Consider the following 144,179-nt stretch of genomic DNA (forward strand, 5'->3'; position numbering starts at 1 on the left):
CTGCTCAGCTCATTTACCATTGCTGCCCTGTCTTCTTCAGCAAATCCTACCAGCACATGCCATTAAAACCAGCTCTGCCTGGGCATTGCCGTACCCCAAGCTTCCCACAGCTGCTGTCTGGGAGGTGGGAGCAGTTGTTCATTGTGAAACTTGCAAGCAGCTCAGGAAGGCTGTTTGGAATTGGGCTCCAGCATCTCCAGGGCCCCTCCTCATTTTAGTCAGTTGCTGCCTGTCAGGGCAGGTGACTGTAAGCAGAGCTCCCAGGCTTGGGCTGTGACCAAGGCAGCTGGGAGGAGGATTCAGCCATCAGTGGCTGCAAAGCCTTCCTCAGCGAGGTGGGCATGGCTAAGGCAGAGAGCAGCCTGCTTTTCTTTACAGACCTGGAGAACAGTAGGGGAAGTCAAAGTCTCCAACAGGTCTTTTTGTAATAAAAGTGTGGGACACTCAGGAATAATCAGCCATCCTTGTTTCCATAGTCAAATGCTTTAGACATAGCGAGGGGGAACTCCTCTCCCTTTTTCCCCCGTACACCCCAGAATCGGACATCTGGGTGTACAGTGTAAACAAGGGGGGGTATTTCAGTACTGTCACTGTGGCTGCTGCGTAGGCCTCTCAGGTGGGCATAGCATCGCTTCTGCCGGCTGTGCTCGGCGCTGTTTTCCAACCTGCTTCTGCTCAGCAGCTGCTTTGGGAAGTGTCTCAAGCCCAAAGTCCTCTAGGGCCACTCCTCACTGAAGTCTGCATTTGGCCACTCAGGGGCTGCTCTGTCTGAGGTGCACAGTCTCTGCAGCTGTCGTCTTCTGTTGCCTCCCTATCTGTCTCATTTTTTTTCTTTACTAAGTCCTGGAGGGAGCATCTCTGCAGTCCCATTATTCTCTGCAACTTGCTACGAATATCTGATGCCGACTGCCCTCCAAAAGACATCACTGCATTGGCTTGGCGATCTGCTGCCGTGGGATCAAAATGGGTTTACATCCTGTACTCATCCAATAGTCTTTCTAAAAATCCTGTAGGAGTACTATCAGACCTTTGTACTATTGCTCTTACATTAGCCAAATTAGCAAATTAGTGGGGTGCTTTGCAACCCCCCCTCCTTTTTTTTTAGACCCACCAATTGGACTCTGGCAATAAAGACGGACCTGCTCCCTACCAGCTGGTGTATTGAAGTCCCATCCTCTATCTTGTCCGGTGATTGGGTTGGCCTGCTGTCAGCTCCTGGGACATTTTTTTTCCTCTGTGGTTAGGAGCACCTGTAAGAGCTGCTGGCAATCATCCCAAGTGGGCTGATGGATAACCAGAACAGATTCTATAAGCCTGGTCACGGCCTGAGGTTCCGGAGAAAAGGAAGGGTTATAAGTAAAGATTAGAGGCAGAAAAAGGCAGTATTGCAATTGGCCTGCTACTGAGCAAAGGGAAAATGTTTGGGAAGTCACTCTCATCCTTCCCCTGTCCCAGCGTGGACGCTGAGTACCGAAGTTTTCAGGGTTAGGGCCCAACCAGCAGGGCTCCTCAGGAAAGAAGTGCTTCCTCTGGGGGAGGAGGAGGGAGAAGTCTGTCATGCTTGGCTGGATATCAGGAAGAACTAGAGGTGCCTGGATTCTGGGTTTCTTTTTCTCCTGTAACAGGAAAGAGAGAAGACAAAAGGCTCGGGGATGGGCAGCCACCACTTCCTCCAGCAGGGGGGCTACATTTGGAATCAGGGAAACTGATGATGGTCAGGGGGCCAGTGCCAGGTTCTGAATTCCTGCAGGTGGATTTTAACAAAGACAAACCGACATACAAAAACAAAAATACAAAGAGACAGACATAAACTCAAAACCAGAAACTGGTGCTCTCACCACCACTCTGGTGTAAAACTGAAAATACACAAGAACAAAAAGACAGACATAGACTCAAAATCAGAAGCTGCGTGGCAATAGATCCAAAAATACAGATGGAGGGTCACATCTCCCCTGGAGATTAGGGCGATGTGATTAGGACCTGGTCACCCCTCCCTCCCATAAATGTCCATGAAACGTCTTTCAGGGCTAGGGCAAGGGATCTCAGGACACGTCTGCCTCCTCCCTTAGCCCTGTTTCAATACAGACCCTGCGCAAGTACAATTCTCAAGTTACTGATTCACAATGACACAGAAACAGAAACACAATACACAAACAGACAGACATAAAATGAGCTCGTTTCTTTATACCTCCAACTGTGCCCAGAGTGTTTCTGGGAACGACTCAATACCCGGTCAGGGAACCAAATGTTGGACTCTAGCATCCAAACACCGAGAAGGAGTCGCCCCCAGAGACCATCTCACACACCACAGCTGATGCAAAAGCATGAGGATTTTATTAATTCTGTCATGACAGGGTCCCCCAGCATTCGAGAAGCTGAGGGACCTCGAATATCTGGTACAGTCTACTTTTAAAGGAGCCACAGAAGCAAGTGGGATTGTTCTTTGACTATTCTGATTGGCTTATTCGAATGGGCTATTACCAATAATTGACTGGAGAGCTGTTGCCAGATCAGATGAGGTAAGAGGTCATTTTGACCCCATTTCCCAGGGCACCGAACCAAAACATACGTATATGGGTAATTGTTCAGGAACTGAGTATGTGCGAGGGTAGCTGTTAGGTCCTTGGTTCCCAGGGGAGGAGGGGAAGCACTATGGCACAGAGGCTGAGAGGATTCAGAATTGTCAAAAATGACTTCAGGGTTGTCTTAAAGTCTTACATTAAAGCATTCAATCATCATTGATGGAGAGACTAAGATATTCCATGACAAAAACAGATTTAAACAATACGTATCCACAAACCCAGCCATACAGAGAGTACTAGAAGGAAACCCCAAACAAAGGAAGCTAACTACACCCCAAAAAACACAGGCACCTCATAACCCCCAACCAGCATAACCCAAAGAAGGGAAACACAAACACTACGATGTAGGGATAAGTCCCACCCCTTAGGGGGCGTGTTCACCTCTGGCTAATGTTTACCTATAAATCTGGTGAGCGTGCTTCCAGCTGTCGCTTCTGATTTCCTGGTCTCCGCAGGAATGGTGGTTCTGTAAGTCTATTTCCCCATTAAAGCTGTATACATTTTTACAATCTGTCTGCATTAGTTTACACTGTTACATTTTGGTGCCCAACGTGGGGCTCAAACCCATGACCCTGAGATTAAGAGTCTCATGCTCTACCAACTGAGCTAGCCATACTACAGAATGGCACCCAGACGTGTGGACAACTGAATCCACTGAAAGCCTGAGAAAGCCTCTTAACAGCTGCAGGGTTTTGCAGCTAAAGCTGAGTCAGGAAACCTCTCTTAGATGAGAGTGCTTGCTTGCCTCTAGCAAGCAGAGCAGACCCAAGAAATTGCTGCTACCAAGAAAGCATGCTTTATTCTTTCCTAAGCTTTCTCAGAGGTTAAAATAAAGCGCACAAAGATGGAAAATACACAGAGAATTTTGATACTGTATGCTATTATGTTCTCTTTGAATTGTTTGAATGCTGAGGAAGGAGCAACAGCTGCTAAAAGATATTTGTTTATAAATGCTGCTGAACTAATCCAACATAGATATTTTGAAAGTGCCTTGACTTTGAAATTTGGATCTAAGGACATGATGCTTTGGAAAGGAGTTTCTTATTTTGTTTACACAGAGGGAGAGAGTCTGTAGATTGCCTCTATCCCAATATGGTATGATGGACCACGCCCTCCTGAAGGGTTCCTGTGAACACCTTCAAAAAATCACTTCACTCAACTGCCGACTGAGACTGAGATGAATCTAGTACACAGGTTATACCATGAAAGACCTAAATTCAGCAGGAAGCAGTTTGGACAGAAAAAACTGTGCCCATGTTCCCAAATATGGTTTATAAACATTCTTTTACATTTAAAGGGGGATATGATATAGACATGAATAATTTGCATTAGTGTAGATTATGCCTTATTGATAGAAATTTAAGGTAAATTTTGTTATATGTATATGTATTTCTGATCTTTATTAAGGTATTATGATTGTGTAGTTCACTTAAAAATGTAATGTATATAGGTTGTTAATAGATAATCATAATAGTCAAGTTTGTAGTCATGTTAGTTAAGATTTTCTAGATGTACATAGATATATTTTAGATAGGCATTCTTCATATCTTTCAAAGATTATAGAATATGGCATTTTAAATGTTTTAATAACTTAGGGTTTGCCATGACAATGAGACACTCTGCTCCTGGCAGCACCAATCTACTTCAGGAAGAAGATGGGCACCAAAGAGGATCCTTATGGAGTTTGATAGCCATTTGGGCAAGAAACTGTCCTTGCCTGGACTGTTGCATAAACTGGACACAAAGAACCCACAGAGAGAGGACTACTGAACTTGCCTAAACGTGAGATGATCTTTCAGGGTTCCTGATTCATGAAAGAGTCTGCAAGACATTCTGCAGGACACAGCAGATAGTGACTGAACTGCCTTTGAAATTTCCTGCTTCATTGAAATGTCTGCTGGAAACTATGGGCCTGTAGGCCGAAGATGGATGCCCCAACGGTACAGAGGAACTTTGGGTGACTGTCCAGGCAGCAAGATGTCTCTGTCATTTCTAGAGTTTGGAAGTTGCTTATTTCTTGTTTGCTTAGGTAATATTGTATCTTTCTGGAGTCTTTGATGGAGTTGAAAAATAGTTAGTTATAGTTATAGTTTTCCTTAGTTATGATAAAGATTATTTTAATTGTTACTTGATAACTGTTTTGTTATATGTAACTTTGCTATGTTAAATTTAAAGCCTTTTCTTTTTGTTTAAACAGAAAAAGGGGAAATGATGGAGGAAGGTCATTGGTTAAATAATAAAGATAATAATAATAATAAATAATAATATGCTTGGCCTCATAGGTTAAAACATAGGTGGGAGGAGTAAACAGAACAAAATGCTGGGAGGAAGAGGAAGTGAGGTAAGACGCCTCAGACAGAGGCCATGCTCCTCTCTCCCTGGCAGATGCCATGAAGCAAGCTGCCAGGTCAGACATGCTGAATCTTTTCCCGGTAAGACTGATGCTACACAGATTATTAGAGATGGGTTGATCAGGATATGAGAATTAGCCTGTAAGGGCTAGAGTTAATGGGCCAAGCAGTGTTTAAAAGAATACAGTTTGTGTGTTGTTATTTGGGGGCATAAGCTAGCCAGGCAGCCAGGAGCTGGGGTCACAGGAATGCAACCCGCAGCTCCTACTACAGAACTACTACTGAAATATGACTGGAATAAACACTACTGGTCATTAATTTCACTAAATATCAATGGGCACAATCCACCTATAAAAAAACACAGGCAAAGAGAATGGATATGAAAACAAAACCCAACTTTCTACTATATACAAGACATGCCTCAACCTCAAAGACAGACACTACCTCAGAGTAAAAGGTTGGGAAAAGGTTTTCCAATCAAATGGATCAAAAAAAAAAAGAAAACAAGCAGGTGTAGCTATCCTAATATCTAACAAAATAGATTTCAAACTAAAATCAATCAGAAGAGATGGAGAAGGACATTTTATACTCATAACAGGAACAATCCATCAATATGCAGTCTCAATTCTGCATGTCTATGCCCCTAATACAGGAGCAACCTCATATGTAAAAGAAACAGTATTAAAACTTAAATCACACATCAAACTCCACACTCCACTTTCACCTATGGACAGGTCAACCAGACAGAAACTTAACAGAGAAATAAGAGAACTAACAGACATTATGAATCAAAAGGACTTAACAGTCCATTTATTATATTATTTATATTATTTTATATATAATATAATATGTTTTTGTATTATCATATAGTATCACATATTTTATATATTATATGTATCATATAATAATATCATATATTATTAATAAAAAACATTCCACCCAAAAATAAATGAATTTACCTTCTTCTCAGCACCTCGTGGAACCGTCTCTAAAATTGATCACATACTTGGTAATAAAACAAACCTCTATAGATACAAAAAACTGGAGTAACCCCCTGTGTCTTATCAGATCACCATGGGTTAAAGTTAGAATTTAACAACAATACTACTCTCAGAAAGACTAAAAACTCATGTAAATTGAACAGTGAACAACTAAACCATCCCTGTGTAAAGGAAGAAATCAAGAGAGAAATTAAATACTTCCTTGAATTCAATGAAAATTGAGGTACAACATATCCAAATGTATGGGACACTACAAAGGCAGTGCTAACAGGAAAGTTATCATCACAAAGTACCCACATAAAAGATACAGAGAAAACTCACATTAGTGACTTAACAGCACACCTGAAAACTCCAGAACAAAATTAAGCAGACTCACCAAGGAAAAGTAGAAGACAGGATATAAATCAAATTGAAGGATGAAACAAACAAAACAGAAAAAAAAACAAATACAAAGGATCAATGAAGCAAAGAGCTGCTTTTTTGAGAAAGTCAAGAATATAGACAATCCCTTATCCAAACTAATCAAAAGGTAGAGAGAGACAACCCATATTAACAAAATTAGAAACAAAAAAAGGACACAAAACAAACACTGAGGAAATTCATAAAATTATTAGGTCTTACTACAAAAACCTGTACTCCACAATTTGGAAAATGTAAAAGAAATTGACATTTTTTTTAGATGGATGCTATATACCAAAATAAAATCAAGACCTGGTGAGCAATTTAAATAGACTTAAAAACTGCAAGGGAAGAGAAGCTGTCATCAAAAACCTCCCAACAAAAAAAAAAAGTACAGGACCAGATGGCTTTAGTGCAGAATTCTACCAGAACTTCCAGGAAGAGCTAATACCTATACTTCTCAAAGTGCTCCACATAATAGAAACAGAAGGGACATTGCCAAACTCTCTTTATGAGGCTACAGTTAAACTGATACCAAAACCAGACAAAGACTCAACTAAGAAAGAGAATTATAGACCAGTCTCATTCATGAACATGGATGCAAAAATACTCAATAAAATACTGACAATCTGAATCCAAGAATACATCAAAAAAGTCATCCACCATGTTCAAGTCAGCTTCATCTCAGAGATGCAGGACTGGCTTAACATAAAAAAAAATCTATCAATGTAATATATCACATAAATAATTGAAAGGAAAAAACATATGATCATTTCATTAGATGCTGAAAAAGCATTTGACAAAATCCAACATCCCTTTATGAAAAGGTCCTGGTAAGGTTAGGGATACAAGGAACATATCTAAATATAATTAAAACAATATACAGCAAGCTGCCAAACAACATCAAATTAAATGGAGAGATACCCAAAGTTATTTCACTAAAATCAGGAATAAGATGAGGCTGTTCACTCTCTCTATATCTCTTGTACAGAGTTCTTGAAGATTTGGCAATAGCAATAAGACGACAAAAGGAGATCTGATGTGGAAGTGATTTCTTTCTAATCTGTTGCTTTCATTGGTTAACTAATAAAGAAACTGCTTGGCCCTCTGATAGGGTAGAATTTAGGTAGGCGGAGTAAACAGAACAGAATGCTGGGAGAAAAAAGCTGAGTCAAGGAGTTTCCATGGTTCTCCCACTCCAGACAGATGCAGGTTAAGATCTTCCCTGATAAGCCACCTCATGGGCTACACAGATTATTAGAAATGGGTTAGTCCAGGTGCGAGTGTTAGCCGAGAAGAGGCTGGAACTAATGGGCCAAGCAGTGTTTAAATGAATACAGTTTCTCTGTAATTAATTCTGGTATAAAGCTAGCTGGGTGGCGGGAGGCAGCCCACTGCTCCTATTTCAACAGAGTGGCACCCAGCATGGTAATGAACTCCACGTAAAACCTGAGAGAGCTTAATTTTAATCAGAGAAAAAAACAGAGTTTAACACAGCTTTTGGGTGTTAGTTGGTGGCGTGCTGTAGAGAGATTTCCTGATTCGGCATCAGCAGCAGAACAAATGCTGTGTCATTTTAAAGCGTGGCTTCCTGGGGCTGTGCTGCCAGAGTGAACTCTGGCTTTAAAGCATTTCAATGGATTTTATGGGACTGGATGTTTGTGTTCCCGCTTGGGATTGGAAGGTGAGTGCTCTGAGACTGTGCCGATGGCTCAGCGCTCCCCGCCTGCACCTGGGCAGACTGCAGAATCAGGCTTAGGCAGGCGGAAGATCATGGCAGATTCCTGCCGCCATACAGAGACATGTTTTCAGACTGCGCAGTGCTCTGCATGTCAGGTTTAGCTGTAACTTGGATGAAAAGAATTTCTGTGCTGCATGCTCAGTCTCAGAATTAAAGTGCTGAGTGCCGCTCTTACCTGGCGGCCCCAGAGCTAGCACAAAATGATACATCCTCCATTTTGAAATTTTCCTGACTCAGTGCAGGAAAAAACTGGCTGTTTTAAAATGCCGACTTTCTGGGCTGTACCGCCATTGTGATCTCTGTCTGGCTCCTGTCGGAGACAGAGCTTTTGAACGGAGCTTTTGGAGTAAAGTGCTACGATTTGTTTGATGGCAACTAGACTCGCTGTGTGCCTAAAAGGAAGTGATTGTGTGCTGTGGCTCAGAGGCACAAGCAGCTCCACCACGCTACTGGTGCAATGTGCAAGGCTCAGAGGCACGAGTGGCTCCGCCATGTTTGACTGGGCGGGGCAAGCAGGCAGTACCTGTTTTTGACCTAGGAATTGTCACAGCTTAGATTCTTAAGTGCTTAGTGATTTAAAGGCGCAAAACAAAGTGCTCCTGGATAGTAAAAAAAAAAATTACAGATTCACAATAAAACAGATTCAGACACTGTTGGATGAATGTACGTAGGCTTGGGAGAGAGAAGAATAGGAATATAAAGAATAAAGTTAATGTCTTAAAAAAAGAGTAAAGTCTTTAAAGAGACAGAGTACATATAGTTAAGAGATTAAAAGAAATAAAGAAAAATAAGCCAGGTAAAAATGGAAAATTTACAGAGAGACTGGATTATGTACATTGTGTTTTCTTTAAAATTTTTGATTGTGAAGGAGCTAAGTACAAAGAGACATTTCATTATATGGGCTGCCAAGCTAAACTGGAATGGATATAAGGGTATTACGATATCAAAATTTGGGTTTAAGAATATGATGCTTTGGAGAGGGTCTTCTTTTGTTTTCACAGAGGACGAGACCCTGTGGATTGATTGAATCCCCATATGATATGATAGACCACGACCTCCCGAAAAGTTGCTGTGAACACCCTCAAAAAATTACTTTACTCAACTGCCAACTGAGATGAACCTGACACACAGGTTACACCCTAAACAATCTGATTAACAGCGCCCCCATTCAGCAGGAAGCAGTTTGGAGAGAAAAAACTGTGCCCATATTCTCAAAATATTGTTTATAAATGTTCTTTAACATTTAAAGGGGGGAATGATATAGGTATGAATAATTTGCATTGGTATGGATTTTAGGGTCAATATTGTTATATGTATATGTATTTCTGATATTGACTAAGGTATTGTGATTGTGTAGTTCATTTAAAAATGTACTGTATAATTAAGAAATATAGGCTGTTAATGGATAATCATCGATAATAGTAAAGCTTGTAGTCATGTTAGTTAGATTTTCTAGATATATAGAGATATATATCAGATAGGTATTCTTCATATCTCTCAGAGGCTGCAGAATATGGCATTTAAAATATTTTAATAACTTAGGACTTTTCATGACAATGAGACATGTCTGCTCCTAGTAGCACCAATCTACTTTGAGAGGAAGATGGGCATCGAAGAGGATCCTTATGGAGTTTGATAGCCATTTGGGCAAAAAACTGGACACAAAGAACCCGCAGAGAGAGGACTGCTGAATTTGCCTAAAGGTGAGATGGTCTTTCAGGGTTCCTGATTTTTATCAAAGAAGCTAAAAGTATACTAAGGAAGAAAGAAAGCATCTTCAACAAAGGATGCTGGAATAACTGGATGCCAACCTGTAGAAGAATGAAAATAGATCCATATTTACCATTATGCACAAAAATCAAGTGCAAATGGATTAATGATGTCAATATAAATCAGACCACACTGAACCTGATAGAAGAGGAAGTGGGAAATAGTCTTCAATGCATGGGTACAGGAGACCACTTTCTACAAATAATCCCAGTAGCACAGACAATAAGAGCAACAATGAACCTCCTGAAACCAAGAAGAACCAGTATAGGGTTAGCAGAGACTTAGTTCTAGAGAAATTTCCAGGAATAGACAAGGCTGACTCTGACTAAGATTCTATAGAAATATAGAAGTGAGGGCCTGATTTTGATTTTTCCTGAAGTCAGAGTGATGAATATCTTAAATATCACTATAGAACCTTCATGTAGCAACTGATGAAAACAGAGGCAGAGGCCCATATAGGAGCAGTGGACGAAATTCCCAAAGCCCAGTTGAAAAGTGGAAGGAATGAGAATATGAGCAAAGAGGTCAAGATCATAATGGGTTTACCCACTTAAACAGTCTAAGCTAAATGGAACTCACCAACTCTAGCCAGACTGGTAAAGGAACAAGCACAGGACCAAACTGTTCCCTCTGATTGTGTTTGACAGTTACATGGCTGGGAAAGACTGAGGGTCCACCTGAGGGCAGTGACACCAGGATGTATCCCTACTGCATGTACTGGCTTTTTGAGAACCTATTCTCCTTGGATTTATACCTTGCTCAACATAGATAGATTATGGAGAGTTTGGACCTCCCCCAAAGCAATGTGCCTTACCCTCTCTGTATATTGGGTGGAAAGGTATGTGGAGGGAATGGAGGAGGGAAGGGAGTGGGAACTTGATGGGTGTGATGACTTCCTCGACCAGCAAGGATGATGCAACACCAGAGCTCTTCTTGCAAGCAGTTTATTCAGGACCTTGTTAACAGTGGAGTCTCTCTCTCTCTGGGCAAGCCTCTCCCAGCCCTTAAGTAGGCCTGGGCCGCCAACCCTGGACTGCCATGTGGGCACCATCCATAGGTCCACGCATATGCAAGCAGCTTACGATCATCTCATGATTATAGCCTGAGCCTGCCCTTAGCCATATATGGGGTTGTTTATCACAGAGAGCGCTCGCTTTCAGGATTGTGGAGGGTGGAAGCCAGAGCCATCTTTAAGGTGCGGCTCCACGCAGCTCTCTACAGTTCCCCCTTTTTGTTTTGCAAAGCAACAGGCAAGAGTATAGGTCTGCTCTCTGTTGAAAGTGAACCATGTACTAGTGTTTGTCCAGAGGTCATCCATCCAGAGAACAATAGATCCATTCGGTGCCTTTTTACAGAGGTGAGAGTTAGACACCAACCCACATGCAATCAGACTTCCTCTTCTTGAGGTTGGTGTATATTGACCTCAAGTGCAGTGCGTAAGCCTCTCATCCTGTGCTCATATATTTTTTAGAGGAGCTTTCCAAACTTGGGGGACTGTTCTGCTTCAATGGCTGTGAAGGCCTGTATGACCATAGCCGCATTGCAATGCTGTGAAACCCTCATGCGACAGACGCACCACAGGCACACCAGAGAGGCAAGCACCATTAAGCCTGTTAGGGCTCCTATCTCCACCCACTCCTTAAGATGATCCATGGCTGTAGTGATCCAGGAGGATAGTCCTTCGGCTAGGCCGGCATCCATGCGTGTGGAGTTCACAGTCACTATCGCCACCCGCAACCTTTCCAGTTGTTGTTCGAATTCCTTAGACCAATTACCTAAAAGATATCTAGACAATTCTTTACATAAATTAGCTGCATGGGTAAAATTTTCATATTGAATACTGGTAACGCACAACCCAGGAAATTTCCATTCACAGCCAAGCTGAGCCAATTGCCAGAGGACATCAATCTGTTCTTGCACCAAATCTATACGTTGATTTACAACCATTAATCCACCTTTTAACTGGCTATCGAGTCTAGTCTGTGCACCCAATGCTTGTACTACCGAGGCAGATAAATCATTTAAGGTTTGTGCTGTCTGTACAGTATGGGTCATGGCCATAGCTGCAAGACCTATGGCTACACAAATTGCAGCTGTAATGCCAAAATCTCTTTTGTATCTTAAGAGGCTCATGGTATTAGGAGCATCCACTGGCACCGGGATCCAGCGGGGAACACGGGCAATCATGGCAAGGCTATGTTGGGAAGCGTTCCAACATTGTGCATAAAAGCAAGTCCCATTACTACAATCTTGAAAGCTATAATTACTAACAATAAACATAAATGGTGGATATACACAAACAGGGGTAGCTGTATAATGTTCAGTAGGGATAGTTGGTCGATTATACTCATAGCAGGAATGGTTGACCCACAGAGTCTCCTAAGAATCCTCTCCAGAACAATTCTTCTTTCTAATTTCTGTAACCAAACAGCTAACATTCTCTGCCCCAAAACTTCCGCCATTCAGCATAACTAAAGAAGAAGCATCTAAACAACTACCATTAACCCCGCAAAGCATCCAAATATTAAAAGGATTTAAAAGATCTGTTTGTTGAAACATACCTTGAACATATCTGGACCTATCACATCTGGGGAAAAGGTGAATTTCTTAGCCTTATCTGCCCATCTCAATATTTTGGATTGACATCCAGTCCATGGCCAGGACTCCCCTTCATAGGATCCCCAGCAAGTAGGGGCCAATTTTGGTTGAGGGGAAGGAGCGGAGTTATCTACATGTTGATACCAAGGCCATGTGCCATTTAACCAAACTACATTAGTAGAATAAGCTATAGTGATGTTATCTTGATTAAGATGGGGAATACAATTAGTTGATTGAGCTCCATACTTATGATACCCCTCAAACCATCCTGTGCTGAATTGAGACAAAAAATGCAAAAACTATTAGCATGAGGGTTAACAGTAAAGCATAAACTTCCCTCTTCACTTAAGGATCTATTTTCCCCTATGAAAGCATTGTCTACATCTAATGGAAGAAATGTCAAATTCAACTTATTATTGGTGGTGAATAAGCGTGGGAAAACCTGAGTATCATGGCGCACTGGCATCAGCTTGGGAAAAGCTGATAGGATCCCCCCATTGCAGCTCTGCTGTTACTTTCCCCCATTGAGTGAATGAGGAGCAGACTCAGGATCCCCAGGCATATCCGTAACATCTTGTGTTGCTTCTGTTCGTGCTTGCACCTTCCTCATCAGGCATTCTGGCACCCAAAGAGGGTCCAAATGGTCCTGTGGAAAAACACAGACAGAGCCTCGTGCCCATGCAAGCATGGGATCAGGTCCATGCCAAACCCCTGTCAGGGCGTCCTTCCAAGTCACCATTCCTTTTGAAGGACTGAACAGACATGAATGCCTGTCTGCAGCAGACTGATTGGAATTATCCAGGTTCAAAATATTTAAAGTAAACAAAGTTAAGGATAGTCTATTCTTAGGGGTTTGCCCATGGCCTATTCACCCTTTTTGTTTTTGAAGTAACTCCTTTAAGGATCGATGGGCACGTTCCACAATGCCTTGGCCTTGTGGATTGTATGGTAATCCATTTGTGAGCTGTACACTCATACGGTGGCAAAACAAGGTGAATTTTTGTCCAGTATAACAGGGCCGTTATCTGTTTTTTAACTGTTGGGGCTTGCCCCAGGCTGCCCACGCTTCCAGACAACGAGCAATCACTTGAGTCGCCTTTTCACCTGTCATGGGTGTAGCATGGATAATAGCAGAGCATATGTCTACTGAGACATGCACATATTTCATCTTTCCGAATTCAGAAATATGAGTAACATCCATTTTCCAGATTTTGAGAGGGATTAATCCATATGGATTAACCTCTAAAGTTTGAGGATGATGGTGAATGACACATTGTGGGCAGTCTACAACCACTTTTCATGCATCAGCATGAGAGATGGTAAATTTTTGTTGTAGTGTTCTGGCACTAACATGAAATTCCTTATGAAAATCATACACCCTCTGTAAGGCAAAGGCGAGAAACATTCATTTTTGTCTGGTACAGCGATCTACCTTGTCATTGCCCTCAGCCAAAGGACCTGGCAATCCTGTGTGTGCAGGGATATGATGTACAAAAAAAGGGCCTTTTTCATTGCCAGAGTAAGAGCTGTAATTGTCTAAATAAACCACGTACAGGACTGGAAGATTTGATGGGTCCTGCGCTTTCAAGATGTCTCAAAGCATTAACAACATAACAGGAATCTGAGATTAGATTGAAAGCAAAAGGACAGGCCTTAAACGCTTCTACTACAATTGCCAATTCGACTTGTTGAGGGGCTCCAGGAGAAAATTGATGTTTTACAGGCTCAGAGGAATCCACTATATAAACACCACAGCCCGTTTTTGATCCATCTGTAAAAATAACACCGGCTCCTGGAATGGGTTGCAATGCAGTGATTTGGGGGAAATATAACAGGGTGTTCCTTAAAGAAGGTCAACAATGGGTGTTTAAGGTAATGACAATCTATATGCCCTGAGAAAGAACAACGTAAAATGGCCCAATCATCTATGGTAGCACATAAGACTTTAACTTGGTTGGCATCATACGGAATAGCCAACATGTTAGGTAAAACTCCAAAATGTTGTAAGCAGGTTTGAAGGCCCTGTTGAGCTAGGGAGACAACAGCAATAGGATAATACTCTATAGATTTTGCAGGAGAAATCTTTGGATAAAACCGTAACAATGGCCCTTCTTGCCATAAAATACCGGTGGGTTGTAACTTTGTGGGAAGAATACCTAAAACAATATCCTGTGCAGACTTAATGCGTTTTAAAAAGGCCTTGGCTAATCTATCTTCTATTGCTGAAAGTACTTGTCGGGCCTCATCAGTCAATCATCTAGGTGAATCCAAGGAAGCATCACCAATTAAAATATCATATAGAAGTTTTAGTTCGTAATTAGCCATACCTAAACTATTCCTAATCCAATTTATATCCCCCAACAATTTTTGAAAATCGTTTAATGTGCACAGCTGATCTTTTCTCAGTTCTACCTTTTGTGGTATAATCTGATCATGTGTCATTTTTGACCCTAAATAACTTACAACCTTATCTTGCTGTACCTTTTCATGAGCTATATGAAGTCCTTTTTGTTGTAATACCTCTACCAAGACTATAGGCTTTGTGTAACACTCTTTCTTCCTTGGCAGCCAAGAGAATATCATCCATGTAATGGAGACATTTTAAGCCCGAGAAGCGAGTTCTTAAAGGCTCTAAAGCAGTGGCTACAAAGAGCTGACACATAGTAGGGCTGTTGGCCATGTTCTGAGGTAAGATAATCCATTGCTATCTCTTATCAGGCTTTTCATGATTAATTGAGGGCAACGTAAAGGCAAATCTTTCACTATCCTTGGTACTTAAAGGGCTAGAAAACAAACAATCCTTAATATCTACTACAATAAGAGGCCACATTTTTGGCAAGGCAGACAATAAGGGGAGGCCACATTGAACAGGTCCTATAATTTTCATTTGTTCATTAATGGCTCTAAGATCATGTAATAACCTCCATTTTCCAGATTTCTTTATGACAAAAATGGGAGTATTTCAGGGGGAAAGGGAAGGCTTGATATGGCCTTCCTCCAATTGTTCTTAAACTAACTGATGGGCTGCTTGTAGTTTTTCGGAAGAAAGTGGCCACTGAGGAACCCACACTGGCTCTTCCGATTTCCAGGAAATAGGAATTCCTTCCTCAGCGGCCCCTAAGAAAAAACCCAGCCTTTGCCTGGGTTTCCTTGGTTGTGCTATTAAAGGCTCCTTCTGGCCTTGCAAGAATTTGCCCAAACCAAAATTTGGATGACAGCCCATGTTCTTCATAATAATCTGAGCTTTGTCTGAATATTCATTACTTAATTTAAAACCCATAGATTTCATGAGATCTCTTCCCCATAATGATACTGGAAGGTCAAGAACATAAGGTTGTATTACACCTGAATGGCCCTCTGTGTCCTGCCAATTTAACAAGTTAGCACTGATATTAGGGGCACTAGCATACCCCAATCCTTGTAAGGTATGTGATGATGTCTGCATAGGCCATCCTCGTGGCCAATCTTTACTGGCTATTATGCTTTTGTCTGCTCCTGTATCCAAGAGACCTGTGATGTTTGTCCCATTAACAAACAGTTAGCTGTAAAGTGGGCCTTTGATCTAAATCCAAGGATAGAAATGTCAAGTCAGTGCCCGATGAACCAAATCCCTTGTCGCCTCTCTCGATATCTTTAGTGGGATGCTTGTCATGTAAACTAGGCAGGATAACAAGTTGAGCTATCCTATCACCTGGGGAAATTGTGGAAATGCCCCTAGGCGACTCAACCATAATTTTAACAATGCCTGTGTAGTCTGGATCAATAATCCCAAGATGGATTTGTAATCCTCTTAAGGTAGTAGATGACCTCCCTATTAATAACCCCACTGTGCCAGGCTGAAGTGGACCTTGAAAATCAGAATCCACTGTCTGGACCCCCATTTGAGGAGTTAATACGAGTCTGGTGGTGGCACAGAGGCCCAATCCTGCTGAACCTGCAGTGGCTCGCCACAGTCCTTGGGGTGTCGGAAGGTTGGCCACTGCTCCTGACTCCTCTCCTGATTCTGATCCTCCATTGCCCCATATATTTGAGGGCCCTAAGGCCAGGGGCCTTGCTGCCCGTTTTTTGGCATAGTAACATTCATTAGAGGCTTTCCATTAATATCTTTTACTGATCTACACTCATTTGCCCAATGCTTTTCTTTTTTACATCTAGGGCATAGTCCTGGAAATGTGCGTTGGCTACTTCCAGATTCCTGGGCTTTTCCCTGCTGAGTACCTCCTCCTTGAGGGCAGTTACACTTTATATCACCTGTTTTGCCACATCAAAAGCAAGTTCCTGCATTGCCTCCGTTTTTACTGAGCCGAAGTACGGCCGCCGCCAATCCGGCATTGGTCAGCAGACCTCCTAGCTCTCTGCATGCTCTCATCCAATATTCTGGCCCCCAGGTTTTATACGGGATGATAGCTGCCCTGCATTCTTTAGTACATTGTTCATATGCTAACTGCTTGACTAATGGCATAGCGGTCTCAGGATCACCAAATATCATTCCTGCTGCTTCCATCAGTCTAGCCACAAAATCAGAAAAGTGCTCTGTAGGTTCTTGAATAATCTTTGTCAGATTACCTCTTACTTCCCCTCTATTGGGTAAAGACTTCCAAGCTCGGGTAGCGATAGTGTTAAGATGTTCATATACTTGAGGGGGATATCCAGTTTGTTGGTTAGCAAATCTACCTTGTCCGAACAACATGTCTGTGTCCCAGACTGCTTGGGCTCCTCTAGCTGCTAAGTTTACTGCAGCCTGGGCATTGGCAAATTCAATTAAATAGGCTTTCCAGTCCAGGTATTGACCAGGGGACAAACAAGCTCTTGCAAGATTCATCCAGTAAGCTGGGGTCATAGTATATCTATGCAGGGCTTCCACCTGAGCCACCATAAAGGAGGCTGAAATACCATAAGTCCAGACAGACTCTGCCAATGTTTTAATGACTTTGAAATCTAAGGGCTCATGGTATCTGTTGCCTTGATTATCTTGAAATACTGGGAATGCCGTCATCATTTCTGCCCTAACTTCTCTCCATACTCCAGGGCTGAAAGAAATCACTCCTTCTGCTCCCATGACCTCAGGATATGGAAGGGGGCTGAGGGGGTCACACTCCTCCTTGCCCCTTCAAATTGTTGGCATTTTTGTTTCTCTCTCTTTTCTTTTTATCTTTATCCTATCTAACAATTTATGGATGTTTTTTAGGGGGTCCTGTAGGGGCCCTCCTCATCCTCAGCATCATCAGACCCCGGATGGACTGAGATACCTGATTCCTCCATGTCGGACAGACTAGGATATAGCCTTGAAGTTGTAGGCTTCCTTTCCTTTATGCCCTTGCCTGACCCAGTGTCAGACATAGCCTTTTCAGAGGCTGCCTTCTCAGATCTTTCCTCCTGTAGAATTCCAAGGGCTGCTTGGCCATTCTCTATGGCTTCACTGCATCTTTGATCCTCCAAGCAACCGCGTACTAGCTTCCAAACTGGTCTAACTCCTTTCTTCAGCATGCCCTGTTCTGCAGAGAAACCAAGGTCTCTACCCAATTTTTCCCAGGATGATACAGGGAGGTTGCCCGAAACGGCAAACCAGGGAGCTACCACATCACACCCATTCAAAAATCTTTCCAACGTGCTCCTTTTTATTTTTAAGTTCTTCAAACGAAGCAGCTCATTAAGAGCCAAAAAAAATGGGTGAGAAGATGAAGTGCCCATTTGACAATCCGTTCGACTTTTATAGTTTCACTTTTAGCTCGTCAGCTTTTGTCGCAGCTCTACTGTTCCGCTCTCCCTTTTCCTACAGGTGAGAGCATAAAACCCGCTTTTATCGCGGATCCCCAATCTTACCTGAGGACTTACCGGCGCACCCCCTGACTGCAGCAAGTTCTGAGCTCCACGGAGAGAAAGCGAAGATCCCTGTCCGGCCCACTTTTCGAGACAGCCTCGACCAGCAAGGATGATGCCACACCGGAGCTCTTCTTGCAAGCAGTTTATTCAGGACCTTGTTAGCAATGGAATCTCTCTCTCCAGGCAAGTCTCTGCCAGCCCTTAAGTAGGCCTGGACCACCAACCCTGGACTGCCACGTGGGCACCATCCATAGGTCCACGCATATGCAAACAGCTTAAGATCATCGAATGATTATAGCCTGAGCCTGGCCTTAGCCATATATGGGGTTGTTTATCACAGAGAGCGCTCACTTTCGGGATCGCGGAGGGTGGACGCCAGCACCATCTTTAAGGTGTGGCTCAACGCAGCTCTCTACAGATGGGTATTTATAAAAAATTCTAATAAATTAAAAAAAGACTTTGGAGAAATCTCACATTAGTGATTTAACTGCACAAGTGAAAGCTCTAGAACCAGAAGAAGTAAAGAACCAGGAGGAGTAGAAAATAAGAAATAATCAAACCGAGGGCTGAAATCAACAAGATAGAAACAAAGAGAACATTGCAAAGAATCAATGAAACAAAGAGTCAGGGTTTTTTTTTTTTGAGAAAATCAACAAGATATGCAAACCCTTATCCAATCTAACCAAAAGGCAAAGAGAGAATATCAAAATTAACAAAAGAAAAATAAAAAGGCGATATAACAACAGACACAGAGTAGAATTCAGGGAAGCATTAGGTCATACTTCAAAAACCTGTACTCCACAAAATTGACAAATCAAAAGTAAATGGGCAATTTTCTAATAGGTACCACTTACTAAAATTAAATAAAGATCAGATAAACCACCTTTATAGACCTATAGCCTTTAAGTAAGTAGAAGCAGTCATCAAAAGTCTCTTAACCAAAAAAAAAGGGCTGGAAAAGATGGTTTCAGCACAAAATTCTATTAGAAATGCAAAGAAGAGCTAATACTCTTAAAATTGTTCCACAAAATGAAAACAGAAGGAACATTGACAAACTCCTTTTATGACATGACAGTTACCCTGATACCCAAAACATAGGAAGATACAGAAAAGAAAAGGAATTACAGACTAATATCCCTCATGAACATTGATGCAAATATAGTGAATATAATACTGGCAAATTGAATCCAAGAGCACATTGAAAACATCATTAACGTGATGAAACAAGCTTCATCCCAGAGATGCAGGGATAGTTTAACATATGAAAATCTGTGTATAAAATCTACCATTTAAACAAACTTACAGGAAAAAAGTAACACATGATCATCTCATTAGATGCTGAAAGGCCTTTGACAAAATCTAACATTCCTTCATGATAAAGGTCTTGGAGAAAGTAAGGATACAAGGAACATAGCTGAACATAATAAAGGCAATATACAGCAAACTGACAGCCAACTTCAAACTAAATGGAGAGAATCTCAAAGTGATTTCACTAAAATTAAAAACAAAACAAGGCTATTTATTCTCTTTATACTTATTTAATATAGTACTGGGAATTTTAGCAAGAGCAATAAGACAAGAAAATGAGACTAAAGGGATACAAATTTACAAGAAAAAGGTCAAGCTCTTTCTATCTACAAATGATATGTGAATATGTATAAGTGACACCAAATATTCTACCAGGGAATTCCTACAGCTGAGAAATATCTTCAGCCATGTGGCAAGATGCAACAAGATTAACAACAAAAAAAAAGATAAATGTGCTGAGAAAGATCAGAGAAACATCACTCTTTACAATAGCCACAGACGATACAAATTAACTTGGGGTAATTGTAACAAAAAAAGTGAGGAACCTGTGTGGCAAGAGCTTAAAGTCTTTGAAGAATGATATCAAAGAAATTATAAAAATATAAAAGTATTTCCCATGATCTTGGATAGATAGGATCAACATAATAAAAATGACAATCTTACCAAAAACAATTTACAGGCTCAAGGCTATCCCTATCAAAATCCCAACACAATTCAGCACAGAGAATGTTCAACTTCAAATGGAGAAAAAATCCATGACCAAAACAATCTACTACAACAAAGGAACTTGAACTAGGTATAACTAACCACCACTTCATATTCTACTATAGTTATAGTATTAAAAACAGTTTGGAATTGGCATTAAAACAGACACATGGATCATTGAAAACAAATTGAAGATCCTGACATTAATACACACACCTATGAAAGCTGATTTTTGACAAGCCAAACTGGAACAATGAAAAGGGACATCTTTAACAAATGGTGCTGGCAGAACTGGACGTGTGACCTATAGATGAATGCAAATGGGTCCCTAGCTATTGCCATGCACAAAACTCAACTTCAGTTAGAACAAAGACGTCAACATAAATCAATTTACAATGTACCTGATAGAAGAGAAAGTTGGTAGTAGCTTTGAATGCATTTGTACAAGAGACCACTTCCTAAATATAACACCAGCAGCACAGACACTGAAAACAAAATCAATAAATGGTACTGATGTTAACTGATAAGCTTCTGTAAAGCAAAAGACATAGTCAATAAGACAATAGAGCAACTTACTGAATGTGAAAATTTCCTAACCATCCCCACATCTGACAGAGGGCTGATCTTTATGATATATAAAGCTCTCAAGAAACTAGAAATGAAAATAGCAGATTATCCAACTAAAAATGGGTACACTTCCACGGAGAGGATCGCGCACTGAAGGATGGTACCATGTCTTCCCTGGTGAGAATCTGAGGACAAAGACTTTGCCCACCATGAGTGTCACCCCAAAGGTCAAGAGTCGCGGGATGAAGTTTGTTGAAGAGCAGCTGCTAAAACATGGATGGACTGAAGGCAAGGGCCTGGGCCGGAACAAGAATGGCATCACCCAGGCCCTCAAGGTGACGCTGAAGCAAGACACCCATGGGGTGGGATATGACCCTGCCAAGGAGTTTACAAACCACTGGTGGAGTGATCTCTTCAACAAGACTGCAGCCAGCCTGGTAGTGGACACAGGGAAGGACGGAGTGCAGATCAGGCGACTTTCCACGGAGACCACCCAGCGTAATCACCCCAAGCCCAATCTGCTGTACCAGAAGTTTGTGAAGACAGCCACACTGACCTCAGGTGAGGAGAAGCCTGACAGAGCGAGCAGCAGTGATGACAGCCACGAGCCTCTGCCTCCAAAGATTCTGACTGATGAGATGCTACTCAAAGCCTGTAAGGGGCGAACAGCACACAAGGCTGCCCGGATTGGAATCACAATGAAGGCCAAACTTGCTCGCCTGGAGGCCCAAGAGCAGGCCTTCCTGGCTCGGTTCAAAGGCTCAGAGGATGTGGGCACCTCTCAACCACAGACTGACAGGAAGCCCTCCCGAAAGAAGAAAAAAAAAGAGGAAACAGAGAGAGGAGGAAGAGGCTGTAACACCTGAAAAGAACGTAGGTGAGGCACTTCTAGAATACACTGACCAGAGTGTTAAGAAAAGCAGGAAGAAGAAACGGAGGCGGAAAGAAGAGAAAGAGGGAATGGCTGTAGGAAGTGAGGAGGAAGAGGCTGAAGGAGAAAGTGGGCCTAGAGAGCTGAGCACAGTGCAGTCTGATCAGTCACCTAGGAAAAAGAAGAAAAAGAGGAGGCAGCACCATGAAGAAGAGGGGGAGATGGAAGTCTGTGATAAAGGAGGCAGAAATGTGACAGGCAGGCCAAAGGCAGTGGACAGTGGAGCAGGCACAGACCCATGGAGAAGCAGCAAGAAGCTGCAGCACTGTGGAAAGGACTTGGACACCCAAGATGAAGAAAGGAAGGATGGCCTAACAAAGAGAGAGAGAGAAAGGTCAGAAGAGGCAAGAAGAAAAGACAGAAGTGTCTTGAGGAGGTGGTCTTGGATGTAAGCTATAAAGATGATGATGGCAGGACTTGGGAAGTAGAGAATGAAGGTGAGAGAAGTCAGGCACATCCAAAGGAGAGAGCTGGCATCAACACTGACCAGAGAGCGAAGAAGAAGAAGAAGAAGAAGAAGAAGAAGAAGAAGAAGAAGAAGAAGAAGAAGAAGGAGGAGGAGGAGGAGGAGGAGGAGGAGGAGGAGGAGGAGGAGGAGGAGGAGGAGGAGGAGGAGGAGGAGGAGGAGGAGAAGGAGGAGAAGGAGAAGGAGAAGGAGAAGGAGAAGGAGAAGAAGAAAGAAGAAGAAGAGGGACCGGAGGTCTCCAGTGCAGCCCTGCTGATTCCTCTTCAGGGGTAGCCTGGGTTTGCCCCTCTGCAAGCAGCTAAGAAGGACCAGTCTGCTGAGGGGGAGACATTCCCTGAACAATGTCTTGTCCAAAAAGTACGGACCCTGGTGCCCAGCTAAAGGATGATGGAAGAAAAATTTGGATAGAAGTTTTTATTTGAAGAAGTGTCTCTGGTAAAAGTCTAAAAATGTAGATGTATGTGAAAAGACTGTTTTGTTTTTTTGAGACAGGATTTCTCTAATATAGCTCATGCTTTCCTAGCACTCAGAGATCCACCTGCCTCTACCTCGGCCTGTACTAATATACCCTGCAGAATGTCTTCATTTGTAAATACTGTGAAGATTAAGAAAAACATACATTTGGATGTATAGGCTGGGTTAGCCTTCCAGACTGCCTGTTTCTAATCATGATTAAATGAGGTCATTCCCAGTTAACATCATAATTTCCAGCATGTGACGTTCTGAAAACAAATTAGACGGCCCTTGGAGACTTTTAAAGAAGCTCTGTTACCCTCTTGGGGTCTCGCTACAATGCTAAGCTGAGTTTGTTTAGAGGTATCATCTACCTCCCTGCGTATCACAAACAAGTAAGAATCTTTCAAAAAAAATAAATAAAAATGGGTACAGATCTAAACAGAGAATTCTCAGCAGAAGAATCTCAAATGACTGAAAGACATATAAGGACTTGCTCAACATCCTTAGCCATCAGGGAAATGCAGCTCAAAATGACTCTGAGATACCATTTTAAACTTCTCAAAATGGCTAAGATCACAAACACTGATAACAACCTATGTTGGAGAGGATGTAAACTAAGGAAAACACTCTACCTTTGCTGTTGGGAGGTCAAATTTACACAGTCACTTTGGAAATTCAGCATGGAGTTTCTCAGAAAATTAGGAGTCAATCAGTCTCAAGAACCAGCAATACATATCCAAAGGATATTCAATCATACCACAAGAACACTTACTCAGTTATGTTCATTAGCAACATTATTTGTAATAGTTAGAACCTAGAAATAGCCTTGATGCCTCTCAAGTAAAGAATGGATAAAGAAAATGTGGTACATTTACAAAATGACATTTTACTCAGTGGTAAATCATGAAATTTGCAATAAATGGATGGAACTAGAAAATATAATCTTGAGTGAGGTAATTCAGACCCAGAAAGACAAACATGATATGTACTTACTCACAAGTGTGGTGCAGGAGAATAATCTCTATTCTATCAATCATGTTATAAATAAATGCTGATTGGCCAGGCAGGAAATATAGGTGGTAAAACCAGACAGGAAGTAGAAATGATGTACTGAGAACAGGAGAATTCTGGGGAGGAGGAAGTTGATTCCTCCCACTCGTGCCCAGATCACAGAAGCAGCGAGATGTGATCTGCCTCACTGAAAAAGGTACTGAGCCACATGGCTAACATAGATTAAAAAAATGGGTTAATCAAGATGTGAGAGTTAGCCAGTAAGAGGATAGAGCTAACGGGTAATCAGCTTATAATTTATGGAGAACTGTGTGTGATTTTCTTTGGGGTTAAACAGTTGTGGGGTACCAGGCAGGACAGAAACCCCAACAACAAGCAGGCCTGGCCCTTCATGTTACACAAGTGAATATTAGATATAAAGTCAGGCTACAATAACCAGGCTACAATTCACAGCCCCAGAGAAGCTAGCTGAAAAGGAGAACCCCATGAAGGACATGCATGGACCACCTGAGGAAGATAAAATAGATAATTATATTACTAGTCATGAGAATGGATAAGAAGATATACAACAAAACTCTCTCTAAGTATTTTTACTAATAAAAAGAAAGGAAAGTGGGTGTGCACAAGCTTGACTGAAGGAAATGTAGTGAAAAAGTATATGGGCACACATGCCCACTTTTCAAAGGTAGTTTAGTGCATGCCCACAGGGCTTATGTAGCAATGCCATGCACAGCACATCGATGACGTAGAACATAAAGCCCTATGGTTACTAGGGAATTTGCTTGAATGCTGATGGTGCATGTGTGACTATAGGATGCTCGGAATGCTAGCATATAGTATGAAACATTTTGTCTGAGTGTGGATGGCTATGGTACCCTGGATGTGATGTAAATAACAAAATGTACCATTTTGTTTTTTATTAAAAGTGGGGGATAAGTGTAACCAGTGGGCAAGAATGGAGGCATTGGATCTCATGAAAATGCTTCAAGCTGAGTTGGTGGGTATCAGTCATCTCTAGGGGCTGGTCCTATGGTAACCATGTCTTCCTCATGGTTTGAGCTCTGTAGAATCATTAGCTAACAGCTGGGACCCAATAAGATGCTGGTAACACAGAAGATGAAATGTAGAAATTTTTTAATAGAGCCTGGTTGGTAATTAAGGGAGGAGAATTTTAAGATGAGAGGGGGATCCCATAGGGTTCCCAATATAAGGGAAGGGGGTCCCAAGATGAGAAAAATGTTGCATGATATTTATCTTGAGTATATCTGATCTGTTCATATGAGTCCAGTTTTCCTCCCTGGAACTTATGAGAATTTGAAGTTTATAAAAGTGATACATTTTAAAAACAATATTGAGAAGGGACCCAGGGAAACATAAAATACTGAGCTCAGGTTTATGGTAATATAGTAGTGGAATGGAATGTCTAGTACTCTGCTAGAGTTAGGTTAATAGCTTAACAGATTTTTATTAGTTAGTGTTAAACTTATGGACATTTATAAAGCAAAAGAGAGAAGAATTGCCAATTAAACTTTTAATTTCCAACTGAAACAAACTTTAAGGCACCTTTTCCTTTTTAATCAACATCGTATCACGTTTACATCCAGGAGACACAGGTTACTGATTTCTGCGGGTAGTCAAAAATAAACTTGTTATATTAAAATCTGTTTTGAAAGTCTCACTTTTGTGTCTAGGGGTTAAAATATCTCTGGGGTGAGAATGGGTACTGAACTTAGGTAATGTACCTGGTAGGTTCCTGTAATTGAATGACAATGGGGGAATGGTGCTTAACAACAGAGTGTTCTGGGTGTCCCAGATTTTAGGGTTCATTGAAAGGCTGACAGAGAAAATGACATGTCGGAATCAGTAGGGTGGGTAGCTAGAGAGAAGGAAAGAGGAGCTGCTTGTGAATCTGGCTAATGGGAGAAGCAAACAAAATAGAAGTTCCTACTTTGGCTGAAAAATTCCTTCCCATTAGGGCTATAGGGCAGGTTGGCACAACCAAAAATAAATACATGAGAAGAATATTCCTAAAAGTGCAGCTGAGTAGTGGAGTCTAATGAGGTAGGTAAGGCTGTCCTGGTAGCCTGACAATAGAAAAATAAGAAGGGTTGGGTCCCCAAAACTCCTTCTGTACTAAATATATGGCTCCCATGCCAAAGTGAAAGGAGATGGGCCACCCTGATACCATGGTATCTACCTATGGTTCCCTGTTGGCAACGAGAGTGGTCAGGTCAAGGAAGCCCAGACATACACATTTGTCCATGGCCAGATTTGAAGGTCTGTTAGAGGCTGGTTTGCTTTTGATGTCCCCATACCAGGAGGTGCACAGGAGCAATTAATTGCTCAATGACCCCTTTTTATGACACTTGGCCGGAGAGCTGAAGGTGAGGATTAAGGCAAGCCCTAGCCCAGTAACCATGTTGAGCACATTTGACACAGGGACCTGGTGGCCTTCAAGCCTCAGGTGGCAAGGGAGCACGAGCATTTGCTGAGGTGGGTCAGATGGCCTTGGACAGTTTTGGCATTTTTGTTTATCTCTTCCATCATACACCCATAAAAGCTGGCTCTAAGCCTGTATGGTGACTAAGCATTTTGCCTGAATGTGGATGACCATGGGACCCCAGACTGCTAAAAATGAAAACATCTCCTGGCTAAACTTGAGGCAAGTGGGGGAAAGAGGGAAAGAGATAGAGGATGAGAACATGAGGGCTCAGGGTGTCCAAATTGGAACAGGGATGGAGAGGGCAAGCATTGAAAGAGATATCTTGATACAGGGATGCATTATGGGGTTAAGAAACAAACTTGGTGCTAGGGTAGTTCCCAGGAATCAACAAAATGAACACAGATAAGAACAATATTGGAGAGAGTATCTGAACTGCCTCTCTCCTGTAATCAGAAGGTTCTATTGCCATAGAACCTTCACCCAGTAACTTATGGAGGCAAATGCAGAGATCCACAGCCAGGCACTGGAACAAACTCCAGGAATTCAGTCAACAAGAGGGAGGATGGGATTATATAAACAAAGGGTGAGAAGATCATGATGGAAAAACCCACAGAGACGGCTGACTTGAGATAGTGGGAGTTTATAGACTCTGAAATCACTGCTAGAGAGCCCACATGGGACTGAACTAGATCCTCTGAATGTGGGTGACAGTTGTGTGGCCTGGTCTACTTGATGAACCTCTAGAAGTGGACCAGAACTTATCCCTGGTTCATGAACCATCTTTTTAGAACTGATTCGATATGGGGAAAAAAAAACTTTCTCAGTCTCTCAATTAGGAGGGACTTGACCCTACCCCAACTTGATATGCCAGTCTTAGTTGACTTCCCATGGTAAGGACACTTTTACCATCTCTGAGTAGTGAATGGGGATGGGAGGGTTGAGGGGAGCTGCCGTCCCAGCACAGGCTGAATGCCAAGTCCAAGCGAAGGACATCAGGATTAATGAAACACACACTCTGGATGTTGCAGAATCAGAAGACTTTATTGTACATCACCGAGGGGGTTTATACCAAACCTAGTCAGGTGGGTCAGCAGGATGGAGACCTCATCACTAGATCCTCAGGTTAGGGCCAAGGCAATGCATACTCAGGAAGCAGGGTTGGTAAACAACTATGAGAGCATGGAACTTGCAAGTTTCTCAGAAACCCAGAACAACAATGGCAAGAAAGGTCACCATCAGGGGAGGTGAGTAGGAAGGGCAGGACTCCATTAGGTCCCAACAGGGAACAAGAGGATGGGCAGGAGGGTAACTGTACTTGATATGTAAAAGGAATTTTTAAAAAGAGAAAAAATAAATAAACAAAAAGTCAAACTTATAAATATATGAAAGTATTTATTAAATAATTTAGATATGATTTATTTATTGAGTCATTGACAGAATAATTTTCAGTCTTCAAAGAGATGAAGAATGAATAAAGAACACATATGATTTTTAAACAGTTTGAATATTGTGTACATGTATTTATACTTAAAGTATTTTTGACGTGGAAAGCAGTAGTGGAAAAGATATTGAATTAAGTTCTAAATAATACACAAGTTCTTAAATAATAGACATTTTTATATTTTGTATCACTTATTTGAATATTTAATTATTTTAACCATTGAAATTAGTGAGTGAATTGCCACAGCTGTGATTACATATGTGTTATTATCATTTTATTATCCTTAAATATCTAAACATATATGATATATAAACTGATATAGATAAATTTTAATATCAATATATTACAATATATCTATATCAAGTGATAGGTTACATTTTGGTATAGATAAATGATACATTGTATATTATAAAATAAAAGAATTTAGCATTGCAGTGTCATTTAATTTTGTGTTTGCAGACTTTGTGCTCCCTTCTGTGTTTGTTCTATATAAAGTAGGTAAATCTTTGAGGAAATATTGACTCTGCCTCATAGATAATATACAGGAGATGTGGAATTTTGTGTTTAAAATTATATGCATTTATAAATAAAGGATTATATAAACAATTGCATCAATTAATAGACAATTTACTTGTCAAAATTTACTCTTTTCAGAAATCTCTGTGGTCAGTTTTTCTTTGTAGAAAAGCATTTATCATGATCTTCAGCTGGGGAAACATTGAATAGTAATTGTAAATAACATGTGATTTTATCAAAAGCACCAGCATATTTCTTTAGACGAAGATGAATCCAGTAGAATGGAAGTCCACTGCAAAAAATGGTGACCTCATAGAAACGATCTAACGTTGGAGACTTAATAATTGGTATTAGGAGTAGAATCAAGCTTAAAACTATTGATCCAAATACAAGTGGCAGCCACACCTAAAAGTAAAAAGAAAGTAAAAATGAACAGTGACTATGTTATCAAATTTACTATGACAAACAAAAATATACTTTGATTGTTCTTAGATCTGAGACTTTTATGTTACTAACTTCAATCTTTAGTATAAATAAAACATTTTAGTGACCAATAAGTTAGAGTTTTTACATAATAAAAATCTATGCCCAAATGGTTCATACCACAAAATTAGAAACTGTTGACCCAGGAAATATTTGTCAATTATTCAGTTTGCAACCAGAAACAATGTTCATTCAACTCCCTCCCTTCATCTCCATACTATATCCCACAGCCTTGGCAGCCTTAGAGGAGGTCCCTAATTTTAGGGACCCCATGTAAGATAGTACCCACCATCAACTAAATCCCTGTAAGTCTGCCCAACAATCTCAGAATATTTCCAAATCCCTGGGCTCCATATAAGAGCCTACAACTTCTATAGAAGACTTCAGCTTTACAAGAGACCAGGCTGGATCTAGCATACCAGGGAACACACCAAGCAGTGCCTGTGAATGCTCGCTAAAGCCCAATCAACTACTCCAGAATTCTGGGGCTTTATATCCTGGCTTACAACTTTACAGCAGTGCCTGTGAATGTTCCCTAAAGCCCAATCAACTGTTCTAGAATTCTGGGGCTTTATATCCTGGCTTACAACGTTAGATGAAAATGTCATCTCTACCTAGGGTCACACTTGACCTGAGGACCCCAAGATCCCAAAGCCTTTGAAGGGACTCCCTATTGTCTAGTCACCAAATCCCTTGAATATTAGGCTAGAAGACCAGAGAAGATACAAGGGAAAAAAATAATACCAATCCAACAAAGACAGATGCCGTAATCAACACCTAGACTTATAATTAGACCAAATACGAATGCTAAATGCCAGTATAAGAACAAAATCCATAACAGAAAGTGCGATGTGGTGCCACCAGAGTCAAGCTATCCTAAAACAGCCAAATCTGAAAAATTCAACACATCTAAAACACAAGAAATTGACCATAAAACTGACTTCATGAAGAGGATAGAGGTCCTTGAAGAAGAAGTAAAAAAAAAAAAAAACACCTTAAAGAAATCAAGGAAAAAACAAGCAAAAATTGGATAATATCAATAAATCCCTAAGAGAAAGCCAAGAAAAAAGAAAAACAGATGAAGAAAAATTGTTAAAGACCTGAAAATAAAAGTAATAAAGAAAATACAAATTGAGGGACTCTTAGAAATAACTCCAATTTGGGTAAGCTGAAAGAAATTACAGATGAAAACATCACCAACATAATAAAAAGAGGGTGAAAGAGAGAATCTCAGGTCTTGAAAACGAGAGAGTGGAAATGTATCAGTCTAAGAAAATGTTAAATCTAAAAAGTTCCTAACATAAAACATCTAAGAACTCTGGGGCACTATGAAAAAACAAAATCATAGAAGAAAGAGAAAAAAAAACCTCAAAAATCCAGAGAATATATTTAACAAAATCATAAATGATAAAGGTATTAAAAGTTTACAGAACACCAAATAGAGTGGATCAGAAAAGAAAATACTCTCATGAAATAATAACTAAAACACTAAATATAACAACACTAAATAAAACACTAAATAAATATAAAACACTAAATATAAATATAAAACACTAAATAAAACAACAGCAAAAAGAATATTAAAAGCGGCAAGGGAAAGTGTCAACAAATAAAGGCACACCTATTAGAATCACACTCAATTTCTCAACAGAGACTCTAATATCCATATGAACCTTGACTAATGTCTTGTAAAATCTAGCAGACCATGGTTGCCAGTCCAGATTATATCCAGCAAAACTATAAAGCAAAAGAGAGGGAGAAAAAGAGACATTTCATGATAAAGTCAAATATAAATAATATCTACATAATATCTACCTGCAAATCTAGGCCTACAGAAAATACTATTAGGAGAATTCCAGCCCTAGGAAGTTAATTATACTGACAAAAACACAGGCAATAGATAATCTCACACTAATACAACCCAAAGAGAGGAAACACACACACATATGCTAGCACTAACACTACCAACAACAAAATAACAGGAATTAACAATACTTAGTTCTTGATATCCCTCAATGTTGATGGACTATATTCACCAATAAAATGACACAGACTAACAAAATAGATACCAAAACAGGATTCATTATTTGCTGTAGATAAAAAACAAACCTCAGTGTCTAGGATGGATATAACCTCAGTAAAGAGTTCATAAAGGATTTTCCCATCAAATGAACCTAAGAATCAAACTGGTGTAGTTATGCTAATATCTAGCAAAATAGACTTCAAGAAAAAAATTAATCAAAAGAGACAGAGAAGGGCATCACTTCACTTTCACCAATGGACAAGTTATCTAGACAAAAACCAGACAGATATTAGAATTAACAGATATTATGACTCAAATGGACATAACAGACATCTACAGAACATTTCACCAAAACACATACACACAAACCCTTCTCAGCACCTCATGGAACATTCTGAAAACTGACATTCTGAAAACTATCACAAAGAAAGTCTTATCAGATACAAAAATATTTTTAAGATAGTATGTAACTTATTAGACAGCCATGGATTAAAGTTGGATTTCAACAACAACAAAAAACCTACTAATTCACCGAAACTGAATAACTCTTTTCTGGGTTACCACTGGGTCAAAGAGTAAATAAAAAAAAAAAAGAGAAGAAGTTAAAAACTTCCAAGAACTCAATAAAAATGAATAGAAAACATCCAAACTTATGGGACACCATGGAAAATGGTGCTAAGGGAACGTTCATAGCACTAAGTACCTTCATGAAGAATTAGGAGAGATCTCACACTAGCAACTTAGCAGGCACCTGAAAAAGCACTAGAATAAAGAAGCAAATAGACCCAAGAGAAATACAAAGAAGGAAATAATCAGACTGAGGACTGAAATAAAAAAGCTAGAAACAAAGAGACCAATATAAAATATCAATGAAACAAAGAATTGCTCTTTAACAAAAATACGAAATACATAAACCCTTATCTAAACAAACTATAAGGCAGAGAAAGAATATTAAAAAAAATCAGAAACAAAAATGGTACATAAAAACAGATACTGAGGAAATCCAGAAAATCAATAGGTCATGCTTTAAAAACCTATAATCCACAATCCACAACATTAGAAAATCTAAAAGAAAAAAAATGTCTTGATGAATAGCACTTACCAAAGTTAAATCAAACAATTTAGATAGACCAGTAACCCCTAAGGAAATAGAAGCTAAAATCTCCCAACCAAAAAGAAAAAAAAAATAGCCCATGGCCTGATAGTTTTAAATATCAATACCCTTTCAATTATTCCACAAAAAAGGAACAGAGGAACAGAAAGAACATTGCCAAATTCTTTCTGTGAAGTCACAGACACCATGGTACTGAAACCACACAAATTCTCAATAAAGAGTATAATGGGTGTCTAGCCTAATTGTCATCAGAGGGGCTTCATCCAGCAACTGATGGAAACAGATGAAGACCCATAGTCAAGCATTAGGCAGAGAATCCTGCAGAAGAGTGAGAGAAAAGATTGTAGGTGCTAGAAGGGACAAGGATATCACAAAAACATCACAGAATCAACTAGCCTGGTCTTATAGTGGCACACAGAGACTGAATCAACAACCAGAGACCCTGCATGGGAATGACCTATGCTCTCTGCAGATATTATAGTTGTGTGGATTGATTCTCTTGGCCTCCTTACAGTGGGAACAAGGAATATCTCGGACTCTTTTGCTGGCTTTAGGAAGCAACTTACTGCAACTTGATATGCCATGTTTTATGGATATTTATGAGAAACCTGTTCTTTTCTAAACAGAAACAGAGAAGGTGTAGATTGGAGAGTGGGCACAGAGGGGGATTTATAGAAGGCACTAGGAGGAGAGGAGGCTGTAATTGGGATTTTAAATTAATTGGTTAATTAAAAACATTTTCTTTCATTATTCTTTATATAAATTTAATGTTCATACTTTGATTTACCTTATAAGGCCTAGGTAGGTGTGGGTCCTTGTACCTCAGTTTAAGTAAAGCTATCATATTTAGTCCATTTCCAATACAGTATGTTAGTCCTAAATATTTTACCACATAGATTATATTCAAAGGTATTATTGCCAAAGATGATAATATGATAATTTGAGTGATAGCTACAACTGGGCAGTGGTGGTCATTAAGCATCGAGTAAATTAAAGGAAGCTGTCCTTCTTGGCTTGCAGAATAGAAAAGCCTTGAGGCTGAAAGTACTCCACAGCCAGTGTTGTTCAGTATAGAAATTGAGATGGCCAAAGAAACGACCCATTGCATGGAAGGTGACACTCTGTTCATCCATGTGACCGCAACAGAATCTACAAAAATTAAACAGAAATTCAAGAATGAAAGATATTTTGCTTATTAAGAATACAGTGATAACCCTATGTTATTTCCTTCATGATCAATGAAACTTGGGTGCTTCTACCAAAAGAGGGAGTTACTTTACTCATTCTTGTGATTTCATTTAATAAGTAAAAGGCATTAAAAGTCTTTATGTCCCAGCATTCATTCCATTCCCTGATATTGCAGAATTCTTGCCCTCTTAATTGGTAAACTGGATACCTGATAAATTGAGAATATTAGATAGTTTGTGAGGAGATGAAGCCGTGACTATGTACAACATACTCTGTAAAGCATGTGTTCCATGATTCACTGTATTAGTCACTAGTCTTCTTACTGTGACCAAATAATGATAAAAACAAACTTAAGAAGACTCTATTTTAGCTTACAGTTTTGTAGTACATAGTGCACCATATCAGACAAGGTTTGATGGAAAAATTATGAGGCATTTGATCACAATGAATCTTTAGTCAGAAAGTAGACATAAAGGAATCTGATCCGTTAAATTCGAAAATGATTCAGTTTCTTCAGCAAGGATCTGCATTTGAAAGTTTCTATAGATTTCAGAGTAATTTCATAATCTGGAGTCCAAATAATCAAACAGTTAAGCATATAGGGGACATTTGACATTCAAATAGTGTCACTCAGCTGCTTCACTGCTACATCAGGTGTAGAAACTGAGGAAACATTATTTATCTGTCAGACTGTTCACACCTCATGACCTCATGTGGAAATCACTTGAAGCATCATTTATTTTTTTGGATGAATTTATTTTGCTAAAGGCCTCTTGTTATTCCTTTATCCTATCTAATGAATAATGGGAATCAATTATCCAGTTCCACTATATCCATGATTTTCATATTTTTGTCGTTTCCTATTTTTTCAAATACAAACATTTGCACTAATACAATAACGCACATATTCTAGAATTTTCTAGTTAAAGGATAGTGAGCCACTTAAACTTAAGAGCTCAGTATATTTTAAGCTTCAGGGCATATGATTTCCAAGCTGCAGCAGTCTCCAGAGTATTTACAGACCCTATGAAAGATAGAAGCAATTTTCTGGACCCACCATAAAAGTTTATCCTATAGATTTGTGGATTAAACAAATGGACAATTTTTGTCATAAAATTTTTGGAGAATTGATAGGAACACCATGGGTAATTAAAACAGTGACTAAAATATTCATAAATTATATTTTATAAATTGAAAGATTTTTTCCCAATGGAAATAAAATATGTTTATGTATAAATGGATGTTTCCTGTCCTGGAGCCAAATTACCTCAGGGTTATATTATGTATGAATACTTTTCTAATAACTCAGGCTTGTTTCTAGCTAACTCATATGCTTAAATTAATCCATAATTCTTATCATTGTTTAGCCATGTGGCCTGATACATTTTCTCAGTACAGCATTCTCCTCTTGCTTCTCTGTATTTTCCAGTAATTCTCCTACTCTGCCATTTTCTTCCCAAAATTATCCTTATATGGCTTTTGTTTTCAATCACTTCCTGCCCAGCTATCAGCCAATCAACTTTTATTTAACAATGAGCATAATACACAGCTTTCCCCCTTTTATCTAATTAATGATTTTAACCTTAACTTAGTAAACTTGTATACAACAAAAACAGTTGGTAAGCAAAAATTATAGTAACAATAGTCAGTCTATTTGTATTTTACAAAATTAGAGAAAATACTCTATTATCTATTTTATCCTGGTAAACCTAAAATTTCACATCTAATTTGTCTTTTGTTATAACTAAGAAAAATGTAAATATGAATATCTAGTCTTTAACTCCATCAAAGTCTATAGAAAGGTTATAAAGTTAACTTCTGACAGGGACCTTAAGCTGCATGTACAGTCATCCAAAATTCCTCTGCAACATTGGATCATCAAAGTCTAGTTTCCAGGCCTAGCATATCTGACAGGCTTGCTGGGAAGCAGGGAATTTTGAAGAACTGTTCTATATTCTCTTGACAAAATTTGGCAGTCACCTTTCTTGCATGCTTTTGGTCCAGTTTTTACAGTAACTGTAAGCAATTGTGGAAAGAGTAGTTTCTTTGCCCACATGATATCTTTTGCCATAAAGAAAAAAAACCCAACATATGAAGTTTCTTCAAAGCCAATTATCCTCTTTGAAGCAGTTGGTGCCACCAGGAGCAGATGAGTCTCAATATCAATAAAAGTCTAAGCTCTTAAAGCAATTTAAATCACATATTCTGTAGGTCTTTGAAGTGTTTAAAGGCTGTCTATCTATCTGAAATATATTTCTGTATGACTTTGGAAACCTAATTAATATGACTATAAGTTTGCTATTATAGATGACTAATAATTTGCAGCTTTGGAAATTGGCGCTATCCCATTCCTTAGCTTCTTGAGATGAGAATCTAGCTTAATGGTGAAGGCAAAAGCTGGAGCCATGTTTATCACTCCAACACTGCAATGTGTCTAAGTCCACACTGCCACTAAGTAGCAAACCACCCACTGCTCAAAAACCACATTTAAGTACTCAGTAGCGGGGTTTCTTAAAAGAGCCATGCAGTTTTTGCCAAAAGCACTCTTTCAGGAAGCCATCTTCTAATGGAGTTGTGCCTCTGCTTGTCACTTAGAAACTAGAGCCTACATAAGAAAAAGTGGTTACTAAGAAGACTTTTTGTATATTTAGAATCCTTTTTTTAATGCTTTTACAGACTTTGTATGGAAATTCTTGCCCAAATTGGGCACCATATATAAATGGACATTTCCTCTCTTGAAGTCACTTGGTTACAAATATCCAGCAGTAACTTCTTGCATTACCACACAGAGGCTTATATTACTTATAATTAACAAGAAGAAGACTTACTACTAGTTATTTCTTACACTTAAATTAACCAATAATAATGTTTGTTCACATGGCTTGGTACTTTTTCTCAGTACAAACTTTCTCATGTTTCTTCTCTGTATTTCCAGTGACTCTCTGGCTCTGACCTTCCTCTTCCCAGAGTTATCTTAATTTATGAATCTCGAACTCAATCTCTACCTGCCCAGAAATAAGCCAATGATCTTTTAGTTAACAATGAGCATAATCCACAGCACTTAACTAATAAGTATATCTGACATTAGGAAAATAGCAATAAATTTGTTATCTGACTTTATCTGACATGGTTAAAAAATTATCCACCCTGTGTATATAAATACCGATTATAGAGCTGTGAGATGGTGGTCAATCTCTTTAATCCTAGAACTTAGGAGGCAGAGACAGGTGGATTCTATAGGTTCAAAGACAGACTGGTTCACAGAGCAAGTTCTAGAACAGGTTCCAAAGCTACAGAGAAAACCTGTCTCAGAAAACCAAAAAGAATTAAAAATAAAGATTATAAGCTACTGTTAAAATTTATTGTTACAGTTATATGATTTTTTAGTAATTTTTTGTTGCTGGGCCCTAATGTTTTCCTTGGGGGAGAGCATGAGAAGGCTTGACATCAATGGACACAGTCACTGAAAGTACAGTGAAAGGAATAGGGCAAAATCATTTATTTTACAATGGGAAAAAAAACTTATATATCATTCCATCACCCAGGCCTTCCTATCCATTGACATCACAGTGGTCAGCTCTCATTGGCTAGGCAAGATAACGACCTCTGACAGCACCTGTTTCTAGGCCTTCAGGAAATATCCCATAATCACCCCTTATTGGCTTGACATGATCAGTGTCTTTGACAACACCAGGTAGTTTCCAGGCTCATCCTTCTCGGCTTGGCCTGGAAGATCTTAACTTCTTATACTTGTCCATTCCTATTTGATTCTCAATTAGTTCTACCCCTCCTTCCATCACAAGTGTTTATATATCTAGAGTTATTCACCTATATTTGCAAAGCTACAATTGTTAAACTGTGCTTCTAAAGGTTATCTTTTAACTAAATCCAAAAGGTATCCACTTAATTCTGATTTTGAATATGGTCTTCCATTCTATTTCAAGATTTTATGCGATCTTCAAGCTCTCTATAATGAGACAGTCATAAATTCTAAAAAGCCTGTTTGTGCATGGGGTATAGAATTTAAAATAAATTCAACTAGACTGCAAGAGAGGATTATGAGGATAAGAGTACCCAGGAGGCATGTGGAAGGCAGAAGGTGTCTGTTTTGTACCTAAGAATGAGTTATTTAGAGGCTGTAGTATTTGTGTGCAAGAGAACTAAAAGCTCATCACACAATTAAAGACATTTGTATCTGTGATTGTTTATACCCAGACATACCTGAAGCAATGATTTCCTGAGGTGTCAAAACTGCCAGGTAGGATACATTAGTCAATATGTAAATCACAGCTATAATAGGCAGACCAAAAATCAATGATTTGGGAATTGTTTCAGAGGGATTTTCTACTTCTCCTGAAAAACACAAGTAAAATCATTAGAAAAGTTGCATACTGAGAAATGTATTCTTCTCTGCATGAAAAAGAAAAGAAGGCCTGGCCATGGTGGTGCATGTCTTTAATCCCAGCACTTAGGAGGCAGAGGAAGGTTGATCTTTGTGAGTTCAAGGTCAGCCTGATCTAGAAGATCTAGTGCCAGGACATCAGAGCAGTTACCCAGAGAAACACTGTCTGGAAAACCAAAACAAGAAAAAAAATGTGATACTTCTTTAACTTTCTTAAATTAATTCTGCTCCTTTGGCAGACAAATTTTGTTTGAATGCTGACATTTTCTATGATCCTAATTTAAAAATAAAAGTTTTTGAAATTTACATATTATTCACCAAATTATATTATGGAAAAGAGACGTTCAATTTTATAAGCAAGGAGTAGTCAGTATAAACAATATAAACTTATCTCTTCTGCTTTGTTCACAAAGGTTTAAACAAAATTATGTGAGGTCAGAACTTGGAGAACTGCCTTTCTCTATTTTGGGTAACAATGGTGCATAACAAATTCCCAACTTTGAAGGCTGTAAGTGACATTAATATGCCAATAATCAGTTTCATTTCATGTGACATAAGTATTATTATACAGGCTTCCTTCTCTTTTTTCCCTTCGACAGATATGCTGTCAATTGAGAAAATCATTGTTTAAAATTTATAAGCAAGCATAAATCCTGACACATGTGGACTTCACAGGAGCCCTGTGTGTCCTCTTCAGGTAGCACTAATTCTTATTGTTGTGACACAAGCTTAGGTATACTGAGAACAGAATAGAGGCCTACTTTTATTGCCCAATGATAAAATGATTACCCATAAAAATGTGTAATTCTTCCAACATTTCTAAGAATCTATGGTGAGAACCAGCTAATTTAATGGAGGGTTTCTTTCAGCATTCAGAAATGTCATTTGACAAGCCAATCTAGAAGCATTTTTGGAAACTCATTAGAATTTCAACAGCAAGTACTTGTGAAACTTTAATCTTAGGCAATATTCTGCCTACCAAAAGATTCTTGTTAGGGCTATTAAAAATCCAAAATCTCACTAAAAGTAGTGGACATAGATGATAGATAAATATACAGACAGATTGACAAACACACAGAGAGACAGAGAGACAAACAGATAGGCAGATGATAGATGATAGATAGATAGATAGATAGATAGATAGATAGATAGATAGATAGATAGATAGATAGAGGTAGATAGACAATAGATAGATTATACAAAAATATATAATTAATACTAAATAAAGCTAACAATGACTTAAATTGAGATACAATGTTACATCAAAATCATCACCAACATAAATAAGTACAATATGTCTTCTCCAAAAATTAATCCTCCCAATTTATATGGAATATAGATGACACACAAGACAATGATTTCAAAGTAAAAATAATAAATGTTATCAATAAACTCAATAAAGAATATGAATTAATCCTGAAATGAACACTACAAGAATGTGAATAAACTGATGATTGCATTAAGAAAAATTCAGCATTTAAAAATAGAATTTAATAGAGAGAATTTCTGAACAAAACTCAAACAAAAATTAAACTTGATGTGAGATATTTTAACAAGTCAAAGCAACAACAACAACATCCTTTCTGTGTACCAAAAAGCATGTTGAAGTAATGGAAGAATTCTAATTCACAATATCCTCAAAAAGATTAAGAATCATTCTAAGCAAGAAAGTGAAAGAACTCTACAATGAAAACTAAATCTCTGAAGAAGAAGAGAAACACTAGAATATTGGGTGATCTTCCATGCTCAAGAATTAGTAGAATTAATATTGTGGAAGCAACCATTCTATCAAAAGAAATAAAGAGATTCAATTCAAATTCAATCAAAATACCCATCATCCATGTTATTTTTGATAAGTATTGAAAAGAAATCCTAGAATTCAGGTGGACCCAAAATAGCTAAGCCAATCAGGAGTAATTACAGTGCTGGTAAGATTATTATTCTACATTTTAAGACTTATTACAGAGATGTAATAATAAAACCAGGATGCAACTTGTAAAAACAAAACAGATATATATATAGACCAATGAAACAAAATAAAAGGTTTGGCAAGGGCATATATAGCTACAACCATTTCATATTTGACAAAAGATCTGAAAGCTTCTTCTACAAGTGTTGTTTGGAAAACTGGTTGTCCACCTGTAGGAAGAATAATATTGTCCCTAAATATATAACCCTATTTTAAAAATTGCTGCAAGTGTATCAAAGACATCAATGTAAATCCTGAAATGTTGAACTTTCAAGAAGGAAATCCTATATGATTTATAGTAAAATAGAAAAATTCTATTAAACAATAAAGAAATAGGAAATTATCAAATTTTCAGGTACATGGGTGGAATTATAAAATGTCACCCATATAAACTAAACTAAATCTGTAAAGACAAACATTGCATGATCTTCAGCATTTTATTTACATTACTCATATTTTAAATGAATTTTTGGAACAAAGCCAGATTCTTGGCCAAAGTATTAAAAACATGGTCTCTCTATCATCTCTCAATAAAGTCCTTGTTCCCCTCTAAAACTCAGAAGCTGAACTGTCAGTGTCCACATTTTTCTCAGCGTTACTCTTTTCAATACACTCATTAGCACAGTTCATTACATTCTGCCTTTGAAATCCTGTAGCATTTTTAGCTCAACAGACTAAATGCCTCTACATTCCTACAAAAAAATTATATAGGCTTAAAATGCATGTGGTCAGGCTTATTACAGAGATGACCAAAGTTATGATGCCAACTCCTGTCTCATTACTTTTATAATTGATGTAATAAAATATCCTTACAACTTATAAAATAATTGTCTTATTTTAGGAAAGATTTCCAGATTACAGAGCATCATTATTATTGGGAAGTCACAGCAACAGGAAATCAAGTTAGCTTTAGACATTATATCAATATTCAAGAAGTATAGACAGTTAAATGCATGTGTCTTCATTAGGGTTTCTATTGCTGTGAAATAACACCATAGCCACAGAAAGTTTTATAAAGAAAATATTTAATTGGGCCCAGCTTAGAGTTGAGAGATGTACTCCATTATTATCATGTCATGAAGCATGGCTCCATGCTGTCAAACACGATGCTGGAAAAGTAGCTGAGAGTTCTAAATCTAGATCAACAGGCAGCAGTGAAAATTACCAGACCTGTCTTGAGCTTCTGACACCTCAAAGCTCACAACCCCAATGACACTTCCTCCAACAAGACCACACCTACTCCAACAGGGCCAAATCTCATAATAGGGCCAAACCCTAAGGGGGCCATTTTCATTGAAATCACCACAGCTTGAATGTTAGTAATCAGCTTACTCTAATCACTGTCAAGCATTCCAGAATATCCTGCTCAGGAAGTGAGGCCTGCCACAATGTATAGGGATTCCATACAAACCAATATGATCAAGATAAACTCTCATAGAAATGGACAAAGACCTCCTAAGTCATTCTTTGTACAATGGCAACAATTAAATTAATGATTTTATAATTCTTTCATGATCCTATACCCTCTACATTGGTAGTCTACCCCACATAAAATCATACTCTTGTACTTCTTGAATTTTATTGTTCTTCATCCATAATTTTACTTCTTGTTTCATAGATATTACCATTAGCTATAGATTTTAAGTCATTTATTTGTAACTGTTGCAGAATGTATTTTCTTGTTTTCTTTCATTAGTTTACCTATTGGTTTTTATTTCCTTAATTTTACTGAAATACAGATAATTTAAGAGAATAAACTTGTGTTTATAATTTCATTGCTCTATTTATATTTCTGAGATTGTATTCAGCATTTATTGAATAACTGAATTGATAGTTATGTAAATTATTATTTTTATGTGGCTAAAGATTTAATATTCAATGTGGTAATTGACTTACGTGGCATAATTCCTGCATGTTTTATAAAACTTTAGTTTTCCAAATTGTGTAAGATTATGATGAGATGAAAATATAGATATAAATAGATTTGTAAATCTATATACATTGTTAAAAAGAAAATTTTCAGGTGTCCTAAAAATTATGTGTAATGAAATATATTTGAGAAACAAAATAAATTTGTGTCTTTTTGTATCAAAAATCTCTGTCTTTTTAACTATACCTCCAAAAAGTTAAGTCATAAAAAAATAAATGTAATTGGCAACCAATCCATGAATTATCAACAAAACTGATAGAATACTGTCCTCAGTCTTCCCAGTGTGGCCACAAATCAGTGTAAAATCACAATGCAGACAGCTCCAAAATGAAGAAATACAAATGGTTAAAAACTAGAGAGAAGATGCTAAGTGTAATGGATTAATTGAAAAATGATGCAGATCCCAAGTAGCTGCAGGTCCCCTAGCAGGGGCAGGCAGCAGTCCCCAGAGTAGCCAGTCCCAGACAGGGATGGTGCATGAGACCATGCCACAGGTCTCTGAAGAGACTATACAGAATGAGGTTGTATATTTATTTAGTGGGCTATGGAAAGGAAAGGGAGAAGGGGAGAAGGGCAGAGAGGCAGAGAGAGAGAGACAGAGAGAGAGGAGAGAGAGAGGACAGAGAAAGAGAAGGGAGAGAAAGAAGCTGTTGGAGGATGGAGTGGGCATGGCTTGTCTTTTAAAGAGACAGGACAGATCATTACATTCCCATTTTTTTATAATAAAATTATGAGAGGTCAGGCACCACAGGTTAATGGAATTGGGGCAGCAAATTTGCAATGCTGCTCCCTGCTTTTTGTGGGCATCATCTTTGGGGAAGAACCTGAGAAAACTGGGTGCTGGTCACATTCTGGCATAGCTGATCTGTTTGTTCCTGTCCAGTGTTTGTGGTATGGAAATGTCTTGTGCCTCTTACATCTATTTAAGGTATTGGGAGAACAGAGGACAAAGTTAAGTTTAGGGGAAATTTTAGGACCAGGGAATTTAGAGGGGTGTATCTGACCTGTTGTTTAAGGTGGATCCTTCAATTTCGATCCCTGGAACTCATAAGAATTCTTTGGGCTTGTGAAAACAGAAGTTTTAAACATATACATTGTATAAACAGTAGCATATTTATTTTAGAATTGCTGTGACAGATCTTTTTACACAATGAAAAGTATTTTTTAAGACTATGGAAGACAGCGTGACAGAGAAAGTTGATAATTTGTATTTGTCCTCACACCTTTATTACTTGCAAGTCTTATATCTGTATTTGACTAAAATTTGTTTGGTGAGGTTGTTCTTTTAAACTGACAAACCTCTCAGATGTCAAACTGCATCAGAGATCTTTGAGAATGATAAAAGTTTACTTGAGTTATTGATTAAAAAACAACAGAGAACTTACTTGGTTGGCATGGAGGACTCCTCAAAGTCCTCCATGATTGCTAATGGTCGTATTTGCCTTTTGCTGTTTAGCATAGGGCCTGCCAGGCTCCAGAAGGTCATGTAGGCTAAGAAATCTCTAGGAAGACAAGCCTACTTTGACCTGAGCAGCTAGGCTGTTGATTCCATCAATTCTGTGTATGTCTGGAAATCTTCAGTTTAGATGAAAGGCAGTTTCACCCAGTGGTCAGCATTTAGCAGTTGAAGCAGATTGCAGACGGATGTTGTTCTGTGCCCATTTATCTTCTGTCTTCTTTGGAGGAAGTAGAGTGTTGCTGCTCGAAGCCAAACTGTCTCTTTTTGTTATGAAAAGTTTTTTAATTATTAAATATTTAAATGCCATATCCCCTAGATCTCTGAGCAGTTGAGGGATGTTTATTAGGTACAGCTACAATGTAGAATTGACTTGGAGAGTGGGGTCCAAGCTTAACTGTACTTGCTCTTAACTTAACAGGTAAGATTTACACTTATAAAAAGAGAGAAAGAAGAAAAAACTTCTGGCAATAGAAGGTTTATGGAAGAACTAACAATAGTAAGAACATCTTAATATATTTTAAATGAGGGTTGGATTAAATATAAAGTATTTTTGTAAGATACATAAAAGTAGGTACCAGTTTAAAACATGAGACTTATTGTTTTGTAGTCTGGAATGAGATGCAATGAACAGACAATTGTAACACTTAACAGTAAACATAAGTGCATGTTTAAGTTACATGTATGAACACACACAGAGACAGTGAATAGGAATTGGGTGAATGGATGCTCTTGGTGGACCCTACCAAAAGCATGCCACCACACAAAACACACATGCAAGAGATTCAACTAGAAGAATTTAGAGACAAAAACATAAGTAAACCTGGGGACCAGGCAGGGTATACTTCAGTAAAGATGGCAACAGTCACATGTCGTATGAAAAGCCACTAAGTTAAGATGGCAGTGAAATCACCTGACCTCAGTTAAGACAGTGGTAAGGTAGTCTGACCTCAATCAAAATGGCTGCAGTCACAGTTATATGGAAAAGCAGGGAATTTAATAATAAGAGAGTCCTAGAGGTGTGATCTGTCCTGTGGCCGAGCTGCCATGCCACAAGCTTCAGAGGAAAGCAAAAGGCTGGAACTGAAAAAAGCCATCTTGTGGATCTGACCAACCTTGTTGGCAGCAGTAGTGGCAGGGACAGTTTGAGGAAACTCCTTTCATCTGCCTGTGCACTGACAGTAGCTAGAAAGCTCCCATTGACAGTATTTAGAAAGCTCCTGTAAAAGTGGAGCCAGCCGGACACCAGCAGAGTGGGGTACATGAAGAAGTATGGCATTAAGGACTGTGGTTTTATGCCCTCTAAAAGACACCCATCCCAGGTAGGATGGACCGGCGTGGCTTGCTACCCATAGCTGAAACCGTGAAAAACCACAAAACAATGACACCACAAGGTACACAGTGAGACATCTCTCGACTGGGTGGGGTGTGAATCAGTGCTACCGGACCAAGGGGAGGGCATCCCCTGGCCATGAGTGGGACAGTAAGGCCTGGCTGGATCTGGTCAAGATTATTTGGAACCCAGAAAGGGAAGAGACCACTCCAAGCAGCCTTTCATGGTGAGGGGAAAAAAGGAAAAGAAAAGAAAAAAAGAGAAAGAAGAATCTTAGGGACCCTGGGCCCCCAGTCATGGGTGGATCAGCCCACGCCATTCCAAACACAATTTTAGCAAAGGGAAGCAATCCAGAGATGAATATCAGCTGATCAGAATGGGGGAAACTCACCAGTTGTAGCTGGTGGTGTGCCTAGAAATCACACTGTAGAAATCATCCTCAGGCATATGGAACACATGGATGTTGTGCACAAAATAATACCTGGTTCTGGATCCTAATCCTGGGAGAGGAGCTTGGGGCAGGGGAGCATCCCAAGTCTCATAGCACCAATGTAATGAATTAATTTTAAAATGAGCAAATCCTGAGTAGCCGCAGTGGGCAGAGACCATGCCACAGGTCCTCAAGCAGGGACATGCAGTGGGCCCCAGAGCAGCCAGTCCCAGGCAGGGACAGCACACGAGACCATGTTGCAGGTCTCTGAAGGCAGCTGGTCCCAGGTGATGGGCAAGAGATGGATAGGCATGCCATGTAGAATGAGGTTGGATATTTATTTGGTGGGTTATGAAAGGAATATCAGAAAATGCAATGCTCTCCCATGCTCTTTGATAGGTAGGATCAACAGAATAAAAATGGTGATTCTATAAATAGAAATCTACATATTCAATGCAATCCCCATCAAAATCTCAACACAATCCTTTGAAGACCTTGAAAGAACAACTTCATATAAAAAAAAAAAAACAGGATATTCAAAACCCCTAAAAATTACTTAGCCCAAGAAAAAGTGGGAAGCAGTTTGCACAGAACTATGTGCAAATTCCCAAATATTGATTATAAATGTTTGTTTACCTTTACAGGGGGATATGATATAGAGATCAATATTTTTGCATTGGCACGGATCTTAGTATATTGATACAAATTTAAGGTCAATTTTGTTATATGTATATTTTGCTTTTGATTAAGGTTTTATGTTTGCAAAGCTCATTTAAAAATGTAATGTATAATTCAGAAATACAGGTTAATAGATAATCATCTATAAAAGTCAAGCTTGTCATGTTAGATTTTCTAGATGTACAGATATATTTCAAATGAATAGTTATTCTTCAAACCTTTCAAAGACTATAGAATATGGCATTTAAAATGTTTTAAGAACTTAGACTTTTCATGACAATGAGACACATCTGCTTCTGGAAGTACCAATAACTTGAAGCGGAAGATGGGCATTGAAGTGGCTCCTTATGGAATTTGTTACCCATTTGGGAAAATAATTGGTCTTGAATGGACTGCTTAATGGTATGCTGTGTGAACTTGACATACTTGACCCACAGAAAAATGACTGGTAAACTTGCCCAAAGGTGAGATAGTCTTTTGGGTTTCCCGTTTCATGAAAGAATCTGCCAGACAATCTGCAGGACACAGAAGAAAGTGACTGAAAAACTACCAATATAAGTGAAACTGTCTTTGAAATTTCATGCTTCATGAATGGTCTGCTAGATAATATTGGCCTATAGACTGAATATGTATGCTCCCATGATACAGAAGAACTTTGGGTAATTGTTCAGGCAATGAGATGTCTCTGTCAATTCTAGAGTTTTGGAAGTTGTTTACAATGCAATTTCTGTTTACTTAGGTAATATTATATAATTCTGGAGTCTTTGATGAAGTTGAAGAATAAATAGTTGTAGTTTTCTTTAGTTATGATAAAAGAGTAGACACAAATATTGTGACTGTAATTCTTGCTCGATGTCTGTCTTGTAATATTTAATTTTATTATATTAAAGTTAAATCCTTCCTTTTTATTGAGACAGAAAAGGGGAGATGATGTGGGAAGTCCTTCTGTATATGTGTTAATTTTATTAGTTAATGAATAAAGAAACTGCTTTGAGCCTATAGCATGGCAGAACAGAAATAGGTGAGGAAAACTAAACTGAATTCCTGGAGAAAGTAGGCAGAGTCAGGGAGATGCCATGTAGCTTCCACCAGGGACAGACAAGACAGAAGCTTGCCAATAAGTCAGAGCCACATGGAAATGCACAGATTTTAAAAAGTGGGTTAAATTAAGATGTAAGAGCTAGCCAATAAGAAGTAAGAGCCAATAGGCCAAGCAGTGATTTAATAAATATAGATTCTGTGTGGTTATTTTGAAGCTGAGCAGCAAGAAATAAACAAGCAACCACCCTCTACAGAGGGTAGAGAGAAAGTTCACCAAAATATTGAAAATATAACTGACATAACATATCCCATCATATTTCTGAATGTACGTCATAAGGAAATAAACATGGCATACAAAATGAACTTGATTAGGCATTTATTACAGAAATTCCAGTTTTCACCATATGAAAGCAGCTGTGACATCTACCACATATATATACACACAGAGAGAGAAAATGAGTCAGAAAGACAAAGACAGAGACAGTGAAACAGATAGAGACAGAAAGACTGAAAATAGAACAGATATCATGAAAGACTGGACAATTTGTAAGGATGGAAGAGTGGAGCAGGTAAAAGAGAGTGGAAGGTGAGTAGACAGGATAAATGTGTGACATATGAATGAATAAAATTACAGTGAAACTCATTAACTTGTAGGAATAACACTTATTAAAAAATATAATTAAATATTTTAATAATATTTATGAGTGATAGAAGCCTTTCATTTATGGAGAAGTTTAGTAATCAGAAACTATAGTATTTCAAGAAAACAAAATTCTAAGTTTCAGGAAAATTTTGCAATTATTTCATGCATAAAACCTACAGAGGTGTTACAACTAGTTCAGCAAAATAAATGTTTCTTACTCAATAATTTTTTAAAAGGTATTTGTAAGACTTAGAGAGAGTCAATATTCTTCCTTAATATTTTATGTTTTATACTTTTGCAATGTGAATGACATAAAGTAAATTATTTCTATCTAAACTTTTGTTTAAAGGGAGTTTCATACACCTGTATTCCCAAATTCTTTCAAATATCAAATTATGAAATGTGAATACAAAGTAACAAAATTGTACATAGAAAAGGATCTAATATTATGTTTGTCTTTCATATGGAAAATTTCAGAAAGACTTTAAAGTTCATGAAAAGTAAGTGCATCAGAAAAGTCACTGCCACAGAAAGATAATAATACCATGGAATGAACTGTAAGAAAAACAATGCAGGATGAATTAGCAAAGGCATTTTAATAATTTTGCTATTATTGGAGATATAAGAAAAAAGTGGTATTTTCATGTACAAGATTATGGATAATGAAGAGAACTCAAATCAAATGGTTGTACATCTGAATAGGTGAAAGGATTTGGGCAGAAATTATGGAATATACCAAAAAATCTCAAACATGTGATATATTTTCATTGAAAATATGAATTATATAATTATTACTTAACAGAAAATGCCTCAAAATACTGAGTCAATTGAAGAATAAAATCTGAAGGGACAGATAATCTTGGTTTTTGTTAAAGCTGTAAAAGAAACACGAGGAATTATATAAGAAACATAACACAAAGTAAAGTAAATTTTGCATATGCAGTTTGAACAAATTTTATAGAGACCATTAATTGGAGAATATGTGAAAATTATATTACAAGCACTAAACAATAACATTTATTTTTCAATAAAAATTCCTGATGAGTCTTTATTTATTTTGCTGCAAGTTTTTAATAAATGGAGTTACCTGCTACGGTGACCAGGAGTGATGATCCCATGTATGCATAAAATGCTTGAAGAATGGCTTCTACAATCTCTGAGGCAAAAGGAAGATCAGCATCCAAAGCATTCTCAAACCTGGACACATTCTCTTTTTTCCCAGTCACTAACAGCACAATCCCAGTTAGAATAATGAGACAAAGAACACCCATCTTCAACAAATTGCTGATGCTATTAAACCAAAACACATTAGTTAGCCCTCGAGTATTGAGAATTCCAATTGACCACAAAACAGCCAAAGCCAGACATTTCTTTGGTAGTTCTGGGGCTGGGCAGCCAACATAGAAAGGTTGTAATAGATAAATGGCTATTAGTAAGCTTTGAGCACCCAGTCCTAGGGAATAACCAAAAAGTTTAATCCAAAGACTACAGAAAGCAAAAGAAGATCCAAGAGATCTTTTCAGGAAATAATAAGGTGCTGAGCTCACAGGGAAGGTTGTCCCCAGCTCTGCAAGACAGAGAGCATACATCATGCTCAATAGGGCACAAACTGCCCAAATGCTCAGACAAACAGGGATGTTCAATGAGGAGAATTTTAACACCCCTTTAGGAGCAACAAAAATCCCTGCCCCTATCACTGAACTAAATAAGAACATGTATCCATGGAAGAATCCTATTGCCCTTAAAAGTTGCATGGTTTTGTCTTTTTTAGTTTTTAAAATTCTGAGCAACTGACATTAAATCACACTGAAGTTGCTCCCCCAACTCTTTCAGAGCTCTCTCAAATAGGGCATTCTCAAAATGAGAAGCTTCATCCTTACACAATATTTTTATTTCTGAGTTTAACATGGATTTGCAAATAATTAACTTGTGCAATATTCTAGGATTTGATGGATTCTTCATAAAACCACAGTTAAGACATATCATGTGTAAATGATTTTTAAAGTCAGAATCCTAATTAAGACAGCATTTTGAAGTGATTCATTAACTCTTTCTGGGTGATGTTGGCACATGTCTTTAATCCCAGCACTTGGGAGGCAAAGGCAGGTGGATCTCTTTGAGTTTGAAGCCAGCCTGATCTACAAGAGATAGTTCCAGGACAAATACCAAAACTTCACAGAGAAACCCTGTCTTGAAAAAAAAAACAAAAAATAAATATATTAACAAAGATTTTTATTTTGTAAAATAATGTTATTTATCTACATTAAGATTGTGAACCTTAAAACTATAATTCTTGAAGGAAAGCTTTTTTAGTACCAGAAATAAACTTTAAACCATAAACCTGGTGCATGGAGAAACTGAAGAAAAACTAAAAGAAAAACTGAAGAAACTTTCTGGATCATTTTTATAATGTATTCTTAGATAATCTAAATCAGTATAACAGTCTCTATTAGTACAAAAATGTAATTAAAGAGGAGAAAAATAAAATTAGTTTTGTAGGGAAAATGGTTTCAATTAATTTTTATTACAGTTTCCACTGTGACTTAGTTTCTTCACGTGGTTAAAACTTAACAAAGTTAGCAATGGTGTGAATAGACATACATCTTTTAGTCAAAGTTTTGTTAGCATGAATAGATGCATAACACATATTATGTACCTCTCATCTTTGAGGAATATTTACAACATATTTATACCTTCTGTGACTTGGCTTTAAGGTTTTAGTTTTTGTCCCCATCATTATTTCTATAATGTATCATATCTAAAATAATTTAACTCTTTTACTAGAAATATAACCTTAAATTCATATGATTTACAACATTTTACTGACTCATTTATCCTGAGGGAGAGAATTGAAATCTCAGCAAGTACTTTAGAGACCCCACTGAGCGTGAATGAGAAAAAAATAATAATAAATGAGAACCAGAATGGAGCCTAGGAGTTCTAAAACAGAAAAACTTAATGAGAAGTAACTCATAAGAAGTAAAAAAAAAAAACAACAATTTTATGGATATAATAGAGATCCTGATAGGAGAAGTGAAAAAAAAATTAAAGAAATTGAGGAAAACAACAAATAAGAAATTAGAATAAATTTATAAATCCCTCAAAGCCAAGAAAGCAAAAATAAAAAAAATCAGACAGGGGAAGAAATTAGTTTAAGACTTCAAAATTGTAATAGAGACAATAAAGTAAACAAAAACTGAGGAAATCCTAAAAATTGAAAATCTATGTAAACAAACAGGAATTACAGATGAGGACGTAACCAAGAGGATAGACCATGAAAACACCAAGCCTAAGAATAATAGGACAGAAAAAGGAGATGAATACTAGCTCAAAGGCATATAAAATGTATTTTAAAAAAATCACAGAATAAAACTCTCCCACATAAAGAATGAATTACCTATAAATATGTGAGAATCTTACAGAACACCAAATAGACAGTAACAAAAAGTTCCCTCACCTCATAGAAATCAAAACACAAAATATACAACACAAAATAAAAAGAATACTAAATGCTGCAAAGGAAAAAGTCCAAGTAACATATAAAGGCATACTCATTAGAATAATACCCAATGTCTCAATGAAGACTCAGAAAGCTAGAAAGTTCTAAACAGATATTAACCAGACACTAAGAGACCATGGATGCCAACCAAGACTACTATACTTTTCAAAATGTTCAATCACCATTGATGGAGAAAACAAGATATTCCATGAAAAGCCAGATTTAAACAAAACAATACCTTTTCACAAACCAAGGCCCACAGAAAGCACTAGACAGAAAATCCATCCCAAGAAAGTTAGCTATAACCCATGAAAGCATGGGCAGTAGATAATCTTACACCAGGAAATCCTAAAGAAGGGAAATACACACACACACACACACACACACACACACACACACACACACTACTTCCAAAAAATAAAACCATAATTAACAGTTATTAGTATTTAATATCCCTTAATATTATGGACTCATCTCATCTATAAAACAACATGGGCTAGCGATGGGAATGAAAGCAAGAGTCATCGTTCTGCTACATACAAAAAACAAGCCTCAACTTCAATGACAGATATTTCCTCGGTATAAAGGGTTTGAAAAAGATTCAAATGGGATTAGAAAGAAATCTGTTTTAGTTATCCTAATATCTAACAAAATAGACTTCAAACTGAAGCTAATCAAAAGAGATGAAGAAGGACATTTTGTATTCATCACAGGAAAAATCTATCAAAATGAAGTACCTGAACACTAATGTCCAAAATAAAAAAGAGAACCCACATTTGTTAAATAATCATTACCAAACATAAACCACAAATAAAACCCTACACATTCAGAGCAGGAGATGTTAACACCCCCTTCTCATCAATGAACAGGTCTGCCAGGCATAAATTAACAGAGAAACAGGGAACTAACAGGTGTTATGGCTCAAATGGAATTAACAGACATCTATAAAACATTCTACACAAACACAAAAGAATAAACCTCAGCACTTCAGAAAACCTCTAAAACTGACCACATACCCTGTTACAAAGCAAATCTCAACAGATACAAAAATAATTGGAATAAATCCCTGTATTTTATCAGATCACCATGGCTTTATTTAATTTAACAACAATGCAAATTTTTAACAGCTTAAAATCTCATGGAAACTGAATAATACTAAACTGACTCAACTTGACCTATGGGTCAAGGAGGAAATGAATGAAGAAATTAAAGATTTCCTAGAATTCAGTAAAAATAAAGTTACAACATATCCAAACCTATGGGACATTATGAAAACAGTACCAAGAGGAAATTTCATAACACTAAATGCCTCCATAAAGAAGTTGAAGAAATTTCACACTAGTGAATTAGCAGAGCACTAGAAAGCTCTAGAACAAAAAGAAGCAAACTCAACCACATGTTGATGCACCAATGTGGGCTGACTACATCTGAGAGAGCTTAAGAAGATATTCTAGACAAAAAAAAAAAGAGTTTAGCACAGGTTCTTGGTAGCCACATATTTTGATGGGCTCTTTTCCTGGGGGGGTTGTGAACAACATATTACAAACGGTTTAATGGCATGACATAGACATGCTGCATACCAAGAACAGGTATGTACAGGTTACTGAGGCAGTTAACATTCCTTGGCCATGTTGAACTGGGCAGAGTCAAAAGGCAAAACAGCCTTAGTCATATCCGTGGTGTTTAGCATTTTAAAAAACAGTCCTGGTCAGAAAAGGATTACAAATATACAATAAAGACAGATGTAAAAAATAAAAAGATCTCTAAATGGGTTGCAATGTTGAATATATGTAAGTATGAGAGAAAGAAGAAAAAGAGTATAGAAAAATAAAAGAAAGTCTTTAAAGAGACAGAGTACAGACAGTCATAAACTAAAGGAGCAAAAAAAGCCACATAAAGATGGAATATAAAAAGAGAGTTGGAAATATATATATATATATATATATATATATATATATATATATATATATACTTGTGTTTTATTTGAATTTTTTGACTGTGAATGAGCTAAGTATAGAGAGACATTTTATTGTATAGACTGCTAAACTAACATATATATTTTAAAGGTATCTTGACTTCAAAATTTAAGTCTAAGGATATGCAGTTTGGAAAAGAAGTTCTGCTTTTGTTTCCATATAGGATGAAAACCTGTGAATTACTTTTAGACTACTGTGGTTTGATGTACCAAGATCCCCTCAAAAGTCTCTGTGAATCACGAAATTACTTCACCCAACAAAAAGTAGAAAACAGTTTGGAGAGAACTATGCCCAAATTAGAAAATGTTGTTTATAAATGTTTGTTTAAATGTTTGTTTGCATTTAAAGAGGAATATGATATAGAAATAAATAATTTGCATTGTTATGGATCTTGGTTTATTGATACAAATTTAAGGTCATTTTTATTATGTGTATATTTCTGCTTTTGATTAAGGTATTTTATTTGTTCAGTTCCTCTAAAAATGTAAAGCATGTTTAAGAAATACAGGTTAATATATCTATAATAGTCAAACTTGTAGTCCTTTAGTTTTGTTTCTAGATGTAGAGAGATATATTTCTGATGGATAGGTATTCTTCAAACCTTCCAAAGACTAAAAGAATATGGCATTTTAAATGTTTTAAGAACGTAGGACCTTTCATGACAATGAAACACATCTGCTCCTAGAAGCAACAATCTACTTAAAGAGGATGATGGGCATCCAATAGGCTTTTTATGGAATTGGTTAACTATTTGGGCAAAAAAAAAAAACTGCTCTTGTGTATACTGCTTGATGGTATCCTTCATGAACTGGACATCCAAGACCCACAGAAAAATGACTGCTGAAGTTGCCTAAAGAAGGTGAGACAGTCCTTCAGGGTTCCTGTTTTATGAAAGAATCTGTCAGACATTCTGTAGGACACAGAAGAAAGTGACTGAAAAAGTGCCAATATAGACAGAACTGTCTGAAATTTTCTGCTTCATGGAAAAGTCTGCAGATACTATGGGCCAGTAGGTTAAAGACTGATGCTCCAATGTTACAGAAGAACTTTGAATGACTGTCTAGGCAGTGAGATGTCTCTGTCAAATTTAGAGTTGTGGAAGTTTCTTACAATGAAGTTCCTTTTTTAATTAATAATAAAAATTTCCACCTCCTCCCATCCTCCCATTTCTCTCTCCCTCCCCCCTCCCCCTCCCCTTCCCACTCCCCCCACTCCCCCTTCCCCTCCCCCTCCCTCTCCAGTCCTAAGAGAAGTCAGGGTACCCTGCTCTGTGGGAAGTCCAAGTCCAAGGCCCTGCCCACTCCATCCAGGTCTAGGAAGGTGTGCATCCAAACAGACTAGGCTCCCAAGAAGCCAGTACATGCAGTAGAATCAAAACTCGGTGTCATTATCATTGGCTTCTCAGTCAGTCCTCATTGTCAGCCGAGTTCAGTTTGATCACATGCTCGTTCAGTCCCAGTCCAGCTTGCCTTGGTGATCTCCCATTAGATCAGTCCCACTGTCTCCGTGGGTGGATGCACCCCTTGTGGTCCTGACTTTCTTGCTCATGTTCTCCCTCCTTCTGCTATTCATTTGGACCAGTGCTCCAATGTGAGTCTCTGTCTCTAGCTCCATCCATCGCCAGATGAATGTTCTATGGTCATATTCAAGATATTCATCAGTGTGGCTATGGGAGAAGGCCAGTACAGGCACCCTCTCCTCTGCTGCCCAAGCATCTAGCTGGGGAAATCCCCTTGGATACCTGAAAACCCCTCTAGAGCCAAGTCTCTTGTCAATCCTAAAATGGCTCTCTTAATTAAGATATCTTCTTCCCTGCTCCCATATCCATCCTTCCTCCATCTCAACCATCCCATTCCCCTAAGTTCTCCCCATCCTCCCCTTTTTTGTTCTCTCTCCCCATCTCCCCTTTCTCCAACCCCAACTCCACCCCCGTGTTCCCAACTTTTGCCCAGCAATCTTGTCTACTTCCAATATCCAGGAGGATAAATATATGTTTTTCTTTGGGTTCACCTTCTTATTTAGCTTCTCTAAGATCATGAATTATAGGCTCAATGTCCTTTGTTTATGGCTAGAATGTATTTCCTTTTAACTTAAATAATATTATATCCTTCTGGGATCTTGAAGGACATGAAGAATAGATAATTATAGTTTCTCTTAGTTCTGATAAAAGATAAAATAGATATAAATATTATAACTCTAATTCTTGCTTGATACCTATTTTGTTATATGTAATCTTGCTATGTTAAAGTTAAAACCTTTCTTTTTATAAAAACAGAAAAGATGAGGCTATATGGGATTCCTGTAGTAATAAGAGCGGCGGGGCTGCATCCCCAACACCCCAGCCGCCTGCCCGGCTAGCTTATGCCCCGAAATAATTACACGGACACTGTATTCTTTTAATCACTGCTTGGCCCTTTAGCTCTAGACCTTACTGGCTAATTCTGATATCCCGATCAACCCATCTTTAATAATCTGTGAGCACTGGTCTTACCAGGAAGATTTTAGCCTAAGTCCATCCTGGGTCGGAGCTGGGGCATGGCATCTCTCTGAGGCATCTGCTCCGGAGAGGAGAGCTGAGTAATCTGAGCTCACTTCCTCTTTCTCCCAGCGTTTTGTTCTGTTTACTCCACCTACCCATGCTCTAACCAATAAAATGGGCCAAGGCAGTTCCTTTATTAGCCAATGACCTTCCTCCATCAGATTCCCCTCTCTATACTGTAAATATTATTGGTTAATAAAGAAATTTCTTTGGGCCTATGGTGGCACAAAAAAAAAGGGCAAGGCAGGAAATCCAAACAGATAGAGGAGGAGAGAGTAGGCAGAGTAAAAGAGACACATGTAGCTGCCAAAAAAAAAAACAGATGTTGGAACTTTACCCAGTAAGCCACAGCCATGTGGTGGTAGACAGACAAATGCACTAATTTAAGGTATGAGTTTGCCAGGAATGTGCCTAAGCTAATAGGCCAAGGGTGTCTTAATTAATTCATTTTCTGTGTGAATATTTCTGGTCTGGGCAGCAAGAAAATGAACAAAGAGCTTCTGGCAACAAGATGTATTTGCCAGAAAATAATCAAATTCAGGGTTGAAATCAATAAATATAAATAAGGAGAACAAAATAATGACTCAATGAAACAAAGAGATGGTTCTTTGAGAAAATCAACAAGATAAACAAACCCTTACCCAAACTAACAAAAGAGCAGAGCATGACTATCCAAATTAACAAAATCAGAAATAAAAAGGGACATATAACCGCAGGCACTGTGGAAATTCAGGCAATCTTCAGTTCATAAACTTATCCTCAAAAAATTGGTAAATTTAATAAAAATGAACAACTTTCTTGATACTTTACACATACCAAAATTGAATAAAGACCAGATGTATAATTTAAATAGACCTATAACCCTTAAGGCAATTGAAAGCAGTGGTTAAAAGTGTGGCAACCAAAAGAAAAAGCCCAAAAACTGATGGTTTCAGTGCAGATTTTTACCAGAAATCAAAGAACAGCTAGTTCCAATTCTTCTAAAATTGTTCCACACAATAAAAAAGAAGGAAAATTGACAAATTCTTTTTATGAGGCTACAGTTACCTTTTACACAAATATGCAGCAAAGAAAAAGAACTACAGAACAATCTCCTTCATAAACATTAATGCTGAAATACTAAATATAATACTGTCAAACCAAATCCAAGAACACTTCAAAAAATCATTCAACATGAGAAAGAGATGCAGGGGATTCATCCAGGGATTGTTGACCATATGATAATTTTTCAATGTAATCCAACATACAAACACACTGAAAGAAAAAATCACATGATCTTCTCATTAGATGACAAAAAGCCTTTGACAAAAATCCAAAACCCCTTCATATCAAAGTTTTTGGAGAAATTAGGGATAAAAGGATTATATCTAAACATGATTTAAAAAAAACTTACAACAAGCCAACAACCAGCATAAAATTAAATGGAGAAGAACTCAAACTAAAATAAGAAACAAAAAAAGGCTGTCCATCTTTTCTATATAGTACTTTAAGTTCTAGCTTGAGCAATAAGACAGCAAAAGGAGATCAAGATGATACAAGTTGTAAAGGAAGAAGTCAAGCTATTGCTCTTTGCAGATGATATGATAGTATACATAAGTGACCCTAAAAATTCAACCAGGCAACTCCTACCACTTATAAACACCTTCAGTAATGTGGTAGGATACATGATTACCTAAAATAAATCAGTATCCCTACTGTATACAAATGATAAATGTGCCAAGAAAGAAATCATAGAAACATCAACTCTTACAATAGCCACATTTATCTTGGGATATCACTAACCAAACAGATGAAAGGCCAATATAACTAGAACTTTAAGTCTTGCAAGAAACAAACTGGAAAAGATTTTAGAAAATGAAAAGAACTTCCGTGCACATAGATAGGTAGGATCAACCAAATGAAAAATACATTCTTGCTAAAATCAATCTATAAATTCAGTGCAATCCACATAAAAATTCCAACACTATTCTTCACAGGGCTTGAAAGAACAATATTCAATTTCATATGGAAAATATTAAGCCAGAATAGCTAAAACAATCTTCTTCAGTAAAGGAATTTCTATAGGCATCATCATCTCTGACTTCGAACTCTACTATGGAGCTATAGTTAAAAAACTTTTATTGACATAAAAATAGACACATGGACTAATGGAATCAAATCATAGACCCTGACATTAATCTACACATCATGAACACCTAATTTTTGAGAGAGAAGCCAAAGTGCCAAAATAGAAAAAGAAAAACATCTTTAACCAGTGGTATTAAAATTAAGCAAATAATAACCAGCCTACAATCCACAGCTCCAATTTAGGTAGCAATGAGGACCCTAAGATGGACATATGGGTCTCCCTGGGTAGCGATTAGATTAGATCTCTTGGGTAAACTGAGGGTGATTTTGGCAGTAAGTGGGATGGGATGGGAAATGAGAACATGAGGGAATGGGATGGTAGATGAAGGAGATTGACAGATTGGGTTAGCAATGAAAGAGAGATCTTGATAGAGAAGCTACTATAGGTTTAGGCAGAAACTTAGTGCTTGGGGAATACCCAAGAATCCACAAGGATGACTCCATCTAAGACTGCTAACAATAATGGAGAGAGTGCCTGAATGGCCTTCCACTGTAGTCATATTGGTGAATACACCAACTCTCATTTAGAGCATAGAACCTTCATTCAATAACTGATGGACTTGGATGCAGAGATCCACAACCAAGCTCTAGGCCAAATTCTGTGAATCCAATAAGCTAGAGGGAAGAGGAAATATATGTGCAAGGGATGTCAGGATCATGATAGAGAAATTACAGAGACAGCTGAACCAAGCTCATGGAAACTCATGAACTCTAGACCAAAGGCTGTGAATCCTCCAAAGGACTGAGCTATGACTTTAATATTTGGGAGAGAGTAATGAAGCCTGGGATATCTGAAAGGTCACTGGCAATAGGACCAGAATCTATTACTGGTGTAGGAGGTCCTTCTGTATATTTGTTGATTTTATTGGTTAATAAATAAAGATGTTTTCAGCCAGTGGCTTAGCAGAATAGAACTATGTGGTAAAGCTAAGCTGAATGATTGGAGAAAGAAGACAGAGACAAAGAGAAGCCATGGAGATGCTGCTGGAGACAGACACACTGGAACCTTGATGGTAGATCATGAGCCTCGTGGCAAAATATAAAAAAATGGAAATGGGTTAATTTAGATATAAGCACTAGCTAGCAATATGATAAAGCTCTTGGCCAAATAGTATTGCAAATAATATATTGTCTGAGTGATTATTTTGTGGTCTGGGTAGCCAGGAATGAATAAGGAGCCTCAAACAACAATTTGTAGACAGGCATGGGGCAAGAAAAAGAAGTTTCTAGACCCACAAAATATGACACAGCTTATTGGAAAGAGCATTTTTTTTCAGTTGGGTTCTGTTTACAAGGGAGGTTCAGTAACAACTGTGTGGCTTCTTTAAAAAATTGTGACATCCTGGTTCACCAGGATGAACAGCTCTGACTCTTAGGAGGTCTGGCTACAGAACATTTAAATATGATCTGTGCATAGCATGTTAAAATTGCTTAATGGTGTCACTGACCCACTTTGACCTCGAATCTGGGGTGGAATGAAAGGCTATCAGCAGAAGCAAACTCGGCTCTGCCATGTAGGACTGGGCAGAGAATGCAGGCCGGACTGCAGAATTGGACCTAGCCACACCTGGTTAGCATTTAAAGAAAAAAAAGTGGTCCTGGTCATAGAAGGATTACAGATACGCAACAAAGATAGATTCAGATGAAAAAGACCTCTAAATGGATAACACTGTTAGATAAATGTATATAGCCTAGATTGAAAGAGGAAAAAAAAGAATAAAAAGTAAATGGTTTTTAAAAACCAAAATTAAGTCTTTAAAGAGAAAGAGTACAGGCAATCATAGATTAATACAGTAAAAACAGGCCACATAAAGATGGAATATACACAGAGAGTATACATTATGTGTATTATTGTATTTTCTTTAAATTTTTACTGTGAAGGAGCTAAGTACAGAAAGACATTTTATTGTATGGGCTGCTAAGCTAAACCAACATATATATTTTAAATGTGTCTTGATTTCAAAATTTGGGTCTAAGAATTAGTTGCTTTGGAAAAGAGGTTCTTCTTCTGCTTCCACAGAGGATGGGAACCTGTAGATTCCTTTCAGACTAATGTGGTTTGATAAACCAAGAGCCTCCCAAAATGTCAAGATAAAACCCCCCAAATTTACTTCACCCAATAAACAGCAGGAAGCAGTTTGGAGAGAACTATGCCCTAATTCCAAAATATTGCTTATAAATGTTTGTTTACATTTAAAGGGGGATATGCTATAGATATGAATAATTTGCATTAGTACAGATCTTGGTTTATTGATACAAATTTAAGATTGATTTTGTTATATGTATATTTCTGCTCTTGATTAAGGTATTATGTTTGTACAACTCATTTATAAATGTAAAGCATGGTTAAGAAATACAGATTATAATCATCTATAACAGTCAAGCTTCTCTTCATACTAGTTAGGTTTTCTATATGTACAGAGATATATTTCAGATGGATACTTATTCTTCTAACCTTTCAAAGACTAACAGAATATGGCATTTAAAATGTTTTGAGAACTTAGGACTTTTCATGACAATGAGACACATCTATTTCTGTCAGCATCAGTCTATTTCAAGAGGACAATGGGCATCATAAAGGCTCCTCATGGAGTTTATTAGCCTTTTGGGCCAGAAACTGCTCTTGTGTGAACTGTTTGACTGGACACACAGGACCCACAGAAAAATCACTGCTGAAGTTGCTTAAGGAAGGTAAGACAGTTCTCCATGGTTCCTGCTTCATGAAAAAGACTGACAGATGTTTTGCAGGGCACAAAAGAAAGCAATTGATGAACTTTGTCATTTTAAGGTAAGAGAGGTCTTCAGACTTCCAGCTTCATGGAAAAGTCTGACAGATACTATGGACCTGTAGGCTAAATATGGTTCCTGCAATGTTATAGAAGAACTGTGGGTGACTCTTCGGGTAGCAAGGTGTCTCTTTCAATTCTAGAGTATTGAAAGTTGCTTACAATGCACTTCCTATTTACTTAGGTAATATTATATCCTTCTGGAGTCTTTGCTGGAGTTTAAGAATATTTATAGTTTTCCTTAGTTATGATAAAAGATAAAGTAGATACAAATATTGTAACTGTTACTCTTGCCTGATACCTGTTTTATTATATGAAATTTTACTGTTAAATTTAAAACCTTCCCTTTATTTAAACAGAAAAGTGGAAATGATGTTGGAAATCCCTCTGCATATGTGATGCTTTTATTGGTTAATGAATAAAGCTGTTTCAGCCAGTGGCTTAGCAGAATAGAACTAGGCATAAAAACTAAACTAAATGCTGAAAGAAAAAAAGGTGGCATTGAAAAGAAGCTGTGTAGCCACTGTCAAAGACAGATGTACTGGAAACTTGTTAGTAGGCCTTGAGTCTCATGGTAAAATAAAAAATAATGGAAATTGGTTAATTTAATATATAAGAGCTAGCTAACAATACAAACAAACAAACAGTATTGCAAATAACATATTTTCTGAGTGACTGTTTCATGGTCTGGGTACCTGGGAACCAACAAAGAGCCTCCAACAACATATATCCCTGGTACATGAGCTACCCTGTTTGAGTTCATTCCATATGGTGGGATGCCATACACGGTCTTATTCCAGAGGGAAGGGGCTTGGTCTTAACCTAACATAATATCCCAGACACTTTTCACACAACGGGAGACTTTACACTTTGGGAGAAATGGCTCACTGCTCCTTTTTACTACAAATTGGTGCCCAACGTGATGGACTAAATCCACTTAAATACCGGAGAGGGCTTTTAAAAAAGTGAGAGAGAGTTTAACACAGCTTTTTGCTGTTTGCTAGGATGTGCCTTAGAGAGATTTCCTGATTCAGTAGTAACAGCAGAAAAAAAGCCATGCCATTTTAAAATGCAGCTTCTTGGGTTGTGGTGCCAATGTGCACTCCAGCCTTAAAGCATTTTAGTGGCTTTTATGAGACTGGATGGTTTTGTCCCCGCTCGGGTTCAGCAAGAAAGTACTCCCAGACCATGCCAATGGCTCAGCGCTCCCCACCTGGGCATGAGGTGGGATCAGGTCTACTAGGCAAGCACAAGGAGGAGAGCATGGCAGATTCCCGCTGCCATACACAGAGATGTTTCCAGGCTGCGCAGTGGTCTGCCTGGCAGATTTGAATGTAACTCATATAAAAAGCTCATTCTCAGAGCTAAAGTGCTGAGTGTGGCTCCTACCAAAGGTGAAAGAAAAAAAAGCCATGTAGTTTTAAAACACCAGCTTTCTGGGCTATGCCCCTAGCATGACTTCTGTCTCTTGTGGAAGACAGAATTTGGATGGGGTTTTGTGAGTAAAATGCTTGCTTGCTTGATAGCAATGTGGACTTGCCATGTGACTGGAACTGTGCATGGCTCAAGGGCACCAAGTGGCTGAGGCAGGAGTTGCTGAACTGTGCTGACCTCAGGCAGGAACGATTGTAATTATCATAACAATAGCGTAGTTAAGGTTTAGACTGGGCAGGAAATAGGCGGTACCATATTACCTCTACATGGTGCAACATAAGTTTTTAAGAAGTGCTCCTGGATAGTAAAGAATTACAGATTCACCATAGCACAGATTCAGACATAAAAGACCTCTAAATGGGTCATAGTGTTGGATGAGTATACGGTAGGCTTGGGAGAGAGAAGAAAAACAATATAGAGAATAAAGTTAATACCTTAAAAAAGGGTAAAGTCTTTAAAGAGACAGAGTACAGATTGAAAGACCCTACAGACCCCCTCCTCAAAACCCGCAGCTAGCATGCTCCCAGGGGAACGTCCTGTTTGCTTTAAAAAAATTCTCCTGATCAGCAGCCAGCCTGCTCTCGTAAGAACATCCCACGTGCTTGAGAGAGCAGGATGTCTATGAAATAGGAAGACTGCAGGGAAGGATGTCAATAAGATAGGATATCAACAAAGCAGGTTGACTGCAAAACAGGATATCTATGAGATAGGAACAGTCATGCCCCCCACCTCATTCCAATAACCACGACTTTGCTTCTGTAAACTTGCTTTTTGCTGACACCCCACCTCATTCCGATCAACCGATAACCATGCTTTTGCTTCTGTAAACTTGCTTTTTGCTCTTCCCTATAAAAAGCCCGCTCTCCAGTTGGCAGGTGCGCAAGTCCTCCGAAAGACTTTGCTGCCCGCAGGTACCTGTGTTTACTCAATAAACCTCTTGCTAATTGCATCCTGTGGTCTGGACTCGGAGTGTCCTGGTTCTGGGGACTTCATTTGAGGAAAAGGTCCTCTCTGAGGGTCTTTCATTTGGTGCGTTGGCCGGGAAATTGAAGACCCCCACCCAGGAGCTACCGACTCACCACCAGGAGGTAAGCTGGCCAGCACCGATTCGTTAGTCTGTGTCTGTCATTTGTGTTCTTTGCTAAGCTCTGTATACTCAGATCTGAGTGCTCTGAATCTGGCGAGGAAGAAAGGGGCTGCCAGGCCCGGACTTTTCCTCACAGCCCTGGAAGACGTTCTAGGGGTGTCTGGAGCCTTCGGAGCTCAACCCATATCGGAAGGATATGTGGATCTGCTTGGAGAAGGGAGGTCCAGACTCCCATAGTCTCCATCTGAAATTCTGAAATTTTGCTTTCAGCTTTATGCCGAAGCTGTGCAGCGTGTATGTGTTGTCTGTGTCTAATTGTTGTATTTTGGGGTTTAATATGTTCTTTGTTTTATATATCTGTTTGTACTCGAGTCTAAATCTGGTACCATGGGGCAGTAAGTAACCATCTCTTTGACCCTAACTCTGTGAAAATCCAAAAGGAACGCTGACAGTCTGCCCCTCCTTTACTTCTCTAGGCTGTGCCTTGCTGAGGCTGTGCTGCTGAACTGCCCTGTTGCTGTTGCAAGGGGGGAGGGAGCAGGGCTGTGATCTCCTGTGGCACAGCCTGGAGCCAGGTCTAGGTGGGGCAATCAGCTCCATCTCTGAGCAAACTTCTCAGCAGGACACAGGGTGGGGCGTGGCAGCAACCCTGGCCCGAGTCAGAGAAGGGGGCAGCTGTGGTCCCCCTGAAATCCCTGTGCTGAAAGTGACATCCTCCCTTGCTGACCTGAAGTCCACCAGCACCGCATGGGAGGACTGGGGGAGGAGAGCTGCCTTAGACAGTCCAAGGTTTTCCCTCCCCCTACAGCCAATGCAAAGGTCTTCCCAGCTGCTACTGGAAGTGTGAGGGCTAAAGAGGAGCCGATGTGGCATCCCTGAGGAACTGAGTTGATGCTTCCAGATGACCCACCAATCCTGACCTCACAAGTTCCCTGGAGGGAATGCCTTCTGAGGCCTCTGGAATCCCATTCAGAGAAAAGCTACTAGATTGCTGTGAGTACTGAGGTGGGGTGTGGGAAGCTTGTGCTATACAATTAGGAGCTCACTGTGGACGTTGCTGAGGCTGAAGCCAGGTCCTGGGAGGATCCCCAGTGGGGTTCCCTGTGGAGAAGGCTTGTTTTCCTTGGAAAATAAGGTGCTAGAGACTGAATCGCAGCCCCCATCTGCAAATGCCATGTAAAACCTTGTGCCAAAGATCTGTGGCCCTTGCCCAGGGGAAGTAGCTGGTGCTAGCGCCAGGGTCACGGTGCTAGCGCCAGGGTCACGGAACTAAGGCCTCCTGTGGAGACACATGCCAGCCAGTAGGGCCCAAGCTGGTGCTAATTCCTCCCCACAGGACCCAGTAAGCCTGGGAACCTGCAGTAGGCTATTTCTCTGGGGTCGGATACCCTATTAAAAAGCAAAGTTCCCCTAAAGAACCTGGACCTTTTTGTTTTGGCAGTAGGGCAAGAGATTGCAAGTAAATATCCCTGTGGCTGTTGGTAAATGGTGAATGTGGATTCAGGAGTGGCAGGTAGTGGAGTAAGCTGACATTAAAAGGGCCTACCAGCCCTGATATCATCTCTCAAAACTACAGATTGTTGGTTTCTATATTTCTTACTATGCAGTGTGTCCAGAGGAAAGTAAATTCCCAGCTCTGTTTAGATGGATGCAGGACTACACTGTCTTCAAGAACTATTGCTGTAAAAGGCCTGGCACAGGGCCAGGGCCATATGAACAGCCCAGCTGAGCTTCTAAGCCAGCCCATGTTTAGATCTGAATTTAACAATTGTCTGCTCACAATGCTTGTGATAAGTTGGGGGCCCCGAGTTGCCCCACATGGCAAAGATCTGCTAAAGCCTCTCACCCCACTACGATGGCAAAGGGGGTGTTACTAAATGATGAGGTTGAGTTAAAATGGCCCTTTTGACTCTTTATAATGTTTATGGCTATTTAAAAAAAACATGGTGACAATTCTCATTTATTATTAATATAAAAAAGGTACATTTTGGGTTGTTTTCAGATTCTGTCAATGATAATATAAAGGATGTCGCTAAGTTTTTAAGGTAATATGTTATCTAATTCTGAAAATCCACCATGCTAATGTTCAAAGTAGCTGTAAGCATAAATTGTCAAATGATATTTTTAATCTTGGTCAGTTTTACAGGAATAAGATAAAATCTCAGAATTGTTTAATTTACATTTCTCTGATAATTAAGGATGTTATATTTAAGCAAATTTTAAATATCTTTCAGTCATTTCAAGTTCATTTGTTGAGAATTTACAGTTTTGGTGTGTGACATAATTGTACTGAAATATTTGTTTTTATGAGGATTAAGTTCCTAAGTTCCTTATATATTTCATGATACCTCCCCATTCTACAGGTTGATATTACATTCCGTTGATTATATCCTTTGCTATACAAAAAGCTTCTCAGTTCTAAAAATCTTATTTATTGATTGTTTCTCTCAATGTCTATGCCACTGAGGCTGTGTTTGAAAATGAATTTTAAACTTTTTTTCCTTCTATAAAATGTTCAATATTGTTGGTTTTATGTTAAGGTCTTTAATTTGTTTGGATTTCAGTTTTGTGCATAGAGATAAATATGGATCTATCTTCATTCTTCTACATGATAATGTCTAACTAATTCTTAAAGGGAGAAACTGACAGTCAAAATGCTGGGCTCATGGCAAATCTCGGGGGGGGGGGGGGCTGCAAGGCACCCCACTAATTCGGCCAAGGTAAGAGAGGTTCTCCAGGGGCCAGTTAAAAATCTGTGTTCCTTAAATGATTAATAAAAGTTTACAGGCATTTTACCCAACCTCTGAAGGTCAGCAGACAGCAGTAGCCATGGCCTACACAGGACAGGCAACATCAGATATAAGAAAAAAGTTACAGCAAGTAGATAGGTTACAAGATTATACCTAGTAAAATTTGGAGAGACCAAAAAAAATTGTTAAATGAGGGACAGAGAAAGGGAAGCGAAAAAGAGAGAGGCGGGAAGCAAAAGAAAGATAGGACTCAGACAGATAAGGAGCCTGGGCAACAGAAGATCAAAGACAAATGAAGAGGGACACTGGAACTGAGTAAAGAATACAAACTGGACACCTTACAAACTATAAATTTGGGAAAAAGACAAATAAATGACTCGTTCCTCCCTGGTCACTTCTGAATGTATGACCAAAGCCTTTTGTTGACCAAAAGAGGGACTTTTGCTTTCGCTGCTGTTTTCAGTTCTGCAGGAGATGCAGGCTGCTTGTCTGCCTCTGCCTCTACCACTCCCTCCTCACCAGGATGACCACCTCTCCCTGCCTTCACCGCTGAAGAAATCCTCACTTCCTAGCAACTGCCTTGGTGCTGTGCTTGCTCTAAAACCTGCATGAGCCCTGACTGCTCACTCTACAGTCTTGCTCCCCTCACCCATGTCAGACTGCGATACAGCAGTCACCATGCTACCACAGGTGCCCTCCTGTGCCAGACTACTGCTCCTGTGCTGGGTTGATGTCGATGGACTATGGATCCTACCAGCATCTGCATAAAGGACAGGCAAATGGCAAAATGGCAGGCTAAGCTGTGACAGGCAGAGCCGAAAATGAGGGCGAAGCTTGCCAGGGGCACAAGGCTGGCGGTCCAAGCTGAGCAGGTACACAAGACTGAAGGTAAGCGGAAGACGGGGGCAACATTGGTGGACAGGAAGCAAATGATCTGGGCCAGTAACCTCCCTTCAGGGATGGTGGCCTGACCAGAACGCTGAACTTGTGGCTTTGATACAAGCTCTAAAGACGGCAGAGGGAACGTCTATACTAACAGCAGGTATGCTTCAAAGCAATATACAGACAAAAAGGACTGTTGACATCTGCGGAAATTTTGAGCCTCCAGGAGGCCACACGTTTGCCAAAGAAGATAGCCATCATACATTGACCAAGATTGAGACACCCTATGTAATGGCTAAGAAGATCAGAAAAAAAAATCATCCTAAGGTTTGGGATGGCCAAGATAATCATGTCCCATAATAGACCTACCTTTGTTGCCCAGGTAAGTTAGGGTGTGACCAAGACATTGGGGATCAATTGGAAATTAAGCTTACCAACCCCAAAGCTCAGGTCAGATAGATAGGATAAATAAGATTCTAAAAGAACAAATTGACATAATTGGCCCTGGAGACCAGCAAAAATGACTGGACAGACCTCCCTTCCTCCTGTCCTGTTCTGGGTTCAAAACACCCCAGCAATCACTGCCACTAGTTCTGTTGCCTGGCTAGTTAGCTGCTGCTCATGTATCCACTGACAGTGGCTGACCATGGTGATGAAATCCTGAGCTCAAGGCTTACACAGGGCAGGCACATCTGCTATAAGGTGGGCTTACATCACCTTTAAGGCTCTTCTTTCCTAGAGCCAGAAACCCACAGGGCTCTGCTCATTTTTTTAGTGTCTTTTGAAGCACAATATCAGACAGCAGAAGCAAAAGGCAATTCTGTTCTGTTCCTCTACTGTGTGTCTGGGACTTATTGACAGAAATTATTTTGTACAGTTTGAGATTTTTCCAGATCAGACCATTTTGTGCAGATAACTGCAGAGAAAAGCAAACACACCTAAAGCTTCCTTACCTCTTGACAGGTTTTGTTTTTCTACAGGAAAATCTTACTTTAATCCGTGGGGTTATGAAATGATATGGCTTTCAAAAGATAAACAGATGTGGTTTAGTATATGATAAAATAGATGTCAATGGGATGTTAAAACTTTTTTTAATGCTGTACTTACAAATGTAAAGCCTGGGTAAGGTCAGTCTCAAAAAGATATTTATGTCCTCATTGGCTGTCCTCTGGCTTTAGGGCTTTTTGTTTTGTTTTAAACATTTGTCATCCTGTATTGCATTTTCTCTCATTGTTTGTTAAAGTTCTCACAATGGACACAACCCTGTACATTTGGATAAAACTGATGTTACAGGATGCAACGAAAACCCGTAAATGCCATGTGATGCCAGCTGGACCGAAGCTGACCTCTCCGGCACATTCTCTGGAGTTGAGGATCAACACTCCCAGTGTCTACAGCAAAAGAGATTCGTCTTCATAATACTGCAATTGCCTCTTATGAGAAGGCATCCATGTGTTTCTTAGGGCTGAGTTAAGCTCTTTGTAGTCAATAGACTATTATTGTCACAGTGTTGGGTGCTATTCTCGGGTCTACAGTGGTTCACAATGTCTACCATGTAGTTACTTTCAAGCCTCATTCAGATAATTTTGTTAAGAGCTATTCTGCACACCCTAGAGATGTTCTACTATCTTCTCCCAATACTGCTCTGTAAAGTATAAGTTATTTTGTCCCATCAGTTGTACTAGTTTTCAAATGGCTATTGTTTGAGCAAATCTTTCAGAGGTGGTACTCCATAACAGGAGGGTCCTGGACCTGTTGCTTTTAAGGAAAGGGAGTTTTTGTGCTACACTCAGGGGAAAATGTTACTTTTATGCTGACCATACTGGATTGGTTAGAAGATCCATGACCAAGCTTAGAGAGAAGTTAAAGCAAAGACAAAAGCAGTTTGAATCACAGCAAGGATGGTTTGTAGGATGGTTTAATAAGTCTCCCTGGTTTACAACTCTATTGTCTTCTTTGATGGGTCCCTTGATTATCCTCCTTCTGATACTCCTGTTTGGGCCCTGCATCTTAAACTGCCTGGTCCAGTTTATAAAAGACAGGCTGTCAGTCATTCAGGCCCTAGTACTGACCCATCAGTATCACATGTTACCACAACAAGATACCGAGGTTCTGTAATTGCTTTGAGTAAAAGATTTAACTCAATAACAAAAAGAAAAGGGGGGAAATGAAAGACCCTACAGACCCCCTCCTCAAAACCCGTAGCTAGCATGCTCCCAGGGGAACATCCTGTTTGCTTTAAAAAAATTCTCCTGATCAGCAGCCAGCCTGCTCTCGTAAGAACATCCCACGTGCTTGAGAGAGCAGGATGTCTATGAGATAGGAAGACTGCAGGGAAGGATGTCAATAAGATAGGATATCAACAAAGCAGGTTGACTGCAAAACAGGATATCTATGAGATAGGAACAGTCATGCCCCCCGCCTCATTCCAATAACCACGACTTTGCTTCTGTAAACTTGCTTTTTGCTGACACCCCACCTCATTCCGATCAACCGATAACCATGCTTTTGCTTCTGTAAACTTGCTTTTTGCTCTTCCCTATAAAAAGCCCGCTCTCCAGTTGGCAGGCACGCAAGTCCTCCGAAAGACTTTGCTGCCCGCAGGTACCTGTGTTTACTCAATAAACCTCTTGCTAATTGCATCCTGTTGTCTGGACTCGGAGTGTCTGGGTTCTGGGGACTTCATTGGAGGAAAAGGTCCTCTCTGAGGGTCTTTCAAGATAGTTATAGATTAAGATAAATAAATAAAAATAAGCCACATAAAAATGGAAAATTCACAGAGTCTGGATTATGTACATTGTGTTTTCTTTAAATTTTTTGACTGTGAAGGAGCTAAATACAGAGAGACATTTCACTGTGTGGGCTGCTAATCCGATCCAATATATATGTTCTAAATGTATCATGACTTCCAAATTTGGGTCTAAGGATATGATGCTTTGGAGAGAATCTTCTTTTGTTTTCACAGAGGATGAGACACTGTGGATTGCTTCTATCCCAATATGGTATGATAGAGCATGCCCTCCTGAAAGGTGGCTGTAAACACCCTCAAAAAATTACTTCATTCAACTGCCAACTGAGATGAACTTGGCACACAGGTTATACCATGAAAGACCGGAATAACAGTGCCCCCATTCAGCAAGAAGAAGTTTGGGGAGAAATAACTGTGCCTATATTCCCAAATATTGTTTATAAATGTTCTTTTATATTTAAAGGGAGAAATGATATAGCTAATGATTTACATTGCTATAAATTTTACTCTATTGATATAAATTTAAGGTCAATTTTGTTATATACATATGTAGTATTTCTGACCTTGACTAAGGTATTGTGATTGTGTAGTTCATTTAAAAATGTAATGATTAATTAGGAAGTATTGGTTACTAATGGATAATCATTGATAATAGTAAAGCTTGTAGTCATGTTAGTTAGATTTTCTAGATATATAGAGATATATCTCAGTTAGGTAGTCATTCTTCATATCTTTCAAAGAGTGCAGAATATGGCATTTAAAATGTTTTAATAACTTAGGGCTTTTCATGACAATGAGACACGCCTGCTCCTGGCAGCACCAATCTACTTCAAGAGGAAGATGGGCATTGAAGAGGCTCCTTATGAAGTTTGATAGCTATTTGGGCAAGAAACTGCTCTTTCCTGGACTATTGCATAAACTGGACACAAAGAACCTGTAGAGAGAGGACTGCTGAACTTGCATAAAGGTGAGATGACCTTTTAGGGTTCCTGCTTCATGAAAGAGTCTGCGAGACATTCTGCAGGACACAGCAAATAGTGACTGAATTGCCTTTGAAATTTCCTGCCTCGTGGAAATGTCTTCTGGATACTATGGGCCTAAAGGCTGAAGATTGATGCCCCAATGGTACAGAGGAACTTTGGGTGACTGTACAGGCAGGTGGAGTTGTTGTTATGGGGCCCCACCTTCTTCCTGGAAACTTCAAATGTCACTTCAGGAAAAACTCATTGTTCATTATGAAAAACTTAAACATTAATCATATAGACATATATATATATATATATATATATATATATATATATATATATATATTATATATATATATATATATATATTCAATGAAAGACATGATAGATATATTCAATGAAAAGTATGATAGATATGAAGAAAAGCAAAGATGTTTTCTAAACTCATATTTCTTTCTGTCCCACATCATGGCTCTAGACATGAGACAGAAACTCCAGAAACTCTGGGTTTTTCTCTTACTAACAGGCTTGGAATTGGAGAGGGACTGAGCCAGAGTCCAACTTCAAAACCAGCTTTATAAATTTAGAAATATGGTTTAATATTACTTACACAACCCTTTCAGTTTTCTTGATATTTCCTATTGGGCAGGTATTTTTCCATCTGTCAGTATCCAAATATCCAGGGTCCCTTGGATTTTTCAAAGATGAGTGTTTTCCTGTGGAGATAAGAACAGAGCCCTGCCCCCATTCTATATGTTTTTCTTACCACCTGTATGAATATCATCATTGTGGATAAGTTGTCATTTCTCCTTTCCAAGAGGTTTCTCCTCTTCAAATCGAAACTTTATTAATTTTGATGGTATCCACAATTTTTCTTCTCCTGTGGAAACAAGAGCAAAACCCCTTCCCCAACGTAGCACATCTCCTGGCTTCCATTGAGAGGTCAGCACATCTTTGAAATAAATTGGTTGATTTAGTTCAGCAGACTTTTCCATTATTCAATGTCTTTCTGCTGCTGTCGTTCCTTTCTCATTAGCATTAAGAAAATTCAAGGTTAATAAAGCATTATGTAATCTATTTCTGGGGGTATTTTCAGTCCCTTTCTGTTTGTTCAGCATATCCTTTATAGTACGATTTGATTTTTCTATAACTGCCTGACCTGTAGGATTATTTGGTATACCTGAAATGTGTTTTATATTATAATAATCAAAAAAGCATTTCATTTTCTTAGATACATATGCTGGACAATTATCTGTCTTTATTTGCGCAGGTATACCCATGATGGCCATAACTTCCAATAAATGTGTGATTACTGAATCAGCCTTTTCTGAGCTCAGGGCAGTAGCCCATTGAAAACCTGAATACGTGTCTATGGTGTGGAGCACATATTTTAATTTACCAAATTCCATAAAGTGGAACACATCCATCTGACAGATTTCCTTTCTCTTAGTACCCTTTGGGTTACTCCCTGCAGGCAACGGTGTTTGATTATAGAAAGAACAAGTAGGACATCTCTTTATAATATCCTTAGCTTGTTGCCGAGTAATGGAAATATCTTTCTTTAGGCCTTTACTATTGACATGATGCTTCTTATGAAATTCCGAGGCCTGCAACACACTTCCAATCAATAATTGATCAATCTCAGCATTGCCTTGGGCTAGAGGACCAGGCAGACCTGTATGGGACCGGATGTGTGTTATGTACATCAGACAAAGCCTGTTCCTGATTATGTCTTGTACCTGGATAAACAATGAAGTCAACTCAGTGTCATCAGGTATAAATTCAGCGGTTTCAATATGCAAGATAACTCTTTCTGCATATTGTGAATCTGTAACTATATTAAGAGGTTCTTTAAAATCCCTTAGCACCATAAGAATGGCATATAATTCTGCCTTTTGGACAGAATTATAAGGGCTTTGTTCCACCTTACTCAATTCATCTGACTTGTAACCTGCTTTTCCTGATTTATTTGCATCAGTATAGAACGTACGGGCTCCAGTTATTGGAGCATCACATACAATTCTAGGAAGAATCCAAGAAGTTCTTTTTATGAGGTTATGTCTACCACTTTTAGGATAGTTGCTATTAATTTCTCCCAAAAAATTAGCACAAGCTCTTTGCCACGGTTCATTGTCTTCCCATAACTTTTTCATTTCTTCAGTAGTAAAAGGCACTATAATTTCTGCTGGGTCTATACCTGCTAGTTGACGAAGTCTCAGCTTACCTTTTATAATTAATTCAGAGACTTTTTCCACATAAGTTTTTAATTTTTTACTTGGTTTATTAGGTATAAATATCCACTCTAAAATAATATCTTCCCTCTGCATTAGAATCCCTGTAGGAGAAATTCTGGAAGGCAATATGACTAGGATGCAGCTAAGATTTGGGTTCACCCTATCCACATGTGCCTCCTGTAATTTTTCCTCAATCATTGTCAGTTCCTTTTCTGCTTCAGCTGTCAGTTCTCTTGGACTATTCAAATCTTTATCACCATCTAAGGTTTTGTTTAAATGAACTGTTAGATCAGGTATTATCCCAACAGCTGGTCATAGACTGGAAATGTCTCCTAACAATCTTGGAAGTCGTTAAGAGTCTTTAACCAGTCTCTCCTAATTTGTGCCTTTTGCGTTTTAATTTTCTCTAATCCTATTCTGTAACCTGGTTAATTAATAGAATTTCCTCTTTGAATCTTTTCAGGGGCAATTTGTAATCCCCACCTAGGCAAGACTTTCTTTACTTCTTCAAACATCCTTTCTAAAGTATCTTTATTTGAATCAGATAACAAGATGTCATCCATGTAATGATAAATGATGGACTTGGGGAATTGTTTACGAATTATTTCCAATGGCTTACAAAATATTGGCACAATGTAGGACTATTGAGCATACCCTGTGGAAGGACAGTCCATTGTTATCTCCTATTAGGCTGAGAATTATTATAAGTAGGCACCGTGAAGGCAAATTTTTCTCTATCCTTTTCTTGTAACGGTATAGTGAAAAAACAATCTTTCAAATCAATAACTATAAGAGGCCATCCTTTTGGTAACAGAGAAGGCAAAGGAATTCCAGACTGTAGTGGGCCCATAGGTTGAATTTCTTTGTTGACAGCTCTTAGATCTGTCACCATTCTCCATTTACCAAATTTCTTTTTTACAACAAACACAGGAGAATTCCAAGGGCTGGTTGATTCTTCAATGTGGTGAGCATCTAGTTGCTCCTGCACCAGCTGTTCCAATGCCTGTAGTTTATCTTCAGCTAGAGGCCACTGTTTGATCCATATTGGCTTCTCAGTTAGCCATTTTAAAGGTAGGGCTGTTGGTACCTCTAAAGGTTTGGTATTTGCTGTATGTTCTTGTACAGCCTGAATGGCTGGTGACCTTTTTCCATAATACCTCATCATATCCTTCCCAGAATTATGAGTTCCTGGAACTACAGGAATGTTAATCTGGGTATTCCATTGCTGTAGCAGGTCATGGCCCCATAAATTTATGGCAATATTGGCTATATATGGCCTTAGTCTTCCTATTTGCCCTTCGAGCCCTATGCATTCAACCCATCTTGTGCTTTGTTTTACACGAGATAGGGTTCCAATTCCCAGGAACTGAACATCTACCTCTTGAAGAGGCCAATTTGGATGCAAAGATTCTGGCGTAATGATACTTACATCTGCACCTGTCTCTAATAATCCTTCAATAAAAGTGCCATTTATAAAGACTCTTAGCTTTGGTCTTTGATCATTAATAGAGGTCTGCCAAAATATACGTTTACTCTGTCCAACTGGGTTTTTTGACTCATCCTCCACACGGATTTCATCATTTAGACCAGTATTACTTTTTACAGCAGAAATTGGAGCTTTTAATTTTCTTGGTGAGGCACATTTCCACTGTGACTGGAAATGACTGGGCCACTGTTGGCTTGGGGGCCTGCGAGAGGCCCCTCAAGGAGTTTCCCAATGGTATCGGGTTGCCTTGTTTGTCTGTTGTTGACCTGCATTCGTTGGACCAATGTCGGCCTTTACCGCATCTCCTACATATACCTGAAGGCCTAGGTCTCCGATTTTTGTCATTCCCAGAGGAGATATTATTCCTAGAAATTCTGTGCCTGCAATCCCTTTTCAGATGTCCTAATTTACCACAATTAAAACACCTGGCAGTTTGATGTCTCCTCATTGCTGTGGAAATCGCTTCTCCTACCCAAGATTCATCATTATAGCTAAACGTCTCAACATTCATTGTATGCTGAATCCATTCATCCATAGGTGCTGATCTAGACTTTAAAGGCCCAATTATCTTTTTGCATTCTATGTTTGCATTCTCAAAAGCTAGAGATTCAAGAAGTATTCGTCTAGCTTCTGGGTCTGTTACCCCTATGTCCAGAGCCTTAATTAATCTTTGCAAAAAGTCAATAAAGGGTTCTCTCTGTCTCTGCCTAATTCTGGTATATGATTCAACCCTTTTTGCTGGATCTTTTATCCTACTCCAAGCATTTAAAGCTGCTTGGTGACATAGACACAGTACTTCATCATCATAAAGAGCTTGCACCTGTGGATCAGCATATTCTCCTGCACCAAGAATTTGATCTTGGGAAACCTCAATACCTTTTGCTCTTCCTTGCTGTTCCATATGTTTGGATTCTTCTCTGAAATAAACTCCAAACATCAAGGAAGGTCCATTATCTAAAACTGCAGACACTAACTGATGGAAATCATGGAGGGTATCTCTAGCATTAGAAGCCCAAGTCCTTATCATTTCCTTTACATATGCAGAGTGCAAGCCAAAATTAACAATAGCTTGCTTAATTTCTTTTAGATCATTCATTGCTATTGGCGTCCATCTAGCTTCTCTGACTCCCTTTGAGCCTTTAGAAGTTGACCCTTTGTCAGAATTAAGTATAGGGTATGCCGCTAAAACCTTGGGTAAGCCAGTTCTAATAGCTGGTGTTGGCATTGTATCCTGTCCTTGTGCCTTATTACTCTGTTCACCAGCTCCAATCATTTCTTCAATCATTTCAAGTCTTCTTATTATTGTCTTTATTATTGTCTCTTTTGAATCTTGAATCTCCTGACCTGCATGAGTTTCTAGTAAAGATTGTATGGTTCTTAGGTGTGCCATGATCTTCCTAAATGATAGAATATTCAAAAGAATACTGAAACCTAGTAACCAGTAAATTAAGTTATCCCCATAGTCATATAAACCTTGCATGATATAACCCATTGTATTGGTAACCAGAACAGTAAAATTCGCGTTGGAAACGAGAACTGCCATATTACCGATTATCCAGCAGGCGGCGCTGTTGTCAAGTCTCGACGAAAACAGGGTCCTGTTTCAGAGTCCTCCTAGTATTTGTTGAAAACTGGAAAATGTAAGTTGCTCAACAAAGTAAATGTAATTAAATCAATTCCAGAGATGAAACCAGAATCCAGGGGTAGAGAAGAGCAACCTGGAAGCCGTTTATGCCTCCACGTGACAGAGTCACCCTGAAGGGTTGCAGCTTTCAGCAACCGTGTGCTCTGGTTTGCGCCACTTAAGAGCTGTGCTTGCAAGGGAGATTTAAAAACGATTCAGAAAAGAGCAAACAACGCGGGCAGAGACTACGCGGGCCTGTGGAGTTTAAATCCACATGGGGAGGCCAAGGCCGCCACCGCAAGGCACAGGCGGCGGCTGAGGAAGGGAGGGCTCCTGCCAAGCCGCGGCCGGCAGCCGAGCGGGGAAAGGAGAGGTTCTAAAACCCTACATTGGGCGCCAATTGAAGACGTAAGTCATAAACAATGCCACACCAGTTTGGAATTATGATTAATAGGGTGGTATTTATTTAAAGGGGAAAAAACAGATCACTGTCAGCCCTCTGCGTAACCAGGAAGGAAGTCTAGTTGCCGGCGGAGCAGGAAGTGAAGAGAGAGAGGAGAGGGAAGTGGCCACTTTTTTAAAGGGAGAGAGACCACGCCCCAAGGGGCTGGTATCTCAGCGGTGATAGGCTGGAGGAGTGGGAGGACCTCCCGTAACAGAAAGGGATCAGCTTACACATCACCTCTACTGCAGTCTTTCTTGACTTTCTCTCTCACATCTGTAGCCAAGATCTTCAGGGGATCAAATAGGATCTCTATTAACCCGGAAGGAATCCACAACCTTTGACTTTCTTTGTAAATAAGTGTATGACCTTTTTCTCACTTCACTTTTAAACTTCCATCTTAAAGTAAAGACATTCCTAAATTATAAAGGTTGGTTTAATTCAGGAATCTTTTCCACAGTTCAACATCTTTCAGCTGCTGTCTGCTCAAATTCAGAATCAACAAAGCACCATATAAGATCACAACTCCCTGTGTTGTATTACTTCCCTTCCTTATATGGCTTACTTTTTTAGTTACTTCTCTCTTTAAATACTTTAATTTTATTAAACATTGTTTAACTGTTTGCACCCTTTCATCTTGTTTTCTTAATCCTTTGCACATTGTTAAATACATGGTAACCTGCTTAGAGTTTTTTTTTTTCACTCTGAACATTCTTTATTGACTATCTGTCACTTTTTCTGGCTGCATGAACAAAAACTTAAACCACCTCTCAATTTTCTTTATGGGCACTTCAAGCCTGCAGGCAGTAACCAGGAGACATATTTCTGTACCACACTCTCCATGAGAGACTGTGGGACTAGGAAGCCATGTTTGGTTTTGTTTATCTGTATTTTGAACATTTTTTAAGTCTTGTGTTGAAATACATGTCTCCATGTTGGATATCATTTGTTGTTGAACATTTTGGTCAACGTCATTGCCTCACAAATAATGATATGAAGATATTAATTATAAAACCTCAGCTAATAGTTTAGCTTTATTTTTAACTCACTCTTATAACTTGAATTAATACATTTCTATTAATTTACTTTCTGCTCCATGACTTTATTGTCTCAGCTCCATAGTACCATCCTGCTTGCTCTGCATCCCATGACATCTCCCCTTCTTCTTTTCAGTATCCTCTCTGCCTAGAAATTCTGCCTAGTTATTGGCTATACAGCTTTTTAATTAAACAATCAGTATCCAAAAGATTAATCTATAACAACTCTATATATCTATAGCCAGTTTCTGTGTCCCTTCAAATAAGGGAAGAAAACCTGAGATGCATGTTACTTATATAATGATTCTATGAGGCAAAGAGTTCTTGTCTCCTTTATAATGGTGGTTTGAACCTCTATATTTTTGCTTAGGATATTTTAAAAATGTATCTTAGATAACTAGACTGTGCCAAACAGGACATCAATCTCTAACCTACATAACATTAAACAGAGAACATAATACTAGCCATCTAAGTAACTCAGAATGTAGTAGAAATGAAAGCAGCAGTATTGAGGTTGGTGGGATATAAAAAAACGCAGACCACAAGAACAAGGCAAGGGACTGGAGATTCAGTAGCAAAACATGAATTCCTTTTACTCCAGTATGTTTTTCTGTGTCCTTTAATTGGGGAATGAAACATTATTCAAGCACATATTCTTAATTTTTGTCTTTTTGTTAATCTCAGGGCATTTTCTTTCTTTTCTTTTAGTTTTTAGTTTGTTGAGACAGTGTCTCTTTGTGTTATTGCCCTGGCTGAACTGGAACTCACTCTGTTGAACAGGCTGACCTCAAACTTACAAAGACCCATAGGCCTCTGACTTCCAAGTCCTGTAATTAAAAGTATGAATCACTACCACTCATCTGAAGATATTTTATTCATCTCCTCTGGTATCAATAATTACTTATTTGTAGCAATTTATTTAGATATGTTTATGCTTCACTTTACACATAGAATGTGAAAATACATTCTTTTAATCTGTTTGTATCATGAAATGTTTTTATTTATTTTTCAATTTTTATACATATATTATTTTTGTATAATCTGAGTTGAAAGTACAACATTTCAAAACTTTGAATACATCTTTAAAGGCCCTTCTGGCTTTAAGTTTTTTATGTTGCGGGAGTCAGAAGTTATTCTCATGAAACTGCCTTTGTAGGTTGCTTAATCTTTTCCTCTTGCGGTTTTAAGTACCATTTCTTTATTCTGTGTTTTTATATTTTAAATTTAGTATGACCTGGACTTTAAACGAAGTGTAATCTACAAGATTGCTTTCAGGAACCAAAACCATTTCCTTATATATTTAATGGCACAGCAATTATTACAGTGAGGAGGAATGAAGAATTTTTTTCTTAATCAGTCTTTTACCAGAGTTTCATGTAGAAGAAAATTGTTTTACTAGCCCTCCTTCTAAGAACAGCATATGAAGTCACAATAAATATATACAAAAAGATGTGTTTCTATTCTGTGAGAAGATTGCTAATTTAAAAGCCTTGGTATTGCGAGTAAATTATCTTGGATATCCTTACCACATTTCACAGACATACATATTGGTCTTTGTCAGGTGCTTGAGTTACAAGGAAAACCTAGAGATATCATACAATCGAAGTTGTGCATTAATGTTGAGTCAGTAGTAACTAAATGAATTGGAAGTTCAAAACATAATGGGATGGCATAAAATAATCCTCTAAAGGTCCGCTAACTCTGAACAAGTTAGAGATACCATATATAAACAGAATGAGAGCACAGTATAAATGTTATCAAAACACCCTATTAACTTGGTTACAGGTTTTATGCAACTTTGATTTGTAAAGGTAAATTTTAAACATTTCTCAAAAATCTAATTCCTATAATCTGCTTTGTCATTCTTCCTTGATATCCTAATTTCTATATAATCCATTCTACTGGTGAAGCTTTCCACACATAGAAACTTTTCAGTGTGTCTTATATTACCTTCTTTATATCAATCAGCTATTTGTTCTCTTTGAGTATATTTATATCTTCTTGAGTGGTTTGAATTAGTTATGAATCACTCTTTAATTATTTGGAAGTCCTTCAAGGTAAATTTTAATATACAACATTGTTATCAGATTTGTAATTTTGGAAGGGACATGGTGGCTTGGATTTTCATGTTGTTTCTGATTTTGCAATGGAACTTATTTATCTCAGGTTACTTGGCTAAATAGGAATATGGGCCTGGGGCTGGTGATATGATACTTACTCTCCTGTCAGTAAATCAGCTATAATAATTGAGGAAGTGTGGGCTAGATGATCAGTGTCCTGGAATGCTTAACTGTTGATATCAGTAGATATGAAGATAGGGTAAGCTTGCAGCACATGGCACATGTTGGGACCTTGACACCCCTTTCTGTCTTACTGAGAGCTGGACAGAGTGCTGGAGTTTAGGCTGAATTTTGGGACCCAGAGGCTCCTTACATATCAGCACAAGAAGTAGAGAAATTTTGGGATCAGAGACCTCTCAAATTCTTAACTAGATTAGTAAGAGAAGAGGACATCAAAGTGGTGCAAATAGGATAGGAAGAAGTCAGATCGTCTCTATTTACCTGACATAATACTCCACTTAGAAGGTTCTGGAGAAGTTACCAGAAAATGTTAATTAACAAGATACAAATCAACACTCCAAAGCCATTATCATTTATATACATCAAAATGAACTCACTGGAAAAGAAATCAAGATAGAGGTGGGAAATTCTAGTACTAATGGCTTAAAAACATAATTTGGAATAAACCTAACAAAGTAAATGAAATAATTCTACAAGTAAATTTTATGAGACTTGAATAAAGAGATAAAAATTTTCAGAATGTAGATATATGCACAACTCAGAGGGATTAGTATAATCAATACTAGAACAATTTCTGCATTGCTGTAAGAAATCTACTAATTCAATATAATGCTCATTACCGAACCTAGTCTATGCATAACTGAAAAACAAAATAAAACTGAAATTCATATGGAAGTGAAGAAGCCCACAAATACAAAAATGAGCTTTAACAGAAAAAAAATGCTAAATACATTTGTGTAATATCTGATGTCAAAAGATATTACACAATAATAGTTTTCTGGAATAGATCTTTGAATTTGTCAATGCTACCTTTATTGGACCCTCTCCTGGAAGGTTGGAAAGTATTGAAAGCCCATAGTATAAACTATATGGAACTCTTAAAATGAGAACTTCATTTCATTATACTTATTCAATAGTTCTAAGCAGCAAAAGATTTGGTGAACATGCATAAAAAACTTTTTAGTTTGAGAGAAAATAAGGCAAATGATGATACTGTTGTTTTTCATAACATCTCTGAAGTAATCTACAAAGGATAGGCATAAGCTCCATGATAAAATTAACTAGCTTCTAGCATCTGAGGACATAGTGAACAACGCAAAATTATTTACTGATAAAATTATGAATAAAAAAATCTAATGGTTTTTAAGTGTGCCGTGAGAGAGATTGCTCTTCCCAGTGTCTGCAGATCTCAAGTTACAGAAAATCAGACTAAAACCCTAGTTATAATGTTGACTGAATTATAGAAAAAATCTAAGTCATTGCCTGAGAGGGTGATAATAGTTAAAGTAAGGGAATTAATTAGTAAAGAATGTGATCCTGTAACTTTAAAAGGGGACTTATGGGAGGATTCTATTGAAGTTGCATGTAACTTGAGATGGATAAGATTCAGTGAAAAATCAGGAAGAACATGAAAATCCAAGGCACCATGTCTCTTCCAAAATTGAAAATCTCATAATAAATCTCAAACTTGCAAGGATTTATCTTACTTGAGTAAATAGTACCCTCTGTCTACATCTTGACATATTGTCTTTTTTAACTTTGACTAGAGAAATTAATCATTCATTGTCTGATCAACCAGAAGTGACATTCTCTGAAGGAAATATCAAATAGGACAATACCAAGGACCGTCACAGTTTACCAATAGTCACCTCTAAACATATAATGAGACATAAGCAAAAGCAGATTACTAAAGAAAAAGTAGAAAGTATAGTTCATGAAGTGCAGTACACTACTAAAAAGTTTAATGAGTTTGTTAATTCACCTAAAAGTCTGGGAAATATGTGTACAAATGGTTTACAAGATTATGGAACAATTGTGGAAAAAACATAAAATTGAATCACTCAGAGTTTATTGATATGACCTCTGTGGTTGTTTGAAAGAAAATGGTAACAATAGGTTCCTAAACTACCAGAAAGTATATCCTGGTTGAAATATTTATGACCTTGTTAGGGGAAGTTTATCACTGGGTACTGGTATTGAGGTTTCACATGATCAATTCAGGCCCAGTGTCATTTCTCTCTTTGAACTACCTCATGATCCAAATATAGAAATCTTGGTTCCTTCTCCAACACCAAGTCTGCCCTCATGCTACTATGCTTCCTGCCATGAAAAATGGACTACGAACATCTGAATTATAAGCTACACCCAATGATATATTTTCCTTTATAAGATGTGCCTCAGGCATGGTGTCTCTCCACAGCAATAAAAGCCCCAAGACGATGTTGAGCATTGCCATGACAGGCCTGAGCATGCTTTTGCTTGAAGGAGTATGTGCTTTGTGACTTTGAATTGGAAAATTATTTTAACACTTTTTGTCTGACTTAATGAGTCATACTAGTAAGGACATTAATTGGGGATAGTAATGTTGAGATTGAATTGAAATATGGATGCCCAACTCAAGAGGTTTCAGAGGAGGAGAATTTTATTAAGTGGCCTAGAGGCTGGTCTAATGTTATTTTGGTGAAGAATCTTGTTGCTTTCTGTCCTTGTTTAATAAATCTGCCTGAGGCAAAATTGAAAAATTATAGATTAATGGCATTGGCAGCGAGAATTTCCTAACAACTGTGGTGTGTGGATATTAGTGTATATATATATATGTATACTATAGCTATACACTTAGTATTTCTTTTGCTGAGTGAATATATATAATTCTAAGTTTATAGCTATAGTTTGAGGAGAAAAAGAACACTAGGAGGTTTGCATAAATTAAAGGAAAACCTGATACTAAATGAAATATAGGGAGTGGTGACATCAGAGCAAGACTCCACCCAGCTAATCTTTCAATTTGTGAAAAGGAATGAAAGAAAACTGAAATGGAATTAAAGAAACTTTAAGGCCAGAATTGGTGGTGCATACATTAATTTCAGAACTCAGTAGGCAGAAGCTGTTGGACATCTGAATGCAAAGACAACCTGGTCCACAGAGTAAGTTTCAAAACAGCTAAACTTAGGCGGTGAATGAAATCATAAAATCCAGAAAAGTAGTGAACATATAACTGAATTAGAGGGAAATTTTCCTGACCCAGCAAGAAGCAGAACTTTTCCATTAACCACATGGTTCAGGCATTAGGGCCAAGGGTGCAACTAAGGAAAGTCACTGAAACCAAGCATGTGGTAGAGGAGTACCCTCATGGAGACCCAGAGAGACGATTATATGAAGCTGTAAAAGTGAAGCCTGGATTGCCTTGGAGAACTCAAAAAGTTGGAGAAGCCAGAGTCATTGGACACCTGTTGAGTAAGGCTGCTAAAAAAGAGTAGAACCAAACCAAGAAAGAAATGCGTTACAGCCAAAATGTGAAAGAACTTAAAGATATAAAGATCTAAAGAGTGCTTTGTCATTAGGCATGAAGATGCAGAGATAGGAATTTGTCCTACTGAGTTTTAGTCCAGTATTTCCTCACTATGGTCACTTTCCTCCTTTTTGGAACAATAATGTACTTCTTCAGGCTATGTTTAGGCAACCATATTTTGATGTATCATGGGTGAAGTTTCCCTTTCATTTCTAGAAGCCACAATTTTGAAGCAGATTTCCTGATCTTCTCAGTCTTATAATCTTCCTGTCTCCTCTTCTATGATGTTCCCTGAGCTCTAAGTTATGCATTTCTGATATTTATTTATTAATTGGAGATGTGCAGCTCATAGAAATTTGTTCTTTGAATTTTGAGCACTGTGATCTCCTTTAATGGTTTCTGACTAATTAGGAAAATGTCCAAACATCAATCATTACTTAAGGTCTGGTCTATAGCCTAGTGTTGCAGCAGAGTTTTCTCTTTTCAAGCCCCTTCCTTTCGGATAACTCTAGCTTGTGCCTTGTTAAAATAATACTAGCCATCATAACTACCCATTTGTCAACTTAACACAAAAGCACATCATTTTTTTTTGGGGGGGGGGGGTTCGAAGCAAGGTTTCTCTGTAGCTTTGGAGCCTGCCCTGGAACTGGCTGTTGTAGACCAGGCTGGCCACAAACTCACAGAGATCTGCCTGTTTCTGCCTCCCAAGTGCTAGGATTAAAGGCGTGTGCCATCACCGCTCAGCAAGCACATCAATTTTTAATCAGAAAAAGTTTGATAGTTACCACAAATACATTAAAAGTTCATTCCCTTTTATCTATCTATTTATTCATTTATTTTAAAAAAGAAAACAGACATTTTTAAAATTTTACCCCCCAATCCCAGTTGCTACTCCTTTCCTTCCTCCCTTCTCTCAACCTAAAACCACCACCCACTCCCATCCACTTCTCAGAAAGGGTAAGGCACATTGCCTTGGGGTAGATCTAAGGTCCTCCTTACTATATCTAGGCTGAGCAGGGTATCCAACCAAAGAGAATAGGTTCCCAAAAGCCAGTACAAGCAGGAGAGATAAATCCTAGTGCCACTGCCTGTGAACTTGCAGTCTGCCCCAGGCATACAACTGACACCCACATTCAGAGGGACTAGTTTTGATTTATGCTGTTTCTTTCCCTGTTTGGCTGGAGTTGGTGAGGTTCCATCAGGTAAACTATTTCAGTGGGTGAATCCATCATGGTCTTGAACTCTTGGCTCATATTCTCACTCCTTCCACTCTTCAATTGGATTTTGGAAACTCAGTCCAGTGCACCAATGCTAGTCTCTGCCTCTGTTTCCATCAGTTGGTCGTCCTGGAAATAACTCTTGTAGATCACACTGGTCTCAACTTCATAGAGATCTGCTTGCCTCTGCCTCCCAAGTGCTGGGATTAAAGGCATGCACTACCATTGCTCAGTTTCATTGATTCATTGTATTATTTTTACTTGTTTCTATTTTATTCATTTCAGCATTGAGTTTATTTCTTTTTATTTACAATGTGGGGTGTTGCTCCTCCTGCTTTTTCTAGAATATTCACATGCACTAATGAGTTATTATTATGGGATCTCTTCAGATTGGTTTTATGAGCATGACCTCTTAGAACTATCTTTATTGTGCCACACAGAATTGGTATGTACTCTTTTAATTCTAACTTTACTTTCAAAAGATTTCAAATTCCCTCTCAACTTATGTCTTGCCCTAATTTCAATCAATATTCAGTTGATTGGCTTCTATGAATTTTTATACTTTCTGTCATTTCTAATATTGTCAATATCCAGGTTTAACTCATGGTGGTCAGAAATTAATATAGTTTCTCTGTGGTTATTTCAGATCTGTGTGGTGGGAAACAAATGAGCAGCCCCCAACAACAGTTTGGCACCCAACATGGGCTGATTACATCCACATAAAATATAAAAGAATTTGGAAAGGAATTCTAGGCACAAAAGAACAGAGTTCAGTGCAGTTTCTTGTTAGCCACACTTTTTCAAATAGACTCTATTTGTTGGTGGCTAGCAGGGATGCCATGGCTCCTTTAAGGAAAGACCTACTGACTCAGCATGTGAAACAGAGCCTTTCTGGCTCAAGGAGTACAAACTCTGGTTCTTCCAGAAGTGCATACACTTAAATAGGGTCTGTGAGCAGCTTCTTACAAATTTATGAATGGTGAAATAGACCCACTGCGACCCTGGAGCTGAGACAATGTGAATGGCTCTCAGTAGCAGTAAGCTTGCCTCCACCATGTTGGACTGGGTGGAATTAACAGGCATGACCACGGAGTTGGTCCTAGTCATGCCTGCTTAGCATTTCAAAGAAAAAAATATTATCCTGGTTGCTGTGGGACAATGATCTGTATGCTGTCCCATGTATTTTAAATAAATGCTGATTAGCCAGTAGTCAGGCAAGAAGTATAGGTGGGGTGACCAGGCAGGAAGTAGAGGTGGGGTGGTGAGAATTCTTGGAAGAGAAAGGATTCAGTCGGCAGTTGTGACCCAGCCACAGATGAAGCAAGTTAGGAATGTGTGACGTGTGACTGCCTTACTGAAAAGGGTACCAAACCACGTGGTTAACAAAGACAAGAATTATGGGCTAATATAAGTTTTAAGAGTTAATAAGTAGCCTATGATAAAATCCGTTTATAATTAATTTAGATGTGTGTGTGTATGTGTGTGTGTGTGTGTGTGTGTGTGTGTGTGTGTTGGGGGGGACTAAACAACTACAAGATCAGTCTACACCTGGTCAAAAAATAACTACAGATATGCATGCAATAAAGGCAGATTCAGGTGAAAAAGACCTCTGAATGGGTCACAGTGCTGAATAAATGTACATGGGCTAGAGAGAGCAAACAAAAGAATATAGAAAAACATAAAACAAAGTCTTAAAAGAGACAGAGTACAGACAGTCATAGATTAAAGGAGTAAAGAAAAATAAGCCACCTAAAGATGAAATTTGCAAGAGAGTCTGGGTTATGTATGTTATTCTATTTTCTTTAAATGTGTTGACTGTGAACAAGCTAAGTACAGAGGGGCATTTCATTGTAGAAACTGCTAAACTAAAGCAACATATATATTTTAAAGGTATCTTGACTTCAAAATTTAGATCTAAGAAAATGTTGCTTCGGAAAAGAGGTTCTGCTTTTTGGAAAAAAATAAGAACCTTTGGCTTACTTCCAGACTAATGTGGTTTGATGATCCAAAAACCTCAGAAATGTCTCTACAAACCCCAAAATTACTTCAAGAAATAAAAAGCAGGAAGCAGTTTAGAGAGAACTATGCCCAAATTTCCAAATATTGTTTTTAAATGTTTGTTTACATTTAAAGGTAGATATGATATAGAGATGAATAATTTGCATTGGTAAGGGTCTTGGTTTATTGATACAAATTTGAGATCAATTTTATTATATGTATATTTCTACTCTTAATTAAGGAATTGTGTTTGTGTAGCTCATCTAAAAATGCAATGAATAAATAAGAAATACAGATTAATAGATAGTCATCTATAATAGTCAAGTTTGTAGTCATGTTAGTTAGGTTTTTAGATGTATTTCTAGAGATATATTTCAGATCAATAGGTATTCTTTGTACCTTTCGAAGACTAACAGAATATGGCATTTAAAATGTTTTAAAAACTTAAGACTTTTCATGACAATGAGACACATCTGTTCCTGGCAGCACCAATCCACTTCAAGAGGACAGTGGGCATTGAAGAAGTTCCTTGTGGAGATGGTTAGCCATTTGGGAAAGAAATGGCTCTTGCCTGTACTGCTTAATGGTATGCTGTATAAAGTGAACAAGGAGGACCCTCACAAAAATGACTGCTGACCATGCCTAAAAGTGATATGATCCTTTGGGGTACTTGCTTCATGAAAGAGACTGCTAGACATTCTGCAATACATGGAAGAAAGTGACTGTCAAACTGCCATATAGGTTGAACTATCTTTGAAATTTCCTGCTTTGTTGGAAAGTCTGATGGATACTATGGGCCTATAGGTTAAAGATATGTGTTCCCAATGTTAAAATAGAACTTTGGGTAACTGTCCAGGCAGAAAGATGCCTCTGTCATTTCTAGTTTTGGAAGTTGTTTACAATGCATATCCTGTTTACTTAAGTGATATCATATCCTTCTGGAGTCTTTGAAGGAATTGAAGCATAGATAATTAGTTACAGTTTTCCTTAGTTATGATAAAAGATAAAGTAGATAAAAAATATTGTAACTGTAATTCTTGTGTGATACCTGTTTTGTTTTATGTAATTTTACTATGATAAAGTTAAAACCTGCCTTTTTATTTAAACTGAAAGAGGTAAATGATGTTGGAAGTCCTTCTGCATATGTGTTGCTTTTGTAATTAATGAATCTAGCTGTTTAAGCCAGTGGCTTAGCAGAATAAAGCAAGGCAGAAATTCCAAGCAGATAGAGGAGGAAAGAAGGTAAAGTCAGGGAGATACCATGTAGTCACCAGCAAAAAAAAAAAAAAAAAAAAATGCCCATGTGCTGGTACCTGTAAACCACAAACCTTGTGATAAATTATAAAATAATAGAAATGGGTTAATTTAAGATGTAAGATCTAGTTAGAAATACATTTATGCTATTGGCCAAATAGTATTGCAATTAATATGGTTTCTGTGTGATTATTTCAGTTCTCTGCAGCCAGGAAACAAACAAGTACCTTCTGAAAACAGTTCTGGCTACTACTGTCGACTCGACACACAAACTAGACTTATCTAAAGGAAGTGAGCTTCTGCTACGCCAGCACAGCAACTGTAGTTCTCTGAGTTATGGAAGTCAGGATTAACACACAGCATACTTCAGGTTCTGCAGACAAGCCTTTGTTCCACTTTCTCACACAGTACATATAGCCCTCAGCAGGGGAGGCTAAGCCAGCAAAAGCAGGAAGCTTATCACCATAAATCACATGGCTTAGGGCTAAACATCCTTAAAAACATTGCTGAAAACAACAGATTGTTCCTGTTTTTGTTCCTGTTTTCAGAAGAACCAACCACTAGAGTGCAAAACAGATCCAGTGGGAGTGCAAAGGCCCATACTCAATGGACCCAACAATTCCCCTCTTTATATTTTAAAAGCATAAGAACCCCTGTCTTAGGACTCCCTCAGATAGAGATCTTTCTATGCCAGGATAGTTGCCCATCATAGGGATCCCTCATGACTTCTGCAGCATCTGCAGCCAGACTTGGGGAACTTTCTGATTACCATCAGACAACCTGAGCAACACCTGTCGAGTAACAGTGTGCTGTACGTGGGATTGAGGCATAAAGCAGCAGAAAATCCAAAAACAGATAACCCCAATAGCAATATCAGTGCAAGTGAGAATGTTCCAGACAATTGCTGGACTCAACCCCCAAGGTGGGCCTTGGCATTCCACCAACTGAATCCAGACACAGCAGGGACCTGCGTGCTATTAATACACACAATATGATGAGCTGTCCAAAGATATGTATTTAACTGTTTAACCATATCATTTACAACATTAGCAAGTGTAATGTATAAGACATTTGTCACAGGAGCCAAAGGGAATCTACCTGTTCTTGCAAAAGCACAATTTGTTGATTTAAATTTAAAAGTCCAAATCTAATATGAGGGTTCAGAGCATTCTGTTTCTCCAGGGCCTCACTAACCCTTCCAGACAGCTGATCCAGAGTCTCTGCAGTCACAGCTGTCTGCTAAATGGCAACTCCAGCAACCATAGCTCCAGTGGCAGCAACAGCAATAGCAGCAACAATTGCAGCTAGTATTCCAAAGTCTCACTGCTGTTGATAAAGGATGATTTCCTGATATTCTTGAGACATCAGCACCAGCAGTGGAATCACAGTAGGCACTCGTACAATCAAAGCTCCATCAGAACCGTTTCAGCAATTACTAAGCTTGCAGATCTTAGAAGAACAATTAAGAATATCACCCTCCAATGCACCCACACACTGAGACAATGGGGATGTTCTATTGGGAACTCAACAAGGCCAGCTGGACTAGGTCTGAAAAAACATGGGACAAAACTGGACTCACTGAACATAGCAGACAATGAGGACTACTGAGAAGTCAAGAACAATGGCACTAGGTTTTGATCCTACTGCACTTACTGGCTTTGTGGGAGTCTAGGCTGTTTGGTAGCTCACCTTACTAGACCTGGAAGGAGGTGGGAGGTCCTTGGACTTCCCACAGGGCAGAGAAACCTGATTGCTCTTCAGGCTGATGAGGGAGGGGGAGTTGATTGGGGAAGGGGGAAGGAAATGGGAGGCGGCTGCGGGGAGGAGGCAGATCTTTAATAAATAAATAAATTAATTAATTAAAAAAAGAATATCACCTTCCAAAGTGCCATTCCAAAATACAAATAAAAATGGGCAAGAACGCAAGCAGAGGATTGAATAGCACAGCAGTATAATTTATCTTTAGAGAGGTTTCAAAAAAATCTATTTGGATAAAACTGGCAGTGGCATTAAAAACAATTACTTATACCTGGGAAAGGTGGAAGTTTTCATCATGGGCCTATGGCCATACCACCACATGTCTTTCCTACCTTTTAATGAATCAGGCTCTTGAGTGATACATTCTCCCCACATAACTGTGGGGTGGAGATTAAAATCTCTATCAACATCTCAACACTGAGGAGCAGGCTTGGGACCATAGGTATATGTTTTTCAAATCCTCATTCAGGATGAAATGCAGATTATTTCTAAATCCTATCACCCTACAATGAGTATGATTATTAGTACAGTCTGCAATAGGAGCATTATTCAATAATAAACATCAATGATGAAAGGAGGACTCCTTCACCAATAACAGGTTACTAAGATTAATAATACAAAGAGCCTACATTAATGGAAAGACAGCTGTAATGTTTCCCTGTTCCAGATGAATTCGGGCTGAAGCTGTCCCCACTATTATGTTAATAGCAAAAAGTGAGGGAAAGAGGGGGTTATTTTTACTAATTGACATTAAAAGTGGGGCGTTTCTCACCAGACTTCCCATCATGTGAATCTATTGTTGTTACCAGAGTCATCACCTGCAGCAGAATCACGATCTTCATCCTGGGTCACCAACCATACGCATCACTCTGGCACCAAAATTGGTTTATCAGTTCCTGGAGGAAAAACACAAACAGACCCCTTCACTTTGCCAACAAGGCGGTTAGTTCCATCCATCTTCCTGTTTGCAGATCTTTCCAATGAACCAATCCTAGGCTCTGAGCCCCACTGTCAGAAAAATTTATAATAAAGAGAATGGTGGATAATTGAGTTGCTGGAGAGAATATGAACTCCCACTTTTTTATTTTTTAAAAATATAGTTTGAGGGTCTGCTTGGCTTTTTTACACTTGTTTGACCAATAGGGTTATACGGGATGTCTGCTTTATGGGACATTTTATAGAATGAACAAAACGATAACAATTTTTGCTGATGGTTCTTGGAGAAAATCAACAAAATTGTTAAACCCCTATCCAAACTAATCAAATGGCAGAGAGAGAATACGCAAATTAACAATAACAGAAACGAAAAGAGAAACATAACCACAGACACAGAGGAAATTCAGAAAATCATTAAATCGTACTACAAAAGCCTGTATGCTGCAAAATTGAAAAGTGTTAAAGAAATGGACACTTTTTTAGATAAGTACCATATACCAAAGTTAGACCAGGACCAGGTGAACAATCTAAATAGACCTGTTAGATGCGAAGAATTAGAAATTGTTATAAAAAAACCTCCCTACCAAAAAAAGGCCAGGACCAGATGGTTTCAATGCAGAATTCTACCAGAACTTCCAAGAAGACCTAATACCTATACTCCTTAATGTATTTCACAATATAGAAAGAGAAGAGTCATTGTCAAGTTCCTTTTATGAAGCTACAGTTACCCTGATACAAAAACCACACATACTCAACCAAGAAAGAGAATTACAGGCCAATCTCACTCATGGACATCGATGCGAAAATCCTCAATAAAATACTGGCAAACTGAATCCAAGAACACATTAGAAAAATTATCCATTATGATAAGTAGGCTTCATCCTGGGGATCCATGGCTGGTTCAACATAGGAAAATCTATCAATGTAATCCATCATATAAATAAACTGAAAGAAAAAAAAACATGATCATTTCATTAGATGCTGAACAAGCATTTGACAAAATTCAACATCCCCTTATGATAAAGGTCTTCGAGAGATTAAGGATACGAGGGTCATACCTAACTATAATAAAAGCTATTTATAGTAAGCCGACAGCTAACATCAAATTAAATGGAGAGAAACTCAAAAGCCATTCCACTAAACTCAGGAACACGACAAGGCTGTCCACTCTCTCCATACCTCTTCAATATAGTGCTTGAAGTTCTAGCAATAGCAATAAGACAACATAAGGGGATCAAAGGGATTCGAATTGGAAAGGAAGAAGTTAAACTTTCATTATTTGCAGATGATATGATAGTGTACATAAGAGACCCCAAAAACTCCACCAAAGAACTCCTAAAGCTGATAAACACCTTTAGTAGTGTGGCAGGATACAAGATCAACTCCAAAAAATCAGTTGCCCTCCTATACACAAAGATTGAGGAAGCAGAGAGGGAAATCAGAGAAGCATCGCCTTTCACGATAGTCACAAATAGCATAAAATATCTTGGGGTAATTATAACCAAGGAAGTGAAGGATCTATTTGACAAGAACTTTAAGTCTTTGAAGAAAAAAATTGAGGAGGATACCAGAAAATGGAAGGATCTCCCTTGTTTTTGGATTGGGAGGATCAACATAGTAAAAATGGCAATTCTACCAAAGGCAATTTATAGATTCAATGCAATCCCCATTAAAATGCCATTGAAATTCTTCCAGATCTTGAGAGGACAATAATCAACTTTATATGGAAAAACAAAAAACCCAGGATAGCCAAAACAATCTTATACAATAAAGGAACTTCTGGAGGCATTACCATTCCTGACTTCAGACTCTATTACAGAGCTTCAGTATTGAAAACAGCTTTGTATTGGCATAAAAACAGAGAAGTTGACCAATGGAATAGAGTAGAAGACCCGGATTTTACCCCACAAACCTATGAACACCTGATTTTTGATAAAGGAAAAAGTATTCAATGGAAGAAAGAAAGCATCTTCAACAAATGGTGCTGGCACAACTGGTGGTCAACCTGTAGAAGAATGAAAATAGATCCATATCTATCGCCATGCACAAAGTTCAAGTCCAAATAGATTAAAGTCCTCAATATCAGGCTGAACACACTGAACCTGATAGAAGAGAAAGTGGGAAGTACTCTACAACATATGGGCACAGGAGATCACTTCCTACATATATCCCCAGCAGCACAGACATTAACGACAACATTGAATAAATGGGACCTCCAGAAACTGAGAATCTTCTGTAAAACAAAGGACACTGTCATGAAGACAAAAAGGCGACCCACTGACTGGGAGAAGATCTTCACCAACCCTGCAACAGACAAAGGCCTGATCTCCAAAATATATAAAGAACTCAAGAAACTAGACTTAAAAATGCCAATTAACCCAATTAAAAAATGGAGCACTGAACTGAACAGAGAATTCTCAACAGAAGAAATTCAAATGGCCAAAAGACACTTAAGGTCTTGCTCAACTGCATTGGCTATCAGGGAAATGCAAATCAAAACAACTTTGAGATACCATCTTATACCTGTCAGAACGGCTAAAATCAAAAACACCAATGATAGCCTTTGCTGGAGAGGATGTGGAGTAAGGGGCACACTCATCCATTGCTGGTGGGAATGCAAACTTGTGCAACCACTTTGGAAATCAGTGTGGCGATTTCTCAGGAAATTCGGGATCAACCTACCCCAAGATCCAGTAATACCACTCTTGGGAATATACCCAAGAGATGCCCTATCATATGACAAAAGCATTTGTTCAACTATGTTCATAGCAGTATTATTTGTAATAGCCAGAACCTGGAAACAACATAGATGCCCTTCAATGGAAGAATGGATGAAGAAAGTGTAGACTATATACATATTAGAGTACTACTTAGCGGTAAAAACAATGACTTCTTGAATTTTACATGCAAATGGATGGAAATAGAAAACACTATCCTGAGTGTGGTATCCCAGACTCAAAAAGATGAACATGGGATGTACTCACTCATAATTGTTTTCTAGCCATAAATAAAGGACATTGAGCATATAATTTGTGATCCTAGAAAAGCTAAAGAAGAAGGTGAACCCAAAGAAAACATATAGTCATCTGCCTGGATATGGAAAGTAGACAAGATTGCTGGGCAAAAACTGGGAACTTCAGGATGAGGTGGCATAGGGCTGAGGGGCAATGGGGTGAGAAACATGAGACGGGGAGGATTGGGGGGCATGGGGGAATGGGATTGTTGGGATAAAGGAAGGGTGGACACGGGAGCAGAGAAATATATATACTAATTAAGGAAACCGTCTTAGGGCTGGCAAGAGACTTGACTCTAGAGGGGCTCGCATGTGTCCAGGGAGATATCCCCAGATAGTACCTTGGGCAACTGAAGAGAGGGAACCTGAAATGACCCTATGCTATAGCCATACTGATGAATATCTTGCATATCACCTTAGAACCTTCATCTGGCGATGGATCGAGATAGAGACAAAGACCCAAATTGGATCACCAGACTGAGCTCTTAAATCCAAATGAGGAGCAGAAGGAGGGAGAACATGAGCAAGGAAATCAGGACCACGAGGGGTGCACCCACCCACTGTGACAGTGGAACCGATCTATTGGGAGCTCACCAAAGCCAGTGGGACTGGGACTGAATAAGCATGGGATGAAACTGAACTTTCTGAACATGGCGGACAATGGAGGCTGATGAGAAGCCAAGTACAATGGCACTAGGTTTTGATCCTATTAAATAAACTGGCTTTGTGGGAGCCTAATCTGTTTGGATGCTCACACTCCTGGATCTGGATAGAAGTGGGAGGACCTTGGACTTCCCACAGGGCAGGAAATCTGAACTGCTCTTCATTCTCGAGAGGGAGAGGGAATGGAGTGGTAGAAGGGGAGAGGTAGAGTGGAGGGGGGAAGGGGCAATGTGTGGGAGGAGGTGGAGGGAAATGGGAACTGGGGAGGAGGCAGAAATTTTTTTCAACAACTAAAAAAATAAGCAAAAGAATAAAGAATAAAAAAATAATAATTTTGCTCATATATGTTGGGCCATTATTTGTCTTGATAACTTCAGGTTTGTCCATATAGGCAAAATCAGATAAGCAATGTGTAAAGGCATCCTTTGTTTGTTTCTTTGAATGTGAAAATTATTTCTGAAAAGGTGTCTACTGATATATGGACAAACTTAAATTTTTCTGCAGTGGGCAGGTGTGCTACATCCATCTGTCATAACTGATTTGGTTGTAACTCTCATGCGATAACTCCTAAATTGGGGGTGTTTAGGAAAGGAGCACATTGAGGACAAGAAGATGTAATGACTTGTGTTACTTTTTGTGTGTATCAAGTATGATGCTGAAGAGAGTGTGCATTAAGGTGAAATTTATTATGTATTTTTTGAGTGTGGTTAGAAGTAAGGCAAACGTGTGTATGTTTATCAGCTAAATTATTTTCTGTTGACAATGTCCCAGGCAGCTGGGTATGACTGAAGATAAAGATGTGGGCCATATACACACTATCAGTATATAAATTTACAGGTTTTTCAGGGAAGAGCTGGCATGTAAGGAGGCAGGCTATTACCTCCACAGCTTGGGCTGATACATTCCCCATGGGATGCTTTTATACTTTTTTTTCAGAAACCTTTATTGTATTACATTTAGGGGAAGCATCTGTAAAGACAGCATGTGCTGAGGGTATGGGAGATCCTCTAATCACTTGGGGGGATATAGCAGGATGATTTTTGAATAGGACCATTAATGGATGTTGAGGATAATGAAAAACAAACCTTTCAGAAAAGGAGGTGAGAAAATGAATCCATTCATCATGGTGTTGTTGTAAATGTGTTAGATGGTCTTTAGTATAAGGTGTTATAATCTTGTCAGGGTACTTTTTAAATGTCTGGGAAACAACATTTTTAGCTTGTTAAAACAATTGTAATATAGCTTTATGGTATGGGATAACTACCCTCACTGGAGAGGCAGGCATATGTACCAATAAAATAGGTCCATACTGTCAAAAGACTCCCATGGGGGAAAATTGGAAGCAAGAACTACAAAATTTAATGATTGATTATAATTAATCTGTTGGAGGTGAACCCTTTTAATGTTGTCCAGAAGAAGCTTTAAGGCCTGTCTGGCCACAGGCGTTAATATTTAGGGAGAGGTTGAGTCAGGATCTTTCAAGACCATATCATAAGTTACCTGTTTTGATTATTAGGGAGGGGCATATGCACTGTACATCTCCCAGTAACTGTTGTCAATACTGTAAGGTTTTAAGATGAGAGGTGTCAATAGTTATTTTTTTTTTGGTTTAATTTTATGTATGGCCAATTGGTACCCAAGGCTTGCACTTGGACCTTTTTAGGAACTATGATTAGCCTTGCCTTTTTTAAATCCTGTTGTATTGGACTATAAGCCTTGAGCAGTTGATTTTGATCAGGCCCTGTTATTAATAAATTATATATATATATATATATATATATATATATATATATATATATATAATTAACAACATATAACTGTGGGAACTGACAGCAGACAGGCTCCAATGCAGCAGCAACATAAGCTTGACATGTGGTAGGACTATTTGTGATACCCTGTGGGAGTACGATTCAATGGAATTGTAAAGCTGGTTTTTTAAAATTAACTGAAGGGAGGCTAAAAGCAAAATGAGGGCAATCCTGTTTGGCTAGAGGGATTGTAAAAAAAAAATCAATCTTTTAAATTTACTATAATTATATGTCAGCCCCAGGATATGGCTGAAGGGAATGACAATCCCTGCTGAAGAGTACTCATAGGCTCCATCAAATTATTGACAGCCCAGAGGTCCTGTAATATTTTTCATCTTTAAGATATTTTTAACAATAAAAATAGGTATATTTTAAGGGGAAGTGTGGGGGACAATATGCCAAGCCTGCAGCTGATCTTGGATCAAGGCATGAGCAGCCTGCAATTTGTTTTGAGTCAAGGGCCACTGCTCTACCCAAAATGCATTGTCAGATTTTTAAGTTATAAAAATTGGGGCAGACTTGGGAACAGTGACCCTAATTAAAAATGGCCTAGACCGGTGCTCAAGAACAGTTTTAAGCTCCTACAATAAGGCTACCCACCAAGAGCGGTAAGTGCCTGCCTACCGGGCAGGCCTCAGGGTCCCCTGTAAGGGAGCCCGGACACCTTCAGCTCTGGCGCCAGACTCTCCTGTGCTCTTCTGGATACCACCCCACTGCTCCTTTCATCCTTTTGTCCCCGGATCATTGGGCTACCGGGCGGCCCTGTTTAGTTGCTGAGGAATCCCATCTGGAAGGGTGAGTGTGTGCTATCCAGGGGCGGATTGTCCCGGAAGAGAGCACAAACCCCCCTTCCCCAGCTCCTTCTGCAGGGCTGTCTTTCTTTTACATGACCCAGCCCCCCAGCACCCTTCCTCAACCCTGCCCTGCTGTATGCTAGGACCAGTGCTCAAGAACAGTTTTAAGCTCCTACACTAAGGCTACCCACCAAGAGCGGTAAGTGCCTGCCTAACAGGCAGGCCTCAGGGTACCCTGTAAGGGAGCCCGGGCACCTTCAGCTCGTGTGCCAGGCTCTCCTGGGCTCTTCTGGATATTGCCCCCCCAGCTCCTTTCCTCCTTTTGTCCTGGATCATTGAGCTACCGTGCGGCCCTGTTTAGTTGCTGAGGAATCCCATCTGGAAGGGTGAGTGTGTGCTATCCAGGGGCGGATTGTCCCAGAAGAGAGCACAAACCCCCCTCCCTCAGCTCCTTCTGGAGGGCTGTCTTTCTTACACACGACGCCCCCCCCCAGTCTTCGTTTTCTGCAAGATCCTTTGCTCAGGAACAGTTTTCTGCTCCTACACAAAGGCTATCCACCCAGAGTGGTGAGAGCCTACCTACCGGGCAGGCCTTAAGGACCCCCAGTAAGGGAGCACATGCACCTTCAGCCTGTACGGCAGGGTGTCCTGTGTTCTACTCGTCCCTACCCTGCCCCCCAAGTTCGCCCTTTTGTCCTCGGGTCATTGGACTACCAGACGTCCATGTTTTGGTGCTGAGGAGTTCGTCTGGACAGGAACGGTACCTGATTCTACACTGAAGAGATACACACAGAGAGTCAAACACAGCAAAGATTGGACCAAGACACCAGGCCTCTCCTGGCTCCATTTGAAGGAAGAGATGGGAAGGCATCAATGCAAGAATTCCTCCAACAACCTGAAAGGCAACATGACATCACCAGAATCCAGGGATCCCGAAATAAGAAGAATTGTACACCCTACTCCAGAAGAATTAGAAGAAATCGACTCAAAAGTGAACTATATGAAAATAATAGAAGGCCTTAAACAGGAGGTGAAAAACTGCCATAAACAATTAGAGATTACAAATAAAAAGGTAGAGGAAATGAATAAATCGCTCAAAGATATGCAAGAAAACCAAGAGAAACAAGAAAAAGCAATCAAACAGGTTAGGGAAGCGGTTCAAGACTTGAAGAATGAAATGGAAGCAATGAAAAAAACACAAACCGAGGGAAGGATGGAGATGGAAAATCTGGGTAAACGACAGGAACTGCAGAGACAAGTACTAACAACAGATTACAAGAGAGAGAAGAAAGAATGTCAGACACTGAAGATACCATAGAGAAAATAAACACACTGGTCAAAGAAAACAGCAAAACCAACAAATTCTCATCACAAAACATTCAGGAAATATGGGACACAATAAAAAAACCAAACCTAAGAATAATTGGGATAGAAGAAGGAGAAGAAGTACAGCTCAAAGGTCCAGAAAATATATTTAATAAAATTATAGAAGAAAACTTTCCCAACCTAAAGAAAGATATACCTTTGAAGGCTCAAGAAGCATAGAGAACACCGAATAGACTGAACTAAAAAAAAAAAAAAAAAAAAAAAAAAAAACCATCTCCTTACCACATAATTCTCAAAACACAAGACATACAGAATAAAGAAAGAATATTAAGAGCTGCAAAGGAAAAAGGTCAAGTTACTTATAAAGGTAAACCTACCAGACTTACACCTGACTTCTCTATGGAAACCATGAAAACCAGAAGGTCCTGGAGAGATGTACTTCAGAAACTAAGAGACCATGGATGCAAGCCCAGACTACTATACCCAGCCAAGCTTTCATTCACTATAAATGGAGAAAACAAAATTTTCCAGGATAAAAAAAATTTAAACAATATGTAGCCACAATTCCAGCCTTACAGAAAGTAATAGAAGGAAAATCACAAACCAAGAAGTCCAACAATGACCACAATAACTCAAACATCTAGAGAACCTTCACCAGCACAACTCAAAGAAGGGAAACACACAAACTCTATGACTAAAAAAGTGACCGGAGTTAACAAGCACTTGTCATTAATATCACTTAATGTCAATGGACTCAACTCACATATAAAAAGGCACAGGCTAAAAGACTGGATATGAAAACAGGATCCAAAATTCTTCTGTTTACAAGAAACACACCTCAACCACAAAGACAGGCACCTACTTAGAGTAAAGGGCTGGGAAAAGGCTTATCAAGCAAATGGACCCAAGAAACAAGCAGTTGTGGCCATACTAATTTCTAACAAACTGGACTTCAAACTTAAATCAATCATGAAAGATAGAGAGGGACATTTTACACTCATAACAGGAACAATTCATCAGGATGAAGTCTCAATCCTGAATATCTATGCCCCTAATATAAAAGCACCCACGTACGTAAAAGAAACATTACTAAATCTCAAGGCAGCCATCAAACCGCACACACTAATAGTAGGAGACTTCAACACTCCTCTCTCACCAATGGACAGTCAATCAGACAGAAACCTAAAAGAGAAATAAGAGAATTAATGGAGGTAATGAATCAAATGGACTTAACAGACATCTATAGAACATTCCACCCAAATAGGAAAGAATATACCTTCTTCTCTGCAGCTCATGGAACCTTCTCGAAAATTGACCACATACTTGTTAACAAAGCAAATTTCCACAGTTACAAAAAAATATTCGTAACCACCTGCGTCTTATCAGACCACCATGGAATAAAGCTAGAATTCAACAACAATGCTACCCTCAGAGAGCCTACAAACTCAGGGAAACTGAACAGTCAACTTCTGAACCACACCTGGATCAAGGAAGAAATAAAGAAAGAAATCAATGTCTTCCTTGAATTCAATGAAAATAAGGAAACAACCTACTCAAACTTATGGGACACTATGAAAGCTGTCCTGAGAGGAAAGTTCATAGCACTAAGTGCCCACTTAAAGAAAACAGAGAAAGCACACATTGGAGACTTAACAGCCCACCTGAAAGCTCTAGAAAAAAAAAAGAAGCAGACTCACCTAGGAGGAGTAGAAGACTGGAAATAATCAAACTGAGGGATGAAATCAACAAAATAGAAACACAGAAAACAATCCAAAGAATCAATGAAACAAAAAGCTGGTTCCTGGAGAAAATCAACAAAATTGATTAACCCCTATCCAAACTAATCAAATGGCAGAGAGAGAATACGCAAATTAACAATAACAGAAACGAAAAGGGGGACATAACCACAGACACAGAGGAAATTCAGAGAATCATTAGATCTTACTACAAAAGCCTGTATGCCACAAAACTGGAAAATGTAAAAGAAATGGACATGTTTTTAAATAAATACCATATACCAAAGTTAAACTAGGACCAGGTGAACAATCTAAATAGACCTGTTAGTTGCGAAGAATTAGAAGCTGTCATCAAAAACCTCCCTACCAAAAAAAGCCCAGGACCAGATGGTTTCAATGCGGAACTCTACCAGAACTTCTAAGAAGAGCTTATACCTATACTCCTTAATGTATTTCAATTATAGAAACAGAAGAGTCATTGCCAAATTCCTTTTATGAAGCTACAGTCACTCTGATACCAAAACCACACAAAGACTCAACCAAGAAAGAGAATTACAGGCCAAGATCACTCATGAACATCAACGCAAAACCCTCAACAAAATACTGGCAAACTGTATCCAAGAACACATGAGAAAAATTATCCATTATGATCAAGTAGGCTTCATCCCAGAGATGCAGGGCTGGTTCAACATATGAAAATCTATCAATGTAATCCATCATATAAATAAACTGAGAGAAAAAAAACATGATCATTTCATTAGATGCTGAAAAAGCTTTTGACAAAATTCAACATCCCTTTATGATAAAAGTCTTGGAGAGATTAGGGATACAAGGGTCATACCGAAATATAATAAAAGCTATTAATAGCAAACTGACAGCTAACATCAAACTAAATGGAGAGAAACACAAAGCCATCCCACTAAAATCAGGAACATGGCAAGGCTGTCCATTCTCTCCATACCTCTTCAATATAGTGCTTGAAGTTTTAGCAATAGCAATAAGACAACATAAGGAGATCAAGGGGATTCAAATTGGGAAGGGAAGAGGTTAAACTTTCATTATTTGCAGATGATATGATAGTGTACATAAGCGACCCCAAAAACTCAACCAAAGAACTCCTAAAGCTGATAAACACCTTTAGTAATGTGGCAGGATACAAGATCAACTCCAAAAAAATCAGTCGCCCTCCTATACACAAAGGATATGGAAGCAGAGAGGGAAATCAGAGAAGCATCACCTTTCACGATAGTCACAAATAGCATAAAATATCTTGGGGTAACTCTAACCAAGGAGTGAAAGATCTATTTGACAAGAATTTTAAGGAATTGAAGAAAGAAATTGAAGAGGATACCAGAAAGTGGAAGGATCTCCCTTGCTTTTGGATTAGGAGGATCAACATAGTAAAAATGGCAATTCTACCAACGGCAATTTATAGATTCAATGCAATCCCCATTAAAATGTCATTGAAATTCTTCACAGATCTTGAGAGGACAATAATCAACTTTATATGGAAAAAACCCAGGATAGCCAAAACAGTCTTATATAATAAAGGAACTTCTGGAGGCATTACCATCCCTGACTTCAAACTCTACTACAGAGCTACAGTATTGAAAACAGCTTGGTATTGGTATAAAAACAGAGAAATCGATCAATGGAATCGTATAGTGAACCAGATTTTAACCCACAAACCTATGAACACCTCATTTTCGATAAAGGAGCTAAAAGTATACAATGAAAGAAAAAAAGCATCTTCAACAAATGGTGCTGGCACAACTGGTGGTCAACCTGTAGAAGAATGAAAATTGACCCATATCTATCACCATGCACAAAACTCAAGTCCAAATGGATCAAAGACCTCAATATCAGTCCGAACACACTGAACCTCATAAAAGAGAAATTGGGAGGTACCCTACAACAGATGGGCACTGGCAATCGCTTCCTAGGTATAACCACAGCAGCACAGACATTAACGGCAACATTGAATAAATGGGACCTACTTTAACTGAGAAGCTTCTGTAAAGCAAAGGACACTCTCACTAAGACAAAAAGGCAACCTACTGACTGGCAGAATATCTTCACCAACCCCACAACAAACAAAGGTCTGATCTCCAAAATATATAAAGAACTCAAGAAACTAGACTTTGAAATGGTAATTAACCCAATTAAAAAATGGGGCACTGATCTGAACAGAGAATTCTCAACAGAAGAAGTTCAAATGGCCAAAAGACACTTAAGGTCATGCTCAACCTCCTTAGTGATCAGGGAAATGCAAATCAAAACAACTTTGAGATATCATCTTACACCTGTCAGAATGGCTAAAACCAAAAACACCACTGATAGCCTCTGCTGGAGAGGTTGTGGAGGAAGGGGTACCCTCATTCATTGCTGGTGGGAATGCAAACTTGTGCAACCACTTTGGAAATCAGTGTTTCTGTTTCTCAGGAACTTCGGGATTATCCTACCCCTGGACCCAGCAATACCACTCTTGGGAATATACCCAAGAAATGCCCGATCATATGACAAGGGCATCTGTTCAACTATGTTCATAGCAGCATTATTTGTAATAGCCAGAACTTGGAAACAACCTAGATGTCCTTCAATGGAAGAATGGATGAAGAAAGTGTGGAATATATTCACATTAGTGTACTACTCAGTGGTAAAAAACAATGACTTCTCAAATTTTGCATGCAAATGGATGGAAATAGAAAATAGTATCCTGAGTGAGTTAACCCAGACCCAAAAAGATGAGCAAGGGGTATACTCACTCATAATTGGGTTCTAGCCATAAATAAAGGTCAGTGAGTCTATAATTTGTTATCCAAAAGAAGCTAGATAAGAAGGTGAACCCAAAGAAAAACATATAGCTATCCTCTTGTGTATGAGAAGTACACAAGATTGCCAGGCAAAAATCGGGATCTTAAGGGTGGGGTGGAAGGGGGGTAAGGGGAGATGGGGAGAGAAAAGTGAGAAGGGTAGGATGGGGAGATCTCTGGGCAACGGGATTATTGGGATAAAGGAAGTTTGGATAGGGGAGCAGGGAAGCACATATCTTAATTAAGGGAGCCATCTTAGGGTTGGCAAGAGACATGGACCTAGAGGGGCTTCCAGGTGCCCAAGGCGAGGTCCCCAGTTAGTTCCTGGGGCAGCTGAGGATAGGGAACCTGAAATGATCCTATCCTATAGCCATACTGATGAATATTTTGCATATCACCATAGAACCTTCATCTGGCAATGGATGTAGATAGAGACAGAGACCCACACTGGAGCACTGGACTGAGCTCCCAAAGTCCCAATGAGGAGCAGAAGGAGGAAGAAGATGAGCAAGGAAGTCAGGACCACGAGGGGTGCACCCACCCACAGAGACAGTGGAGCTGATCTATTGGGAGCTCACCAAGGCAAGCTGGACTGTGACTGAAAAAGCATGGGATAAACCCGGACTCTCTGAATATGGCGGACAATGAGGGCTGCTGAGAAACCAAGGACAATGGCACTGGGTTTTGATCCTACTTCATGTTCTGGCTTTGTGGGAGCGTAGCCAGTTTGGATGTTCACCTTCCTAGACCAGGATGGAGGGGGGAGGACTTTGGACTTTCCACAGGGCAGGGAACCCTGACTGCTCTTTAGACTGGAGAGGGAGGGGGAGAGGAGTGGGGGGTGGGGGAGAGGAGTGGGGGGAGGGGGAGAGGAGTGGGAGGCTGGGAAAATGCGGAAATTTTTTTTTCTCAGTAAAAAATAAATAAATATAAAAATGGTCTAGACCACCTTGAACTCCCAGCCGTCTGGTAATTTGTTTATCTTGTGTTACTGGCTGCGACTAGCCCTGCAGATTTTTTCCCAGCCCCTGCCCTGGTCTCCATCCCAGTTGCTCTATAATTTGGGCCACTAATGTTGGTGGTGTGAGCTGAGTGGTCAAGACACCTTCCATCTCACTCAGGACATCTCTTTTCCAGAGATTAACAGGGAGTCCAGGGAGGACATATGGCTGAAAGTAACCCTCATGGCTTTTATTATCTTGTCAGTTTAATATTTTTGTATTTTGGGGAACACTTTGACCTATTCCTTGAAGGGTGGAAGTAGTACTTTTTTAATTTAATAATTAAAATTTTCCACCTCCTCCTGTTTCCCTCCCACTCCCCTCACTCTCCCTCCCCCTTCCCTCTCCAGTCCTAAGAGAAGTCAGAGTGCCCTTCCCTGTGGGAAGTCCAAGACCCTGCCCCCTCCATCCACATCTAGGAAGGTGTGCACCTAAACAGAATAGGCTCCCACAAAACCAGTACATGCAGTAGAATCAAAACCCAGTGTCATTATCATTAGCTTCTCAGTCCGCCCTCATTGTCAGCCACATTCAGAGTCTGGTTTGATCACACGCTCTTCAGTCCCAGTGCAGCTGGCCTTGATGAGCTCCCATTAGATCAGTCCCACCATCTCTGTGGGTGGACACACCCCTCGTGGTCCTGACTTCCTTGCTCATGTTCTCTTTCCTTCTGCTCTTCATTTGGACCTTAGGTGCTCAGTCCAGTGCTCCAATGTGGATCTCTGTCTCTATCTCCATCTACCACCAGATGAAGGTTCTATGGTGATATGCAAGATATTTATCAGTGTAGCTATGGGATAAGGCCAGTTCAGGCACTCTCTCGTCTGCTGCCCAAGGATCTAGCTGGTGACATCTCCTGTGACATGTCGGAACCTTTCTAGAGTCAAGTCTCTTGCCAACCCTAAAATGGCCCCCTTAATTAAGATATCTTCTTCATTGCTCCCATATCCACCCTTCTTCCATCTCAACCATCCCATTCCCCCAAGCTCTCCCCATCCTCCCCTTCTCCCTTTTCTCTCCCCATTTCCCCTTCCCCTCACCTCAGCCCCATCCCCATGCTCCCAACGTTTGCCCGGCAATCTTGTCTACTTCCAATATCCAGGAGGATAAATATATGTTTTTCTTTGGGTTCACCTTCTTATTTAGCTTCTCTAAGATCATGAATTTTATGCTCAATGTCCTTTGTTTATGGCTAGAATCTACTTATGAGTGAGTACATACCATATTCATCTTTTTCGGTCTGGCTTATCTCACTCAGTAAAGTGTTTTCTATTTCCATCCATTTGCATGCAAAATTCAAGATGTCATTATTTTTTACCGCTGAGTAAAACTCTAAAATGTATATATTCCACACCTTCTTTATCCATTCTTCCATTGAGGGGCACATAGGTTGTTTCCAGGTTCTGGCTATTACAAATAATGCTGCTATGAACATAGTTGAACAAATGTTTTCTAGTATGATTGGGCACCTCTTGAGTATATTGCCAAGAGTGTAATTGCTGAGTCCTGAGGTAGGTTGACTCCCAGTTTCCTGAGTAACCACCACACTGATTTCCAAAGTGGTTGCACAACCTTGCATTCCCACCAACAATGGATGAGCGTTCCCCTTATTCCACAACCTCTCCATCATAGGCTATCATTGGTGTTTTTTATTTTAGCCATTCTGACAGGTGTAAAATGGTATCTCAAAGTTATTTTGATTTGCATTTCCCTGATTTCTAAGGAGGTTGAGCGTAGCAGTATTACTTTTTAATGGCCAATTTTTAGGCCTGGATTGTAAAGACAGGATGGAGATGTCAGCTCCAGAGTCTAAAATCTCCTTAAATGACTTCCCATTAATAATCAGTTCTAATTTTGGCCTTTTCTTTGTATGAGCTGCCCAAAAGGCTGTAGAGCTGGATGACCCAACATCCTTAGCACCCAGACTGGACCTGGCCACAGGGTTGGAGGTTTTAATTAGGGGTACCTAGACCAATTGGGCAATACAATCCCCCTGAGGAATTACTGTAACTCCTTGAGTAACAGATGTCATAATTTTTATTTTTCCTTGATAATCTGCATCAACAACCCCAGGATGAATTTGAATTTTCCTCAAGATGGTACTGCTTTTTCCTAAGATAAGCCCCAAGATCCCTCTAGGGAGTGTTCCAAAAACATTAGTGGGTAAAGCTTGAACCCCCATTTGGGCTGTTAAGACTGCTCCAGTGGAGGTACTGTGGTCCAGTCCTGCATTTCCTGGGGTGGTGCAGGCAAGGACTGCAAGACAAAAGGATTGCCCTGTGAAACAAACTGGATACGGCCACTGCCAGGGTGGGACCCCATGACTCCTGGTGTCATTACTTTATACACTGAGGTTTGGGGGCCCTGAAGCAGGGCCCTCAGCCAGTTTCCCTGCTGTTGGTATTGGACAGGCAGAGGCCTTCCATCTATATCTGCCTTCGATCTACATTCCTTTTTAAAATGTCCAGGGGCACTACAGTTAGAGCAGGTTTTATCCCCAGTGTCCTGGGTCCTTGCCCAGGCCCGATGGCAACAGCAATCACCTGGCCCTGAATGGAATGCCCATCAATATCCCAGCAGATCCAGATGTATTTGTTTAACCTTTTTGCCTTATGTGGCCACAACGCTTTGTCACAGTATTTATTTGCATTTTCAAATGCCAGCTGTTTAACTATGGGCATAGCTGTGGTCACATCACCAAACAATTTTCCTGCTAACTGCAGTAGCCTATCCACATAGTCCTGAAATGGTTTTGAAGGCCCTTGTAAAACTTTTGACAGTTGATCCCCCATGACCTTCTTTGGCAGGGCTTTTTAAGCTTTGGTAGCCTCACTGGCCATTTGGAGATATACGGCAGGATCATATTTGATTTGCCAAGTCAGCATAAGCTCCTGCTCTAGTTAGAATGTCTAAGTTGTGTTGTGTCTGTCCAATTTGAGCATTTAACCTATCTGTTTGTAAACAGGTTTTTTTTATATTCTCCCCTCCATAATAAGTAACCTCCTCCCGATAGTAGTGCATGGCATAGCTGCTGCCAATCACCAGGTGTAATATTTAAAGCCACAAACGATTCTACTATGGCAAGAGTAAAGGGGGCCTGAGCACTGTATGCTGCCACAGCCTTTTTCAATTGCTTCATCTCCTTAAAGCTCAAGGCCATGTGTTGTCTCAGCATCTGTCCTGGATTGTTCAGATCAGGTACCTCTATGACGGGGGCATTTGTGTGTCGGGGCTGCAAACAGACACCCCCTCTTCTTCCTGAGCCCTCTTCGGTCTCCCACTCATCTCTCAGTCCCCAAATGGCCTCTCTCCTTCCCCAATCCTCATTATAAGCAGGTGGGGGCTGACTGCACACATAAGGAACACTTCGCCTTACAGTGCTTCAGCCTTTTTTGAAGTACCTTAATTTCCTGCATTAGCTATTCTTCCTCATCAGATAAACTATTTTCTGCACTAGAGCTGAGGCTCTCTTCCCCATTTTCTGACTCAGAGGTTATTGCTATCTGGTTTTGCACCCAAAAGCATGCAGACTTTGGTGCTAGCCTTGGTCCTGAGCCAGATTCCAAAGTTTTCCCTGGTACCCCTGATTCTTCCTTTTGGTCCCTATGTGACTCCTCCACTGATCCTATGGACCAGTGAGTCTCCTCCTCCTGTATTTTTTCAAGTATTTTTTTAGCTGCAGGGACCTCCTATCTTATTTTCACTTTATCAGTAAGCAAGACAACATGGACCAGGTGCCATAGCTATCGGCACCTTCCTTTTGTAGTTGTTTCTGCAAATTTCTTTTTACCTGTTTCCAATCAAAGATGTCCAAACCTCCACCTGTCAAAAACCATGGGCTTGCTGTGGCTATAGTCTTAAGAAAATCCTCTATAGTTTTCTGTTTGACCCCAGTTCCTTATTGCTCTAACAATTTAGATATCTGATATATCAGGTCTTTCTTACTGCTTGTGGATCCCATTTTACCCCAATCCATTCTTACCAGCCTAGGACGTACCTGTCTGCTACTCCTTCTTTCTCAGATCTCGGTGGAACCTCCACTTTGCCGTGAAAGCACAGCAACTGTAGTTCTCTGAGTGGGGGACGTCAGGATTAACACACAGCACACTTCAGGTCCTGCAGACAAGCCTTCATTCCACTTTCTCACACAGTATGTATAGCCCTCAGCAGGGGAGGCCAAGCCAGCAAAAGCAGGAAGCTCATCACCATAACTCACATGGCATAACACTAAATATCCTTAAAAACATTGCTGAAAACAATAGATTGTTCCTGTTTTTGTTCCTGTTTTCAACCAACCGCAAGAGTGCAAAACAGATCAAGTTGGGGTGTGAAGGCCTGTCCTCCAGAGATCCAACAAGCTTCAATGGAGAAAATGTCTCCATCGCCTTTAATCTCAGCACTTGGGAGGCAGAGGTAGGCGGATCTCTGTGAGTTCAAGACCAGCCTGGTCTACAAGAGCTAGTTCCAGGACAGGCTCCAAAACCACAGAGAAACCTTGTCTCAAAAAACCAAAAAAAATAAAAAGATTCAATTGTAAGACATTTTTTGAAGTGATTTATGAGTTAAGGCCCAGCCCATTGGGAGTAGTACCATCCCTGAGCTGGTGGTCATGGCTTCTCTAAGAAAACAGGATGAGCAAGCCACAAGGAACATGTAAGTAAGCCCTCCATAGCCTCAACATCAGCTCATCCTCCAGGCTGCTGACCTGCTTGTGTTATTATCCTGACTTCCTTAAATGATGGACGGAGATATTGAAGTGCAAGCCAAATAAATCTTTATGTCCTCAACCTGTCTTTTGGCCATAGTATTTCATGATGGGAATAAAAACCCTAATTAATAAAGATGAATCCAAGGAAATAATATGTTCCAGAAAACATGGGCCAGCTATATTCATAACTCAAAGAGGTACACAGAAGACATGCACAGATTCAATCCAGATTGGCATTGGCATAAAAAAGGTGGAACAGTGGAATCAAATCAAGAACCCTGATATTAATTCACACACCTTTGAACACCTGATTTTCTACAAAGAAGCTAAAATTATACAATGGAAAAAAGGAATCATCTTCAACAAATGGTGCTGGCATAACTGGATGTCAACATGTAGAAGAATGAAAATGAATCCACATTTATCCCTATGCATAAAACTCTAGTCCAAATGGATCAAACACATCAACATAAATTGAGCCACACTGAACCTCATAGAAGAGAAAGTGCAAAGTAGCCATGGGCACAGGAGACCACTTCTTAAATATAATACCAGTAGCACAGGCACTGAGAGCAACAAAAAAATAAATGAAATATCATGAAACTGAGAAGCTTCTGTAAGGCAAAGGAAACAGTCAATAAGACAAAACTGCAACAAACTGAATGGGAAACTATCTTCATAAACACACATCATATGGAGGACATTCTTAGCCACCAAGGAAATGCAAATCAAAATGACTCTGAGATACCATCTTACATTAGTCAGAATAGCTATGAACAAATACTTCCATAATAGATTAAGCTGCAGAAGGATGCAGAGAAATGGAAACACTCCTTCATTGCTGGTGGGAGTGTAATCTTTTATAGTACTTTGGAAATCAGCATGGCAATTTCTAGATAATTGGGACTCAATATACCTCGAGACCCAGCAATACTACTCTTGGGAGGTATATACCTAAAGGATGCACATTCGTACCTCAAAGACATTTGCTCAACTGTTTTCAAAGTAGCATTATCCATAACAGCCAGTACTTGGAAACAACCAAAGAATAGATTTAAAAAAATGTGGCACATTTATACAATGGAGTACTATTCAGTGGAGAAAAAAACAATGACACATTGAAATTTGGAGGCAAATGAATGGTACTAGAAATAAACTTCCTGAGTGACATGACCCAGAAAGACAAACACAGTATGCACTCACTTATAAGTGGATATTAAACATAAAGCAAAGCCTGTAGTTCATTACCCCATAGAAACTAGGTAACAAGGAGACCCTAAAAGAGACATACATGGGTCCCCCTGGAAGGGAAAATAGAAAAGATCTCCTGAGAAAATTGGAAGCTTGGCCACAGGAGTAGAGAAGAGAGGAGAGAGAGAAGAGGGAGGAGAGGAAGGAAAGAGGAAGGGAGAAAGGGAGGGGGAAGGAGACTATGAGAGAAACGGATGGTTGTATTGTGGGTAGGACTGAGAAGGAGAACAAGAAAATATATATTTTATTTGAGACACCCATTATGGGGCAAGTGAGAAGCATGGCAACAGAGCATTTTACAGGAATGCACAAAAACTGCCCCAGCTAAAACCCTAAGCAACAGAGGAGAGGCTGCCTTAACTAGCCTTTTCCTATAATCAGATTAATGATTACCTTATTTGTCATCATATAACCTTCATCTAGCAACTGATGGAATCAGATGCATTGATCCGAAGCTGAGCACTGGGCAGATCTTCCAGAGTCCAGTCAAAGAGAGGGAGGAAAATATGAGCAAAGGTGTCAAGACTATAACGGGAAAAATTACATAAACAGCTGACCTGAGTTTGTGGTAGCTCACTGACTCTGGACTGACAGTGGGGGAACTTGCATAGGACCAAACCAGCCCTTCTGAATGTGGGTGACAGTTGTGTGGCTGGGGCAACCTGTGGGGCCACTGACAGTGGGACCAGGATTTATCCCTCATATTTGAACTAGCTTTTCTGAGCCCATTCTCTCGGAGGAATACCTTGCTCAGCCTAGACATAGTGGGGAGAGTGTTATCCTGCCTCAAAGTGATATGCCAGAATTTGTTGACTCCAGATGGGAAACCTTAACCTCTCTGAAGAGTTGATAGGGGTTGATTGAATGGACTAGATAGTTGGGGGAGTGGGAGGAGAGAAGAAAGTTGGAACTAGGAATAAAATTTAAAATAAGAAAAGAATGTTTGAATAGATAAATAGGTACATAGACGAATCCATACAATGTTTTCCAGACAACACAGGCCAGTTGTCCACATTACTCAAAGAGGCACACAGAAGACATGAACAGATTCAATCCAGATAGAGTCTTAGCACTGAGAAAAGGAAGTACATAGAGTCACACCCATAACTGAGAAGTTATCTGCAATTGTTACTGACTGGCAAAAGGAGAAACAATTTTCTCCACGGGTTTCTCAGTAAGAACATAAAGCGCAGTTCAAGTCAGGCCACTTGGACTAACAAAAAAAGCATTCAACAATATTTTTCTGGACTTTTGTTTCATTTTGCTTGGTTTTGGCTTTTTGTTTTTTCTATTGGTGTTTTTTATTTGTTTGTTTTGATTTCTTTTTTTATGATGTTTCTTTTCCTTTTTGACTTTGTTTGTTTGATGGTTTCTGTGCTTATTGTTTTGTGTTCTTCTTTTCATTTTATAAAAAGAAATTGAGAGAAAGAGCATAAACTTGGCAGGGTAAGGGGAGCATCTGAGAGTAACTGGGGAAGGGGAAAACATATACGATATTTTTTTTAAAAATTAACTATAAAAGCTAGGTGATGGTGGCACATGCCTTTATCCAAGAACAGGAGGGCCTCTGTGAGATCAAGTTCAGTATGGCCTACAAGAAGAGTTCTAGGACACTCAGGGCTGTTATACACAGAAAGAAATCTTGTCTCAAAAAAACAAGTAAATAAGAGTATTGAAAACAGTTGTTTTTCTAATGGGTTTGTTTTTCTATGTGACTTTGATTTTTCCCTTCTAACTTTTAAATGCTTTCTTTGCTCTGTACATTTAGTGTTTTGATTATTATGTATCATTGGCAGGTTTTTCTGGCCCTTTCTATTTGGTATTTTGTATGCTATTGGCACTTTGATAGGCATCTCTTTAATGAAATTTGTGCAATTTTCTTCCATTATTTTTGTTAAAAATATTTCTTCCCTTTTTTACTGGGGCTTCTCTCTACTTATTATTCATAGATTTTAGCTTTTCATAGTATCCCAATTTTCTGGATGTTTCATGTCTGGTGTCTTTTGTTTATGCTTGTTTAATATTTTCTTGGGCTGAAACTATCTATTTCTTCTACCTTTTCTTCAACACCTGAAAATTTGTCTTCCAATTCATTCAATCTGTTGATAACACTTTCCTCTAAGCTTTTTGTTTAAATTTCAATTTAAATATATTTCAGTTTAGTGATTGTTGGGTCATTTAATTTCTTTGTTAAGTCCGACTTTAATATCCTGAATTATTTTCATTGTTTCATTAAATTGCTTGTATTTTCATGACCGTTATATAGAGCATTTATTCATGACCTCTTTAAGGTCCTTGAATACATTCATAACTGCTTGTTTAAATGCTTTTCTTTTATTTCATCTATACTGATTTCCTTAGAAAATGTTACAGTAGAGGTGCTGGTGTCTAGAGGAATCATATTGCATTGGTTATTCACATTTGCAGTTTTGTCCTTGGTATCTAGGCATCTGAACTTGATAAGTTTGTAATATTCTTTGATGTAGTATCTTGTCCTCCCCTTATTAATCAGCTTCAAGCTCTTTGACTTGTGGTGACAAATCTAACAAATATTGACCAAAAGAATGGTGCTTGTTTTTCATTTTTTTTTTTTTTTGGATTTTCGAGACAGGGTTTATTTGTAGTTTTTGGAACCTGTCCTGGAACTAGGTTTTGATACCAGGCTTGCTTCGAACTCACAGACATCTGCCTGCCTCTGCCTCACGAGGGCTAGAATTAAAGGCATGTGCCACCACCGCCAAGCTGTTTTTCATTCTTGAGGATATTCTTGTTTCTGACTTCAGATTCTAACTGGTTCCACATCTGAAGTTCTGGTTGGAACTCCGTGTTCAGACTCTAGGAAGCCACAGATCAGTGCATTGGATGGGGTGGATGATAAGCTAAGAAGCATGGAAAGAGGATGGAACTGAGAGTTGTCTTACATATGGTTTGTGGTCTATCACCATAAACAGTAGTGGTAGAAGCATTAGAAATTTCCTGGGTCTAGCCATAGATAGTGGGGTGTCTCACTGAACTGGTGATGATCCGGGAGAAGGGACTATGATGAGTGGTCTTGTAATCGTAGAGACGAGAATAGAAGATGGTAAGGAAAGAAGAGTAGCTTATCTTGTCCCACATCCAGTGTTTTGGCTGTGGTATCCCAGAAAAAGAGAGAGCATCTATAGTCAGGGAATAATCACAACAGAATGGTGATGGCATGAATGAAATGGCTGAACAGGGTGACAAAAGAATATCTAGAATAACACTGAGTAAGTGCCACATGTGGTAGCAAGTCCCACATGATGATGTGGCCTGGGAAGATGGGCTCAAATGTGAGATGGCAGCAGGGCTAGGAATACCTTATGGATGCCAGACGTGGGAGAGGGATAAGAGCGCTAGTGCCCTACCTAGGTCCACACCAAATGTGGTCACTGTGAAGTCCATGGAAGGGAGCAGGTTTTCACTCAACAAAGAGATAGGGATGGCCTAGAAAAATGACTTAAGATGCCAGTGGAGAAAGAACTCTGGTCATCATGAGTTTTCATAAGGAGCGCTGCCAGAGTCAAAAGGGATGAAGGTGGGGTAGAAGGACCATCTGAGGATACCTTGTTTTATTTTCTATAAAAATCTCACTCACATTTCACTAATTCCCCAAGTAATATACCTTAGAGAATTAATATATATAGGAAAGAAGATAAAATTTGTTTCAATATTTCAATATTTCGGGGTGTTTTTTCCTTTCTTAAGCCTGATATTCTTCTTACTGAGTCTCCTCAATTCTGTTGATGTTGGAGCATCAAGCAAATGAACTTTAGCCTGGAACAGTACTCCTCCTCCCCAAAGGAAATTTATCTATCCAGAATGGCTAAAATCTTACATTTTAAATTAGGGGTTACTAATTTAACCAATGGCATCTCTGTCTTTAAAATTTTTTAACAGGGTTGAAGTTGCAGTTCAGTGATAAAATGCTTACTTAACATGGGTGAGGACCTGAGTTCAATCTCCTGCATCACAAAAAATAATTATTAACATAAAATAGATTAACCATGGATATAGGAAGAAGCCATGAAAAGTAAGGACAATTCACAGACTAATTATTTCAAACTCAAACTCAAAAGTAAATATCTTGTGAAAGAGATGATGTGGATCAGTCAAGAAAATATCCTACTTTAGGGAGCCTTGCATGAGTTGGGAGGAAGGGAGGCATTTTTATCCCACATGAAGTGTTTGAAATCTGTGTTTGAGAATTTTTTAAAAAATAAAACAGAAAAACATGAGATTCTTGAGGGCGGTAGGATTTTTTTCCATGGAAGCATCTTCTTCTCTAGTATCATGGTGAGGGCAGGAATCTACATGTCTTTTAAAGGGGTATTAAAAGTCTCATCACTGAACATCCCTGATTTCCTATCTTTGTGGGTAACTTCTGCCCTGCTAAAAATGTTGAATTCTCTCTGTCTTTCAGAGTTGGAGACCACCATCCTTGAGAGTGTAACACTTTGTTATTTCCTGAAAATATCCATTGACCCCCCTCTGTTGCTTTTTTGGATCTCTTGACTAATATATTTGCTTATTCCCTAGGCCTAAGTGCTCAAGACTTACAAATAGCAAGTTGTCTAATCCAACCTTTCCACGATGGGTGACCAGCACCAGAGCTATAAAACATGTCTTTCTTTGGCTCTTTCGTGTTCACTTGGAAGTCTCGAAGCTCAGGAAATGATTATAGTGTCTTGGTTTAATAGTAACAGGAGTTTCATGAAGATGGCTGTTCTCTGTCTCATTATTCTAGCTAGGTTGTGTGGTTGATTGAGAAATAGAAGAATGTGTCCAGGTTTGAGAATGCTTTAACACTGAACTTTCTGAAACCTCAAAGACTGCAAAAGCCATTCTCCAAGGGTCTTATGCATACACAAAATTATCACTCCTGATCAACATAGCATGTAAATCCATTCATAAAAGTATCTGGCAGCATGTATAATGGTTTGTTCAGAATTTATATGGAATAATAAAAGTGATTAGTTCACACTTTGCAATTAAAATTAATTTTTTTCTGTATTACATGTTCATCATTAAACCTTCTTGTATAATTCAGGCAAATGTCATAGAATTATATGCTTCTCAGCTTTGGCTCTTACAGTAACATTGAGAATTTTGCTTTGTCAAAATTAAATTAATGTGTTAGGCATTCTGAGTTTTGTAGCATTTCATTTCAGCATTTTGAGGTATTTTTCAAGGAATAAATTGTATAAGAAGTACACAAACATTCATTTTCTAAGCAAAAAGTAAGCCATCTTGAATTGAAAACTTTTGCTTCATTTTACCATTTCTCAAAAACATAAACTTTATATAGACTTTGGAAAATATCAAGGAAAACTACCTCTACTGATTCTTTTTCATTACATCCTTTTCTGTTTGGCCTTTGTACTTTTTTACCAAATTTTTGTCCTTACTAAATTCACAGTTTCATATTGCAATTTAAAAACATCCTTTATTTATTTATTTACATCCCAATGACAGTTTCACCACCATCCTCTTCTCCCAGTCACTCTTGCTCTTATCCTCTCTGCCTCCCCTATTCACTTGTTAGCAGTCTCTATTCATGAATGGCAGGCCTCTCACAAAAGTCAACATAGCACATCAAGGTGCATTAAGACTAAACACCTCCCCACCTATTACAGTTGGACCAGGCAACACAGTATGAGTAGTGTGCCATAAGCCAACAAAAGAGTCAGAAACTCTGTTTCCACCATTAGGAGAACCATAAGAAGACCAAGCCCCACAAATGTAACATATTCACAGGGCATAGATCAGTCACATGTGTATGACCTAGCTGTTAGTTCAGTCTCTGCGAGCTTCCATGAGTGGAATTTAGTTAATATAGTGAATTTTCTTGTGGTGTTCTTGACCACTCTGGCTCATACAATCTGTCCTCCCTCTCTTCTGTAGGACTCTACGAACTCTGCTTACTGTTAGGCTATGATCTCTGCATTTTCCATCAGTTGCTGGATAAAGCCTCTCTGATGACAACTGGGGTAGGCAACAATCCTATCACATCTCACAGGTTGGACAGACTGTAGACTGGAGGGTATGTGGCTCAGTTGGTGTTCAAATTCATCAACTGGAAGTCTTGCCTGTTCACAGAAGATGGCCAATTTAGACTACATATCCTTTATTGAAAGTGGTCTTAGCTGGAGTGTACTTTACAGATTCCTAGGAGTTACCATTACACTAAATAGATTTCTATGTCGCTTCAAATTTCCCCATTCTCAGTAATTCCTTTCAGTACTCTCCCTCATGTTTCCATCCCCACCAGTACCTACTACACCAAAATTAAGTATAAAATAATCAGTAGCCCTCTTATATATAAATATTAAATGGACAGAGAAAGAAATCAGAAAAGCAACACCCTTTACAAAGTCACAACTAATATAAAATGGGTAGGCGTAACTCTAACCAAGCAAGGGAAACACCTGTAAGACAACAACTTCAGGTCTTTGAAGAAAGAAACAAGACAAGATATCAGAAGACAGAAAGATCTCCCATGCTCATGGATAAGCAGGATTAATAGTAAAAATGGTTATCTTACCAAAAGCAAACTACAGATTCAATGCAATTTCCATTAAAATTCCAAACACTTTTTACAGACCTTGAAAAAACAATACTCATCTTTATGTGGAAAAACAAAAAACCCAGGATAGCTAAAAATAACCCTGTACAGTAAAATACTTCTGAAGGTATTATCATCCTTGATTTTAAACCCTACTCAGAAGTTATTATAATAAAAACCAACTAACCCTGGCATAAAAATAGGCAGGTGAATAAGTAGAATCAAATTGAAGACCCCGATGTAAAGACTCCCTTTTATCTTGCAATTATTTTTCAATTCTTTCACAAATTCTATCTCATGCTTGTAGTAGCATTGAGATAAAAATGTTTGATGTACTTCAGAACACATAGTTCTTTCCTTCATCTGTTCTTTTACCCTAAACTTCTGTGCTACTCTCAAAAATATTCCAGTATAAGAAAACTGCTCAATAGTTGACAATTTTCTAAGTTAACTAATTGTTCTCTGCTGGTCACTTAAGTGTGAAATTTGAAGTATTTTAAAATGTTGGGATGATATTGTTTGTAATTGATTTCTTTTATGTTGAACCATGTCCTATTTTGTCAAACTAAGGGATTAACAGTTTTCTAGAGCTCCAGTTTTCTTGTGTATTAATTCTAGATTTTCTGGTTTATTGTAAAGTCTATAGTAAGATTATGATATTCAGTTAATTATAATTCAGTAATCACATTCAATAAGAGACTGTTATGTACCATCATGTCATTAATCTAGACAGTTGAGATACAGCAATGAACAATCTCCTATCATCCTAGACTTTAGACTCCAATGTGTAGTTGTGAATCATTTGTCTTCTCTCTATTGAGATGGAAAATTCTTGGAAGACTGCCTGCATTCTGCTTCAGTATTGAGTTTTTGTTATTGTTCCTCTATTCTGCATGGTCACTGTGACTTTTGTACTCTTTTTATGAGTATTACCTCACTCAGAATGTTTTTTTCTAGTTCCATCTATTTGCCTGCAAATTTCATTATGTCATTTTTCTCTACAGGTGAGTTCTTATGTTCTTATTTTAAAACTGTTTTTTGTTGTTATATGGTAAAAACAACTTTTATATTCATCATTTTCCTAATAATTTAAGTGTAATATGTTACTTAGAAGAAGTTGTATATACTTACTTATCAAAATCCATTAAGATTTGTGGCTAGAAAGACGATTCAGCACTGACTGTTCTTCCAAAGGACCCATGTTCAATATCCAGTTTCCACATGGTGGATCATAGATGACTGCAATTTTAATTCCAGAGAGTCTGACACCCTCTTCTGTACTCCACAGGCACTGGATATACTATGTACATAGGTAAAGCACTGGTACACATAAAATTAAAATAAACCTAAAAAATTTTCAACATATTAAAACTTAAGGTTCCATTCTTTTGTTAATCACAGAAAACATATCCCTAACCCAAAACAATAAATATTATGTTTTGTTTAGAAAATTTATGCTTTCATTTTATAAAATTTTGCTTAGAACATTTTTATACTTTCATTTTATAATGCTGTGGGACAATGGTTTATGCCCTGTCACTTGTATTTTAACATTTTAATAAAACACTGATTGTCCAGTAGCCAGGCACAAAGTGTAGGCAGGGTGACCAGGCAGGAAGTAGAGATGGGGATACAAGAACAGGAGAATTCTGGGAAGAGGAAAGTTCAGTCTGCAGCCATCACCCAGACACAGAGGAAGCAAGATGGGAGTGCCTTGTTGATAAAGGTACCAAGCCATGTGACTAACACAGACAAGAATTTTGGGTTAATATGTAAGATATAAGAGTTAGGCAGCTCGCAAACAAAGCACCTACCCTGCTTGGTGCAGGCAGGCCACAGAAACAAAGGAACTACAGCCTACCCAGGCGCCCCGAGGACTCAGGCCCAGCGCCCGGACAGGCTGGGCTGGTCGATGCCATGCACCGAAAGAGGGCGGTGGGGCCGAAGTGGGGAGGGCTCTGGACAGTACTGGGTGGGCCAGGAAGAAAGAGGCAGCCCCCAGGGAGTAGAGGCCCTGCAGAGAGCCCAAGAAGGACAGGGGGCCAAGGAACCCCCGAGCTCCCCGTTCCAGGCTAGCGCCAAGGGCCAGAAACTCAGCCCAATGCTGGCTCTCCTGGAGCTGAGAGATAAGGCCCTCCGTGCTAATTGGGCAGCTAGCAAACAAAGGGCCTACCCCGCTTGGTGCAGGCAGGCCACAGAAACAAAGGAACTCCAGCCCGCTTGGGTGGCCTGAGGATTCGGACCCAGTGCCCAGACAGGCTGGGCTGGGTGATTTAGAGACAGAGACCCACACTGGAGCACTTGACTGAGCTCCCAAGGTCCCAATGAGGAGCAGAAGGAGGGAGAACATGAGCAAAGAAGTCCGGACCACGAGGGGTGCACCCACCCACTGAGACAGTGGAGCTGATCTATTGGGAGCTCACCAAGGCCAGCTTGACTGTGACTAAAAAAGCATGGGATAAAACTGGACTCTCTGAACATGGAGAACAATGAAAGCTGATGAGACGCCAAGGACAATGGCAAGGGGTTTTGATCCTACGTAATGTGCTGGCTTTGTGGGAGCCTAGCCAGTTTGGATGTTCACCTTCCTAGATATGGACGGAGGGGGGAGGACCTAGGACTTACCACAAGGCAGGGAACCCTGACTGCTCTTTGGACTGGAGACGGAGGGGGAATGGAGTGGGAGGAGGGGGAAAAGGGTGGGAGGAGGGGGAGAGAAATGGGAGGCGGGGAGGAGGTGGAAACTTGTTTTTTTCTCATTTTCTCAATAAAAAAAAGATTAAAAAAAGAAATATTATAATGGAAAGAAAAAAAGAGTTAATAAGGTGCCTGTGCTACTAGGCCAACAAGTTTATAATTAATGTAGACCTCTGTGTATTTCTTTGTGACTGAACAGCTGTTGGGACTGAGCAGGACAGAAACCTCAGTCAACAAATGGTACCAATGTGAACAACTAAATCCACCCTGAGTTTGAGAAAGAATTCTAGACACAAAAAGAAAAGACTTAAGCACAGCTTCTTGGAAGCTTTCACTCAGGTTGGATCTGTTTGCTAGAGGCAAGTGCACCTCATTTAAGAGGGATTTCCTGACTCAGTTTTAACTGCAAAAATCTTGTAGTTCTTTTAAGAGGCCCTGCCATAAAACACTTAAATGGTGTTGATGAATAACTTACTGCATGCTTTTTGATGGTGACAGGGACCTTGATACTCTATATGGTTCTGGCAACTTTTTTTTGTATTATGCTTAGAACTCTCTTATTTAAACAAAAGTCGGTGATCTGTGAGTCTACCCCTTAAAAATGGCTCATTATTGTACTCAATTTTAAGCTATCATGAGATTTCATTTTAGCATCCATCTTCACATTATCATTAGAACAATTTTATTTACTCTTCAGTTAGGAGTACCAAAACTTCTTCTGTTTCCCTGATATAATTAGGAGTGACTTTAAAACACTTATATACTTTTATTTTTAGTACAGAATTTTAGAAAACACAAAATTTCAGAAAAAAATATGTAGAACAATTTTTTCAAAGAAATATTTAATTTTTTCAATGATATATCCTTCTACTACTGAATATGATTTTTAGGAGAAATGAAAAATTCTGCTGAAACAATTCCAAAACTTTTATTTCTAATATGTCCCCATGATCATGTTATACAGATTGACTGAAGCATTCTACCTGGCAGTTTTGTTATTCAGGAAAGCACCTGTTCAGGTATGTATAAGTATAATAACAAGTACATATACACACATGTTCCCACGTGCGCGCACACACACACACACACACACACACACACATATACAAGCAGCACTTTTGCATGTAAACACATACATACACACACTTCTTCATGCTTGTGTAACTACACACATGAACAAGCTTATACATACAAAAGAATGGGCTTATAACAGTAACACACACAATCATGATGAGTGCATATATTTACAAACACATTCACATATGTGTGTATGCACACAATTGTACATGGATATACACAAGCACACACACAAATTAATTCATGCATACACATACAAAGGTACATGTGCAAATATACACATACAAAGCAAACAATGATCTTCCAGTACAGAATAAACTTTGCATTCTCCTACACACAGACACATCAGGCTCTAAATAATTAGCCATTACTAGAACAAATTCTCTCCCCTCTCCTTGCCTACCATGACACTTTGATGGCCTCAGCCTCAATTACAAGCCTGTTGCTTGTAGTAGTTGTGATTCTAAGGATATGCTCACTGAGTCAAAATGCTTTGTAAAATACAAATCTATCTTGTATTGGAGAGCATTAAATATAGTTTAAAATCTGGAAATGTACTGGAGTTGAATTCATTCAAAATCTCATAGTAATGATCGCTCTAATGAATACACTCTGAGTTTTATACAAGAAATATCCAAGAGAAAGAAAATGTAACACTTGACTTTTGAAAAACAGAGAAAAAAAGCTAGTTTTTAACCATTTGTGTTGAAAATGTGGAGAAAGTAGTCAAACTGTTAGTTTGTCTAAGGGTCCTGAAAAATAATAGCATGATATAAATTAACTTTAATGACATTAGGGTCTTCCCTAGAAATTAGTTCTGTTTCTTTCAAGAAGCAATATCCAAACTAACACTATAGGTATGATAACTGTATTCAGAAAATATTCATACTGGAAAAAAGAAAAAACTATATGGATAATGCGAGATCCATGAACATCAGAAACCCAGCAAAGGCGAACCAAAGGACAATGAGAAACTGATTAATACACATGAAAATGAAGAATGAATGGGAAAGAAGCAAGGAGCCCTTTAGCTGGAAAAAGAAAGCTGTGAGGTAAGTAAGGTTTCGAAGGCCTGTCACACAAGGTCATTGGATAAAAGAACATAGCTTTGGAATAAATGTCATAACTTATTTCACAGGGAAGTATCTGAGCCCTAGGAAATTTATGATTATAAGACAATTCTGTGCATTGCCATGGCTCCATAACTAGTATGGCTCCATTGTCTGATAAGCAGGCTGGTAAAACTTAGATCACTCATACATAAGGTAGGGAATTGAGCAACCAAGAAGAGCAAGAACCATGATATATTCCAAAAAAGAGTAGGCTCACTCTGGCAAGCAGTAACTTTTTGATGCATTTGTCTGGTCAAAACAAACTTCAAGGCACAACAGAGTGATTTAGTGAGAAAGGAGACTCTGACTCAAGAAAGTAACATCTGAGTCATAATTTTATTTTATTTTTCATTTATTTTTATTATTTATTTGAAAATTTCCACCTGCTCCTCTCCTCCAATTTCCCTCCCACTCCCCCATCTCCTTTCCCCTCCCACTACAGTCCGAAAAGCAGTCAGGGTTCACTGCCCTGTGGGAAGTCCAAGGTCTTCCCCCCTATATCTAGGACTAGGAAAGTGAACATCTAAACAGACTAGGCTCCCACAAAGTCATTACATGCAGTAGGATCAAAACCCAGTGCCATTGTCATTGGTTTCTCAGTCACCTCTCCTTGTCAGCCACATTCAGGGAGTCCAGTTTGATCACATGCTCCATCATCCAGCTGGCCTTGGTGAGCTCCCAAAGATCAGCCCCACTGTCTCAGTGGATGGGCACACCCATCACGGTCCTGACTTCCTTGCTCATGTTCTCCCTCCTTCTGTTCCTCATTTGGACCTTAGGAGCTCAGCCCAGTGTTCCAATGTGGGTCTCAGTCTCTAGCTTCCTCCATTGATAGATGAAGTTTCTGTGGTGATATGTAAGATATTCATAAGTATGTCTATAGGATAGTGCCATTTCAGGCTCCCTCTCCTCAGCTGTCCAAGGATATAGCTGGGGACATCTCCATGGACACCTGGGAACACCTCTAGAGTCAAGTCTCTTGCCGACCCTAAAATGGCTCCCATAATTAAGATATATATTTCCCTACTCCCATATCCATCCTGCCTCCATCCCAACCATCCCATTCCCCTAAGCTCTCCCCATTCTCCCCTTCTAACTTTTTTCTCCCCATTTCCCCTTACGAACATCCCACCCGCACCCCCAAGTTTGCAATTTTTGCCTGGCAATCTTATCTCCTTCTAATAGCATGTGGATAACTTTATGTTTTTGTTTGGGATCACCTTCTTATTTAGCTTATCTAGGATCTCATACTATAGGCTCAATGTCCTTTATTTATGGCTAGAAACCACTCATGAGTGAGTACATACCATATTCATCTTTTTGGGTCTGGATTACTTCACTCAGTATAGTGTTTTCTATTTCTATCCATTTGCATGCAAAATTGAAGATGTCATTGTTTTTCACCGCTGAGTGTGTGCATATTCCACACTATCTTCATCCATTCTTCCATTGAAGGACATCTAGGTTATTTCCAGGTTCTGGCTATTACAAATAATGCTGCTATGAACATAGTTGAACAAATGTTTTTGTATTATGAAAGAGTATCTCTTGGGTATATTCCCAAGAGTGGTATTGCTGGATCCTGGGGTAGGTTGATCCGAAATTTCCTGAGAAACTGCCACACTGTTTTCCAAAGTGGTTGCACAGCTTTTCATTCCCACTGGCAATGGATGGGTGTTCCTCTTACTTCACATCCTCTCCAGCAAAGGCTATAATTGATGTTTTTGATTCTAGACATTCTGGTAGGTGTAAGATGGTAAATCAAAGTTGTTTGGATTTGCATTTCCCTGATCGCTAAGGAGATTGAGCATGACCTTAAGTGTCTTTTGGCCATATGAACTTCTTCTGTTAAGAAATCTCTATTCAGATCAGTGCCTCATTTTTAATTGGGTTAATTAGCATTTTTAAGTCTAGTTTCTTGAGTTCTTTATATATTTTGGAGATCAGACCTTTGTTGCAGGGTTGGTGAAGATCTTCTCCCAGTCAATGGGTTGCCTTTTTGTCTTAGTAAAAATATCCTTTGCTTTACAAGAGCTTCTCAGTTTTAGGAGGTCCCATTTATTCACAGCATATTGTCTGTGCTGCTGGGGTTATATGTAGGAAGTGGTCTCCTGTGCCCATATGTTGTAGAGTACTTCCCACTTTCTCTTCTATCAGGTTCACTGTGTTCAGATTGATATTGAGGTCTTTAATCCATTCTGACTTGAGTTTTGTGCATGGAGATAGATATAGATATATTTTCATTCTTCCACAGGTTTACATCCAGTTGTGCCAGCACCATTTGTTGAAGATGCTTTCTTTCTTCCATGTATACTTTTAGCTCCTTTATCGAAAATCAGGAGTTCATAGGTTTGTGGATTAAAATCTGGGTCTTCTACTCTATTCCATTGGTCAACATCTCTGTTTTTATGCCAATACCAAGCTGTTTTCATTACTGTAGATCTGTAATACAGTCTGAAGTCAGGGACGGTAATGCCACAGGAAGTAACTTTATTTTATAAGATTGTTTTGGCTATCCTAGGTTTTTTGTTTTTCCATATAAAGTTGATTATTGTTCTCTCAAGGTCTGTGAAGAATTTTGTTGGGATTTTGATGGGGATTGCATTCAATCTATAGATTTCTTTTGATAGAATTGCCATCTTTACTATGTTGATCTTCCCAATCCAAGAGCAAGGAAGATCCTTCCATTTTCTGGTATCCTCTTCAATTTCTTTCTTCAAAAACTTAAAGTTGCTGTCAAATAGATCTTTAACTTCCTTGGTTAGAGTTACCCAAAGATAACTTATGCTATTTGTGGCTATCATGAAAGGTGATGCTTCTCTGATTTCCTGCTCTGCTTCTTTATCCTTTGTGTATAGGAGGGCAACTGATTGTTTGGTGTTGACTTTCTATCCTTCCACATTACTAAAGGTGTTTATCAGCTGTAGGAGTTCTTTGGGAGAGTTTTGGCGTTGCTTATGTACACTATCATATCATCTGTAAAGAACAAAAGTTTGACTTCTTCCTTTCCAATTCGAATCCCCTTGATCTTCTCATGCTGTCCTAAGTTATTGCTAGAACTTCAAGCACTATATTGAAGAGGTATGGAGAGAGTGGACAGCCTTGTCTTATTCCTGATTTTAGAGGATGGTTTTGAGTTTCTCTCCATTTAATTTAATGTTAGCTGTCCACTTGCTGTATATTGCTTTTATTATATTTAGGAATGAACCTTGTATCTCTAATATCTCTAAGACCTTTATCATAAAGGAATGATAAATTTTGTCAAATGCTTTTTCAGCATCTAGTGAAATGATCATATGGTTTTTTTCCTTCAGTTTATTTATATGATGGATTACATTGATAGATTTTCATATGTTGAACCAGCCCTGCATCTCTGGGATGAAGCCTACTTGATCATAATGGATAATTTTTCTAATGTGTTCTTGGATACGGTTTGCCAGTATTTTGTTGAGGATTTTTGCATCGATGTTCATGAGTGAGATTGGCCTGTAATACTCTTTCTTGGTTGAGTCTTTGTGTGGTTTTGGTATCAGAGTGACTGTAGCTTCATAAAAGGAATTTGGCAATGACTCTTCTGTTTCTATATTGTGAAGTACATTAAGGAGTATAGGTATAAGCTCTTCTTGGAAGTTCTGGTAGAATTCTGCATTGAAACCGTCTGGTCCTGGGCTTTTTTTGGTAAGGAGGTTTTTGATGACAGCTTCCAATTCCTCAAGACTTACAGGTCTATTTAAATTCTTCAGCTGGTCTTGATTTAATTTTGTTATATGGTAATTATCTAAAAAAGTATCCATTTCTTTCACATTTTCCAATTTTGTGGCATACAGGATTTTGTAGTAAGATCTAACGATTCTCTGAATTTCCTCTGCATCTCTGGTTATGTCTCCATTTTCATTTCTGATCTTATTAATTTGCATATTCCCTCTTTGCCATTTGATTAGTTTGGATAGGGGTTTGCCAATCTTGTTGATTTTCTCCAGGAACCAGCCTTTTTTTTTCATTGATTCTTTGGATTGTTTTGTGTGTTTCTATTTTGTTGATTTCAGCCCTCCGTTTGATCATTTCCAGTCTTCTATTCCTCCTGGGTGAATATGCTTCCTTTTTTCTAGAGAATTCAGCTGTGCTGTTAAGTCTCTAATGTAACCTTTCTCCATTTTCTTTATGTGGGCACTTAGTGCTTTGAACTTTCCTCTTAGCACTGCTTTCATAGTGTCCCATAGGTTTGGGTATGATGTGTCTTTATTTTCATTGAATTCAAAGAAGACTTTAATTTCTTTATTTATTCTTCCTTGACACAGGGGTGGTTCAGTAGTTGACTGTTCAGTTTCCATGAATTTGTAGGCTTTCTGGTGGTAGCATTGTTGTTGAATTCTAACTTTAATCCATGGTGATCTGATAATACACAGGTGATTACAACAATTTCTTTGTATCTATGGATGCTTGCTTTGTTACCAATTATGTGATCAATTTTTGAGAAGGTTCCACGTGATGCTGCAAAGAAGGTATATTCTTTTCTGTTTGGGTGGAATGTTTTATAGATGTCTGTTAAGTCCATTTGGTTCATTACATCTGATAATCCTCTTATTTCTCTGTTAAGTTTCTGTCTGGTTGACCTGTCCATTGGTGAGAGAGGAGTGTTGGAATCTCCTACTATTAGAGTGTGGGGTTTGATGTGTGCTTTGAGTTCTAGTAATATTTCTTTTAAATAAGTGGGTGCTTTTATATTAGGGGCATAGATATTCAGGATAGAGACTTCTCCCTGATAAATTGTCTTGTTATGAGTATAAAGTGTCCATCTCCATCTCTTCTGATTGATTTTAGTTTGAAATCAATCTTGTTAGATATTAGTATAGCCACACCCGCTTGTTTCTTTGGTCCATTTGATTAGAAAACCTTTACCATGCCTTTACTCTGAGGTATTGTCTGTCTTTGAGTTTGAAGTGTGTTTCCTGTAAACAGCAGAATGTTGGATCCTGATTTTGTATCAATTCTCTTAACCTGTCCCTTTTTTCTTTATATTTTTTTAGTTGTTGAATAGAAAAATTTCTGACTCCTCCCCATTTCCCGTTTCCCTCTACCTCCTCCAACACATTGCCCACTCCCCCTCCTCTCTCCCTCTCCCCCTCCCGCCCTCCATTCCCCCTCTTTCTGGAGAATGAAGACCAGGTCAGATTCCCTGCCCTACGGAAAGTCCAAGGTCCTCCCACTTCTATCCAGGTCCAGGAGGGTGAGCATCCAAACAGGTTAGGCTCCCACAAAACCAGTTCATGTATTAGGATCAAAACCTAGTTCCATTGTCCTTGGCTTCTCATCAGCCTTCATTGTCCTCCATCTTCAGAAAGTTCGGTTTCATCCCAAGCTTATTCAGTCACAGTCCCGCTGGCCATGGTGAGCTCGCCAAATGATCGGTTCCACTGTCACAGTGGATGGATGCACCCCACATGGTCCTGATGTCCTTGCTCATGTTCTCCCTCCTTCTGCTCCTCATTTGGATCTTAAGAGCTCAGTTCAGTCTCTAACTCGATCCATCGACAGATGAAGGTTCTAAGGTGATATGCAAGATATTCATCAGTATGGCTATAGCATAGTGTGATTTCAGGTTCCCTCTCCTCCGTTGCCCAAGGTACTATCTGGCGACATCTCCCTGGATACCTTTGAGCCCCTCTAGAGTCAAGTCTCTTGCCAAACCTAAGATGGTTCCCTTAATTAGTATATATATTTCTCTGCTCTCTTGTCCACCCTTTCTTTATCCCATCCATCGCATTCCCCCAAGCTCCTCCAATCCTCCCCTTCTCACGTTTCTCACCCCAATACCCCTTACCCCATGCCACCACACCCCCAATTTCCCAGTATTTGCGCGGGTGTCTACTTCCCATATCCAGACAGATGACTATATGTCTTTCTTTGGGTTCACCTCCTTATTTAGCTTTTCTAGGATCACAAATTATATGCTCAATGTCCTTTATTTATGGCTAGAAACCAATTATAAGTGAGTACATCCTATGTTCATCTTTTTGTGTCTGGGATACCTCAATCAGGATAGTGTTTTCTATTTCCATCCTTTTGCATGTAAAATTCAAGAAGTCATTGTTTTGTACAGCTGAGTAGTACACTAATATGTATATATTCCACACTTTCTTCATCCATTCTTCCATTAAAGTACATCTAGTTGTTTCCGGGTTCTGGCTATTACAAATAATGCTGCTATGAACATAGTTGAACAAATGCTTTTGTCATATGATAGAGCATCTCTTGGGTATATTCCCAAGAGTGGTATTACTGGATCTTGGGGTAGTTTGATCCTGAATTTCCTGAGAAATCGCCACACTGATTTCCAAAGTGGTTGCACAAGTTTGCATTCCCACCAGCAATGGATGAGTGTATGCCTTACTCCACATCCTCTCCAGCAAAGGCTATCATTGGTGTTTTTAATTTTGGCCATTCTAGTAGGTGTAAGATGGTATCTCAAAGTTGTTTTAATTTGCATTTCTCTGATCACCAAGGAGGTTGAGCATGACCTTAACTGTCTTTTGGCCATTTGAATTACTTCTGTTGAGAATTCTCTGTTCAGTTCAGTGTTCTGTTTTTTAATTGGGTTAATTAGCATTTTTAAGTCTAGTTTCTTGAGTTCTTTATATATTTTGGAGATCAGGCCTTTGTCCATTGCAGAGTTGGTGAAGATCTTCTCCCAGTCAGTGGGTTGCCTTTTTGTCTTAATGACACTGTCCTTTGCTTTACAGAAGCTTCTCAGTTTCAGGAGGTCCCATTTATTCAATGTTGCCCTTAATGTCTGTGCTGCTCTGGTTATATGTAGGAAGTGGTCTCCTGTGCCCATATGTTGTAGAGTACTTCCCACTTTCTCTTCTATCAGGTTCAGTGTGTTCAGCCTGATATTGAGGTCTTCAATACATTTGGACTTGAGTTTTGTGCATGGCAATAGATATGGATCTATTTTTATTCTTCTACAGGTTGACAACCAGTTTTGCCAGCACCATTTGTTGAAGATGCTTTCTTTCTTCCATTGAATACTTTTAGCTCCTTTATCAAAAATCAGGTGTTCATAGGTTTGTGGGTTAAAATCCGGGTCTTCTACTCTATTCCATTGATGGACTTCTCTGTTTTCATGCCACTACCAAGCTGTTTTCAGTACTGAAGCTCTGTAAAGGAGTTTGAAGTCAGGGGTGGTAATGCTTCCAGAATTCCTTTATTTTATAAGATTGTTTTGGCTATCCTGGGTTTTTTGTTTTTCCATATAAAGTTGATTAATGTCCTCTCAAGATCTGTAAAGAATTTCAATGACATTTTAATGGGGATTGCATTGAATCTATAAATTGCCCTTGGTAGAATTGCCATTTTTACTATGTTCATCCTCCCAATCCAAGAGCAAGAGAGTTCCTTCCATTTTCTTGTGTCCTCTTCAATTTCTTTCTTCAAAGACTTAAAGTTCTTGTCAAATAGATCTTTCACTTCCTTGGTTAGAGTTACCCCAAGATATTTTATGCTATTTGTGGCTATTGTGAAAGGCAATGCTTCTTTGATTTTCCTCTCTGCTTCCTTATCCTTTGTGTATAGGAGGGCAACTGATTTTTTGAATTGATTTTGTATCCTGCCACATTACTAAAGGTGTTTATAAGCTATAGGAGTTCTTTGATGGAGTTTGGGGGGTCGCTTATGTACATTATCATATCATCTGCAAATAATGAGAGTTTAACTTCTTCCTTACCAATTTGGATCCTTTTGATCCCCTTATGTTGTCTTATTGCTATTGCTAGAACTTCAAGCACTATATTGAAGAGGTATGGAGAGAGTGGACAGCCTTGTCGTGTTCCTGAGTTTAGTGGAATGGCTTTGAGTTTCTCTCCATTTAATTTGATGTTAGCTGTCGGCTTACTATAAATAGCTTTTATTATATTTAGGTATAACCCTTTTATCCCTAATCTCTCCAAGACCTTTATCATAAAGGGATGTTGAATTTTGTCAAAAGCTTTTTCAGCATCTAATGAAATGATCATATGATATTTTTTCTTTCAGTTTATTTATATGATGGATTAAATTGATAAATTTTCATATGTTGAACCAGGCCTGCATCCCTGGGATGAAACCTACTTGATCATAATGGATAATTTTTCTAATGTATTCTCAGATTCAGTTTGCCAGCATTTTATTGAGGATTTTCGCATCAACATTCATGAGTGAGATTGGCCTGTAATTCTCTTTTTTGGTTGAGTCTTTGTGTGGTTTTGGGGTCAGGGTAACTGTAGCTTCATAAAAGGAACTTGGCAATGACTTTTCTGTTTCTATATTGTGAAATACATTAAGGAGTATAGGTATAAGCTCTTCTTGGAAGTTCTGGTAGAATTCTGCATTGAAACCGTCTGGACCTGGGCTTTTTTTGGTAGGGAGGTTTTTGATGACAGCTTCTAATTCTTCGCCACTAACAGGAATATTGAGATTGTTCACTTGGTCCTGGTCTAACTTTGGTATATGGTACTTATCTAAAAAAGTGTCCATTTCTTTAACATTTTCCAATTTTGTGGCAAACAGGCTTTTGTAGTAAGATCTAATGATTTTCTGAATTTCCTCTGTGTCTGTGGTTATGTCTCCCTTTTCTTTTCTGATCTTGTTAATTTGCATATTCTCTCTCTGCCATTTGATTAGTTTGTATAGGGGTTTATCAATCTTGTTGATTTTCTCCAAGAACCAGCTTTTTTTTTTCATTGATTCTTTGGAATGTTTTCTCTGTTTTTACTTCGTTGATTTCAGCTTAGTTTGATTTTTTCCAGTCTTCTACTCCTCCTAGGGGAGTCTGCTTCTTTTTTTCTAGAGCTTTCAGGTGGGCTGTAAGGTCTCCAATGTGTGCTTTCTCTGTTTTCTTTAAGTGGGCACTTAAACTTTCCTCTTAGCACTGCTTTCATTGTGTCCCATAGGTTTGAGTATGTTGAGTCTTTATTTTCATTGTATTCAAGAAAGACTTTAATTTCTTTCATTATTTCTTCCTTGATGCAGGTGTGGTTCAGTGGTTGACTGTCCAGTTTCCATGAGTTCGTAGGCTTTCTGGTGGTAGCATTGTTGTTGAATTTTAACTTTAATCCTTGGTGATCCAATAAGACACAGGTGGTTACTAATATTTTTTGTAACTGTTTAAGTTTGCTTTGTTACTGAGTATGTGGTCAATTTTCAAGAAGGTTCCATGAGCTGCAGAGAAGAAGGTTTATTCTTTCCTATTTGGGTGGAATGATCTATGGATGTCTGTTAAGTCCATTTGATGCACTACCTCCCTTAATCCTCTTATTTCTCTCTTAGGTTTCTGTCTGATTGACCTGTCCATTGGTCAGAGAGGAGTGTTGAAATTTCCTACTACTAGTGTGTGTGGTTTGATGACTGCCTTGAGATTTAGTAATGTTTCTTTTACATAAGTGAGTGCTTTTATATTAGGGGCATAGATACTCAGGATTGAGACTTTTTGTCCTGATGGATTGTTCCTGTTACGTGTAAAAAATATCCGTCTCCATCTCTCCTGATTGATTTTAGTTTGAAGTCAACTTTGTTAGAAATTAGTATGGCCACACCTGCTTGTTTCTTAGGTCCATTTGCTTGATAAGCCTTTTCCCAGCCCTTTACTCTGAGTAGGTGCCTGTCTTTGTGGTTGTGGTGTGTTTCTTGTAAACAGCAGTATTTTGGATCTTGTTTTCGTATCCAATCTCTTAGCCTGTGCCTCTTTATAGGTGAGTTGAGTCCATTGATATTAAGTGATATTAATGACCAGTGGTTATTAGCTCTGTTAATTATTTCTTTTTCTTTTTTTTTTTTTGGTAGTAGAGTTTGTGTATTTCCCTTCTTCGAGTTGTGCTGGTGAAAGATTATTAGATGTCTGAGTTATTGTGGGCATTGTTGGACTCCTTGGGTTGTGATTTTCCTTCTATTACTTTCTGTAAGGCTGGATTTGTGACTACGTATTGTTTAAATTTGTTTTTATCCTGGAAAATTTTGTTTTCCCCAGTTATAGTGAATGAAAGTTTGGCTGGGTATAGTTGTCTGGGCTTGCATCCATGGTCTCTTAGTTTCTGAAGTACCTCTATCCAGGACCTTCTGGCTTTCATGGTTTCCATAGAGAAGTCAGGTGTAAGTCTGATAGTTTTACCTTTATAAGTAACTTGACCTTTTTCCTTTGCAGCTCTTAATATCCTTTCTTTATTCTGTATGTTTTGTGTTTTTATTATTATATGGCAAGGAGATTTTTTTTTTGTCCAGTCTATTCGGTGTTCCGTATGCTTCCCGAACCTTCAAAGGAATATCTTCGTTAGGTTGGGGAAGTTTTCTACTATAATTTTATTAAATATATTTTCTGGGCCATTTAGCTGTATTTCTTCTCCTTCTTCTACACCTAGTATTCTTAGGTTTGAATTTTTTATTGTGTCCCAGATTTCCTGAATGTTTTGTGATTAGTATTTGTTGGTTTTGCTGTTTTCTTTGATCAGTGTGTTTATTTTCTCTATGGCATCTTCATAGATGTCTGACATTCTTTCTTCTATCTCTTGTAATCTGTTGGTAGTACTTGTCTCTGTAGTTACTGTTCGTTTAACCAGATTTTCCATCTCCATCCTTCCCTCGGTTTGTGTTTTCTTCATTACTTCCATTTCATTCTTCAAGTCTTGAACCGCTTCCCTTACCTGTTTGATTGCTTTTTCTTGTTTTTCTTGGTTTTCCTGGGTATCTTTGAGTGATTTATTCATTTCCTCTACCTTTTTGTTTATAATCTCTAATTGTTTATGGTAGTTTTTCACCTCCTGTTTAAGGTCCTCTATTATTTTCATATGGTTCATTTTTGAGTCGATTTCTTCTAATTTTTCTGGAGTAGGGTGTACAATTCTTCTTATTTTTAGATCCCTGGATTCTGGTGATGTCATGTTGCCTTTCAGGTTGTTAGAATTCTTGCATTGGTGCCTTCCCATCTCTTCCTTCAAATGGAGCCAGGAGAGGCCTGGTGTCTTGGTCCAGTCTTTGCTGTGACTGACTCTCTGGGTGTATCTCCTCTGTGTAGAAGCAGTAACCGTTCCCATGCAGATGGAACTCCTCAGCACTGAAACATGGATGCCTGGTAGTCCAGTGACCTGCTGACAAAAGGGAGAACTTGGGGGGCAGGGCGAGGTCAAGTAGAGCACAGGAGACCTTGCAGCACAAGCTGAAGGTGCCTGCGCTCCCTTTTGGAGGTCCTAGAGGCCTGACAGACAGGCAGGCACTCACTGCTCTGGGTGAGTAGCCTTAGTGTAGGAGCAGGAAACTGTTCCTGAGCAAAGGACCTTGCAAACAGCGCAGGCTTGGGAGCAGGGTCGTGTGTAAGAAAGACAGCCCTGCAGTAGGAGCTGGGGGAGGGGGGTTGTGCTCTCTTCCGGGACAATCCGCCCCTGGATAGCACACACTCACCCGTCCAGATGGAACTCCTCAGTACCTAAACAGAGACGTCTGGTAGCCCAATGAGCCGGGGTCAAAAAAAAAAAAGCTAACCTGTGCCTTTTTATAGGTGAACTGAGTCCATTGATATTAAGTGATATTAATGACCAGTGGTTGTTAACTCTGGTTATTTTTTTTTTTGGTGGTAGAGTTTGTGTGTTTCCCTTATTTGAGTTGTGCTGGTGGAAGGTTGTCTGATGCTTGTGTTATTATAGGTGTTTTTGTCTTCCTTGGTTTGTGATATTCCTTCTAGTATTTTCTGTAAGACTGGATTTGTGGCAACATATTGTTTAAATCTGTTTTTGTCCTGGAATATGTTGTTTTCTCCATTGATGGTGAATGCAAGCTTTCTTGGGTATAGTAGTCTGGGCTTGCATCCATGTTTTTTTAGTGTCTGCAGCACATCAATCCAAGACCTTCTGGCTTTCATGGTTTCCATTGAGAAGTCAGGTGTAAATCCCTTTATATATTACTTGACCTTTTTCCTTTGCAGCTCTTAATATCTGTTCTTTATTCTGTATGTTTTGTGTTTTTATTATTATATGGTGTGGGGATGCTTTCTTTTGATCCAGTCTATTCAGTGTTCTGTATGCTTCTTGTACCTTCATAGGAATATCCTTCTTTAGATTTGGAAAGTTTTCTTCTATAATTTTGTTGAATATATTTTCTGGGCCTTTGAGCTGTAATTCTTCTCCTTCTGCTACCCCTATTATTCTTAGGTTTGGTCTTTTCATGGTGTCCCAGATTTCCTGAATGTTTTGTTAAGAATTTATTGGATTTGTTTTGCTCTTTAATCAGTGAGTTTATTTCCTCTATAGTATCTTCAGTATATGAGGCAATACTTGTCTCTGTAGTTCCTGTTCATTTACCCAGATTTTCCATCGCCAGCCTTCCCTCGGTTTGTGTTTTCTTCATTACCTCCATTTCATTCTTCAAGTCTTGAACCGTTTCCCTTACCTGTTTGATTGCTTTTTCTTTTTTCTCTTGTTTTTCTTGAGAGATTTATTCATTTCCTCTACCTTTTTGTTTGCCATCTTTCTTTATGGATGTTTGTCACTTCCTGTTACGGTCCTCTATTATTTTCATATAGTTCCGTTTAAAGTCGATTTCTTCCATTTCTTCTGGAGTAGGGTGTTCAATTCTTCTTGTTTTGGGATCCCTAGATTCTGGTGATGTCATGTTGCCTTTCAGGTTGTTGGAAGAATTCTTGCATTGGCCCCTGCCCATCTCTTCTTTCAAATGTAGTCAGTAAAGGCCTGGTGTATTGGTCCAGACTTTGTTGTGACTGACTTTCTTGGTGGATCTCCTCAGTGTAGGAGCAGGAACTATTCCTATCTGGATGGAACTCCTCAGCACTGAAACAGGGATGCCTGGTATCCCCCTCTGGGTGGATAGCCCATCTGGATAAAACTCCTCAGCACTGAAACAGGGATGCCTGGTATCCCCCTCTGGGTGGATAGCCCATCTGGATAAAACTCCTCAGCACTGAAACAGGGATGCCTGGTAGCCCAAGGACACCACGAACAAAAGGGCTAACAGGGGGAGCAGGGCGAGGTTGAGTAGGACACAGGAGACCCTGTAGCACAAGCTGAAAGTGCCCCCACTCCCTTGAGGGGACCTTCAGCAGACACTCACCCCTCTAGGTGGGTAGCCTTAGCACAGGAGCTGGAAAGTGTTCCTGAGCCAAGGACCTTGCAGACAACAGGGCAGGCTTGGGGGAGGGGCTGGGTCGTGTGTAACAAAGACACCTTTGCAGCAGGAGCCAGGGGAGGGGGTTGTGCTCTCTTCCAGGACAGGCCACTCCAGGATAACACACACTCGCCCATCCACAAGGAATTCCTCAGCATTGAAACAGGGACACCTGGTAACCCAAGGATACCTCGGACAAAAGGGCAAATGTGGGAGGCAGGGTGGGGCTGAGTAGAACACAGTAGACCCTGTACCACAAGCTGAAGGTGCCTGCACTCCCTTGCAGGGACCTTCAGGCCTGCTCGGCAGGCACACACTCACCCTTCTCTGAGTCATAATTTTTTAGAGAATAGATCTGTTAATGTTGTGAGATTCAATTTGGCATTTTATTTTCTGTTTAATTTTCATAGAGTCTGTTGCAGGCACATGGATGGACAGAGTCTTCCCTTTCATGCAATAGGTCATTACTTTTGTGGTCTCAATTTCAATGTTGAACAGTACTACCTGTGAAATGCTTTCAGCATCGAGGATTTTCTACTCTGCAAGTCAAGGACAGCTGCCTTTCATCTTCTCTATGCTTAACAACTACCATTGTTTCTTGTAGCTGTGACAAAAATCATCATTTTATCTTCTATTACAGTAATGCCTTCACACTTAATCAATTTAATAAAATATTTGATGTTGTCAACCTTAGTTTTAAGTGACCTTAATATGATAGCTGTACTTAAACTGAGTCATCAGGAGCCCTATCTACATATACCTTACAAGGTAAATCAAAACACTAGTTTTAAATTTCTCCTTACTTGACATGAATAACATTGCTTCAGCTATGTAGGTGCTTCTAACCAATTGCAATACCAATCATCAAAACGTCTATTACAAGCCTCCAGTTTGTGGATACAGTCCATTCTGCTTTTTTGTATTATCTAAAAGCTCAACAGTACTTCTTTATTTGAAGATAAATGTCATTTTTCCATCTTGACTGTACTATGCAATAATTAGAGGGTAGTTAATATTGGTCCTGCTCAACATTATCTCCTTAGCTTAGCTAACAACCAAATGTAAAGTATATATTCATAACATTATCTTATATCTTTAACATAGTATCTAGCTATAAGACATAAATAAAAGCATCAGTTTAAGGGCTGGAGAGATGACTCAGAAGTTAAGAGCACTGATTGTTCTTCCAGAGGTTCTGCGTTCAATTCCCAGCAATCACATGGTGGCTCACAACCATCTGTAATGAAATCTGGTAACCTCTTCAGGCCTGCAGGCATACATGCAGACAGAACACTGTATACAAAATAAATAAATAAATCTTTTTAAAAAAGCATCAGTTTAGTGATTTTAAACATTTTTAATTGAAAACATGATGAGATCACTACTATTAACTATTATAACATTACTGCATGAAATTTTTAATATCAATGCTAGGGACTGAATGTATCAGCCAGGCACAGTGATTTACCTGAAAGAAACACAATAAATATTCTCCAAAGTTCCCTATCCACTTTGAGTTGCATTTGCAAGATCAGACAGTTCCTAGTGAGCAGTACAGAGATAGATGTCTATTTATATTTGCCACAAAATAAATGAAAAAGTGTGAGGTCAATTATGCAAGTTATCAAATGTCACCAAATTAAGCTCTTATTTTTAAAGACTCTACTGACAACAGAGTATCCAGTAAACAGGAAGCAGGCATGAACTGATGCAGCCCAAAAAGCTGGCATGTGTTCTTTAATAACCTTCCATACAAAATGATTGTAGGCCCAACACTAAGTAAGCTAGCAAAAATGGTGCAAGAACAATATATTCATTTATTTAAGTGATATTTTTATTTTTAGAGAACAAATTGTAGAAGGGATTTATTTCCTTATTTCTAATATGGGCATAAATTCTTGGGTGTGTACAATACTTTTACTGTCTGCTTTTGGAACCCTCAGAGATGGATGTCATGTATTTTTAGGAACTGAATATATTCCTTATCTATATTTCTTTATTTACTTCATTCCCTTTCTTCTTCCCACCAATCTTCTCCTAAAATAACACAAGCCATATCATGATATTATAAGAATCCAATGAGTTCTGATACATATCCAGAATTACCAATTCATATTATAAGAATAGTCAAGGTGAATAATTTTAGATACTCCTTTATTTGAAGATGACATAAACTAACAACCCAATTCAATGATATTCACTTGAATTTTCTTCCTGGAATTTAAATTCCCAGACTGACCCATGGCAATAAAAATTAATTTGATCTCTAGTCAACTATATACATATAATTATTATGTGATTCTTGTATAGATTGGTACAATGGACATACTATAAGAAATGCTAATCTACTCTATGTTCCACATTCTTTTCTTCTTAAAATATCTTTCTTTGTAACAAGTACCCATGTTGAAAATATCAAATGGTGATATCTCTTATTTTAGTCATGAATTTATTAAAAAATAAGAGCTAGTGGGTATCTCCTTTGTTTCAGGCATGAAACATCTGGGTGGTTCAGAAATATGAGGACCAATCTTACATCACAATCTTAATAGCCTCATAGTAGACTGAGAATTGAAATATAAGTTATTGTGGAGCACACTATCCTGAAGAATAATACATATGATTATCATAATGATATTAGAGATTGCCATTATTACTGAAAGATTCACTAAATGTCCCAAGATATTGATCATTTATTTCCTTGACAGCACAACTCTTTTTGTGTCCTAAATAAGTAGCACCATGGCTCCATATAAGTGTTATGCGATTAATAATTCTGGAAGGGATAAATGACTAAGAACACCTGTGTGTTCAAACCAGATTTCTGTGACTCCTGTATTTTTTATACTTTTATTATTTAATGATGTTCATTTAGGATAAATTAGTCTGAACCATTTTAAAGATGGATTATACGTAAATAACCTGTTATGAAAATTAATCCCTAATTCTCAAAATCAATAATCACAATAGCTAATACTAGAATTATCTGGCTAAATTTGTTCCTAAGGATTATGTCTTTTAAATTGTGTCCCAAAACTATGCCTGTAAAACATGACTGATTTTTTTTTAGTGGATGAATGTCAAAGTTAGGTGGAACAAAAAATTTGTAAAAATCTGTAATGTAAATAGAGTTGTTTACAACTCTTTAAAATTGCTGTGTCTGCAAGCAAACTTCCATATGCTGTAAAGCTGAGGCTGTGGCTCTAAATACATTTCAGGACATGATTGGAGCAAGCTCCTTTTACTTCTAGAGGAATTCATGAGTGTTCATGAATCATATAAAGTTTTGAAAATGCTCTCTCTTTCTTGCTCTCTCTCTCTGTCTCTCTCTCTCTGTGTCTCTCTGTGTCTCTCTCTGTCTCTGTCTCTCTCTCTCTCTCTCTCTCTCTCTCTCTCTCTCTCTCTCTCTCTCTCTCTGACTTTTGGTTAGTTTGGATGAAGGTTTGTATATTTTGTTGATTTTTTCAAAGAACTAACTTTTTGTCTCATTGATTTTTTTTGTATTATTTTCTTTGTTTCTATTTGGTTGATTTCAGCTCTCAACTTGATTATTCCCTATTGTCTAGTCTTGTTCTAGAGTGTCAGGTGTTTTGTTAACTAAATAGCGTGAATTTTCAAGAATCTTTATGTATGCCTTTAATGCAATGAACTTTCCTCTTAATACTGCTTTCATTGTGTCCTATAAATTTTGGTATAGCCCTCTTTTAAGCAGCTGATAAATAGTCTGAGAAAGAAATCAGCGAAACATCACCCTTCACAATAGCCACAAATAACATAAAATATCTTGGAGTAACTCTAATCACACAAGTGGAAGACCTGTATGACAAGAACTTTAAATCTTTGAAAAAAGAAATTGAACAAGACTCTAGAAAATGGAAAAATATCCCATGTTCTTGGGTAGGCAGAATTAACATAATAAAAGTAGAAAACTTACCAAAAGTTTTCTACAGATTCAATTCAATACCCACAAAAATCCCAGAAAAATTTTTCACAGATCTCAAAAAGAATATTCAACTTCATATGGAAAAGAAAAAAAACAGGATAGCCAAAATAATACTGTACAATCAAGGAACTTCTGGAAGCATCACAATCCCTGACTGCAAACTCTACTATGGAACTACAATACTGAAATCAGCCTGGTATGTACATAAAAACAGACAGGAGGACCAATGGAACTGAATCTAAGACCTGGATATCAATCCACATACATATAAACACCTGAGTTTTGACAAAGAAGCAAAAAAATATAAAATGGAAAAATATAAAAGAAAAAATATAAAATATTCAACAAATGATGCTGGCTTAACTGAACTCAATATGTAGGAAAATGAAAATAGATCCATATCTATCAAAATTCATAAAACTCATGTCCAAATGAAACAAAGACCTCAACATAAAACCAACAACACTGCATTCATAGAAGAGAAAGTGGGAAGTACACTTGAACACATTGGCACAGGAGACCACTTCCTAACTATATCCCCAGTAGCACAGACACTGGGAGCAAAGTTAATGAATGGGACTGAGTGAAACTGAGAAGCTTCTGTAAGTTAAGGACATGGTCAATAAGACAAAATGGCAGCCTATGGAGTAAGAAAATATCTTCACCAACCCCACATCAGACAGAGGACTGGTTTCCAAAATATACAAAGAATTCAAGAAATTGCTCAACAAAAGAAAAATGTAATCCAATAAAAAAAATGGGATACAAACCTAAACTGAAAACTCTCAACAGATAAATCAAAAATGACTGAAAGACACTTTAGAGAAAGCTCAACATCCTTTACCGCCAGAGAAATGCAAATCAAAATAACCCTGAGATTCCATCTGACACCTATAAGAATGGCTAAGATCAAAAACATTGATAACAGCTCATGCTGGAGAGGATGTGGTGTAAAGAGAACACTCTTCCACTGCTGGTGGGAATGTAAACTTGAACATCACTTTGAAAATCAGAGTGGTGATTTTTCAGAAAATTAGGAAAGAACTTCCCAAGACCCAGCAATACCACTTTTGGGTATGTACCCAAAGGATATTCAATCATACCAAAAGGACATGTGCTCAACTATATTCATAGCAGCATTGCTTCTGATAGGCAGAACCTAGAAACAACCTAAATGCCCCTCAATGAAAGAATGCATAGAAAACTAGTGGTACATTTAGACAGTGGAGTATTACACAGCAGAAAAATCTAACATATTGACATTTGTAGGCAAATAGGTCGTTATCAAGAAAGCATCATATTAAGTGGGGTAACCCAGACCCAGAAAGAGAAATATCATATGTACTCACTCATAAGTGGCTTTGGGGGCATAAAGCAAAGAAAAATCAGCCTACAATTCACAACTTCAGAAAACCTAGACAACAGAGAGGACCCTAAGAGAGACATAGATAGATCTAATCCTCATGGGAAGTAGAAAAACACAAGATCTCCTTAGTAAATTGAGAGCTTGGGGATCACAGGTAAGGGTAGAAGGGGAGAGGGGATGAAGGGGGGGAGAGGAGAAAATATATAGCTGAACAAAAAGAAAAGAGAGAGCTGAAAAAATGAAAATAAATTTATCACTAATGTTAATTTACTTTTATTTTTTTGCTTTTAGGTGTGGTCCCTAGTTCTGTTAGGATTGATGTCTTCTTCTTTATTTCTCTTTTCTTACCAATGATTAAGTCTACCACAATGGAACTCATTTGCCAGGCCATCTTTCTTTTAAATATTACTGGCTTCATATTCACCATAAATAGCATTCTAGGCTTTTTGATAAAAATCACCTGTTGTTTGCAACTGTCATTTAAATTTTCCACACCTGAAGGTAGTGATATCATTTTTTATGCATTAGGAGGAAAATATTATAAAAAGTAATTCTCATAATACTAAAAGAATATGCAATTTTTGTGAATTAGTATATTTTATGTAATTATTTATTATACAAACATCCATCTCCCACCTACCCAAAAATTATGTGACATGAAATTACTCTCTGAACTACATAGATTTGTCTGTTTGTTGGTTGGCTGGTTTGTTTGAGACAGGTTTCTCTGTGTATCTCTGGCTATGATTTGAACTCACACTGTTGACAAGGCTGACATTGAACTCACAGAGTTTTTGCTTGCTACTGCCTCCCTAAGTGCTGGGATTAAACTCAGACTCAGATAGACAAATATTTTATGTACTCACTCATAAGTGAATATTACATGCAAAGGGGAGGAAAACCAGACGACAGTCACAATCAAAAAAAAAAAAAAACTAGGTAACAAAGAGAACACTAAAAGACACAAACATGCATCCCCCTGGGAAGGGAAAATAGATAAGACCTTCAAGAAAATTAGGAGTTGGGGAGAAGGGATGATGAAAGGTGTGGGGTAGGGGAGAAGGGGGGAGAAAGAGAACATGAGGGAATGAAATGTTCAAGAAGAGGGAAGGACAGTGTGGGAGAGAAAAGAAAGAGCTGTCTTAATCGAGGAAGCCTTTATTACACTTATGTTTAAGAGTTCTCATCAATGGCTTTCTGCTTAGGCTATTATTGTGGGGGTTCTTGGGGTGGGTCTAGGTGTTGTTACAGAAGGCTCCCGTGTCTTTATTTCTCAAATGTGTATCTTCAGTTATTTGTATTGCTGCAAAACAGCTTTCTTTCCTCCTTTACAGTGAGCATGGGCACAGGTGATGGGTTTCCACATGGTTTCTGGTGACAGAACAAATCACGGGCATGACCTTCTGTTGCAGTAGGACCACAGGCACAGGCAAGACTCTCAGAACCGCATATATCAACTTGGAATCAGACTGCAACACAGGCCACAGACATGTTCTTGACCTTCAGTAGTGAACATGCACCACAAACATCAACACAAACAGAAACCACAGTAGGACCATGGTTCAAGACATAGACCTAGGTGGCAGGATAGTCCCAGACATCACCTCAGGGGGCAGTGCAGGCCACTCACATCAATATGGCTTCCAGCAGCAATATTGGCCATAAACATCAAAACAGCAGAATCATTTTGTTCTTCAGTGGCAGCATGGAACTTGAACATCAATATGAACCCAGGTGGCTGCACTGTTTCATGGGCATCAGTGTGAATTCAGGCCAAAGAAGAGAACACATATTTACACATGGCCTTACGTGGAACCGCAGGCCATAGACATTAGTCTGGCTACTGGTCACATCATGACCAGTGACCCACACATGACCCTCAATGGCAGCACAAATCTGAGATATTGGTATAACCCCAGAGAGCCGCATGGGTTACTTACTTCAACATGGCCTGTGACATGGCCCATGTACATCAGCATGACTTCAGAAAGTGAGAGATACCATGGATATCCACATGGTCTTGGGTGATAACACGGGCCACAGACATGAACATTGCTCATAGCTGTATAAGAACCATGGACCCATCCATAGCACTCAGTGGCAGCATGGATTACAGGCTTCAAAATACTTAAGATGACTACAGAGGCATCTCATATCATTTTGCAGCGCTGAAGGACAGTGAAGCCCAAGGACATTACTAAGGCTTCAGTAAGACATACAGAATACACACATCCATATGGATCTTCTCAGGCTTCATTGAGGCTGGAGACAGCAGCATGAACCACAGACATCACCATGGCCTCTAGGAGCACCACAATTCATAGTAATACTACAAGGAGGTCCAATCTAGAAGGAAGCCATTCCTCATTTCAGGCCTCTATCACTTCCCGGAGCCAGAAAAAATTCTACAGTTAGGTAATTGTGTTTGAAGACTGAATTTGCATTTGCAGAAATTCTAAGCTATTGTACACTATGCCACTTACCTGTCTGGGCAATAATATGCTCCACTATTGACCTTAGCCCTTTCCACTTTGGTCTCTCGTCACAACTCATGTACCACCTGATATTCTGTCTTTCCTACCACTCCATCACATATTTCATCATTTTATTCATTCCTATCTTGCTGGCTTCCACTGCTGCTTCATGATTTTGGGTGGCCTGATTGACTTCCACCACATGCCTCTAGAGGCAAGGTAGCCTGACTTTACATTTGCCTGGCTACTTTATAGTTAAAAATATTATTTGTTTTGATATTCAAGATCTGTTTAGCTATTTCTCATCCTTAAAGGCTTATTATTGCCTGAAAATTTAAGTTCTCAATGAGGAATGGATACATCTCTTAGCAGTATGTTCCTGGAATTTTTCCTTGAGTTATTTTATTATCTTGGCCAAAATTTTAAAATATTCTTTACCCTCTGCCTTATATTTCTTAGTGTTCTGTTTTTCAGAGCAATTCATCACCATTTGTATATGGAGTAAGATGCTAAATCCTGAGCTTTTCTGTTTAAAAACCTTTCACATCATATTGGTGTACATTATTTTCCTTAGAGAGACTGAAAAACTTTGGCTTCTTTGAGCTCATTTTGATCCCATGTGCTTGGCATAGTAGTTTCTGTCAGTTCAGTGAGTGATAGGCTCTCACTATCTTTATCTCTCTTTATTTTTCTTTATCTCTCTCACTCTCTTTTACACATACATAGAATCCTCAATGAGGGCATTAGAAAAGAACTCTGGACAGGAGATCCAGATTTTACAAAGGGCAGTGGTAAATAGATTTGAAAAGATTGAGGATCTTATCAAATTTGATGACCAGGAACAACGATAAAATTTAGCCTTTTCGGTATGTAAAATTCTTCAGAATAGCTTCCCCAGAGTTCTGACTGCCTTTCTAGTAATAGCATCAGAAAGAAATATCTGGCTTCAAGTGCCATAAGGTTGTCAAATATTCAGGGGATTCCATACATATGACTGATCTAAAGAAAATTAAGCAAGCAATTGTAACTTATGGACTACATTTGTCCTTTGTTAGGGAACTGGTCAAAATGTGGACTTCCAATAACAAAGCAATGCCATAAGATTGAACTCAGTTAACCTCAGCTCTCCTAGAACATAGACCACAGTTACTTTGGAGGTTCTATTTTAAAGAAGAGGCTAGAATTTTAGAGCAACAGGAAAAAGCAAAAGGACTTGAGATTTCCCTAGATCAAAATCTAAGTGAGAGACTTTATTCTAATCCTCAGGATCAAACTCTTTATGATGAACACAATTTGTCCCTATGTAGCACAGCAGCTTTAAAGAACTGGGACAGAATTCAGGAACCAGAAAAAAAGAGTTGAATTGTATCTCAGGGTTAAACAGGGTCAGAGAGAACCTATTAGTGACAAAGACTAATTATGGCTGTACAAATAGGGGTGACTGATCCAGAATCTAGGCATATAATAATTGAATCTTTGGCTTATGAGAATGCAAACAGCCAATGCAAAGGGATCCTTAAGCCTTTGAAGATCAAATCATTTCCCATGGATGAATTGGTCTTGCATATAATGAATGTTAACACACTTGACTGGTACTGAAGCGTGAGTAGGAGAAGAATTTCCACTGGTAAGAGAAGACTTCAAAACACCAAATGTTTTAATTGTGGTAGAATGGGACATCTGAGAAAGGATTGTAGACAAGGGATACCTAGGAATAATGTCTTCTCTGGGAATGACAGAAATAAGAGGACTCAGCTTTCAGATATATGTAGGAGGTGTGGCAAAGGCCAACATTGGACCAAAGAATGTAGGTCAACAAAAGATAGAAAAGGCAGCCCGATACCATTGGGAAATGCTATGAGGGGGCCATGTGCAGGTCCACATGATGAATATGCTATTCTTATGGTACTAAAGAATTTTAAAGAATCTATCAATATAGTTACTGATTCACAATATGCAGAAAGAGTTCTCTTGCATAAAAACTGCTGAGTTTGTACCACATGATATGGAATTTACTTCATTGTTCATCCAGGTGTAAGACATAATCAGAAATAAGTTGTGTCCTATATACATAACACACATTTGATCCCATATGAGTCTGCCAGGTTCTCTAGCAAAAGGTAATGCAGAAATTGATCAAATATTGATTGGAAATGTGTTGCAGGCCTCAGAGTTTCATAAAAAAAAACTCATGTCAATAGCAAAGGTTTAAAGAAAGAATCTTCTACTACATGGCAGCAAACTAATGAGATTATAAAGAGGTGTCCTACTGGTCCTTCCTATAGCCAAACACCATTGCCTGCAGAAAAATGATATCTGGCAGATGAATGTGTTCCACTTTATGGAATTTGGTAAATTAAAATATGTACACCACACCATAGATACATATTCAGGTTTTCAATGGGCAACTGTCTTGAGCTCAGAAAAGGCTGATTCAGTAATCACACATTTATTGGAAGTTATGGCCATCATGGGTATACCTGCACAAATAAAGACATACAATGGCCTGACATACATATCTAAAAAAAGTGAAGCAGTTATTTTGCTTATTATAATATAAAGCACATTACAGGTATACCAAATCATCCTACAGGTCAGGCAGATATAGAAAGGTCAAATCATACTATAAAGGGTATGCTGAACAAACAGAAAGAGATAGAAAATGCCCCCAGAAATAGATTGCAAAATGCTTTATTAACCTTGAATTTTTTTTTTTTTAGCACTAATGAGAAGGGAAAAACAGCAGCAGAGCGGCAGTAGATAATAGTTTTAAAAAAACTTCTGGACCACCGGGCGTCAGAAGGCGGCCGGATCACCACCGGGCGGCGGAAGGCGGCCGGATCACCACCGGGTGGCGGAAGGCGGCCGGATCACCACCGGGCGGCGGAAGGCGGCTGGATCACCACCGGGCGGCGGAAGGCGGCTGGATCACCACCGGGCGGCGGAAGGCGGCCAGAGGACGCCCAGCACAGCCGGCGGGGACCGACTGGGACAACCTGGTACCGGCTGGGACTGGAGCAGCAGCAGAGGTCACAGGCTGCTGGTGGCAGGAACCCTCCCAGCAGCAGAAGCAGGCAGCAGGGACCGCGCACAACACCGAGAACAGATCGCCCCACTACAATTAAACCAAAGAGGTAGGCCTTCGGTTGGGGAGGTCCCTGGCAAAGGAGGAGCCGGGTCCTATTCCTGAAGACCCTTCTGAGGGGTGAGAGGGATCTTGGCCCCCCGGCAGGAACCAGGAAACAAAGCAAGGGCATTTTGTAAGAGGAGCCCCTGGCCAGCAGGGAAACCTGAACTAGTTTTAACAGACCCCTTAGATAGCATCGATAGGAGGAGATGGGTAGGCGCCAAGGAAAGAATTCACCCAATAATCTGAAAAACTACATGAAAACACCAGAACCCAATGATCTTGCAACAGAAAGTCTCCAACACCCTAACACAGAAGAAGTGGAAAAAATTGACTTCATGAAAGCAGTGGAATCCCTTAAACAACATGTGAAAAATGC

The 144,179-nt window shown here is 38.9% G+C and overlaps 1 protein-coding gene and 1 pseudogene across 2 annotated transcripts; one reads left to right on the top strand and one right to left on the bottom strand.

Annotated features, from left to right (window-relative positions):
• The first annotated feature begins 20,979 nt into the window (after positions 1–20,979).
• LOC142851247 (G patch domain-containing protein 4 pseudogene) lies at positions 20,980–22,335 on the top strand (annotated as a pseudogene).
• Positions 22,336–27,968: 5,633 nt separating this feature from the next.
• LOC142850751 (solute carrier family 7 member 12-like) lies at positions 27,969–106,463 on the bottom strand. Of its 2 annotated transcripts, XM_075974663.1 has the most exons (6): positions 106,320–106,463; positions 89,005–89,128; positions 47,887–48,089; positions 37,139–37,270; positions 32,517–32,878; positions 27,969–28,514 (listed from the first exon to the last, which is right to left on the bottom strand). In XM_075974663.1, exons 3-6 carry the CDS (start codon positions 48,068–48,070, stop codon positions 28,260–28,262), a joined length of 933 nt encoding a protein of 310 aa, XP_075830778.1. In that variant the 5' UTR covers positions 48,071–48,089; positions 89,005–89,128; positions 106,320–106,463; the 3' UTR covers positions 27,969–28,259. The 2 variants fall into 2 exon arrangements, with proteins under 2 accessions (XP_075830778.1, XP_075830777.1); XM_075974662.1 differs by lacking the exons at positions 89,005–89,128; positions 106,320–106,463 and having other exon boundaries at positions 47,887–48,553.
• Between the last annotated feature and the right edge of the window lie 37,716 nt (positions 106,464–144,179).

The sequence above is a fragment of the Microtus pennsylvanicus genome, chromosome 5 (genome assembly GCF_037038515.1).
Source record: "Microtus pennsylvanicus isolate mMicPen1 chromosome 5, mMicPen1.hap1, whole genome shotgun sequence".
Classification (NCBI taxonomy): domain Eukaryota; kingdom Metazoa; phylum Chordata; class Mammalia; order Rodentia; family Cricetidae; genus Microtus; species Microtus pennsylvanicus.

Coding starts and splice junctions, on each gene's coding strand:
- LOC142850751 (XM_075974662.1), bottom strand. CDS start 48,553: ATGCAACTTTTAAGGGCAATAGGATTCTTCCATGGATACATGTTCTTA. Junction 32,879..37,138: donor TCAGGAAATCATTGCTTCAG/GTATGTCTGGGT, acceptor TAATTTTTGTAG/ATTCTGTTGCGGTCACATGG. Junction 28,515..32,516: donor ACCTACCTAGGCCTTATAAG/GTAAATCAAAGT, acceptor TTTTACTTTTAG/GTGTGGCTGCCACTTGTATT.